At 42.8% G+C, this 144179-nt stretch overlaps 2 protein-coding genes across 2 annotated transcripts; one reads left to right on the plus strand and one right to left on the minus strand.

The window, feature by feature from the left end:
- Nucleotides 1-19678: 19678 nt before the first annotated feature.
- On the minus strand, nt 19679-31700 carry LOC309560759 (ficolin-2-like). Its single transcript, XM_082264409.1, has 9 exons — nt 31452-31700; nt 30409-30501; nt 29810-29854; nt 29488-29514; nt 28229-28276; nt 22994-23121; nt 22259-22388; nt 21820-21954; nt 19679-19975 (listed from the first exon to the last, which is right to left on the minus strand). The coding sequence occupies exons 1-9, from the start codon at nt 31519-31521 to the stop codon at nt 19728-19730; spliced, it is 924 nt and encodes a 307-aa protein (XP_082120535.1). The 5' UTR covers nt 31522-31700; the 3' UTR covers nt 19679-19727.
- Nucleotides 31701-55713: 24013 nt separating this feature from the next.
- Nucleotides 55714-88565, plus strand: LOC309560757 (ficolin-1-like; the record flags this gene model as incomplete). Its single annotated transcript, XM_082264407.1, has 9 exons — nt 55714-55894; nt 57247-57360; nt 58094-58138; nt 59378-59431; nt 60844-60879; nt 78154-78302; nt 78397-78526; nt 80516-80650; nt 88303-88565. The coding sequence occupies exons 1-9, from the start codon at nt 55816-55818 to the stop codon at nt 88563-88565; spliced, it is 1005 nt and encodes a 334-aa protein (XP_082120533.1). The 5' UTR covers nt 55714-55815.
- Between the last annotated feature and the right edge of the window lie 55614 nt (nt 88566-144179).

Raw genomic sequence — 144179 nt, forward strand, 5'->3', positions numbered from 1 at the left:
CATCTAACCCACCTCTCGGCACCTCTTTTCTGGGCGACCCCAGATTCCAGGAAGCTTTTCACACTCCCGAAAGGTTTACTTGGTGGTCAGACAATGAATTGACCTCGCTATATGACCTCTATGATGGGGGGGTTTTCCATTCTTTTGACACATTGATACGCATTAAAAATATCCCTCAGTCTGAGAAACCCAATTATATTCTCATTAAAAACTTCCTTGAATCACACTGCCCTAAACCTTCAGGATCTTCACTTACTACATATGAGCATATATGCTTGAAGGACCTCACAGGCAAGAGGCATATTTCTATCATATATACCTCGCTCAACACTGATACCTCAGACACAAAATTGAGTTATATGGTTAAATGGGAGTTGGAACTACAAACTTCTCTATCATGGGGAGACTGGCTAGATATGTGGCTGAATATGCGAAAAGCCACCAAATCACTTGCCGTAAGGGAAACAGCCATTAAAATATTTACAAGATGGTATTATACCCCCCAAAAACTAAATAAATTCTATCCAGAGATCTCCCCTAATTGCTTTAGGGGCTGTGATACTGTAGGCTCTATGTTACACATTTTCTGGGAATGCCCCAAAGTTAAAGATATTTGGCTGGAAGTATTCAACCTGATAGAAAAGGTTACCGGAAAAAAATTCCCGCTCTCACACTTGCAATGCCTCCTATTCCAAAAAATTCCTGAAATCTCTACACACCTAACACGTCTAACACATACCATCAACATTGCGATGCTATGGGTCATTTCTAAACATTGGAAAGAAGCTTACATCCCTTTCAACCAAGTCTTAAATAGAATTGAGGATATCAGATTGATGGAACAATGTCATCATACCATTACAAATACAAAGCTAATCTTTGACCAGAAATGGACCCCTTGGTATCTATACAAATGTTCCTTGGTCACATGATTGAAATATCATTTGATAATAGATTAACTAAAATATTTAAAAGAAAATCTACACTATTATGCATTATTGGTAAAGTATCCAGAAACTAAGTTGGCACACTTCCTACTCTCGCTGGAGAGATGCCCGGATTATCATCTTTATGTTAAGGTTTCTATAATCTCTTTCACTCAACTCAATCATATCTGAATTATCTGGTAATGTTATGTCTCATACAAAGACAGATATTTAATGTTCACTAAATTTTATTCTCTGTCTTTTTATTTTTCATCTTTTTATTTTCTTTTCCACTTCTATGTTCTTTTTCATGTTCTACTACGTGAAAAATAGTTTTGAAAATGCACTTTTATGTTACTGTCATATATATTCATGATTTTGTAACTGAATATTTCTCTAATAAACGTTTATAATCAAAAAAAAAAAAAAGCATAGCAGCATACGACCTTCCAAAATGGAGTGTTAACAGTCCTCTACATGTTTCGCAGGTAATAACTCGCTTCTTCAGTCCCAAGTACCTAGAAATTCCCGTTCTAATTTTGTTTGGAGACATGGTTGTTGGGGAACCAACCTCCTGTTTCTCTCCTTTTCTTGTATTCAGCTTGATGGTTATGTTAGATCTGATGAGGTGGCATTTACTGTATGTATGGGAGTGTTTGACAAGACCAGTTTTAGTTGGTCCTGTCCCTTGATAGGCTGGAATATGAAGCCACTCCTCCGTGATTAACATTCTGGAGAGTTGGATGCAGCCACTACTGGGAACACTGTCCTGTGTTTTATTCATATACTACTGTGTTCATTGATTTTATTGTTGTTCAGGAGACTATGAAAAGGTTGTGTTGTATAGAAGTTAATTTATTTGATACCTACATCCCAGTTGGCATGTATAAAATTACCAATGTCCATAGGGACGTTGGAAAGAGGAGAGGGCTTGGTGGGACTTTAGAGGTATCATACTCAAATGATGTAAAACAAGTTGAATATATAAAATCAAGATATATTTTTATTAAGTTTTGCTCCTTTAAAAAGCCAATAGTATTAGCAGTTGGATACTTATTGACATAATATTATCAAACATACACAGACCACATAAAGACAACAGATACAAATGCAATCTTTTTACACAACTTGGTGACTTTCCAAATTCGTCATTGATAAGATTCTCCTTATTGAGGTATGAGGTTTGTTATGCCTCTACTGGAATTCTAGCCCGACATGTTTCGCAAAAGAGTATTGCTTCCTCAGGGGCAAAAAGAATTCAATAAAGATTGTCATCTATAAACATATCAAATATAGAAAGTTAGCATTGCATATAAAGTGATATTATTCAGAGCATTCACATATAGGCAGCATAGCAGTCCCAAAACTATATCCCTCAGCCCACCTGCACCCCTGGAAACATGGTTGGATGGAAATTACTTGGTGGCTAATTATTGGTGACGTATATAGTCTCGCCGGCGAGTGCGAGGACTTGCTTTGTTAGTTACAATGTAATACAGGGTTATATATCATATTCCTATAATCATATATGTTTATACCTATCAAATGACTTGTCACTCAGTGATTGCAAATGGATACAGGAGGAGATGAGAATAGAGGATGGTGGCAGACTTGTATAGCTTTAAGTTCCAGCTAAAACAATATATATAGGAAGGTATATATGTTATATATTAGTAGGTATATGGGAACAAACAATTGATGAGAAAACATCAGACATAATCCCATATAAATACCTGAGGTTTTATAATAGGTCATATGCCATTATACATCCGTGTTTGTAAAGCTGCTTGAAAAAAGTTTGTCCCAAATGAGGGCAGGGTATAACCCCCTACAGCGCTTCCAGCTTTTAGCTCTTTCCACTGTTGCAGTGGAGCCGATGGAGAGCCGAACAAACAATAGAAAGGCATAGAGAAAAGATGTAAAGGAAAAAAGCCATTAGCATCCAAAAGTCCTATTCGTGTGTGTCTTGAGTATTTGAATAAAAGATATTTACCCATATTGCTGCGCCATCTCAAGTTCAATCTCCTCTCTGCCGCCATTGCGGCTTTCTGCTCCATTATGAAGCCCCAACCCGGAAGTCGTCACCGCACAAGGCAAAGACTCATTTCCGGGTCCGGTCCTCGAGTGCGCATGCGCCGTGGTGGCGCACTCTCACTGCTAAACTGAGGGCTCCCGGAAGCTGCATGGCAGAGCTAGGCCACTAGGTGTCCAGCTCTCCTGCCCAAGGACCGCACACTCGCCGAGGGAACCACCGCCACCACGCCACCTAGTGGCCAGTTCCAAAAGTAACGAGGACTGATGCCAGGACATACTGAGGGACAGCATCGCCACACCTCGGATTACTCCCACGACATCACAATATTGCAAAAAATATATACATCCCATTAGTTACATATTTTCAGCCAAATAATCACATGAAAAAACGTGGATATACATACAGAATAAGATTATATTCATAAGTTACATACAGAGACATGTAAATACATCAATACACTGTCTTCAACATGTTTAAACATCAAAACATCCTCAAAAGGGATTAGGTGCTTGATTTCAAGATTCAATTTTCCAGGGGAGTATCAAATACTACACCCCTGATTGGGTATATAAGTGGCTATTGCTGAGATACACCAAAGCTCAGAGGGTCAAAGACTGAGGAAATAGGGCCTGGCGGGTATATAGAGCCAACATATTGAACTATAGAAAGGTGTGAATTGCCAAATATAACCATTAGGCGGTTGAACCCCCCAATAGTTATCTGTCATCACAGGAAGGGTTTATATGTTAGCACCTCGTTAATGCCAGGTGGTGTTGTAGCGTTTAGGGATTCAATCCAATAGGTTTCTCTCTGAAGTATACGCTTGCCCCAGTTACCCCCTCTGGGGTCTTGGGGTATAACTTCTAAAACAAAAAAGCTGACCACTGAGTTGTTATATTTGTGATGTAATGCTATATGTCGTGTAACCGTGGTTTGTATTTTCCCACCTTCGGAGTAATACAGATGATCGCCAATTCTCTGATTTAACTGGCGTATTGTTTTCCCCACATAGTAGGCATGACAGGTGCATTGCATCAAGTATACAATACCCTGTATATTACAATCAGCATAGCTTTTGGCTCGATGCCAGCTGCCATTGGGCAGGGAAACCCCTCTTCCCTCTTTCACCCATGGACAGCGGGCACATGTGCCGCACCTGTAGGTTCCTTTCGGATTGTTGCCCACAGGTCCGGATTGGCTGTAATGACTACTAACTAGACTGTCCCGTATGGAAGGCGCCCACCTGAAAACGATTTCTGGGTGAGTTTTTACATATTTGGCCAAAGTATGGTCATCCGTTAAAAGATGCCAATGTTTGGCCATAATTTGGCATAATTTGTTCTCATGTATTGAGTATCTGGTAATTAGTTTTACAGTTTTCATTTCTTTTTTCACTGATGTATTATATATTAAATCTGTTCTAGAGCGGGCTTTGGCTTTGTTATAAGCTTTTCTTAGAGAGGTTGGACTATATCCCCTCTGTAACAGTCTATCTTGTAGGCCATTGGCTTGATTTTTAAAGTTAGAATCAGATGAGCAGTTTCTTCGCAAACGAAGAAACTGGGCATATGGTATACTCTTTACAAGGGGGGCGGGGTGGGCACTTGCTGCGCACAAGATGGTATTACCTGCGCTTGGCTTCCTATTCAGGTCAGTCTCAATTTCTCCTGTGGGTAGAATGTTAATTTGAATATCTAGAAATGCTAGGCTCTCCGAACTAATGGTGTTGGTAAATTTTAGATTAAATTCATTTGTGTTTAAGGCTAGAAGAAATTCTTCCAGATCAGATTTAGGGCCTGTCCAGATGATTAACAAATCGTCTATGAAACGATACCAACACAATATGTACAGAAGCCATTTCTCCATATTATCACTTGATAGAATTTTCCTTTCCCAGCCACCTAAATATAGGTTAGCGTATGAGGGTGCGCAGCAAGTGCCCATAGCCACCCCCTGTATTTGCAAATAGTATTGTTCCAGAAAAGTGAAGTAGTTCCTAGTGAGGATAAAACAAAGTAATTTTAGGACAAAGTCCATTTGTGGCCATGAATTGCGATCCTGCTCACGTAGAAAGGATTCAATCGTCCGGATGCCCTGCTCGTGCGGGATGCTCGAGTACAATGCCTCGATATCCACTGCCAAGAGCAGGGCATCCGGAGGGACCCGAATCCCCTCTAGGTGACGGAGCAGGTCTGATGTGTCCCGTATATAGGATGGGAGTCCTAAAACATGAGGCATAAGTATCGAATCTACATAGCGGCTAGCATGTTCCGCCAGAGATTCGATCCCTGAAACTATAGGCCTTCCTGGGGGGTCAACTATACTTTTATGAATCTTCGGTATAGTATAGAACGTGGGCGTTCTAGGATATTTTGGTAACAGATAATCCATTGTATTTTTGTTGATAATGCCCCCCAGGAAGGCCTCAGTTATCAGGATCCGGAATTCACCTGCAAAATCCAGAATCATGGATGATTCTATTGGTGTGTACCATTCATTGTTGCACAGTACTTTGAGGCACATTGCTTCGTACTGTTGTCTGGACATTAACACAATGTTTCCTCCTTTATCAGAAGGTTTAATTACTAAATTATTCTCTATTTGTAGTTCATATAAGGCCTGATTTTGTTCTGGGGTTAAATTGCTTTCAAATGGCTGCCAATTTGTGGTTTTGAGTTCCTGAACCACAGATTGGATGAATGACCAAATTTGTGGATTGGTTGCTAAATCCGGAAATTTCTGGGATTTTGGTTTTAACTCCACTGGAGCTTGATTTTTTACTATTATTTGACCTCCAGGTTTGGTACTATCTTTTGGATCAATAAGTGCTCTAATTTCCGGATTGCCCTCCTCATAGGGAATGGCTAAATCTCGCAAAGCCCTGCATTCCGCCATGGTGTAATTCTCTCTCCATTCTGAGTTCTTTTCTTTTTTTTTTTTTTTTTTCCAATAAAAAGCTTTATTGCAGAAATTATCAAATACAAACAATAGCTTCATTAAAAACAAAAAAAAATTGAACATTGCACGTCAAATCGTATTGAAACATGGAAATAACATATAAGTGTACACGGAACAGGTCAGAGAGGTGCAATAAATAACAATACACAAGGAAGTATCATAACTGCAGTGACCAGACCATGAAAATGTAAACAATTCACATGAATTAAATGCCGCATAACCACGGCCACGGCAAGTGAGCCGTGAAGAAAAAAAGAGAAGGGGGAAGAAAAGGAAAAGAGCAAGGTAGGAGAGCAAGATAGGGGTCGGGGTAAGGAAAGGGGGAGTGTGCAAGATCATGGGGATTATATGAAGGGGGCTCATTAACCGTCCTCATAGTCACGTGTAAAGCCATTGGTTTTGGATCATCAGTAAAGGTAAGGTTCAGGCTTAATGGACAAAGAATCTTTTGAAGGTATCAGAAAGTGTGAATTCTAGCCAGGGTCGCCAGATTTTGTGGAAGGCTGAGTCGGTTTCCTTTTTAATGGCAATTATCTCCTCCATCTCATAAAAAATTTTAATTCTGTCAATCCATTCCTTTATAGAAGGCCCAGACTGGGCATTCCAATCTAGAGGAATGACTGCCTTTGCAGCATTAAGCAAGTGTCTAGCAAGAGATCGTTTATATTTCCTGTAGGATACATTATGCACATGTAAGAGACAGCAAGCGGCATCTAACGGTAATTGAGTGTTAGTAATGAATTTTATAAGATGTATGACCTCACTCCAGAATTCTTGTATGATAGGACATTCCCACCACAGATGCAAGAAGGTCCCTCTCTCCTTTAAACACCTCCAACATCTGTCCGAGACCTGCGCGGACCACACCTTTAGTTGCACTGGGGTGATGTACCAGCGTGTCAAAATTTTAAAGGAAGTCTCTTGCACTCTCGTGCTTAAGGGGCACTTATGTGTGAAGACACACGCTCTTTCCCATTGCTTTTCGGAAATTGTGCAATTTAAATCTTTCTCCCACAGTGATTTGTTTTTGACAGACAAGTCTCCACAAGGCAGGGATAACCATTGATATGCCTGTGAAGTAGTTTTGGTGCGCGGTGTCTGTCCGAGGCAGATCTTCTCCAGAGCTGTTAGAGGGGTGCTCAATTGCAATTTGGATTTTGCGTTGCGGAAAAAGTTATGAAGCTGCAAGTAGTTCCAAAAGGAAAGATGAAAATCCTTGGGTTTACGATTGTTAAATTCTTCGAGAGAGAGCAACCTACTACCAGACACACAGTCAGCAACTGGCAACTGCGCCCTGTGGTGGTCCCCATCACCGACTCCAGACCTAAAATCAAGGCCCGGGGTGAAATCTGGGTTGTTTGAAGTAGAGGTCATCAACCCAGATTTGGTAATCAGATGATGTTTGGTAGCGACACGGTTGATGATGTCCAGGGTAGTGGATATCAAAGGGTGCTGTTTAATTTCTAAAGGGTAATTCTCAGGATTTGTCCAAAGGAGGTTTTGTGTATGGAAATTAGTGGTCTCTTTCTAGGGCAACCCAATCTTTTTGTGATACGTGACAGTGCCAGTCCACAACTCTTGTGATGTGAGTGGCTTGATGGTATTTAGCAAAATTTGGCAGACCCATACCTCCACTATGCTTAGAACGTTGTAGGATCTGAAGTTTGATTCTCGGTCTTTTATGTGCCCATAAAAATTGTCTCTGGATAGTGTTAAGTTTACGGAAAAAACATGATGGGATCTTGATCGGCAGAGCATGGAAAAGATATAGTAGGCGTGGAAGAATTACCATCTTCAAGATAGCCGCCCTCCCAAACCAAGAAAAGTTCTTTGTATTCCAGCTCTTAAGATCTCTACCAATGTCCGCTAACAATGGGGTGAAATTGGCGTCATAGATCAAGTCAGTTTTGGGCGTTAATTGGATACCTAGGTATTTCAAAGATTTAGGCACCCATCTATAGGGGCAGTTGGCACGGGTTAAAGATTTAGTACTTTCAGATAATGAAATGTCCAAAGCCTCGGACTTCGAGTGATTCACCTTGAAGTTTGATAGAAATCTGAATTTTTGGAAGTGTAGATTAAGGTTAGGGATAGAAATATGCGGTTGGGTAATATAAAATAGCAGGTCATCGGCATAGGCCGCAACCTTAAATTCTCTGTCTCCAACCTGAAACCCATGAATTGCATTGTCTGCTTTAATATGTCTAATTAGCGGTTCCAACGCTAGAATGAATAAGATAGGTGACAAGGGACAGCCCTGTCTTGTCCCATTTTTTAAGTGTAAGGGCGTAGAGAAAACATTGTTGACCTTAACCCTAGCTATTGGTTCAGTATAAAGTGATCCAATCCATCCCATCATGTTGTCCCCCAACCCGAGATGCCGACAGGTGGCAAGGAGGTAATCCCACGCCACCCTGTCGAAAGCTTTCTCGGCGTCGGTGGACAACATCAAACCCTGCAATCCCCTGGTCTTAACAGCATGGAGTAAAATAAGGGATTTGATAATATTATCGCAAGCTTCGCGTCCTGGCATAAAGCCAACCTGTTCTGGGCCTATGATGTTATGTAGTAGAGGCCTAAGTCTATTTGCAAGAATTTTCGCCATGAGTTTAACGTCTAAATTGAGTAACGAAATCGGTCTGTAGCTAGGGCATAGAGTCGGGTCCTTGTCTTTTTTGGGAATAACCGTTATGTGGGCAGTCAAGAAATCAGGTGAGGGACGTGTCAATTTGGAAAGGTCATTCAAAGCCTTGGTTAGAGGGCCCACCAATAAAGGATGTAATAATTTATAATATTGAGAAGTTAGGCCGTCCGGTCACGGGCTCTTACCACACTTTAAAGAGTCAATCGCTTGTTGAACCTCCTCCCGTGAAATGTCCTTTTCTAGGAGGGCAATATCTACTTCTGAGAGACAAGGGAGCCCACTATTGTCAATATATTGAGAGATTAATTGTTCTCTAGGACCTGAAAGATTAGCTGGGCGGGTCTGTTGGGGAAGATTATATAGGGTTTCGTAATATGAATGGAACGATTCCGCGATAAATCTGGGATCGTGTATTTTGATGTTTTTCCTGTTTCTCATAAACGGAATATGTGAAGCCGATTGTAGGTCCTTAAGGGCTCTGGCAAGAAATTTGCTGCCTTTATCACCGTGCTCGTAATAGATAGCTTTGCTGAGGTAGATTGATCTTTTAGTTTTGTTATTAAGTAAGTCTCTCAAATTTTTCCTAGATTCCGTTAGCTCCTCTAAGATGGAGCCGGCCGCAGAGATCTTATGTTGCGCCTCTAACTTAGCGATTTTGGAGACCAAATCGTCCAACAACCTCTCTTTCTCTCTTTTTTTCCTTTCTCCGAATTTAATGAATTCTCCTCTGATGACGCTCTTGTGAGCCTCCCATATTGTCATTGAGGACAACTCAGGAGAGGAATTCTCTCTGAAATAATTAGAAATAGCATCCTCAATTTCCTTTTTAATAACTGGATCGAGAAGAAGCGAAGGATTCAGTCTCCAATTAAAATCAGGTTTGCACTTAGAATCAGTGTTGAAGGTGATAGAAACGGGCGCATGATCGGACAAAACTATATGCCCTATCTTTGCTTCCACCAGATCGGGCAAGTCCCTTTGTGAGATCATAATCATATCAATTCTAGCATATTTGTTGTGCGGGGCAGAGTAGTGGGTATAATCTTTGTCTGTCGGGTGTAATGCCCGCCAAGAGTCCACAAGGTTAAGGGATCTCAACAGATCCTTTATTTTTTTTAAGTTTTCCATATGCAATACTAGTTTTGCCCGTGGACGTATCCCTCAACGGTTCAAGGGGAACGTTAAAATCCCCCCCAAGAATAATACAGCCAGAAGCAAAACTTTTGAGTTCATTAATCAGTTTTGTACAGAAGGTGACCTGGGCCCTGTTCGGGAAGTATACATTTGCCAATGTCAAGGGGCGACCATTCATGGATCCCGCCAGGAAAATAAATCTTCCCTCAGGATCCGCTAATTCCCTATCAACTACAAATGAAGAGTTTTTACTAAGCAGAATTGCCACACCCTTGGTTTTTGCCAACTGGTTGGAAGCTGTGTATGATTTGGTAAAGTGTCTGTCTGTGAATTTGGGAATGTGATCTGCTTTAAATTGTGTCTCTTGAATAAAAGCAACAGGAGCCTTACTTTTCTTCAGTTCGCCCAATAATTTTCTTCTTTTCTCGGGGATGTTAAGTCCGTTGGCGTTGAAGGAGACGACCAATGGTATCCTGCCTAGGTGGGCGAAAGCCATCCTGAAATTGCACACTAGCGGGGGTGGGAAGAGAGGTTAGGGGGTTAAGGGAAAGGGAAAGCAGATATGGGTAGAGAGAGAAAGAGAGAATAAAGAAAGACAAAATATGACCAGTCGACTAGAGATCAAACTCCCTGTCAACAAAAAAAAAAAGGCTATACCGCTGGATTGAAATACAACCAAACGGTATGGAAGCCTAGTAGGAGCACTGGAAGTAGCACAGCGTAAAATGTAAAAATTAAGTACTTGAGTCAGGTAATACCCCAACCCTTGTGAGGCGGCAATATTGAAAAATGCAATAGTATAAACCTTATAACAGCTCTACAGCATATAAACAAAAACGTTTGCAGGATTTAAGATAATCTATAAGAACCATGGCTATTCAGTCAAAAAAGGCATGTTAAGGCCGAAAAAGTGGCCGAAAAAGTGGCCGAAAAGAGAAAAGAAAAAAAAAAAGAAGGGAACGCATCCGCTTCTTAAGAAAATACCTCATGTAAAATTGGCAGTTTTTTAATAAAATTTCAAAGTGAATGCTAGGTTTCGAAGCAGACCGGGATTTCTGCAACCACTCGAAGTCTGAAAGCCTTACTGAATTGCAGGCCTCTGTGTGTGAACCTACATCGTGTTGTCACAGAACCTTAGAGGATCTGACGAGATGCGGTCAGTCATCATGTGTCGTAGCTCAAACTGAAGAATATTCTTAGAAAACATCCTGAGATAAATGTGAGGAGGAATGAGGCTAATTGTTGAGACCTGAAAATAGAACATAGTCAGCATGCATAACACCCAAACATGAACTGAATTTGAGAGAAAGTGTCCTCCAGAACAGTTCTAGTTCTCTCTCTTAGAGCAAAGGTGACCTCTAGTGTCGAAAAAAAGGAGTTGTTATCCAAAAAGTGATTTGGTTTCCAGAGCCTCATTTCTATAGAACAAAGATTTCACTTTATCACATGACTCCATGAGGAAGGTAAATCTTCTAACACGCGGCAGCTGCCAAAGTCAAACAGAGTCAAATGCCATGTAAAAGAAAAAACAAAAACCGGCATAACAATCAAGGAACAATGGTGAAGCCCAAAAAAAAAAAAAAAAAGAAGTGTCGTCAGGAAAAATGAAGGCAAATCCAGGACATTAATGTCTTTATACTTTATTTCGGGACTCTCATCCTCTGAGTTTTAGGAGGTGATGCAAAGGGTGATTGTTGGTTTTTAAATTTTGTCTTAGTCCCCCCTTTGGAGAAAGGAGATTTGTGAGCAGAGGTTGAAGGGGAACTTTCGTATGCGTGGTGATTGACAGGTGAAGAGGGCAATAGAAATTCTGCATACCAGTCTGGCAAACTTATAGGATCTAAATGCAGACTTGTACAGAAGGATTGTAGGTCTTCGGGTGTTCGCAGAAGATAATTTTTCCCTCTAAAGGTGGCCTGTAGCGCGAAGGGAAATTTCCACTTATAAGGAATATTTCTTTCCTTCAGAACCTCTAGCAAAGGCCTCACCGCTCTTCTATTTTTCAGGGTGATTGGTGACAAGTCCTGAAAGAGTAAAATTGGGACCTCATTGAAAAGGATCTGTTCACTTTGCCTTGCTTTGGCTAGTATCTCCTCCTTGAGAACATGGCTAGTGAGACAACAAATGACATCTCTTGGTGGCAGAGTGTCAGGTGCCCTTTGTCTGAGAGCCCTATGAGCTCTATCCATTTCTATGGGAGACTCAGGAGGTTTTTCCAGCAGATTGTTGAATATGGATGTAAGCGCTGCTCTAATGTCACCCCCCTCCACAGATTCAGGCAGACCACACACTCTTATGTTATTTCTTCTGCCACGATTATCTAGATCCTCAAGGTGGCGATTCATAGAAATTAAGTGGCCAGCATGGGTTCAAGTCACCTCTTCTAGTCTTTGATTGCCTTGTCTCTGTACCTGCCAGCTTTCTCCACCCCCGCCATCTGGTCAGTTAATCTCACCACATCTGCCTTTAGGTCGGTGATGGCAGCTCCCAAGGAGCCTTTTATGTCGGCTGCGATAGCCATCATGTCATTTAGAGTCACCTGTCTATCTCTGGGGGAAGCTGAACTTACATTGTCCTCAGATGCTGTTATGGAGTCATTATCGATCTCCTCTTCGTCCTCAGAGGCCGGTCTCCGCGCCATCTTGTGCCCAGTGGTTTGCCTCCTGGAGAGTGCTGCCTGGGCCTTGAATATGTCGGCGATGATTTTACCCTGATTTGCTTTACAATCTTGGCCGAGGGGTTCGCCTTGCCGATCCTGCCCATACTGTGACCCAAATCAGCTTATGGAATGCTGTAGAGCTTGTGCAATGCCGCCTCGGGTCCGGAGCTCAGGGATCAGGCAGCCATCCACGCTGCGCGCCAAGCCACGCCCCGAGTTCTTTTCTATCCTCATCAAATTTTTCTATAATTAGTACGCTTCTTTTCTTCCTTTTTTTCAGCCCCTCCCTGTGTATCTGGCCACAACCCAGAGTATATGGTAGGGCAGATCTAAGGAATATCAAAGTAACAAGTGTGTAACATTGGGTGTTAATATAAACTGCTTTGCTGATCTATTTTACACTTAGGCATCATGGCCATGGACCTAACAGGAACGGCCTGGACGGGCTTCATGACTGAAATTCAGTCCACCTGCAATTCTCCCACCAAAAATGAGGAAGATCTTCAAACCTATCTAACTAAGGTACAGGGACTCCTTAAACGGAAGTCCCATCTATATTGGCACTTAGAATTCTTCCGTAAATATGTTAAAGAGGGAATCAATCCACAAGGTTTAAGGGTTCGGACCTATCCAACCATAAGGAATCCATCGGAAACCTTTAGGAAGGAATGGGAAGAAGCCCTTATTACTTGTAGTAAAGATCTGATGAATCTATTGATCAAACATTATACAGATGAAATGACAGCATTAGATACTGAAATTGAACAATTAGGAACACAGTACAAACGCGTTTTTGAATTGCCAACCTTTTCAGCACAATGGTTGGAAATAAAAAATCGACTTGAAACCATGAACAAACATATAATCTCTAAAAAACAGGGAAAATTTAATAAAGACAAACAAGCCTTTAGAAATGGCTATGCATATCGTTGGTCGGACCAAACACATAATGCACATACACGAAAAAGAAATACACACAATCCACAAGGTAGTCAAGAGGAAACTATAGAATCAGACTCCTCCTTATCTAGTTCGATGTCACATAGTTCACATGTCAGAGTAGGAACAGGCACCAATGCACGAGGCAAATCACTTAAACGGGGTCGAAATAATATGGGACCATCACCTACACAAGTCCAAAGCAAAAAGAAATCTGACACACGCACTCAAATTGATAAAACTGCACAATCTACAAATGTAACTACGATCATGCATAAGATTTTAACAAAAGGCGCATCAAATATAACAGACCAACCCAATACATCTGGGGGTGGCCCCAATGATGGGGTTTTTTTAGGAGGACAAATAACACCGTTACCAAAAACGTCAAGGCAGGGGAATTTGGACACCTTTGTCCAGACAAATCCCCAGATGGAAGTACAAGCACAAATTCATTAAATATTATTAACCTTACTAAGATTTCATTAACAGTAGCGCAGAAACAGGTCTTACAAATGGGTCTAGGATTTTGTCCCTCTAATCCGATTGACCCAAGAGAAACAATAAAAGATGTCTATATGTTTGCAAGAAACTTGACATTCAAATATATGTTTGATGAGAATAGAAAAGAACTCAGAATGGAGAGAGAATTAGAAGAGCAGACAAAGAATTACACCATGGCGGAATGCAGGGCTTTGCAAGATTTAGCCATTCTCTATGAGGAGGGCAATCCGGAAATTAGAGCACTTATTGATCCAAAAGATAGTACCAAACCTGGAGGTCAAATAATAGTAAAAAATCAAGCTCCAGCGGAGTTAAAACCAAAATCCCAGAAATTTCCGGATTTAGCAACCAATCCACAAATTTGGTCATTCGTCCAATCTGTGATTCAGGAACTCAAAACCACAAATTGGCAGCCATTTGAAAGCAATTTAACCCCAGAACAAAATCAGGCCTAATATGAACTACAAATAGAGAAGAATTTAGTAATTAAACCTTCTGATAAAGGAGGAAACATTGTGTTAATGTCCAGACAACAGTACGAAACAATGTGCCTCAAAGTACTGTGCAACAATGAATGGTACACACCAATAGAATCATCCATGATTCTGGATTTTGCCGGTGAATTCCTGGATCCTTATAACTGAGGCCTTCCTGGGGGGCATTATCAACAAAAATACAATGGATTATCTGTTACCAAAATATCCTAGAACGCCCACGTTCTATACTATACCGAAGATTCATAAAAGTATAGTTGACCCCCCAGGAAGGCCTATAGTTTCAGGGATCGAATCTCTGGTGGAACATGCTAGCCGCTATGTAGATTCGATACTTATGCCTCATGTTTTAGGACTCCCATCCTATATACGGGACACATCAGACCTGCTCCGTCACCTAGAGGGGATTCGGGTCCCTCCGGATGCCCTGCTCGTGGCAGTGGATATCGAGGCATTGTACTCGAGCATCCCGCACGAGCAGGGCATCCGGACGATTGAATCCTTTCTACGTGAGCCACATGAGCAGGATCGCAATTCATGGCCACAAATGGACTTTGTCCTAAAATTACTTTGTTTTATCCTCACTAGGAACTACTTCACTTTTCTGGAACAATACTATTTGCAAATACAGGGGGTGGCTATGGGCACTTGCTGCGCACCCTCATACGCTAACCTATATTTAGGTGGCTGGGAAAGGCAAACTCTATCAAGTGATAATATGGAGAAATGGCTTCCGTACATATTGTGTTGGTATCGTTTCATAGACGATTTGTTAATCATCTGGACAGGCCCTAAATCTGATCTGGAAGAATTTCTTCTAGCCTTAAACACAAATGAATTTAATCTAAAATTTACCAACACGATTAGTTCGGAGAGCCTATCATTTCTAGATATTCAAATTAACATTCTACCCACAGGAGAAATTGAGACTGACCTGTATAGGAAGCCAAGCGCAGGTAATACCATCTTGTGCGCAGCAAGTGCCCACCCCGCCCCCCTTGTAAAGAGTATACCATATGCCCAGTTTCTTCGTTTGCGAAGAAACTGCTCATCTGATTCTAACTTTAAAAATCAAGCCAATGGCCTACGAGATAGACTGTTACAGAGGGGATATAGTCCAACCTCTCTAAGAAAAGCTTATAACAAAGCCAAAGCCCGCTCTAGAACAGATTTAATAAATAATACATCAGTGAAAAAAGAAATGAAAACGGTAAAACTAATTACCAGATACTCAATACATGAGAACAAATTACGCCAAATTATGGCCAAACATTGGCATCTTTTAACGGATGACCATACTTTGGCCAAATATGTAAAAACTCACCCAGAAATCGTTTTCAGGCGGGCGCCCTCCATACGGGACAGTCTAGTTAGTAGTCATTACAGCCAATCCAGACCTGTGGGCAACAATCCGAAAGGAACCTACAGGTGCGGCACATGTGCCCGCTGTCCATGGGTGAAAGAGGGAAGAGGGGTTTCCCTGCCCAATGGCAGCTGGCATCGAGCCAAAAGCTATGCTGATTGTAATACACAGGGTATTGTATACTTGATGCAATGCACCTGTCATGCCTACTATGTGGGGAGAACAATACGCCAGTTAAATCAGAGAATTGGCGATCATCTGTATTACTCCGAAGGTGGGAAAATACAAACCACGGTTACACGACATATAGCATTACATCACAAATATAACAACTCAGTGGTCAGCTTTTTTGTTTTAGAAGTTATACCCCAAGACCCCAGAGGGGGTAACTGGGACAAGCGTATACTTCAGAGAGAAACCTATTGGATTGAATCCCTAAACGCTTCAACACCACCTGGCATTAACGAGGTGCTAACATATAAACCCTTCCTGTGATGACAGATAACTATTGGGGGGTTCAACCCCCTAATGGTTATATTTGGCAATTCACACCTTTCTATAGTTCAATATGTTGGCTCTATATACCCGCCAGGCCCTATTTCCTCAGTCTTTGACCCTCGGAGCTTCGGTGTATCTCAGCAATAGCAGCTTATATACCCAATCAGGGGTGTAGTATTTGATACTCCCCTGGAAAATTGAATCTTGAAATCAAGCACCTAATCCCTTTTGAGGATGTTTTGATGTTTAAACATGTTGAAGACAGTGTATTGATGTATTTACATGTCTCTGTATGTAACTTATGAATATAATCTTTTTTCTGTATGTATATCCACGTTTTTTCATGTGATTATTTGGCTGAAAATATGTAACTAATGGGATGTATATATTTTTTGCAATATTGTGATGTCGTGGGAGTAATCCGAGGTGTGGCGATGCTGTCCCTCAGTATGTCCTGGCATCAGTCCTCGTTACTTTTGGAACTGGCCACTAGGTGGCGTGGTGGCGGTGGTTCCCTCGGCGAGTGTGCGGTCCTTGGGCAGGAGAGCTGGACACCTAGTGGCCTAGCTCTGCCATGCAGCTTCCGGGAGCCCACAGTGTTGTGGAGCTCCACATTAAGCAGTGAGCGTGCGCCACCACGGCGCATGCGCACTCGAGGATCGGACCCGGAAATGAGTCATCGCCTTGTTCGGTGACGATTTCCGGGTTGGGGCTTCATAATGGAGCAGAAAGCCGCAATGGCGGCAGAGAGGAGATTGAACTTGAGATGGCGCAGCAATATGGGTAAATATCTTTTATTCAAATACTCAAGACACACACGAATGGGACTTTTGGATGCTAATGGCTTTTTTCCTTTACATCTTTTCTCTATGCCTTTCTATTGTTTGTTCGGCTCTCCATCGACTCCACTGCAACAGTTGAAAGAGCTAAAAGCTGGAAGCGCTGTAGGGGGTTATACCCTGCCCTCATTTGGGACAAACTTTTTTCAAGCAGCTTTACAAACACAGATGTATAACGGCATATGACCTATTATAAAACCTCAGGTATTTATATGGGATTATGTCTGATGTCTCATCAATTGTTTGTTCCCATATACCTACTAATATATAACATATATACCTTCCTATATATATATATATTGTTTTAGCTGGAACCTAAAGCTATACAAGTCTGCCACCATCCTCTATTCTTATCTCCTCCTGTATCCATTTGCAATCACTGAGTGACAAGTCATTTGGTAGGTATAAACATATATGATTATAGGAATATGATATATAACCCTGTATTACATTGTAACTAACAAAGCAAGCCCCTGCACTCGCCGGGGAGACTATATACGTCACCAATAATTAGCCACCAAGTAATTTCCATCCAACCATGTTTCCAGGGGTGCACGTGGGCTGAGGGATATCGTTTTGGGACTGCTATGCTGCCTATATGTGAATTCTCTGAATAATATCACTGTATATGCAAGGCTAACTTTCTATATTTGATATGTTTATAGATGACAATCTTTATTGAATTCTTTTTGCCCCTGAGGAAGCAATACTCTTTTGCGAAACATGTTGGGCTAGAATTCCAGTAGAGGCATAACAAACCTCATACCTCAATAAGGAGAATCTTATCAATGACGAATTTGGAAAGTCACCAAGTTGTGTAAAAAGATTGCATTTGTATCTGTTATCTATATGTGGTCTGTGTATGTTTGATAATATTATGTCAATAAGTATCCAACTGCTAATACTATTGGCTTTTTAAAGGAGCAAAACTTAATAAAAATATATCTTAGTTGTTCAGGAGACAATTATTTAATGAGCCCTTCTTTTTCCCAAAGTCACAATATATTTTTCCATGGCTTTCCAATTAATGTCATGGAGTTCTTTTGTGACACACTCAAAGAACATTTGTAGATACCTACTATTGATTAAAGGAGGCTTTGATTTTGACCTATTTTTCAAGCCATATGATGGGATGGAGGGTAGTCCAACTAGGTTACTTGCTTGAGGTTATCTAGTTTGTCCAATTCCCTTTAGGCATATCCTCCACTTCTGGGTGTATATTTCTTTCACAGGTACTTTTTTATCTTTAAAAAAATATTCATTTAAAATGAAGCCTTCTTTGAAATAAACATTTGTCTATATATATTTAAAATGATTTCCAACTGTGGGTGGGGGAAAATGTCAAGCCCTGTTTAAGCAAGAATATATTATCACTAGTTAGTTTTTCCCATCAAAAAAATAATAACATTAATAACCTGACTGAGATTAAATTATCTCCTGTAATCTTTTGGATGTGTTTAGAGAGGAAGGGTTTTTTTTTTTAAATTGCTAATCTATTTGTTTATGTCAAGTTCTATTCATTTTTCTGTTTCATTTTTTTCTCCCGTCCTCTCCTTTTTGGCCCTCATCTATTTCCATTTCCTATTGTCCCTCCCTCTTTATCCTCCAGTGTTTTCTTCCTATACTTACTTCTGTATTTGCTTCTTCCTCAGTGTCTTGCTTGGTCAAAGACCTTTCAAAATCTTGTAGATCAAGTTGATATTTTTTCTCTTTAACTTATTTTTGTTCTTTTTGTAATTCTTTAAAATTATAATTGGCCTGACATTTTTCAAATTCAGGTGAGTCTTTTTTCCCATATCATTTCTGAGCACTACTGTTTATTGCCTCTTCAAACTCTTCCAGGTTGAAGAAGAGGTATGCAGGCAATGTTTAATAATCTTTGTTTGCTTACATCATTCCTCAGATGTTCAGCAGGCACAATTCACTTGCATTAACCCTGAAGAATGATTCCTGCTTCAATATAAGAATTATGAGAGTGTAATGTTCCACTAATATTTTAAATGTTTTATTACCAGATGTCCATGTGCTCTGTTGAAAACTTCTTGCATTTCCCGCCCGAGCTCCTTGTTTATTTGGAAAGCCATATAGTCACTCCCCCAGTAATGGTTAGTTGGAACTAAGCTTCAGCATCAGAAATATGGCAAATCTCAAGAGATCAACCAGACAAAGCAGTAATTAAACCCTAAGAATATTAGATACATAGGTAATAAAATATGAGATATATCAGCTGGAGCTGAATAGTATTAATTTACAACCCCAACTGGTCATAATTGAATGGCATTCAATTCCACCAAAAGTGATATTTTAGTTACAAGTGGTGTATGGTGGACCGGTTTGTTACATGTCTTGGATTCTCCAACAGAGCTCCCTGCCCTATTTCCTGACCCTGTTGCTGTTTCAAATGGTCACATCAGAAAGATCAGAACTTTGTGCATTGCTACGCATGTTCTGCACCGTTTTAAATTGGACCCCAATGTACTAAAGCAATGCACCTGCTTCTTGCGTGTTGTAGTTTATTAACAGCCCATTGAAAATGAATGGGCTGCTTTAACTCAGTACAGGCCTCTTAACATGCAACATAATGTACCTTAATGCGCTTGTGTTAACACCCTGCATAGGTGCAATCATAGTCGTATGGTTCCCTTTTAATAAATCACAGATGAAAAGGTAAGAGTATGTTTTTTTGTATATGTATTTATTTCACTTATTTGAAGTTTTCAGGTTGTATCCTTCTTTAGGCAGGTCTGATTTTCATTTCAGACTGTTTGTAAGAATAGTTATATCCTTTTCCAGAGTTCCAGTTAATACCATCAGCAAAGGTATCATGATTTCCCAGCAGGTACTGTCCGTTCAAGTTAGATTGGTGGCACTGGTTGTACCACCAGGAACCTTTATAGAGCTGGACGCAATCTCTGGCATCTGTGTCATTGTCTTGGTCTACAGTGGAGAACTGCATTCCATTGTGATACGTCAAAGAATCTCCTAGGTGAGCATAATGAATTTAAAGATATCTTTTAGTAAGAGCCTTTTGCAAAAATGTTAAGCCCTTTCTTTACAAAGCTCTATGTCTGTAACAATTTTATTCTCCTCCCTTCTCAGCAAGTACCTTAACTCCTATGAATGGCAGCACCCAGATAAAAGTCAAACTAAAGGCAACATTTTTTTGAGGGAGTAGAGTAGGGGAGGACTACAACCACTATAACTTCTTTTTGCCATCTGTTTTTTTTTTTTGCATGCTAGTCTCATCGAAAATTAAGAGTTTACCAAAGTTATGAAAATTCTCGTACAACAGAATAAAAATTTGGAAGTGATGTAATGTGTTGTAGTGTATTTGTAATACTATTTTCGAACAACAACTGTACTGATTATACGAAAATCGTACGATCTGGTATCGTACGAGAAAATGTTTGTGCTTGTCCCATTAAATAATATTGGATGAACTGTCGTTATTGGCTCTCGAAAGCGGTGTACTAACGATCAGTTTATTGTACGATCGCTTCGAAAACTGTATTTTTTGTACAATTTTCTCAATGTATGAGACAGTCACAGACTGTCACAGTAACCAAGGTTCCCATTTTAGGATTTCATCTGTATTCCTGTACTGATGTTAACTCAAAATGTTGGATATACCCATATTTTCGTTCTTGATGACTTGGTAATAAGGACAATTACAGGGAGTAAAAAAGAAGACTACACAGCCATGCAAATTACAGTGGTTCTAGCCCCTCACCCTTTCTATCAAAATATAAAAATAAAGTTTTGCCTTTAGATATACTTAAGCTACAGATGACGCAATTTAGTCATCTGCTGCTGATTTGCTGATTGTCTGCTGAGTTTAAGACTAAATTATTGATGTTTATGATAATCACAATCTCAACAACAATCAGCCATGGAATTTACAGGCATTCTCAGCCATGTGTCAGAGGGTTTGTATTGTTATCTTTGGACCTCAAAAAAAAAAAAGAAAGCTTGAAATGGTTCTAAAGGCAGAAGGATTTTTGCCTTATTGCATTCTAAGCATTAAGGTAAAAAATCTTCTTCATGAAGGTCCCCCTAATACTTAGCCAAGCCTGATCTTGACCAAGCGATGTGCACAAGAGCAGCATCTCTCCTGGCTGTCTCTCTCCTCATTAGACAGTAAACCATTGGCTCCTACTGCTATCAATCACAGCCAGTTAGGAGAGAGCGGGGGCGGGGCCAAGCCATGCTCTGTGTGGTAAAAGACACACAGAGCTGATTTGGGAGCGAACGTGCATGAATGCCCCCATAGCAAGCTGCATACCAAGCACTTGGCAATGGGGAGGGGCCTGGAGCGCCGGTGGAGGGCCCAAGAAAAGGAGGATCGGGGCTGCTCTGTGCAAAAACCATTGCAGGTATTACATGTTTGTTATTAAAATAGTCTTTAGAATCACTTTAAAAAAAAATCTAAATCTTACATATAAGAAAATGTGGATTTTATTCAAATTTTTTAACTTAATACCTTAGCCTTGTTTAATTTTAACCTCTCGGTGCCGGCCACAAGCACGCAAATATGCTGCCTTTTGGCAGGTGGACCTTGGCATGGAATGGCTGCATATTTGGTGCATTAGTGCAAATACAGCTGTGTGCTCCTGGCACAGTTACCGGCGGCTAACAGAATGCTCCCGATCTCAAGCAGCTGGGATAGCCAATCACGGTAGTCACATGATCATTAAACCCTTCCCCGCTTCCTGGCATCCTAAACCCCTTAATGGGTCAGGAGGCGCCAGATCCTAGAGGTTAATGACATGCAGCTTGGACCTTTTGCAGAGGCAAGCCCCTTCCACTTCATATATTACATTCCTTACCTGCATTACCACTTGTGAAGTTTCTGATTAGCAGCTTAAACTTCTCTGATTCTCCCAGAATTTTAAAGAAGCCGTATTTAGCAAAATGCTTGACTGTGTCAAAGCCTTGAAGATCCACTCGCAGTTCCCAAGTCCCTGACATGACAGAAAAAGAATTATAATATAATTTTTTTTTATCATAAAGTATGTTGGTGCCCTTACTATATGTATTTTAAAGAATCTTATTGACAACCAGAAAAAAAACTTTTAAAAATTGCAGAATACTGCAGCTTTAATGGAAATGAAATCACAGGATGGAAATGCAGTACTAAATTTTGTCAAGAAAAAATTATAAAATGTTGATGTGTGATTCTCCTTTTTTCCTTCCTGCTTAAAAAAAACAATATTAAACAAGTTTTAAAAAAACCTTCCTGCAAAAAACACCCTTACCAATCATTACCTGATGACGTTATCATGTGAATATTTTCATTCCCCAACCAAAACTCTGTCAAGCGGCTACCAAACCCCTTCTTGTAAGACTCCCAGTTTTGCAGGAAATCCACAGATCCATCACAGCGCCTCTGGAAAACCTAAACAAAAAACTCTATGATTATCTATTGCTGAGCCCAGCATTACCAAAGCTGCAATACTTTCTTTGCATCAGTCCAGCATTATAGATTAAATATACAACACATTTTTTGGGAGTACATTTATGCGCAAATTTTTACCTGCTCAACCTCACTACAATGGAATTAATAGAAACTGCTACCTCTAACCTGTTCCTACTATCCTGCTGCCACGTAATAATAGATGGTAGCCAACATAAAAAATGTACATTTCCCAAAGAAATCTAAGCTCCACCTCTCTCCAGCATGATTCACAATACGTGACCCAATACCAGAGCACTGATCTAAATTAAATAGGCTTAGAGAAGGGACAGTGATCCTCTGCTTCAGCTGAAAACGTAAGTGATCGCAAAGAAAGGGCAGGGTTAGGTTTTTTAATCAGCTTTAAATTTTTATTACTTTACAGTATTCAGAAATATTATACATGACTTCCAAGTGTTTGTAATGAGTTCGTACGTTGTGATCATTGCTCTTTGTTTTATTATAGGATGGTGATCGGTTATATACTTGCTGATTTTGAATTAATCAGGTTTCATGAATTAGAGGTATTTACAGGTAGAGATACTTACAATCCAGCCTCCCCCATCAGTGTGCATGTCACAAAGCACTTTTAATGGATTCTTTCCATCTGGGAATATTGTATACCAGTCGCTGATAGTGAAGCCTTTTTCCATGAGCTCCTTACAGTTTCTCGCTGCTGAAATAATGACAAAATTGATCAGAGTTAAGAAGAGGACCTGGCCCTTCTCTACAACTGGCTCCAATTTCTAGAGTCAGGGAAAGTCAGACCCCAGTAATGAATAGAAACAATTTCTGTTTATTATAGGTAATAAAATATATACTGCGCTGTCTGCTTTTAGGCAGGATCACATTAAAAATCCTAATTTTAAAAAAGATAATATTTCTTGAAAGTTACTCAATAGCCCCAAAGCACTTTAAAAGAATTTTTATGTATTCATTTACTTTTATTTGTGTTTCTAAATATTTTCATTTTGCATTTTTCTGGCTCCCAAGTTCCTAATTGACTTTAGGCATGGTGTCAACCTATGCCTAATGAGAATTCAAGACCTGTTTTGGCAGGAGGTGCCTCTACCATAAAGTTGTAATTAGGGCACACAACTGAAGTCAAAGCTAAAATATATACCCAATCTCACATTTCTTCTAAACCTTTAGCTTGTACGGTCTCACAAGCAAGGCCTTCTAACCCCTTTGTATTTATTTGCATTGTAACTGTTCTGTCTTTCTTTATTTTTTAAAGTGCTGTGCAAACTTAGTGCTATATAAATACTATATAATAATAATAATGTGGCTAAACAAAGCAGCTTGGTCAGGGACCGTCCCAACCTGTGCCTGGATAGGATAGGAGCAGAAACACACCAGTGAGGCACTCACTGGGGTTTTTCTTCCCACTAGTTAGCTCATTGTGCACTGTTTAAAGCAGGGGTCTCCAGACTTTGGCCTGCGTATATGAGGGCACAATTCCCTGTTTGTCCACTATGTTGTATTTTTCTCTATAATAATGTATATATAGTGAGAGAGTCTCAGGATGAATGGAGTTTGAGTGGAGATCCTGAGAAGAGGGAAGCTAAACTCCGTAGCTGGCCTCCATGGGATTTGGTATTCCAGTGATTGGTATTCCTCTAGTGCCTTAGATAGGATGGATTCAGGGTTTGTTATTTTGTCTCGTTTCCATTCGTTATTGTGATTTTGTGTTGTCTACATTGAATGTAACTGTATCCTTATAATTTCCCTTTGGGAATAATAAAGTATGCTGAATCTAAAAGGACATAGATGGCCTGAACTGGGAAAGTGACGATGACCGTTATCATATTGGTGAGAAGTAGGGATGATTGAACTTTTCAAAAGTTCGGTTCGACCAGAACACCAGAACTTCCAGAAAGTTCGGCCCGGATTTCAGAACCCCATTGAAATCAATGGGACCCGAACTTTGGTAATCAAAAAACCCAATTTTGAAGCCCTAAAACCCAATAAATGCGCCTAAAAAATGCCTAGGGTTCTGGGTCATGCCCCAGAGACTATTAATCACACAAACAAAAGTTCTTAAAAATTTTCATTTTTGATAGAGAGCCAATTATTGAAAAAAATATTGAAAAAAAAATTAGATTTTTTGATTTTGATTTAGTGTCTGGGGGGTCTAAAAGGTGTACCTGTGAAGTTTCAGCTCTGTAGCATGTCCAGAACCAGAAAAAAAGATTGTTTCTATTAGGTCATATTTCTTATAGAACAGGGATATGGCTCTGCTATTTTCACACCTTGCCGGTTTTGTAGCAAGCGTTTTTTTGGGCATTTTTTGGGGGTTATTGGAGGCAGGCATAACATCAGAACTTCTGTATAGGGGTATATATACACACACACTTATATGTATATATACACATACACATATATAGGTGTGAAAGTAGCAGAACACTATACTTGCGCTAATGAAATAATTAACACCCATATGGCTCCGCTCCTATCACACCTATATGTGTGTATGTGTATAATACATATAAGTGTGTGTGTATATATACCCCTATACACAAGTTCAGATGTCATGCCTGACTCCAAAGACCCCAAAAAAATGCCCTAAAAAAAACGCCTGCAATAACACACCTGGGCGTTTTTTTTTTGGCGCAGGCATTTTTTTGGGCATTTTTTGGGGTCTTTGGAGTCAGGCATGACATCTGAACTTGTGTATAGGGGTATATATATACACACACACTAATATGTATTATACACATACACACATATAGGTGATAGGAGCGGAGCCATATGCCTGTTAATTATTTAATTAGCGCAAGCATAGTGTTCTGCTCTTTTCACACCTATATATGTGTAGGTGTATATATACATACATATGTGTATATATACCCCTATACACAAGTTCAGTTGTTTTGCCTGCCTCCAAAGACCCCAAAAAAAAGCCCAAAAAAACCCCTGCAGTAAAAAGCAGGCTGACCGGCGAGAAGCCATATCGCTGCTCTGTAAGTCACATAAGAGAAACGATCTTTTCTCTATAGCGGTCACCCTGAAATGGAAGGGTTTGGTCACCCTGCCATAGCAGTCAGTGTCAGTTCACCCTACACTACACTACGGTCACCCTGGCACTTAACACTTTCCCTACAGAAACTAGATTTTTGAAGCTAACTATAGTGGAAAATAGCACCCTAACTACACTAGATATCCCTTTCCTCACACTAATAATTGCTAAATGACACTTTTGAAGCAGAAATAACAGAACTGCTTCCACTCTCTTCCATGTCCCTGTATTAAAATGCTAGGAATTTGGCGGGGCTATCTTTTATACTGGGGGGCGTATTCACTAATGATTGGCCTCTGCACCCCCTAGTCACTCCAATCACATTCCTAGCATTCTCCTGCCCCCTCAATTGGCTTTTTCTAATGGTTCTGGTCCAATCATGGGCTTTTAAAGCCCATTTCCTGGCCCATTGCATTTTGGTCGGTTCTGGTTGCCGAATTCCGAACTTTTTCAGCAAAAAGTTCTAAATTCGGCCGAACCTCGAACAGTCAATGTTCGGGTCGAACCGATGGTCGACCCGAACCGTTCGATCATCCCTAGTGAGAAGCTGTTTGCCCTGAGGTTATATATCTGAAGTTGTCTGCCTTCAAGTTATGCAGGTAAAACTGTGAAAAATGTATTAGACTTACCTATAGTTACTATAGACTCACTTATAGTTACTAGTAACAGCCTATCCTTAGAACTTGCACCTGGTTCTGCAGGATTAAAGTGGATGTAAACCCTCATATATACCCAGTGAAGTGAACAGCCTCAAATGATACATAGAGATGAAACAAATCTCCCTACATAAGTTTTACATGCATATCTCCTGTCTTCAGCTTTATATATTCTTTAGGAAGTGCACATTGTGTTAGAGATTTTGTCTTCCTTTTCAACACTGGGAGTGTAGTGAAGCCTTACATTGTGTGACAGCTGATTGGAGGAAAGGCACACACCCCCACTCCACATAGGCAGAGGAAGGAAGAGCTGTGCTGTGACAAGACCAGCTGTCTGCTAATCTATTTATAGCAACCTCCTACAACACAAATTTCAGTCTGGTTTTATCTATGAGGGACTCTGATGTAAGGGAGGAATCTGATGGGGATTCTGATGTAAGGGGAGACTTCTAATCAGGACCCTAATATAAGAGGGAAGTCTTATGAAGACTCTGATGTACAGGAGGACTCCTATGGTGGACTCTGATGTAAGTAAGCTGTGATACGGACCCTGATTTTAAGGGGGACTTTATTTTGTTTTAACACTTTCTTTTTTGTTCTGAAATAATGTTCTGAATCATATCATGCTGATTCCAAAAAGGATTTATTCATTTATTATTCATTGATTTTTAAAAATATGTTTTTTTTTTCAGCCTGCGAATACTTGTAAAATATACGAAAACAAAGTTGTCCTTGTACTGAAAAAAACTGGAAAGCCCTGGTTTAAAGCAATATAGCCTGATGGATTTGTGGTGCTATTCCTTACTTTTCAGTATTAATCCTGTAGGGGAAGGGAACTATGAAAAGTAATTTAAAGACAGACTGAGGTACTGTTTAAAATACATTTAAAGATGTTTTAATAAATACTTGCACATTTTTTTCTAAATATTTCCCTATATTTTTGCTTTAAAATTGTATTTGCTGGGCATTTGCAAAGTTTAACCACTTGCCGACCCCCCACACAGATTAACTGCGGCAGGGCGGCTCGGCTGTGAATAATCACGTAGATCTACGTGATTGTGTGCATGCGGTCTCTGGTTAGACACAGCAGGAGGCAGACCATGAGAGGAGCGGGCTTGATTGCCGCCAGCCTCCTGCAATCTTCGGGGAAACTGACAGGAGAGCCTCCTCCCTATGTAAAAAAGCAGGCGGCTCTCCTGTCAGACAGGCACAGTGAGATTGTGTATTTCAGCTAAGCTGAAACACCGATCTCTGTATGCCATTCACAGAGCCACCCCCCCAGTTAGCAAGCACATTTAGGCTTACATTTAACCCCTTGATCACCCCCAGTATTAACCCCTTCCCTGCCAGTGTCATTTATACAGTAACAGTGCATATTATTTAGCACTGATTACTGTATTAATGTCACTGGTCCCCAAAAAAGAGTAAAAAAATGTCAGTTAGGGTTCTGATTTGTCCACCGCAATGTCGCAGTCCCGCTAAAAATCACTGATCGCCGCCATTACTAATAAAAACAAAAAAATAAATAAAAAGTCCAAAAATCTATCCAATAGTTTGTAAACGCTGTAGCTTTTGCGCAAACCAATTAAAATATGCTTTTTGGGATTTTTTTTACCAAAAATATGTAGCAGAATACAAATTGGCCTAAACTAATAAAAAAAATTACATTTTTTTACAATTTTTTATTGGGAATGTTTTATTGCAAAAACTAAAAAATATTGTGTTTTTTTTCAAAATTGTCGCTCTTTTTTTGTTTATAGAGCAAAATCTAAAAACCAAAGAGTTGATCAAATACCACCAAAAGAAAGCTCTAATTGTGGGAAAAAAGGGACATCAATTGTATTTGGGTACAGTGTCGCATGACGGCGCAATTGTTAGTTAAAGTAACGCAGTGCCGAATCGCAAAAAATGGCCTGGTCATTAAGGGGGTAAAATCTTCCAGAGCTGAAGTGTTTAAACATTTGCATCAATGTGAATATACAGCATGTGATATAGTGACCCTTTAGTTCCTGCCCTGAGAATACCTGGATGCCTATTCATATAAATTAAGCTGTTTTTACCTTGCAAGCATACATATAAAAAAGCACATATGAAGCAGTTTCTGTTACCATATGTAATTTCCGGAGAGCCTGGGTCTCCCTTCTCTCCCTTTTCCCCTGTACATTAAAGAAAAGAAAGGTATTTTACAAACACGTTGTTAGGAAACAATTATGTGGTGAAGGAAGCTCTTCCAAAGTGAATATGTGCCGTCCAATGAACCAGGGACAGGATGTGAACACTTTGGGGGCCCCCTCCTGTCTTTCTTCCCACAGTCCCTGACTCAGATATATGGCAGTGCATAACCTTGGATGTTTCTGTTTTTAATTCTAAATGATTGACTTGAAAATAGCAGTTGATAGACTTGTGAAAGTACATTACATAGTGTATGTTATATTATGATACAATCACTTATAAGTGTAGCACTTGCTTAAAACATATAATTTATAAAACCTTAGATACACCAACATAGGTTAATTTTCCTGAAGAAGTTGACTTTGTTTCATAAAACGTGTTGAAAAAGGCCTAATTCTTTAGCAGACTTCAGCAGATAAGGCAACATATCTACTGTATTTGTATCAAAACTGGATGAACTTATTACTTACTATGTTTTGTGAAACAATGTTTCAAGGTACTCAACTTTAAAGTGTTTGTTAAGCCACTTAGTGTTGGTGCTACAATCTCCTCTGTTATAATATATTATTTGTCCCAGGGTATGTGTTTTGTAAAAAATACACCGCTAAATACCTTATTTTATAGCGCCGTTTGGCGCTCATGTGATCGGCCTCCTCTCTCGAAAGTGGGCAGCAAAGTGGGCAGGCTGAGAATCCCCCCCCCCCCCCCCTGACGTCAGCAAAGAGGAGGAGAGGAGGATAGAGGCAGCTTTTCACGTGATGAGCTGCGCAATGACGGAGGCACGAAAACTGACCACGGTGTCAGGGCTCAGCAGCCATGATACAGGGCAGAACCAGGCAAGATTAGCAAGGTAATTTAGGTTATACAGGGGGCCAAATTACACAGCACAAACACTGTGCTGTATAACATGCTTAAGGGAACAGGATCCATTTTTGGTTTTGTAGGGTAACAAACGCATCAAAAAAAATCTGCCGTAATATACATTTTTCAGAAGATGGTTTTGTATGTATACAGTATATCAGTAAAGGGATGTCTTTAATGCTTTTATCTAAAAAGATATGCTTACTCTGCATGTCTTGAAAATTCCAAATAGGATATTTGATGTGAATAAAACAGGGGAGTAATGCTGTTTGTATAGGTCTCTTTAAAACCTTCTGACCATAAGAAAAAATTACATATTACATGTTTTGTTTACCTTTTGTTCCTGGCATGCCTGGATTTCCTACAATAAATGTCACAAAATTAGTTATATAGAGTTATATAGTCTAAGAAGTAAAGTAAACTGTATATAGTAGTATAATATAGTATATATATATATAAGTTGTATAGTAAAGAGAGACAGTAAAAGATTTTACAGCAGCACAGAGTATTTTTGGTGATGAAAGTGGCTCAACCCACCCTTGTCATTTGACTCTTATTGTTACATTATGCTCAGATAATCAGTAAAGATATGCATTTTCTAGTGTCAGAATCCAGAAAAATAACTTGGTTTTGTAAGATTTTGATAAACAACCAACCTTTATTTCCTGGAAGACCGGCTAACCCTGGGCTGCCTGGAGGACCTAATAAATGATTTAAAAAAAACAACTTGTAAAAAAATATTTGTTTTTCTTCATAAAGCTCATGGACATAGGCAGAAACTTAAAAAATGGAGAACATGGACATTGCAAGCTGCCATAATTGGTAAAAAAGCAACAATTGTGTTTCAAAAGAACTACTTTTACTCCTCAGTTCCTGGTGTACAGTACATCCTTGTCCCTTAGCCAGTGACTCCTAAAGTGCTGAAGCCAGAGGATCAGCTGACAGCCAAGCCAAAAGCATTTTCAGGTGAAAGTCAGCATTGCCAGCCACTGTATTTCTCTCATGACAGGTTTTCTTTACCACCCAAGAGGGGCTGCACCAAAGAAGTGCAGGACCCTTAAATAGTGCATCACATCCTCCAGTACCAAATGACCAACCAGTCAGCTTGCTATTGGGATCATACTCCACTCAAAATGAAGAAATAATGGATGGAGTGGAGTTGCTCTTTTTCAGCCATTCTGATGTGACATTTTTTGTCTCAACTGTTCAATTCCTTAGGTATATATCTAAGATCTTATATGAAAGTCAAACCAACCTTTCTCTCCAGGAACTCCAGGTTCTCCTTTATCTCCTTGGGCTCCGGGGGTCCCAGGACATCCCCTTAAGAAGGTAATTTGCTCTGCTCCAGCTTGCATAAAAGTGAAAACAAATTATTAAAAGGCCACCAGATAGGTCCCCCTGCTGAGAAATAGTGCCTTTTATGTGTGGCTGAGGTTTTATTCATCAGGGAAGTTGAGTGATTACTCAGGTATAATATATAGATTTGTATGTGTGCAAACAGTAATGAAAAAAATGACACAACTACTATTACATTTTCTATTGCTTGCCAACATGCTGAATCAAATATTGGTTTCTAATATCACTCAACTGCTCCAGGGGTAAGATCACCCCACCAAAGTTTCCAGTTCCATTTAACAGCTGAAGCTATTTGGAAACCAAGTGGTAATGTCTAATGAGTTCTTCGGGATAAACAGACATAAAAAGCGGAACACTATACATACAATTGTATTTCTAGTTTAAGTTAGCTTCCAGCTTTTATTATACAGTATATAGGATTTTATATCATGGACAATGTAAAGGAAGGAGCTGGAACACACAAAGATGGACATGGACAACCAAAAACTCCCAGGTGGACAGGAAGAAAGCCAGTAATTGTGGCAGGGAGCTCTCACTGCTGAAGCAAGCAAAACATATAGAACAAGTGTTTATAGACTTCAAAGGGTTTTCACCTTAGTTTGAGATGCTTATGGAATTATTCAATATTCATTGCAGGGGCAATTGACTTACAGATCACGTGCATTTGACCTGCTTTAAGCTGCTTTTGCATCCCTTTACAATTGAATGGGAAGAAGAGCAGTTTTGAAGCAAAAAAGGACTGTTGACACTGGCTGATAAGAAGCAAGAGCCTGATTCAGCCCATTAAGTTCCAACTACAACTAAAATATAATTTTTAAATGGAATGACTTTTTAATAAGAGTTAAATAAAAATGATTTAGAGAATTTCATAAGCAAATATTTACCCCAAAACATGATCTCCCATAGTTAGTTTGTTTGAACAATATATAAAGAATATCTCACCAGAACATGTTTCCTCAGCATTACTGAGCGTGTTGAGCAGAATAAGGACTACAACTGGTAAGGCCAACATCACAACTTCTGATCGCTCCACCAGCTTCTCTTCTTGTCCTGGTATGTTTGATACTATTTATATACAGTCAAAGTCTAGTCGGAATAATACCCATACTGTCTTAAAAAAGAATGGAAGTCATTGCGCAACCTCAAAATCAATGACATTACTCTGGGAATATGTCACATTTGTATCACAGAAATATCATTTAACACATTTTCTTGGTGTCCTCAAACTCACCCACAAGCCAGGTGCCAATGTTAAAGGATCCATTTCAATTCTGATGACAGGAAAGATGTTGATATTTTAAGTCAACAAGAGTTGACACTTCAACAGTTGCAACATAAAATGGTTCCTTTTACAAATGTAAATGTTAAGTCCAATTCCATGTGCAGAAGAAATAAAATCCATGTTAGGTTTTTACTGCAGGCTGTGATCCGTTTGTAGAAAATTTCTATACCTTCCTACCGAGACATGAAGTGGGTGGGAAGACTGTACCAAAATACTCCTCCCTCCCAATCTGGGGAAGGTTTAAAATTGAGCCCCTTATGAAAAAAGTGTTTTTTAAGGGGGCCATTAAATCTCATAATTGCAAATAACGTCACATTATGCAGTACATTTCCTTTTTATTTTACATGCTTTACCATTGTTTTCTATGTAACGCAAGTTTTCTGTCAAAAGGGGGAACTACACATATATGTGAAGATGAGAAAGATTTCACTCAGACGGATGCCACTTTATTTATCATGTTTATCATGTATATTTATCAAGCACCCTAGGATACACTCCTCCTTATAAAGAAAGAAATAAGGAAAGAGATAAAACTTCTGTCAAATGAATGGGCTGAAACCGCACAGCACCCAACACCGAATGCAACCCATAAAATCTGCATGGAGCCTCGCCGCAACTGCCTTGGAACCGCGTGCAATGCACACAGTTGAAGCATGGTGCTGCATCATTTACAGGGTTAAAACAGGTATCATCATCAGCGTCTGTCAAACATTATTGAAAAGTGGTCTACCACAGATCATTTTCAGAGGGTAGGTACATGAATGAACAAGCCCCTAGAACAGCCCTTCTGGTAGGAAGAATGCTTCTTACACCAGTGGTTACTGGAAGAATACTTCTTACACGAGAGGTCGGTGAAAAGATTACCCCTTACAGAAAAGTTAAAAAGATCATTGGTATCAGTAGTTACCTATCCAATTACTCATTGCCCAAGGAACCCCTAGCAATCTCTGAAGGAACCAGGGATCAGCAAGATGTCCGTACACGGACACTGGTGTCCGTGAGTGGTCCTTGCAGGGTCCGCGGCAGCGGTGCAGTCAGTGACAGTCACAGCTGACTTCCACCTCCCACGCCCCTGCCCACTGATTGGCAGGACAGTGCCAGCATCCTAGCCAATCAGGTGCACTACTGCTCAATTTGCGCCTTGCGCATTTGTTGCCCCACCCCCAGGCCCTGAGTCCTTCAGAGCAGAGGACTCAGGTAAGGAGAAGGGAAAGAACTTCCAAGTTCCTCCTCTAATCTGTTGCCTGTGCCTGCCATGCCCGGTGCCGGTCTCAGCAGTGCACAGCGTGTCCCGCCCATCCAGGCCCCAGCTTCTCATGAGGGACGTGAGTAAGTTAACTCTTCATTCTTTCTGCACTGTGTGTGTCCTCCTATAACAACGAGTCCAGAACTTTCAAACCGGATCATTAAAGGCGATCTATGGGGGACCCTGCCTTGCCCGCTCTAAAGGGAGATATATGAGGGGGAACTGTTCTAGTAAAGCAGGGTCTTTGGGGACTCTGGCCTGCTCTAAAGGGGCATCTATTGTGACCATGCTCTAAAGGGGGATCTATGCCATAGATCCCATTTTAGAGTAGGGGCCCCATAAATCCCCCTTTAGAGCTCTGCCCCCCCCCCCAGATCCCCTTTAGTGCAGGCCCGGGGTCCCTATAGATCCCCCTTTAGAGCAGGGTCCCTCTAGATCCCCCTTTAGAGCAGAGTCCCCATAGATCCCCCTTTAGAGAAGGGTCCCCATAGATCCCCTTTAGAGAAGGGTGGTCCCCATAGGTTCTATGGGGGCCCTTCTCTAAAGGAGGATTTATGGGACCCTGCTCTAAAAGGGGATCCATGGGGATCCTTCTCTTAAGGGGGATCTATGGGGACCCTGCCCTAAAGGGGATCTTTGGGGGACCCTGCTCTAAAGTCGGATTTATGGGGAACCTGCTCTAAAGGGGGATCTATGGGGACCCTGCGCTAAAGTGGATTGATGGGGACCATGGCCTGCTCTAAAGGGTGATCTTTGGGGACCCTGCCCTAAAGGGGATCTATGGGGGACCCTGGCCTGCTCTAAAGAGGGATCTATGGGGACCCTGTCTGAATTTTGAAGATCTTTTAAACATTTTACAACAGTATACCACAAGCAGTCTTTAAATAAATGTTATTTTAAACGTATTTATATTTGTAGAACTAGGCCAGAGAGTAGACAGAGAGTTTTTTTTTTATTTTTTTTATATGGTTTTAATTTGAAACGTGGAGGGGGGTAGGGGATGGCGCTGTCTAGTAGCTGGAAAGAGTAATGAAGTGCCAAATATGAAAAATCTATCTACATGTATTAAAAAATGTACATAAATAGATAAAACCGATGTGTAATACTGGTAAAATAAACTGTGAATCAAAGTGACATGTGCATATGGTTTGCCGTAAAGGTGTCATGTGCTATGTGGATAAAATGGATGCCTGTTAGTGTATGTGCACTATGCAGATAGTGTAAAAAGTGAGGATGTAAAAAAATGATGTATATGTAAATAATCTTAAATAAATATAAGTGCAACAGTGCATAGAGTAAACCAAGGGACAGCCCCAATATAAAGTGACATGTGCTAAAAAAATATATGTATGTGCTGTTTTGATGATCCAAACAGATATAGGTGAAGTATAATCAACAATTGATTTATAGAGATTAATGTACAAAGTATGTTACCACGAGTTAATAAACATAGATAAATATAAGTGCAACGGTGCTTAAAGTGACTCAAGTGGCCGCCAATATAAAAGTGACATATGCTATATAATATATATAAATCCAGGTGGTGAATGGCTAATTTACAAAATATGCGTTACAGAAAGTGATGTGACTTGTGGGTGAACCAGAAAAAAAGGGGTGGGTGCAAATTAGTTATACAGTGATAACTGAAAAAGTGACAAAAGCTGAAACCCCAGGTGATGTGTCCAATTTCCAAAAAATAAAATGATAGTCTATTGCAAGCAGTACAGTGATGAGTAATAGGTGATCTTCCTAAAAGGGGTGTTGATAAGGTTCTTCGTGTATCCCGTACAAAATACTGAATAACCCCGTGGTGGGTGGTGAGGTGCGCAGTGACCCCTACAGTAGGTAGCACACTCACCAGAGATACCCACCCCACACAGGGGTACAAGGCGGGTATGTAAAGATGTAGAGCTGGTGGGTCCTCTCTCCTTCTCCAGGTCCAGGTAGGAACGGCTGGAAAGGTCCCTGGTGGTCCAAGGGTTAAAGGGTACCGGCTATGTACTATGGAAGTCTGGTGGGGTTCGGGGGTATCCGCTCCAGGGGTCCGCAATAGTGTGGGGTAAGGGATCAGACAATAGAGAGGCACATAGCGTAATACTGTAAACACTGCTATTTATTTGTAAACAGGGCAAAAGGTACTCACAAACATAGATCACAAAAAGGCAATGAATCCGAGCGTCCGGAGCGATGTGCAGTTCAAGCCTCGCTTTGGGAACCGGAAGTGATGCCTTCGCTTTGGGAACCGGAAGGCATCACTTCAGGGATGACATCACTTCCGGTTCCCAAAGCGAGGCTTGGACCGCACAGCGCTCCGGACGCTCGGATTCATTGCCTTTTTATGATCTATGTTTGTGAGTACCTTTTACCCTGTTTACAAATAAATAGCAGTGTTTACAGTATTACGCTATGTGCCTCTCTATTGTCTGATCCCTTACCCCACACTATTGCGGACCCCTGGAGCGGATACCCCCGAACCCCACCAGACTTCCATAGTACATAGCTGGTACCCTTTAACCCTTGGACCACCAGGGACCTTTCCAGCCGTTCCTACCTGGACCTGGAGAAGGAGAGAGGACCCACCAGCTCTACATCTTTACATACCCGCCTTGTACCCCTGTGTGGGGTGGGTATCTCTGGTGAGTGTGCTACCTACTGTAGGGGTCACTGCGCACCTCACCACCCACCACGGGGTTATTCAGTATTTTGTACGGGATACACGAAGAACCTTATCAACACCCCTTTTAGGAAGATCACCTATTACTCATCACTGTACTGCTTGCAATAGACTATCATTTTATTTTTTGGAAATTGGACACATCACCTGGGGTTTCAGCTCTTGTCACTTTTTCAGTTATCACTGTATAACTAATTTGCCCCCCCCCCCTTTTTTTTCTGGTTCACCCACAAGTCACGCCACTTTCTGTAATGCATATTTTGTGAATTAGCCATTCACCACCTGGATTTATATATATTATATAGCATATGTCACTTTTATATTGGCGGCCACTTGAGTCACTTTAAGCACCGTTGCACTTATATTTATCTATGTTTATTAACTCGTGGTAACATACTTTGTACATTAATCTCTATAAATCAATTGTTGATTATACTTCACCTATATCTGTTTGGATCATCAAAACAGCATATACATATATTTTTTTTAGCACATGTCACTTTATATTGGGGCTGTCCCTTGGTTTACTCTATGCACTGTTGCACTTATATTTATTTAAGATTATTTACATATACATCATTTTTTTACATCCTCACTTTTTACACTATCTGCATAGTGCACATACACTAATAGGTATCAATTCTATCTACATAGCACACGACACCTTTACGGCAAACCATATGCACATGTCACTTTGATGCACAGTTTATTTTACCAGTATTACACATCGGTTTTATCTATTTATGTACATTTTTTACTACATGTAGATAGATTTTTCATATTTGGCACTTCATTACTCTTTCCAGCTACTAGACAGCGCCATCCCCTACCCCCCTCTTTGTTCAATATATAGTCTTCGGACTATAATATAGGGAGGCAGCAGTCTACATTGCCTATCACATCCAATACCCCATAAGGGCGGAGTTCCCTACCCTTCATTAATTTGAAACGTACCTTGGCTTCCTTCACTAAGGTCTATACTTTGGAAAATGTCCGCCACAGCCTTGGTCCATGCTTATCTCTGAAAGGAACCCTATATTTCTGTGGAACCCCTGGTTGCGAAAGGCTTAAAGTGTTGACTTGTAACTCTGACCTTTCTTGACACAGATTTACTTTAAAGCACATTTTATGTAGGACACATTCATTCAAAAAGCTTTCACTAGAGGGAGTGCTAACATAAATTGTTTTAGGTGTCAAAACCAGCGCTGTCTAAACAATGTGTTTCCATATACAAGGGTAATACAGCCCTTCAATTGAAACCTCAAATCTAAATTAAACTTAAAAGATGAAAGTAATCAGTTCATAAATAAAGTTCATAGATGAAAGTACTAATTCGTGCAGTCTTCACAGATCAAACCTTCTAAAGTGCCATCTGCGCTTCACATAAAGTGCAGATAAGCGCATTCAGGTGCTGTGCTCCCCTCCCCATGTGCCCGGACAAAGGACATGTTCGGAATCCCACCTGCCCGATCCCGCCAGGAAGCGGAAACTGCACACAGCTAATCACAGGCAGTGAGACATTTCCCAGTCTGCAGCTGCACAGATCGGGAAATGTCTTACTGCCCGCCGTTATTACCCATGTGCAGTGTCGGCTTCCTGGCAGTATCAGGTGGTGGGATCCCGAATACGCCCGAGCCCATCTCTACTCAACAACTCTCTGCATGTAAGCACATTATTGGACTCTTCAGAATCCTGCGATGGATGGATCCCCAGCAGTTCCCTGTGCTTCCAGGCGAGACAATCTCTCAGTTGTATTGGCATGTAAGAAGAATAATCAGGAGATATCCAAAGCATAATACCTTTAATTTAAAATAATATTAAAATACATATTGTAAACTCACAAGTGAACTCTTATTCAAAAGTATAAAATGCTGGTGTTCTATCAGAATACCGCTACCTATCAGATTCTGCAACCGGAAGTGACGTACGGACTAGAACACCTTACTGCGCAAGTCTTACTTTTATTTTAGCAGTAAATTGACCTTATATATTGAATTACAGCATTACATTTGTATTATTATTGTATTATTATTGTATTCTAGTAATTATAGCGAGAAACCTGCAGGTAGATGGTGGCGATGGCACCTCTTTGTACACCCCGAACTGCTCAGCGACAAACTGATTATATCGTGAAATAGACTTTTTCACTCGGTCACGGTGTAATAGTCTATTTCAGTATATAAGGTGAGTTTACTGCTAAAATAAATGTAAAATTCAAGACTTGGGTGGATGTAAGAAGATGTCTGCCTCTGCTTCATGTGCAGTCACATTAGGAAACCTATTGGAACGCATAGCGGTCATGTTGGAACGCATGGTGCATGCGCAGTAGGTTGGTCTAGTCCGTACATTACTTCCGGTTGCAGAGTCTGATAGGTAGTGGTATTCTGATAGCACACTTGCTTGAAACATAACTCCACATTGTGGGCTCCAAGGACTGGACATTTAGCTCCTCCCTTGAGCGTCCTCAGAGGTTGGGAACTTCGGTGATGAATGGATCCTAAATAAGGATGGTTCCTCCTACTACTCTCATTTACCCTCCCAGAACACCCTATTGACACTTCTGCCCTAATAGTCTGTGACTCAATGTCTCCATGGTACAGATGCAGACATAGTTGCTATCCTTGGTTAGCTCTATGATAATTTAGTAGTGTTTGTAATCAGAAATTCAATCTTTGTTCCTGGCCCTCCCACTACTCATTTGCAGTTAGTTTAGCCACTATGTCATTACACTCATGGTAGTTTATATTCCCTCAATATCAGGGCTGCTGTTAGAAATCATGGGGCCCCATACAGCCTACATGATGGGGCCCCCTCGACCCCGCCCCACAACTCCACCCCTGGCTCTGCCCCTGAACCCACGCTGTCACAAGGGGGGGGGGGGGATCTGGGGGACTGGTGGCAGGGGCTGGAACATGTAAAATGTTCCAGAAGGTGAACATTTAGTAGCCATTATTACTCTAAACTTTTTACACTATTATAAAGCAGCAGAGATGTCTTATTTTAGAACTTTTTTGGACTAATTAGCAAGCATAAGCTCAGTCATGTTCGGACCGTAGTCTGAACCCACCTTATCTAGAACAACAGGAAGCTTTATAGCGCTCCACCAATCATAACTGGAGCAGAATGCGTGAGATGTCAGTGTTTTGACATCTGCGCCAATTCACTTTGTGTCCGCATACACCGCGGACTTGTGGTGGCTCTATGGGTAGCCTGATGTAAATGGGGCACATTTAGGTCTGGAAAAATAGAAAAGGATGTCCTTTTCAATTTTTTTTTTCTTGGACCTGAATGGCTACAGAGGTAGGCGGATCTAAATGGACACAAGTCAATTCATATCTGGACTTCTGTAGACCTACATGGAGCTTTCAATCAGGTCCGCATGAAGAACTGACAGGCGGACCTAATTGCAAAGCCTGGGTAAAAGGTTCTCAAAGGGAAGGTGTTTGGGGGGTGGTAAAAGTGCAGCTTGGCTGTGTGTTTTTACTGCCCCCCCCCCCCCCCAAGACACGTGTAAAGTAGCATCTCACTGTCTGCTCATGGTCATCATCATTATGAGGATCTCAGCACAGCAGGTGCTCTATGGCTCTGTCAGTGTCATATGGCTGCTGGGTGCTGACTTTGTTATGGCTGTACTGTGTTATAGCCTGTAACACACAGTACAGCAAAAAATAAAGACAGTCAATACCCATGTGACACTGACAGAGCCATAGAGCCCCTGCTGTGCTGAGATCCTCATAGTGATGATGACCATGAGCACCTTCCAGAATAGCCTGTGTGATATGTCACTGTATGTGCAGGGGACCACTTGCCTGTGAACCGCCGCCGGGATTACTGCTGCTGCGCCATTTCAGCCATCTCAGCGATCAGTCTCTCCCTCAGGCTGCAGTGTCGGCACTTACTGAAGAATGGGAGCCGCATTACAATAGTATCCATACGCAGTGGCGGCTGGTGCTCAAAATTTGGGGGGGGGGGGAGTGCAAACAGAAAAATGTAATAGGCATTGCTTTGCGGCAAAAAACGCGGTAAAAAATTTGCGTGACTTTGAGGTCACAAAAGTGTGAAAGGGGCCTTCAGTAATCAAGGTATAGTGTGCCCCCTTCAATACAGAGTGACCAGTGATCAGTGTGCCCCCTTCAATGCAGAGTGACCAGTGTGCCCCCTTTAATGCAGAGGGACCAGTGACCAGTGTGCCCCCTTCAATGCAGAGTGACCAGTGATCAGTATGCCCCCCTCAATGTAGAGTGACCAGTGATCAGTGTGCCCCCATCAATGCAGAGTGACCAGTGTGCCCCCTTCAATGCAGAGTGACCAGTGTGCCCCATTTAATGCAGAGTGACCAGTGTGCCCCCTTCAATGCAGAGTGACCAGTGTGCCCCCTTCAATGCAGAGTGGCCAGTGTTCCCCCTTCAATGCAGAGTGACCAGTGAGCCCCCTTCAATGCAGAGTGACCAGTGTGCCCCCATAAATGCAGACTGACCAGTGTGCCCCCATAAATGCAGACTGACCAGTGACCAGTGTGCCCCCATAAATGCAGAGTGACTAGTGTGCCCCCATAAATGCAGAGTGACCAGTGTGCCCCCTTCAATGCAGAGTGACCAGTGACCAGAGTGCCCCCTTCAATGCAGAGTGACCAGCGTGCCCCCATCAATGCAGAGTGACTAGTGTGCCCCATCAATGCAGAGTGACCAGTGTGCCCCCTTCAATGCAGAGTGACCAGTGTGCCCCATCAATGCAGAGTGACCAGTGTGCCCCCATAAATGCAGAGTGACCAGTGTGCCCCCATCAATGCAGAGTTACCAGTGTGCCCCCATAAATGCAGAGTGACCAGTGTGCCCACATAAATGCAGAGTGACCAGTGTGCCCCCTTCAATGCAGAGTGACCTGTGTGCCCCCATCAATGCAGAGTGACCAGTGTGCCCCCTTCAATGCAGAGTGACCATATCATGTAACAAGTGCTGGAGGCCAACGGAGAGAGGGCTTCCCTTGCAGCTAAGTTCCAAACTCCCCTGGAGGTGAGACAGGAGGAGTTAGGCCCAAAGTCGCACAGGTCGCCTACAGAGTTGCTTGCAGAAAGGGTTCAGAGATACCACTGGTGTGCTGCGGGGTTACTGCAGGCAGGGGGCACCTGTGAGATGAAGCAGGTACTTAGGATCGCTGAGACAGAGGGTAGATGATTCAAGCAAAGGTTTGGTGCCAGGTGGGTAGCAGATAAGACAAGGTCAAGTGGTAGCCAAGGTCTGGACAGGTAGCAGGCAGAGGAGATCCGTTAAACAAGCCGAGGTCAAAGTCAGGAAGTGAGCCAGGGACAGAGGTGTAACAAGCCGAGTCAGTAGCCAGGAATCACAGAAAACAGGAAACGGGAAACACAGGACATTGGTAGAAGCTGAAGATCAAACAGCACTTAGAGAAGGGCTGGCTCCCTTATAAAGGCCCAGGTGAGGGTCTGACGGAGATGCTGGGTCCTAGAGCCCTTCTCCTGTTCTGATGGATGCTGGGTCCTAGAGTCCTCCTGCTTTGGTGCCCTGACAGACCAGTGTGCCCCCATAAATGCAGAGTTATCAGTGTATCCCCTTCAATGCAGAGTGACCAGTGACCAGTGTGCCCCCATCAATGCAGAGTGACCAGTGTGCCCCCTTCAATGCAAAGTGACCAGTGTGCCCCCTTCAATGCAGAGTGACCAGTGTGCCCCCATCAATGCAGAGTGACCAGTGTGTCCCCATCAATGCAGAGTGACCAGCGTGCCCCCTTCAATGCAGAGTGACCAGTGTGCCCCCTTCAATGCAGAGTGATCAGTGCACTTACCTGATTTGCAGCGGCGGCTTCTCCTCAGTCCTCAGTCCCCCACGTCTTCTCGAGTCCTCCCTCCTCCTCCTTGGCCAATGGCATGGGGACCCCTTTCGGCCAATCAGGAAACGGGTCTCGGACCCGCTTTCTGATTGGCCAGGAGGAGGATCCGTTTGGCAATAGCAAATATTCATTCGCTATTGTCACACAAATAGGTGGGCTCAGGGCGTAGTGCCCTGCGCCCCGGACCCACACTTTTCTGAAGCCTATTACAGCCTCTGGCTCTAATCACGTGCTTCAGAAAAAAAAAAAAACATTGAACTCCATGTGTCCGGCGCCCCTGCACCCCCAACGCACCAGCCGCCACTGTCCATATGTCAGGGAGGGCACACCATGAGCGGCCGGAACTTTACTTTGTGCAGGTACACTGGTGCAGAGCAGCATGCAGCATGGGATTTATCTGCCTGCGCCCACAAATGGATAAAAAGTCCCTCTTCTGCTGTCACCTCCTGGGCCCCTCTGTTACCCTGATGGAGCCCAGGACCTTATTATACACCTTCATATTCAAATATATGCAAGTTGATGAAGGTATATATTTTTTTTAACATGAAATTTACTACAAAGCTGCTCGGGCCCCCCTGCTGAGCTGATTAAGGCCGGGCCCGGTACAATAGAGCTGGTTGTACTGCCTTATCAGCGGGTCTGCTCAATATAAAAACATGTCAAGTAGCATTATTAAAACCAATAGTACAGATTGAATATAACTCCTAAAAATTCATAATGGAATATTTTCCTTGGCATTTAAATACTCATATTGCTTTTGTATATTATTATTATTATATAGTATTTATATAGCGCCGATAGTTTACACAGCGCTTTACAACTTTAGGGTAAACAGTACAAATACAATACACTTCAATACAGAAGGAATCAGAGGACCCTGCTCGTTAGAGCTTACAATCTAAGAGGGACTGTCAAGAGATACAAGAGTAAATAACTGTGGGTGATGGGCTGATGGAGAAAATAAGAGCACAGTTGTTAGGTGGTTGCCAGATAGGTTTCTCTGAAGAGATGTGTTTTCAGGGATCGTCTGAAAGTAGTCAAAGTTGGAGATAGTCGGACAGATGGGGGTAGAGCATTCCAGAGGATGGGAGAAGCTCGGGAGAAGTCCTGGAGGCAAGCATGGGAAGTGGTTACGAGGGAGCTAGAGAGCAGGAATATATGCATGTTACCTTTTACCTTTATTCCCCCAACATGCATATATATTTCTACCCTTACTACCAAAACCAACCAAATGTAGACTTTCCCTGAGAAAATTAAACATTTTAGTCTAGGTTCAGAACTTTGCTTGCAAAATTGCCTGTTTTCCTGATACAAAGCATGCTGCCGATTAATTGGTAATGGCACTTCCATGCATCTGCAAACATGTTTTTTTGCTTGCGCCAAACTGCATAGCGTTACATTTTTGAAAGAAGAATCAGGGACTTTTCTTCCCTCGTTTCTTGCATGTAGTATGTGCAAAAAATGTGCAGGAATACACCCAAGCTCAAATCGCACCTGTAGGTGTATACCAAGACTTAGGCTAGGGCTGCCATCTGTCTGTGATTCACCCGAACCTCCAGATTTTGAATCATGTGTCCAAGTTTCAGTCCACCTGAAACCTGGACACATGCTCCAAGGGGCCCATGCAGCCTCCTTGTAACACCTGGGCAGCAAGGGCAGCACTTACTAGAACAGATCAGCTATTATTTCACTCCAGCAGCCGCTGTATGCAAGCTTCTCCTATGCTCCCTCCAGCAAGGGTCGCCAACAGTTTATACATTTTAATCGTTTATGGCCTGTCCATAAATGTCTGTTTACAGACTGTGGCTGTTCGTAAAAAAAAAAAAAAAAGCATTCGGCTGAATATCCAACTGTGCACATGTGAAGCCGGATCGGGTACGCCCGGTAGGGGAGGGTAGGCGGGCGCTGTGCCAGGAGTGAGTCTCGGTGCAGAGGACTGACGGTGCCACTGCCAATGAGGAGTCAGAACTACATGCTGCTACGAAGGGGAGATGAGGCATGGCAGGCATAGGCACCGCACTGCCACTCAGGAGTCGGAACTACAGTGGGTACGGAAAGTATTCAGACCCCCTTAAATTTTTCACTCTTTGTTATATTGCAGCCATTTGCTAAAATCATTTAAGTTCATTCTTCTTCCTCATGAATGTACACATAGCACCCCATACTGACAGAAAAACACAGAATTGTTGACATTGTTGCAGATTTATTAAAAAAGAAAAACTGAAATATCACATGTTCCTAAGTATTCAGACCCTTTGCTCAGTATTTAGTAGAAGCCCCCTTTTGATCTAATACAGCCAGGAGTCTTTTTGGGAAAGATGCACCAAGTCTTTCACACCTGGATTTGGGGATCCTCTGCCATTCCTCCTTGCAGATCCTCTCCAGTTCTGTCAGGTTGGATGGTAAACGTTGGTGGACAGCCATTTTTAGGTCTCTCCAGAGATGCTCAATTGGGTTTAAGTCAGGGCTCTGGCTGGGCTATTCAAGAACAGTCACGGAGTTGTTGTGAAGCCACTCCTTCTTTATTTTAGCTGTGTGCTTAGGGTCATTGTCTTGTTGGAAGGTAAACCTTCGGCCCAGTCTGAGGTCCAGAGCACTCTGGAGAAGGTTTTTGTCCAGGATATCCCTGTACTTGGCCGCATTCATCTTTCCCTCGATTGCAACCAGTCGTCCTGTCCCTGCAGCTGAAAAACACCCCCACAGCATGATGCTGCCACCACCATGCTTCACTGTTGGGACTGTATTGGACAGGTGATGAGCAGTGCCTGGTTTTCTCCACACATACCGCTTAGAATTAAGGCCAAAAAGTTCTATTTTGGTCTCATCAGACCAGAGAATCTTATTTCTCACCATCTTGGAGTCCTTCAGGTGTTTTTTAGCAAACTCCATGCAGGCTTTCATGTGTCTTACACTGAGGAGAGGCTTCCGTCGGGCCACTCTGCCATAAAGCCCCGACTGGTGGAGGGCTGCAGTGATGGTTGACTTTCTACAACTTTCTCCCATCTCCTGACTGCATCTCTGGAGCTCAGCCACAGTGATCTTTGGGTTCTTCTTTACCTCTCTCACCAAGGCTCTTCTCCCCCGATAGCTCAGTTTGGCCGGACGGCCAGCTCTAGGAAGGGTTCTGGTCGTCCCAAACGTCTTCCATTTGAGGATTATGGAGGCCACTGTGCTCTTAGGAACCTTAAGTGCAGCAGAAATCTTTTTGTAACCTTGGCCAGATCTGTGCCTTGCCACAATTCTGTCTCTGAGCTCTTCAGGCAGTTCCTTTGACCTCATGATTCTCATTTGCTCTGACATGCATTGTGATCTGGAAGGTCTTATATAGACAGGTGTGTGGCTTTCCTAATCAAGTCCAATCAGTATAATCAAACACAGCTGGACTCAAATGAAGGTGTAGAACCATCTCAAGGATGATCAGAAGAAATGGAAAGCACCTGAGTTAAATATATGAGTGTCACAGCAAAGGGTCTGAATACTTAGGACCATGTGATATTCCAGTTTTTCTTTTTTAATAAATCTGCAACGATGTCAACAATTCTGTGTTTTTTCTGTCAGTATGGGGTGCTATGTGTACATTCATGAGGAAGAAGAATGAACTTAAATGATTTTAGCAAATGGCTGCAATATAACAAAGAGTGAAAAATGTAAGGGGGTCTGAATACTTTCCGTACCCACTGTATATGCTGCTACAGAGGTGAGAGGAGACACGGCTGGCAAAGGCACCAGGTAGTGGTGAGTGGTGGTGTTAAAATTTTACCCATGTTTTTTAATATTTGGCAAAAAAACAGCATGATGGTTTCTCGTAATGATATGGTAATTATGGATGTAGCCCTCTCCTAGGTAGGTGCTAGTGAGAAAGTATAGTTTTGAGCCTTGTCTGCTTACCAGAGGGGCTGCAGGTAAATCAATATTGTTCTCTGCCTACCACAGAGCAGGATTGGTTAATAAGGTCGGCTCAATGTGCTCAGTATGCAATTCATTGTGTCTAGAGAAGTGTTTCACACTGGTCCAATAGGGAGGCATGTTGGATAGTGGGAGGAAACCTGACAAATGGATGCATAGGCTTTGATACAGTCCTGGTGATTGGCAGGGGGCAGGTCACCTCGGTGCATTCTGGGATACTGTATAAAAGCCAGGAGCACATGTGATGTGAGGTCTTTGGCTGAAGAGCAGAGTCCCGGAGGGAGGGGGCAGCTGCCTCCTCCTCTGCAGCAGTGGCACGTGGTCGTAGGAGGTCATCCTGAAGGGCGGAGGAATGGATGAGAGGAGCTAAACCCAGAGGTCCAGGAGAGCTGACTAAAAGGGGGACACTGGAGACCCTGCAAAAAATCATGAGTACAGAAAATAGTGTCAAGGGTCCTGACCTGAGGGGGGCCACCCCACATGTAGGATAGTCAGAGGACGAGTGTCAGCAGTAGAGAGAGAGAGAGAATGCTGAGGAGAGTGTCCTGAAGATAATTGCTAGTCCACCAAATTGTCTTAGGGAAAGAGACTTAATTCTATTTCACCTTTGGTGGCAGGGTGAATCAACAGCCTGGCTGTACATGTAGATAGAAGTCCTCCAACATTGTGCATAGTTAATTCGGAGTATCCCACTATTCCCTTCTCCTATCCCTAATTTATAATAATACATAAAAAAAACAAATACCCCTGGACTGACTATAGAAACGAGCCAGAGGAAGAACAAAAAAACGTTATGCTGGTAGCAAAGGGGGACCTGGAAAGTGTAATTCTGGCAGTCCTTACGGGGGCAGTGCTACATGGATGCAAGTCATATGGCCATTGGCTGGTACATTGAACAATATTGTGTAGGAAATTCTGGAGTATAAATAGCTTGGGGGGGGGGCACATTCCGGGAGTTCAGAGAAAGAGATCAAGTAGCTATAAAGCTGCTCAGTCATTTTCATTAGAAAGACGACAATTGGCGTGTACACACACTTCCAGCAGCTGCAGCCACTGGGAGTGTGTGTGTAAAACTCCCCACATAAAACTATGGTGTCAGTAAGAGGGTTCATTCCTGGGCCCCATAACAGCCACATGGGCTGCTATGGCTAAAGGTACTGGTGGCAGGGGTGTATCCTTTACCTTCATTCTTTGTGCTAAACGATGTCCTTTTTTTTGTCTCAGAAAGTTAGAATTTAAATCTTAGCAGTTTTTAATTATAGAGGCCAAGTGACTGAAGTAAAATTAAGGTTTTCAAAGGGAGAATATGTACATCCAAAATGCTTAGGAAATATTATAGAGCAAGCAAGTATAAATGTTATAATTACAAATAAAAAAAATCAGACTAAGAACCTTACACTATCTCTTTTTCTGATCTATGGTAGTACCCTGTTAAAATCTTTGAAAAGTCTTGCGGTTTTCCTGCATCTTTTGGGCCTATCTGATCCCAGAGAGTGTGGCAGCTATGTTAGCCAGGCCAGGGAGAGCAAAATGTTCTTGAGCTCCATGACTAAGTAATGTTCAGGAATTTTAACCAAATGTTTATGTTGTTCATGCTTAAAATCTTTTTTGGCCATACACTTACTTTTGCTTTGGCCATACACTTACTTTTGCTCTCCTGTGACCCAGAGTCAGCTGAAAGTGGACTGTTGCTGTAGAGAAGCCACTCTAGGCTCTTAAAAGACTCTGACAATATTGTCAGGATCCAATTGGGTGCCTGATTGACAGCTGACCCCAACTCTCAGTGTGTGTCTGAGAGCTGGAACCAGCTTCTTGGTGCTCCAGTGAGTGCTGCAAGAGCAGAGCAGAGAATGGGGACTGACAATCACTGCTCTTTGCTCTGAGCAAACAGAACTAAGATATATAGGAAAATATACAGAGTATATTCCCCGCGCCAAGGATTAATTCAATAATTAAATAGTGTGAAAGATTATATAATAAATATGCCAAAAATATATCCTATGTGCTAAGAGTACATATATAAATAAGTGGGGTACAGCAGCTGCTGTAGAAAAATAGATAGGATGAAGAAGTAATTGATCTTACTAGAAGACCAACTACATTAGACTCTGAAGACGTCACCGGAAGTGACGAAACGCGTCAGTTTGGAACGTATAGCGCCATCACGTCATGTAGGTGGAACGCAAGCCGGAAGTACCACTCGCCACTCTGCAAGGAGGACGCGCAGCCCGTACCCCTGACCACCAGTGATTTGATTTTAATACCTACTGCAATTTAACCCGATTTAAGGGGAATAAACTTTCATAATTGAAATACTACACTATCTGGAGCCTTTTTCTCCTTCTCCTATAAACTACCTGGTCGTATACCCCGGAGCCTAAAGAGCCGTTACCAGCCCATAGGACCCTAAAAGGGGAAGCCATTCCAGCCCAGGGGGGCTACTAAGCTCAAGTGGGCCTAATGCCATATGGCATATAGGACCCACAAGATCCGGTAAGTGATCCACTCTATTCATTTACACGGGGCAAGGAACCGATGATATGGCCAATTACGTCGGAGCACTTTTGAATTTATTGGAAGATTCAAAATCACTGAGGACCTTTGTCGCTTAGATTTGAGCACTACAGTCACTTTATCTGGACTATATTTTTTGATCATACCTGTTTTATTCATTCATTATACTTTTCATATGTATTATTCACCTAGTCACTTATGCACTTTGTGGCACTTATTTATTTATTTGAATATTGATGAATTTACCATTGTTATTTATATTGTTCACTAGCTACCTTTAATTATCATTTCATACCAATATATATTTATTGACCATTTATGCTTATCACAGAGGTTGGAGTGGATATTGCTATCCATTAGGGTTTAATCAGCAAGCGCTGTAGTTGGTCTTCTAGTAAGATCAATTACTTCTTCATTCAGAACTAAGATATAGCTGACAGTGATTTAATTAACAAGAACAAATTAACCACTTAAGCCCCGGAAGATTTTACCCCCATTCCGACCAGGGGGTATTTTGCGATTCGGCACTGCGTGACTTTAACGGAGAATTGCGCGGCCGTGCGACGCTGTACCTAAACGAATTTGGCGTCCTTTTTTTCCCACAAACAGAGCTTTCTTTTGGCGGTATTTGATCACCTGTGCGATTTTTTGATCACGCGCTATAAACAAAAAAAGAGCGTCCATTTTGCAAAAATAGCAATATTTTTCCCTTTTTTTTATATGAAATTCCCCCAAAAAAAAATGTAAAAATCAAAATTTTTTTAAATTTTCGGCCAATTTGTTTTATGCTACCTATGTTTGGTAAAAAAAATTGCAAAAAGCGTATTTTGATTGGTTTGCGCAAAAATTATTGCGTTTACTAACTAAGGGAAAGATTTTTGTCATTTTTGTTGTTTTTTTTTTAACGCGTAATGGCGGCGATCTGCGATTTTTTTTGCGGTACTGCGACATTGCGGCGGACAGATCGGACCCTTGACTGACATTTTTGACACTTTTGGGGTTACCAGTGACATTTCTACAGTAATCAGTGCTATACATATGCACTGTTACTGTAAAAATACACTGGTAGTGAAGGGGTTAACTTTATTTGAGAGGGAGGGGCTGTGTGTGTCCCTAGGGGCGTGATTCTAACTGTGATTGGCTGGGGCTTCAGCTGTATGCAGAGTGATCAACGGATCTACATAGTAGATCCAGATGATCAGCTCTCATACAGCGAGGAGAATGACAGGCAGCTTGTTTACACAAGCTGCCTGACTTTCTCCCTCTCCCCCGCCGATCGCAGAGTGGCCGGCGGACATCGGGTCCGCCGGTCACACGCGCGGGGGGGTCCGTGACCACTCGGGAGCGGGAGCGCGCCTCCGGGGGCGCGCGCTCGCTCCCTAGACCCTCACAAGCTAGTGACGTAGACCTACGTCACTTTGCCTGTGAGGGGCTGACCGCCGACGTAGATAGTCGTGCGGCGGTCGGCAAGTGGTTAACAACTAGCCACTTAAACCAACCTAGGTGATCAGACTGTCCGGTACTGAGCTCACAAAAGTACATTACAAATTATCACGAGTATAAACACATAACACCTTAATAAACAGACGATTGCAGGAGACCCCCAGCATCAGGTTGCTCTTAGCTTATCATATTAACATCTGTTCTGGGTCTCACAGTCTAAAGCAGTCATTCCTTGTTTTGGGCATAGAAATCCTAAATATGTATCTGGGCCCCTAAGTTCCCAGAGACTGTGGGTTTTGTGGAGACATGTACTTGAATCAGAAACAAGACCCCCAGGCACACACCTCCCAAAGAGTAGTGTTCCCTTAAAAGCAAGGGACCATAGTCCTTAGGCAAGAGGCCATCCAGCTGCTGGTGTGACCAGAAATGTTTGGACTGCCACAGAGAATGTCAGGCACAAATTCAGTGTAAAAGAATATAATTTATTTAAAATAAAAATGAACATCATAAATATAAACATACCTCCAATGAACCAAACTGTGTAAATCAAACTAAATAACTAAACAAATAGTGACACACAATGCACAACTGCCTAAACCATATACTGTACATGCAGCAAATAGAGAATGTAAGCGTAATCGTAACAGAGCCAGGGTCATACACGGGAGATCAAGATGAGGGAGCTGGGAGCAGGACAGGGAGAGGGTGACAGGAGACAGAGAGAGCAGGAGGTTCGGGATCAGGGTCCAGGAACAGGAAGCAAGATACAAGAACACTGGAACACAGGACTTAAATATACTTCCTGCAATGAGCATCAGATGACTAATGATATGAGCTTCTGGCTGCTGAGAGACACCCGCTGGTGAACACTGAAACTGCAGCCTATGGTGCCCCAGTACCACCAGCAGGTGAGCCCTTTGCTGACAGTATCCCCCCTCTAACAAGCAGCTTTAGGACGCTCCAAACAACCATAGTTAAACCAGTCCATAAAAGACAGTCATCTGTTACACAAGTCCAGAGCAAAGGTTTCTCGTAGGCTGAAGTGCCGGGTTCCAAGCGAGATGCCCCACTGCCAAGATCCAACAACCTAGGCAGTGTCCCACCGCCTGGGTCAGGTTACTGACTGGATACCCCACCGCTGGGGTCAAGAAACTGGCTGGGTATCCTGCAGGCCAGATCCTCTGAGATGTACAGAACTTGATACTCCAAGTCCATCAAAACAGCAGGAACCCTAATGCTGGGGTCCCACAAGTTATCTGCAGACTTAGCCCTGGGGTCATGTGACAATACCGGAACTTTTCCAAGGACCAGTGTGTCTCGCCATAACCAAGTAGCTTGCCTGCTTTCCAGGACTTACTCAACGAGGATCTTCCAATTACCGGGAGACTCGATCCAGAACTTTGGCTGTCAGCTTACCCTGGATCTAGCCTGGAGCCCTACACATGGGAGAGCCACTACAGTTTCACATAGACGTGCTTGTTCTTTGAACACAATGTGAGTGTTTAGTGTTACTTTGTTATCTTTTAATTTTAAACAATAAACGGTGTTGGACTAGGAGCCGCTGTCTTTTCTATTTATGTTCTTGGTGTTATGTCAGCTGCTGTCGTGACCAGAAATGTGTTGACTGCCACAGAGAATGTCAGGCACAGATTCAGTGTAAAAGAATATCATTTATTTAAAAATAAGTGAACAACATAAATATAAACGCACCTCCATTAAGAGCCGGTTCACACTGCCACGACCATAAAGTCGCCCCATGTCGGAGCGACTTTTTACTGCCATTTTACGACGACTTTACCGTGACTTTACCGCGATTTTACTGCGATTTGCAGCGGTTTACCGCGATTTTACCGCGATTTTACAGCGACTTTACCACAACTTGTGAATTATTTTGCAGGACTTATATGACAGACGACTTTGTGTTTGGCCAATCAGAATATGATGTGTTGTGACCTAATTCCCCTTTTCTGTTTTTTTTTTTACTCATTTCCTCATTGCCCACCAGTGCCACGTATCAGTGTCCACCAGTGCCACTGCCCACCAGTGCCACGTATGTGTCCACCAGTGCCACTGCCCACCAGTGCCACGAATCAGTGTCCACCAGTGCCACATATCAGTGCCACGTATCAGTGCCACGAATCAGTGTCAACCAGTGCCACGTATCAGTGCCACGTATCAGTGTCCACCAGTGCCACGTATCAGTGCCACATATCAGTGCCACGAATCAGTGTCCACCAGTGCCACATATCAGTGCCATGAATCAGTGTCCACCAGTGCCAAGTATCAGTGCCACGTATCAGTGCCATGTATCAGTGTCCACCAGTGCCACGTATCAGTGCCACGTATCAGTGTCCACCAGTGCCACCTATCAGTGCCACGTATCAGTGTCCTCCAGTGCCACGAATCAGTGTCCACCAGTGCCACGTATCAGTGCCACGTATCAGTGCCATGAATCAGTGTCCACCAGTGCCACGAATCAGTGTCCACCAGTGCCACGTATCAGTGCCACGAATCAGTGTCCACCAGTGCCACGTATCAGTGCCATGAATCAGTGTCCACCAGTGCCACTTATCTGTGTCCACCAGTGTCACTCACACAGACCAAGCAGAGATAATGGAATATATATACCATTATATATATATATATATTATTTATATATATATATATATATATATATATATATATATATATATATATGTAATGGTATATATATTCCATTATAGGCATGGCTGCAATGTGGGGAATGCCTGGCTAATCTCTTTCTTCTTCCTGGAAAGTCTAAAAACAAGTTGTGTCAATTAAGATAAGGAGGCGACTCCCATTGAAGTATATGGGGCAGGTCGGATCACTGGTCGCCTCAAAGTAGTACAGGACCCTTTTCTGAAGTCGGTGCGACTTCAGTAGTGCCAATTAAGACAGCACTGATTAATTAACATTGCTTTTGTTATGTCAAGCTACCTGGGGTGACCTGGGGCAACACAAGTTGCCTCACAAGTCGTGCTAGTGTGAATGGGCTCTGAACCAAACTGTGTAAAACCAACCAAATAACTAAACAAATAGTGACACACAATGCACAACTGCCTAAACCAAATATTTGCAGCAAATAGGGAAATCATAACGTAATCATAACAGAGCCAGGGTCATACACATGAGATCAAGCATAGGGAGCTGGGAGCAGGAAAGAGAACCAGTTTATGAGAGTTGCTGGAGCACCTCATTCCCAAAGCCAGGAGGATCTACAAGAAGGGAGCCAAGCGTCATTGCACAACTTCCAGTTTGTGTCCGTGGAGCACATAGCTTCTCGGACTTCCTGCATTGATTTATACACGAGAGATTGAAAGTTTTTTTGTAAGTGCACTACTTTTAAATAATTAAACTTGTACAGCGGGAGTACATCACTTCACTATACCTTTGAATATGTGGGGGAGCATAAGTAGATTGTGAAGGCGATACACCAGTCATACAAAAAGCAGGATACCCTTCTCAAAAGGGGAAAGATATGTAGTGAGTGTGCTACCAGGCGTGAGACACGAGTGAAGACATTGGAGTTCACTGCATGCCGTGGTTCTCTAACTTGAATGTAACAGAACTATTGAACATCAGTTCTCTGATGGCACAACAAGAAGCAGAAAGGCCACGGGGAGAGAGGAATTAACCATTTACCGACTGCCCGCCGTCGATTTACGTCGGTCCTTTGACGCTAAATACCGGGGTTATGGCAGCAGATAGCTGCCATAACCCCGGTATTTTTGAAAACGGCGGGCGATTTCAGGTAAGCGTGGTCCCAGCGGTGGATTCACAGAGGGATCCCCCTTATGGCGCGGTGGAAGAGGTGCCCCCCCTCCCGCCGCATCCCGATCCTTTTTCCCGCTTACCGGACCCATCGGCAGCGGGGATAATTATCTGGTCCCGAATCCTCTTAGACAGGAAGTCGAGTGAAGGCAAGATGGCCCTCACTCGACTCTATGGTCTTGGAGGACTGGATCGACGTCAAACGTCGTTGCCTAGCAACCGGCTTAAAGAGACAATTTTTTTTTTTAACCATTTTTTTTCTTTTTTAGTGTACTTGTGAGGTCTGAGGACTTTTTGACCCCAGATCTCACAATAAAGAGGTCCTGTCATGGCTATTTCTATTACAAGGAATTACAAGGAAAGCCCTGCCCACATATGTAAACAGTGTTCAAACCACACATGTGAGGTACCGCCGCGATCGTTAAAGCGGGAGCAATAATTTGAGCCCTACACTTTCTTTGAAACTCTAAGCTGGTAACCTGTAAACATTTTTAAAATATCGCCTAAGGGATTTTTAAGCACCAAAGTTTGTCGCCATTCAGCGAGCGTGCGCAATTTTAAAGCATGACATGTTGGGTATCTATTTACTTGCCGTAACATTATCTTTCACATTATGGAAAAAATTGGGCTAACTTTACTGTTTTCTTATTTTTAAATTAAAAAAAGTGATTTTTTTTCCCAAAAGAATTGCGTTTGGAAGACCGCTGCGCAAATACGGTGTGATAAAAAATATTGTAACGATCTCCATTTTATTCTCTAGGGTCTCTGCTAAAAAAAATATATATATAATGTTTGGGGGTTCTAAGTAGTTTTCTAGCAAAAAAAAATGATTTTAGCTTGTAAACACCAAGTGTCAAAAATAGGTTTGGTCTTAAAGTGGTTAAAGGACACAGCACACTTTTTATGAAACTATAAGATTTCACATCTATTCATTTATTAGCACTGTATGCTGAGTTTTATGTATGACTTATGTACATGCATATATTAAGTGGGTTTGAAACCCCAATATTAGGGGTTTTTCACTAATTTTAGCACTTGCACTTTTCGGGCAGATTTGGACTATTAATGTTTTGCACAGACCTTGAACTTATATTTCAATTGAATTGCTAAAATAATACACTTTATTGTTTACCAAGCATTTGGTATAACAGGAGCAGTTTTTGCACATAGATTTTTTGTACATTTAGCGCGTTTCATTTTGAAAATCTTTTTATTGAGTTTAAACACAAAAACAACAAAACAAAACATGTGCATGTGGTTCAAATTCTGCAGTTGCACAATACAGAGATGATAATCCGTCACCCACGCGGGGGTCGGAACAGAACATGAAATGAGGCAATCGGAAAACAGAAACATGCGGATAGGGTGATCAGGTGATGACTAATGATATGAGCTTTTGGCTGCTGAGAGACACCCACTCCTGGACACTGGACTGAAACCTATGGTTCTGGGAGCCACAGGGACACCAGCAGGTGAGCCCTTTCCTGATAGTCCCCTCCAAAAGCCCCTGTCCTAGCTGGGTCTGTCACAGAAGGTACTTAGCACTGTGTAAGCTATTACCTGGCTGGCCAAACATGGTGCACATTTCTTTCCTGCAATCACAGGATGCAGTAAAGAAATTCATATGATTCCCCGATCAACACAGACAGTGCTGACAGGGGAATCAGCAATTGTCTTCTCCAGGGGAAAGAGGGGGGGGGGCAAGGTGGGTGAGGGAAGCCATCCCCATTGGGAGAAGACAGTGATTATAATCGCAAGAAAATCTGCCAGGCTTATTTATCAACTGGGTACATTCAGCCTGCCCATTAATGGTTTGAATCTCAGCCGGTTCCTGCTGAACTGGCCGAAATTTGAACCATGTTTGGCTGACCTAGGCATGCAGAGGACTTTTTCGCTCTGGCAGGAAAACAATGTTGCGGGGGTGTGAAGTAAAGGTGAGTATATGCCAAGAAGGGGAACTTAAGCCAACAATATGTTTGTTCAAATTTCGTACCATTAGTGGGCTGCAGCAATGGCCGGTTTTCATGCAGCCATTGAGTGATCATGTTGGAAATGTTTGGAAGAACTAACTAATTTTTAATCAATGATGGGAGAATCGTGCGAGAAATATAATCTAAAAAGAAATGCACATGAGCTGTGACCTGGAAAGAAAAGAAGATTCCCGGCAACAAAAATGATTTTCTGTAGCAACATGGGGGGAAATTGAAGGCTTGGTCATTGAAATTCTAAATCAATGGTGGCACCATCAGTAAACAAATCGCACAAAAATTCTGATTTTTAAAGGAAATTTTTTGGAATTCAACCCATGTATGGCCTGCATACATAAAGGTAAATTTAATAAATCATGGCACTGTATTTGCTGGCTGAAAATACACTTCAATTTCCATTGAAGGTAAGCTACATTGCAACACAGATTCCCTGGTATTTGTTTAGGGAAGAGCTAGATACCAAAGTAAATATTGCTTTATCATTATGCACTCATTGTGTATCGGTCAAGGAGCCAGTGACCTCTTAACCACACTCCTAGGCAGGAGCTGACTGTCCATGGTTATATTTACTGGATAACTACAATTTTAGAATTAGATGCCAACCAGACAGGATTATGAGGCGGTCCCAACAGATCACACTGTGGTTCCTCTGGATCACCATCACGTTTTGTTTGACAGCTGAAACCTGCTCAGGTTAGTAAATCTTAAATATTTTAATGCAAAACTGCCATGGATCTTTGTGCCAATACAGCAGTTCATAACAGTTCCATATATATGTTTTTTTTTAAAGGGAATTTATTTTCTGAAAAAAAAAATTAATCTGTGCCCCAGTGATCATAAATTTTAAAAAATTGGTACTTGCATCTTTAAAATATTTGAACCAAGAGTCTAAGTCTGAATCTCCTTGTTGGGGGTGGACATTCCAGAGAAAGACATTTTCCTATGCAAGGGAGAGGAAAAGGCTACCCACAGACCACAGTGTGCTTCAAATTTGCAGCCAATTGCTTAGTCATATAGGGATGGTGGAAGATAATATCATACCAAATCTAAACAGAAATGAGCATTGTTTAGAAAATGACCAGAAAATAACTTTTATAATCATGTTGCTAAAATCATTTTATTAAAAAAAATGTTTTTTTTAACGAGCAGTTGACTCAAAACTATACTCAAACTCTCAAGTGTTGCATTGTATCTATATACAGATACGAGATACTGTAGATCGTGTAAACAAACTGAAAAAAATAATAGTATTTAAAAGGTATTTTTAATAATTGCATGGCTGCAATATATGGATACTTTGTTTAATGTGATGTTTCACAACTAAAATGACTAGAGGGGTGTAGATGAGTTTAAATACACTATAATGTAACTACAAAAGTAATTTCTTATAGTTTAAAATGTGCAGCTTTTATTAAAGTAATAATACCTGGTAAAACTACCTTGAAGGTCCTTGTTAAGGCACATCCTGTTATTGGATAACAACTCCTGTCCCCAAACTGTTCTCCTATGTTGTCACCTTGTCACCTAAAGTTCTAAAGAAGTGTACACATTAAGTACACACAATACACAGGCATGGTCCACGTTTGTCACCATCAGAAAACCCACTCTGAGAAATTACATGTAGCAGTTGCATATATGTAAACAGGAAGGGACCGGAGAGAGGCTGTTGGAGATCAGCAGTGCTGGTATGCAAGAAAGGATTTTCAAAAAAGGTTATTAAAAGCAATGGCAGTTGTTATTGATACATAGCATTTTAGTGAACTAAATATCATCCATTTGCGGTTTACACATACTTGAACCAAAATTTTCTTATATTACAAAGTTAAGGATATACATATGATTTTAAAGAAAAATGCATGCATCTATTCAGGATATGAGAACTGTAACATTGTATGAGATTGACAGCTTACATATTTTGTTGCTAATTATTTCAGGCTAGAAACAGACAGTCTGTAATATTCGTAAATAGAATTGACAGGAAGTAAGTTACATGCACAAACATATAGTATTAGTCACAATATATTATCAATCTTTTCTCTCTATAGATGTAAATGTAATTACTGAGAGATGGAAAAGCAGTTTGGATCTGCTCCGTGGATGTCCTGGGACTGAAGGACCTAAAGGACCTGATGGAAAGCCGGGGGATCATGGAGAAACAGGTTCTGTTTTATTACTTTAGAGCTAGTGGTAGCAACTTCTTCAAGGCCTTGGTCCTGTGGTGGGCCTGCTCTGGCAATTTCAAGGGTTATTCCCAGCTGATATTTCAGTTTTTGGTTGGCCCCGGAGAGCTGTGGATTTCTTATGTGAAAGGTACAATAATGCTGCAGCAAGAAAACTGTTTATTGCTTTTCCAAAGTTTATATTGCTAAAAGTAGCCTATTCCATCTATCCTTTGACCTTTGGGTCACAACAGAAAAAAATTCTCTAAAAGGGTTGGTTGTATAGCTATAAGCTTCAGTACCTTAGCAGATCATACCGTCTTCTCAACAAAGAAAGAATATGACTGCTCAGATATCACAGCTATTCAGAGCAGTTCTATAGCAGTAAGAAGCAGCGCCAATGTCACTTGGCCGGTCCCTTGCTGATAAGAAAAACAGAGTTTATGTTCTGTTGTTATTTGTAATAAGGGCACATCTGATTTCCTATTAGATGTGACTGCTTCTCCTTTCCAGGGAGCTGCATACAATAACAAGAGAGGGTGCAGCTGCTGTCCTTTAGCTTTTTTTCATGTGCGGCTCACAGGATGGCAGCCTGCCATCATTTAACAGAGCTGAGGCTAACAGTGGGAGCGTGCAATGGGTTTAATTTACAAAATTGAAAGTTGGTGACAGGGTTTCTTAAAAATAACTAAAGTCTTAAAGCAAACAAATAACATACTTTTTCTATTTAAAGGACCTCCTGGGTTGACCGAAAGCATAGGCATAAGCGGTGAAAAAGGTAAGTCAAACTACATGCTATCCTACAATAAAGAAGACCCTCACTGTCAACAATTATATTGCCCCTGAAGGGGCTCCTGACTCTGGTTTTAGTTGCAGGTGAAACTCCTTTGCCCTATGGCATTCTACTTAGTGTATTTATTAAGAAAATACAACAGGTACATTGACAAGCATTCATAATGGTAGCAGTAGTTGACAATTGCTACACTGTACTATTACGGTGACCACTCCTAAAAGGAAAGCAAAAAAAATGTTGTTTGGTCAGTAAGAAAAGTGTGTAGCGCCAAAAGTAAATGAACAACAATGAAGTGTGTTATAAATGGACAACACGTTAAAATAAAATGGCAAAAAGACTGATGGATCACTTCCTGTCTGCAATTTTTCTAAGGAGACACCATGATTTGAGCAGTTTTGAGAGGCTATATAAACTAGTTTGAGCCCTTGATAACGTCCTATTGGATGAAACGCGTTGGGGAGCAGACACTAGTGCTGACGTCAGGCCACTGTCCAATACCAGGTCGGTAGTGGCACCCATCATCATATGGTTTTATGGTTCATTTTATTTTGGTTTTTAACATACAAATCCAATAAATACTACACTATGGAGACTTCATCTGGCTGCTGGGGAGCTGTTTTTTACCACAGCTACATCTGAAGGGTGAGAGTTGCTGAACAGCCTTCCCCACAACAGATTATGGATCTACACTGAGTGCATGTTTGCTGCTGTAATGACAGCCAGCTTTCCCAGTGAGTGTCCATTTCACAGGGGTGTGCTGGATGATTCTGGAGCACTGTGTTGGATCACTTCTTCATTTTTACAAGCCAGTACCAATTTTTTGTGTACATCTTTGCACTGAACTTTGTGCTTCCTCTAATAAGTTTATATAGCTGATCCTATCATGGGACTGTGCATTTAAATCTATATTTTTCACTATATTGTTTTTTTATTGTTGATTTTCACTCAAGATTGAACATTATACAGTATATATATATATATATATATATACATATACATACATACACACACGCACACAATTTTTTTTCACTTTAACACTATTTTGGACTTTATTTCATTGTGTTGTCCATTTATAACACAGCATTCACATTTTATTGTTGTTCATTTACTTTTGGCGCTACACACTTTTTCTTAAGTTTGGTATATTACTTATCTGTGTCAGTTGCTGCCCCATCACAGTGCAGTGATACACCTTTTCTCTTTCCAATTCTTCTATTTCTGCAGGAGATCCGGGGGAAACTGGATTTGCTGGAGAATTTGGACCTCCTGGGCCTATTGGTGCGTTGTAGTACCTAAAAATTACTATCTAAAAGAACAAGATTGTCATCCACATACAGTATATGAAAGAAAATTAATACTGAGGGTTTACATTACATTCAGCAGCACTTATGGTTAAGTATGTCAGGTTTGGCCCCAGACTTTCAAATATCTGGTGTAATATGTAATATTTGGCACCGACTATTGCTCAGGATATCACCTTTGGTACTAAGGATGGATCAACATGTCATGTCTGGTACCAGCTTTGAAATAATGTGTCATGTTTGGTAACAGATATGTAATAACGTGTCGTGTTTGGTGCCAGCTATTTATTATTGTGTCCTGTTTGGTACCAGCTAAGAAATAACATATCACATTTGTCAAATTTTTGTTTTGCTAAAGCTTAATTGAACAAGATGAAGTTAGAAGCTGATTGGATTCCATGCACAGCTGCACCAGATCTTGCACTCTCCATTTTTAGTAAAGCAGCCCCAATGTGTCATGCTTGGCATTTCATGGCACCAGATATGGCCCATCTTGCCATGTGTGACCAGATTTTGCTTTACACTATATTGTTTCATGTTTTAATGACACCAAATCCTATTGACAAAGAATTTTGTGCAGAAGAAGCAGAGTACCGCAGCAGCATAGAAATGCGATATTAGGCTCTACGTGCTTTCTGAGCATTACAAGTGCTCCCATAAGAACCAAGTATGTGAAGTACAACCAATCTCTGATACTACATAGGCCCTTAAGAGAGTGTGTTTCCACTTTTGCAGTCAAACTTGAGAAAACTCAACTATATAATTGTTATGTGTTCCCAGCCATGCAGCATACTAAAAATAAAAAATAATAAAAAAAAATTGTTCGCTTTTAGAAGAAGACCTCATGGCTGACTTCAAGAACTTTTGAACAATGTCCAAGGAAGTCTGTCCAAGGATAGGCTGAGTCTCCTCTCATTAGCATACAGGACAGACAGTTTAGTTTACAACTCATCTGCTTACACAGTACAGACAGGGTTAATTATAGCAAACACAGCTGTCCAGCCCTCCCAAAAAAAGGAGAACTAGTAGGATTTTACTGGGCTTGAATTTCCAGAACAGATCACCAAAAACATTAAGCAATTTTGTATTTTTTTTTATAGATATGCTGTGTAAATGAGAACATGTAACAAACTCAAACCCCAATTTGGCTGTGGAAATACACTTTAAAATACACACAAAGCAATGCAAAGTGCCGTAATTGTTAAGTTAATGCAATCATTCAAATGTGTTTCTTTTTTTCATTTGACAATGGCCAACTACAACTTGATTGGTTGTAAGAAGTCCTTGTACTTTGTATTCCATTATTACAATAGGCCTTTATTCTGAGCATTGTTGTGACTAAAATAAATACATTTTATGTCCTTTTTGTGTATTTTCCCCTTCTAACAGGAGAAACAGGCTATAACGGACCACAAGGAGAGAAAGGTAATAAGCCATGTATCACATAAGATTTGTTTAAGTGGACCTCTTTTTCTGTTCTTGCCGATGCATATGCCTGTTCATGTCTGTGGTCATGCCCCTCCTCCATCAGATTATCACAGCTAAACAGTTTTAAACCTGAAAAATGCTGTCTTTTTTGTTTGGATATAGCAGGGAAAGGCTAGAACCCCTGCCAGTCTTTGTTGCTGTTGTTGCCTCTGCAGATTCACCCCTCTATTGTTTTTTGATGACTGTTGTCTCCAGTGTAAAAAGTGATGGGAAATCCCATTTTTTTTTAATTATCAAGGTAACGGGAGGTAAGGGGAAATCTTCCAATGAGAAAATATGTTCTGGTGACAACTGTCTAAGTGTAGGAAAATCTCCTCACTTTAAAGAATTCTCCTATTACTTCCTTCTGTTTTTCTGGAACATAAAGTGAAGATAAATTACATATGGGGGCCAAATGGCGTTCCCTACTGGCCTACTCTATCCAAAAGTAAAAAAAAAAAAAACAAGAATTTAGCTTTACATACAGTTTGTATTTAGTGATTTGACAGTACTTTGACCCAACATTTTAAAATAAAACTTTTTATAAAGGCAACTTGATATTGTTTTGGGTCAATTTTACTATATTTTACTCCTGTTTTTAAAATACTTACTTTAGAAATAAACATATATTATAGGCTCTTCCCATGACACCCAATTCACAGAGCATTATGAGTTTTCTAAAGAGAGGTCATAGCAGTCGCTGTTTGCTTTTAGACTAAACCTACTGATGAAACTCTGAAGAGAGGCAGTCTAAATAATCACTCCTCTAACTCATTTTTGCGTGTATACATTTCAGCTGGAGCTACTGAATACTGTAAACAAGTGTTTTTTTTTTTTTCTGCAATGCTGATGAAATCTGTCAAACACCTGAAAAGAAGCTTAGAAATAGAAATACAAAATACATTTATATCTAGCATGTCAAATTTACTTTAAAAAAATATTTTTATATTTAATCAAGTGGTTAATAGAAGGATCATGGCTGCAGCTTCAGCCATGATCCTGGTACTGTTTTTTTTTTTTTTTTCAGTCAGCAATCATCTGTCAAGTAAAAGTGATCCAGATAGCTTAAAGCCACCCAATTACTTTTAGAGAACTTGGAAGGACCCCACCACCACCATGTGTCGAAGTTCCTGGGCTCAACTGTTCCTCTTCGGCTTCCTGCAGAGGAGATGGAGGAACATCCATTTCCTTATCTCCTCTATGTAGCAGTATTTCCAGGCATTGGGCCTGATGTGGGTCTGCCATGGTTACCGTTAATACCAACAGCGCATTTAAGCTTGTTGCCCAAGTGGGAGATCTGAGACAATGAACAGTCCGGCATCTTTGGTTTTTAGTTTTATTGTGGGAACTTGGATGGGAGAAGGGAATGAGTGGGATACTCCTCTGGCTCAACTAGGTACAAATCTGGGACACTTGAGAAAAATGCCGCCTAGTGCTGTCTTGGCGCCGGCTGACGGCCGACCAACGCTTACTGGCGCTTGTAAATCGGATTGCGGTCTGTGAACTGAAACTTGACTTTTGCTACTTCATCACAGCTCAAAAGTCCTTTACACTGTTCCCTGTAGTCTTCACTGACTGAGATAGCTACTTGCAATGCTGCTGCAACACTTAACACTTTACACTTCAGGGCCCAACCACTGGCACCCCCTTTACGCTTCAGGGTTATCACTGGCACCCCCTTTACTCTAATTCTGTACTGGCTAGCTAGCTCCTGGATCCCTCTGACTTTCTCTGGATTGGTCCCCTCTGCTAGGCAGACCCCAGGGGCAGTTTGCAGTACTCACGACTCAGAATGCTTTCCTGAAACTCGACCCCAATGTTCCGCTGGTCCTCAGCCCACCTGGATCCTCACTGCAGCTCAGCTCAGCCCTGTGTCCACTCAGGCCAGTCGCCTGGGATATCTGATTCTTCCTGACAGGAGGAGAGACAGCCGTCACCTCTCTCCTGGGACTCTGCTTCCCCCCCAAGACGCTGCGTCATGTGCTCCCCTCAGACTTATACCCTCTCCCAGAATGCTGTGTGGCATAATCTGCCCTCCTGGGTGTGCCACTGGCTGGGTTTCCTCCACTGCACAATGAGATCCCTCATTGGGTTACAGTGGGGAGACTCCCCAGTCTCAACAGTCACACCTGGGAACCATGACAACCTCACTGAACAATATGGCCCTGCTGTTAAGCAGGCAATGCCTCCCTTATAATTTACCTAGCACCTACCTTTTAGGGTGCTACATCTATAGTTAAAGAAGCTGGAAGAAACAATAATTTTGTCACGTCTGATTTTAGAGCGGTCATTTCCTCACTTCCTGGCTGTTACAGCCAGGAAAGCAGCTGATAAAACATGATCTATGTTTAATTAGCTGCTTTGGAGGCAGGGGAGACATCCAAGGTTTAATAGACCCCTGATATCTCCATAAAGATTACCTTTTACCTGGCCAAAGCTATCACAAGGGGGCTTATTTGCCCCTTGTGATTGTAATATGGTCAATTTTAATTTTTTTAAAAAAAGTGTAAAAAACTTAAATAAAAAATGTAAACACTGATAGGTCAATCATACATATGTAAAATGTGATTGCACCACATGTGAGGTTGCCGTAAATGTCCCAGTGAGAGCAATAATTCCAGGGACCTAACTAATAATAAACTCTAAACTGATAACCTGTATAGGCTTTATAGGCTGTAGGTAGTCACCATTTTAAAGGTGTGTGCAATTTTAAAGCGGTTGTAAAGTTTATTTTTTTCACTAAAACAAAAAAAGATGTTCCACTTACCTGCTCTTTGGAAGGGTACTGCACAGAGCAGCCCCTTACCTCCTCTTCTGGGGGCCCCTGCTGTCCGCTCCTTCTTTTCTAAGAATGTCCCCATAGCATAGACACACACAGCGTGGCTCAGCTCTTGACTGACTGCAGCAGGAGCCAATGGCTCCTGCGGCCTGTATTCAAATGAAGCTTTTGTGGCCATCAAAGCCTCCTAGGGATACAGGGAGAAGGGAGAGGAGCTGATGCAGATTGGACAGTGCCCATTTAAGTGAAGACTCAAGTAAGGGAGGGGGCTATGGGGAGCTGCTATTAAAAGATTTTTTTACCTTAATGCACAGAATGCATTAAGGTTAAAAAAAAAAAAACTTTTTCATTTAGAACTACTTTATATCTTGACATGTTTGTTATCTATTTACTCAATGCAACATCATCTTTTATATTTTACCAAAAAATTGGGTATTATACAGTATGTGCTGGTGGGCACTAAAAATTGCAACAGTCTCCATTTTATTCTCCAGGGCCTCTGTTTTTGGAAACATATAATGTGTTTGGATCTAAGTAATTTTCTATCAAACAATCCTGATTTTACCATGTATGTGAAAAATGTGAAAATTTCTCCAGACAGCTAGTAGTAAAATATGTATTTTTTATAATTCTGGGCATAATACATAAAGAAAGAAGGTATAGAAGAGTAGTATATTCCCTTCAAAGTGGCATTTTTGATAGATTAAAATATAAAAAAATAAATAAAACGCTACTTGTAAAGAAAAGGTTTAATAAATATCCCCCAATGATGTTGATCTTTGTTGTCTTTAACGCCTATGCTGGCTGACAGATCTTTTGTATTCAACAAATTTTTGGGTGTGTCGAATGCTTAGTGCCCCTTTTCACACTGTAGTTCCGTCTGTGAGCCCATATGTCAGCACAGGGCACAGTAATGATGTAGAGGCCAGTGATGTAAGGGGTCAACAGGTGGAACCACAGTGTGCAAAGGGTAACGAGGCATGCAACACATCTAGAAGTGGGTTGGATTAAAAGCATTTTTCATTCAATGTAGCATTGCTTCTCTATACAGGGAGTATTTTTTTTATTTTTATAGAAGGTCAGAATCACTTTAGGCGTGGGCTTTTATGTATTACCTTTGCTTTGCAATATGGCAATTTGACTTGGTGAATGACACCTAAAATTAAGATATAGCATTTTTTGAAGAACTTCTTGCACACATTTGAAAATATTTTTTCTTCATAATATCTACAGGTGAAAGAGGAGATCCCGCTGATGGTAAGAAAAAAATCAATCTTTGTATGTTCAGCCTTGGTTAAGGAGATCACACAACTAAAGCCCCGTATACACGTACCGATTGTCACCTGACCGTTCGGCCGTCTTTTGTCCGGTGCTGTTTTGTTGGTTGAAAAGTGCTCAAGACTGCACACGAATTTTGTCGGCCAACAACAACCAACTGCATAAGTGATGTCATGTTCTGGTCTACTTTTCGTGTGTTTTTTCTTCACTGAGCATGCCCAGTCTTGATCATCACATTTTTGTCGGCCGAAATCTGTACTGACTGACGAACAATCGGCCGTTCTTTGTTGGCCAACAAAAATTTTATAGCCTGCACATCAGATTTTGTTCGGCCGAAAAGTCGCAGTCGGTTGTCGGAAGCATCATACTAACAAGCCGATAATCGGCCGATCTGACGTTGGCCGACTATTTACAGCCAACAATCGGTGCGTGTGTACGGGCCTTAACATGGCATGTATAGCAGAAATTTGTATTGTTGTTATTCTGTAGTTATAAATTGGCAACATATTAAACAGCACTGTGCAGTGGTGTTAATTTACTAAAGGAGTGGAGACCAAAGTGTTTGGTTACTCAGCTATATACATAAAGCAAAGTGGGCTCAATTTATTCATCCATACACATGTAATCAAAAATCCTGTTTTTTTTCTCCCTGGGACATGATTGGGTAAACTGTCTCCATCAAAATTTTTTTTTTGTTTTGCCCCCTTAATGACCAGGCCATACTTTGCGATTCGGCGCTGCGTTATTTTAACAAACAATTGCGACGCTGTACCTGAATAAAATTAATGTCCTTTTTTCCCACAAATAGAGCTTTCTTTTGGTGGTATTTGATCACCTGTGCGACTTTTATTTTTTGCGCTATAAACAAAAAAAGAGCAACAATTTTGAAAAAAATATAATTTTTTCACATTTTGCAGTATAACATTTCCAAAAGAAAAATTTTTAAAAAGTGTAAATTTTTTAACATTTTAGGCCAATTTTTCGTAAAAAAAATTGCAATAAGCGTATTTTGATTGGTTTGCCCAAAAGTTATTGCGTCTACTAACTACGGGAAAGATTTGTCATTTTTTTTTTTTACTAGTAGTGGCGGCTATCTGCGATTTTTTGCAGGACTGCGACATTGCGGCAGACAGATTGGACCCCTGACTGACATTTTTGACACTTTTAGTGGTACCAGCGACATTACTACAGTAATCAGTGCTAAAAATATGCACTGTTACTGTAATAATGATACTGACAGGAAAGGGGTTAACATTGTGGGAGATCAAGGGTTTAAATGTGAGCCTAGGGGAGTGAGTCTAACTGTGGGGGGGGGGGGCGTGGCTTGTGAAATGACCAGAGAGATCTGTGTTCTCTATGATCATTCCAGGGAAAGAACGGTCAGCTGTGTTTACAACAGTTGACCGTACTTCTCTCTCAGCGGGGAATGATCGCGGGTGTCAGGTGGCAATCGGAGCCACCTACCGCTGCATCGGCTTCCCTGCTGACGAGCGGGAGCGCCGCTGGCCTAGCCTCCTGCACGCGTATAGCTACGTCGGTTTGCCCTGGAGCGGCTGCCTGCCACAGTATAACTGTGGCGGGCGTTTGTAAAGCAGTTAAAGGAGAAGTACATCCAAAGCTTTTTTTGCTGTACTTCTTCTGTGGTTTACAGAAATGCAATTTGTTCTGCACTCCTGTGACCCATTATCAGCAAACAGCGGCCTGCTGTCAGCTGACGTCACCGAGGCGATACAGGCAAGGGAAAGATCTCGACCATATGGTTGAGATCCACCCACATGCCTGGACCAGCACCGGGCTTAGCCTCTCAGCGAGCCGCTGAGAGTCTGAGCTGGCCGCTTCCGCCCCCTCCACAGCCCAACGCTCCAGTGAGCCCGGGGGAGGGGGGGGCAAAGCAGAGAACCGGTGACTGACAGTCACCAGCTTTCTACTCTGGGAGCTCTGAAAACCGAGCGATCTGAGGTGTTTGATCTCTCGGTTCTCAGTATTAGAGCTTACAGGGGACAGATGCAGCATTCGGACTGATTCTGAATTCACCTAGGTAAGTATGTTTCCCAAAAAATAAAAAACTTCTCTTTTAACCACTTGCCGACCGGGCCAAAGCCGCATGAAGGCTACAGCGCAGTCGGCTTATTCTGGGAGGGCGTACAATGATGTCCTCCCAGAATTGCGCTTCCCAGGGGCGCACGCACACGGTAGTGTCCATGCTCGCCGGGTTCACTGGGCCCGGCGTATCAGGAATCGTGGTAAAGGGCCAATGACAGCCATGGGCATCCGCAGAACTTTTTTCAGGGGGGGCATCATTTTAAGGTCACCTGTGCTCTGCCCCTTTTTGGCAGTATCATGAAGGGGAGGGGCTTAGTCATGATCACATAAAGCGCAGGCAATGTACTCTGCCTCTGGTCTGGTGCATAACCCACCAATATCCCATTCCCATTCACTAGGATTAATATCCTTCCCTTCAAATCAACATGTTGTGAGTTAGTGACAGTACCCCACACTGGCACTGCCCCTGACTGTGTCTTATCTTGCCATTGCCATTAGTTCTACATCTTCTGACAATCAATTAGACTTACTCTTCATCGCTGCTGCTCACGTGTGTCCCGACTCCTGCTGCCTCTCTCCTCCAGGCTCCTCTCCTCTGCGGGCCACAGCTCCGCCCCCTCCTGACTGACGTCAGCAGGGAATCCTTGGCCCAGCATGGGGCACACAGTAGGGCAAACAGTAGGGCATATCATGGAGCACAAAGTAGGGCATATCACAGGACACACAGTAGGTCATGGGACACATCACAGGGCACACAGCAGGGCACACCATATGGGACATCATGGAGCACACATCAGGGCATAAGGGCACACAGCAGGGTGATGGGGACACACAGCAGGGCGATGGAGACACACAGCAGGGCGATGGAGACACACAGCAGGGCGATGGAGACACACAGCAGGGCAATGGGGCCCACAGCAGGGCAATGGGGGCTCACAGCAGGGAATGGGGGCACACAGAGCATGGGGGCAGACATCAGGGCATGGGGGTACACATCAGGGTAATGGGGGCTTACAGCAGGGTAATGGTGGCTTACAGCAGGGAATGGGGGCACACAGAGCATGGGGCAGACAGCAGGGAATGGAGGCACACGTCACAGTATGAGGGCACGCAGGGTGATGGGGGCACACAGCAGGGCAATGGGGCACACATTATGGCATGGGGGCACACATTACAGCATGGGGGCACACATCATGGCATGGGGGCACCCATCACCACATGGGGGCACACATTACGGCATGGGGGCTTACATCACGGCATGGGGGCACACATTATGGCATGGGGGCACACATTACGGCATGGGGGCACACATTACGGCATGGGGGCACACATCACGGCATGGGGGCACACATTACGGCATGGGGGCTTACATCACGGCATGGGGGCACCCATCACCACATGGGGGCACACATTTCGGCATGGGGCTTACATCACCGCATGGGGGCACACATTATGGCATGGGGGCACACATTATGGCATGGGGGCACACATTACGGCATGGGGGCACACATTACGGCATGGGGGCTTACATCACGGCATGGGGGCACACATCACGGCATGGGGGCACACATCACCACATGGGGGCACACATTACGGCAGGCGGACTTGCATCGCCGCATGGGGGCACACATTACGGCATGGAGGCTTGGAGGCTTACATCACTTCATGGGGGCACACATCATGGCATGGCATGGGGGCACACATCATGGCATGGGGGCACACATTAACCCATGGGGGCACACATTACCCCATGGGGGCACACATCACCGCATGGGGGCACACATTACGGCATGGGGGCCCACATCACGGCATGGGGGGCACACATCACCGCATGGGGGCACATATTACGGCATGGGGGCACACATTATGGCATGGGGGCACACATTATGGCATGGGGGCACTCATTACAGCATGGGGGCACACATCATGGCATGGGGCACACATTACGGCATAGGGGCACACATCACTGCATGGGGGCACACATAAAGGCATGGGGGCTTACATCACTGCATGGGGGCACACATTTCGGCATGGGGGCACACATCACAGCATGGCGGTACACATCATGGCATGGGGGCTTACAACACCGCATGGGGGTACACATCACAGCATTGGGGCACACATCACCCCATGAGAGAAAAAGGAATTGGCAGCACTCCAGATGAGGTCAAAATCCAGATTTATTGACTGGACATCCAAACATGACAATAGTGACAAGGTATTGAAATCCCACGGAGGCGAGCCGGGGCATGCAGCGGTGTGTGTCATCAGGCATCTATACCACCTTGAGCAGTGAGTTATTTTTTCTCTGATTACACATCGCCCCATGGGGGCAGACATTACGGCATGGGGGCTTACATCACTGCATGGGGGCACACATTACGGCATGGGGCACACATCACCGCATGAGGGCACACACCACCGCATGGGGGCACATATTACAGCATGGGGGCACGCATCACGGCATGGGGGCACACATCACGGCATGGGGGCTTACATCACTGCATGGGGGCACACATTACAGCATTGGGGCACACATCACAACATGTGGGCACACATCACCGCATGGGGGGCTTTCATCAGGGCAATGGGGAGACACAGCATGGCATGGGGGCACACATCAGAGCAATGGGGCAATATCAGAGCATGGGAGCACACAGCTGGGCACATAGCAGGTCGCTGGGCTGATAGAGGGACACAGGGCACACAGCAGGGAATGGGGGCACACATTAGAGCATGGGGCAGACAGCAGGGCATGGGGGCACACATCACAGTATGGGGGCACACAGGGTGATGGAGGTACACAGCAGGGCACATAGCAGGTTGCTGGGCAGATAGAGGGACACAGGGCACACAGCAGCATACAGGCAGGCTGCACTTTCCTCCATGCAGAGTAGCGTGGGAGGCAGCTTTTATTAAACCTCTCATGCAGCGCTCCTCCCCACCGCACCCTCCTCTCCCCGGCGCATGTCCAGTTAAGTTCTCTCCTCTTCTCACACGCTGATTGGTACAGCGTGCGAGGAGAGGAGGGAGACCGCAGCACTGCTCACCAGTGCCTCAATCATGCCCATCTGTGCCTCATCCGTGCCTCAATCGTGCCTCCTTTATGCCAATCTGTGCCTCATCTGTGCCTCAATCATGCCCATCTGTGCCTCATCCGTACCGCAATCATGCCAATCAGTGCCTCATCTGTTCATCATTCATGCCCATCTGTGCCACATCCATGCTTCATCCGTGCTCACTCACACATGTCACATGAGTGCTCATCCATGCCTCATCAGTGCTCATCCGTGCCTCATCCGTGCCACATCAGTGCTCATCCATGCCTCATCCATGCCACATCAGTGCTCATTCGTGCCACATCAGTACCACTACAGTGCCTCACAAATGTGTAATGGGTAGATGTGTATTTTTTTTTTCAAAGAGCACCTGACGGTGCTACCTGAATGTTGGGCCTCTGTATGTGACTAGGCTGTGTAAAAGTCTCACACATGTGGTATCACCATACTCATGAAGAGTAGCAGGATGTATTTTGGGGTGTAATTTTTGCTATGTACATGCTGTGTTAGAAAAATCTTCTAAATGGACAACCTTGTGTAAAAAAAATATTTGTTGTAATTTTCTTTCCACATTTTCCAAAAACTTGTGGAAAAAAATGACATGTTCAAAAGACTCATAATTCCTCCTAGATTATGTGTTGAAGTGTTTGCTTTCCAAAATAGGGCCATTTAGTGGGCGTTTCTATTGTCCTGGTGCTCCAGGGCCTTCAGAAGTATGATAGGTTGTCATGAAATTATATGTGTAATTTATGCTCCTAGAATGCCAGGAGGTGCTACTTAGATGTTGGGCCTCTGTATGTGGTTAGGCTGTGAAAAAGCCTCACACATGTGGTATCGCCATACTCAGGAGGAGTAGCAGAATGTATTTTGGGGTGTAGTTGCAAGTATGCCTATACAGTGTGTGAGAAATAACTCGGTAAAACTCACCATGCCTCTTACTAAATACCTAATGTCTACTTTCCAAAAAGGGTCATTTGTGTGGGGGGGGGGGGGTATTTTTACTTTCCTGGCTTGTTAGTGTCTCAAGAAATTAGATAGGTCGGCAGTATATCAGGTGTGATCAATTTTTAATGATTGGCAACATAGCTTGTAGACTCTATAACCTTTACAAAGACCAAATAGTATATACTTATTTGGGTTATTTTTAACAAAGATATGTAGCAGTATAAATTTTGGCCAAAATTTATGAAGAAAAAATACTAAATTTGCTAAATTTTATAACCAAAATGAAGAAAAATGCAATTTTTCATTTATAGAACAAAAAAACAAAACAAAACAAAACACAGTGATGATTAAATACCACCAAAAGAAAGCTCTATTTGTGTGAAAAAAGGGACAACAATTTTAAATGGGTACAGTGTTGCATGACTGAGTAATTGTCATTCAAATTGTGAGAGCACTGAAAGCTGAAAATTGGCCTGATTAGGAAGGTGGTATAAGTGCCCAGTGGGTAATTGGTTAAAGGCTAATTCCACTTTCATGCAAAAAAAATAGCAAATAAAAAAATATAAATATGGCTTTTACAATTGCTACACAAGCCATGTTGTAATTTAATGTTAATAAAAACAATCTTTCCTTTTAAATCAGTACCTGAATTTTCTGTAAAATTCATTGCAATATTGAAACATGGGGTGTTTTGAACACAGCTGTTGTAGAGAACACCTCCAAAAATGTAATTTCCTGCTTGTGCGATTGGCTCACTGATTTTTTCCAAAAGTCTGCATTAAGCTACAAGTCAGATTTTAGGCATCCAATGAAATAGAAATGTATTTTGGTGAGATACTCCCTGAAAGTAAAGTACTTCTAAAAGGACACAGACACTGCAGCTATCTTTCCTCATTAGAAAACAGTGTGTCAGCTGATTAAAGCGGAGTTCCATCCAAAAATCGAATTTCCACTTTAAGGCCTCCTCTCCGGCTCTTGTTTGTGAAACTGAGCTTTTGGGCAAGAGTTAGGAAGCAGGTACCCGATTTTAACAGGTACCCGCTCCCACTTCTGTTCTGTTAGCCCATGGTGATCAGAAGTGGAAGTTATCCTTCCCTATGTCTTCTGGGACACATGACAGGTCCTAGAAGACTTCGGGACGTGGGGAGAACATGGCTGGGGTAAGGGCATCGCTGGACCCTGGGACAGGTGAGTGGGTGTTTATTAAAACTACACTTTTTGTAGCTGCTGACTTTTAACCACTTAAGCCCCGGAAGATTTTACCCCCTTTCTGACCAGGGCCTACTTTGCGATACGGCACTGCGTGACTTTAACGGACAATTTCACGGTCGTGCGACGCTGTACCTAAACAAATTTGACTTTCTTTTTTCCCACAAACAGAGCTTTCTTTTGGTGGTATTTGATCACCTGTGTGATTTTTTTTTTATCATGTGCTATAAACAAAAAAAGAGCATCAATTTTGCAAAAATAACAATATTTTTCAAATTTTTTATATGAAATTCCCCAAAAAAAATGTAAAAATCTAAATTTTTTAACATTTTAGGCCAATTTGTTTTATGCTACATATGTTTGGTAAAAAAAAAAAAAAATCGCAATAAGCGTATTTTGATTGGTTTGCGCAAAAGTTATTGCGTTTACTAACTAAGGGAAAGATTTTTGTAATTTTTGTTGTTTTTTTTTTTTAATCAATCTGCGATTTTTTTTGGCGGGACTGCGACATTGCGGCGGACAGATCGGACCCCTGACTGACATTTTTGACACTTTTGGGGGTACCAGTGACATTACTACAGTAATCAGTGCTATACATATGCACTGTTACTGTAAAAATGACACTAGCAGTGAAGGGGTTAACTTTTTTTGAGAGGGAGGGGTTAAGTGTGTCCCTAGGGGCGTGCTTCTAACTGTGATTGGATGTGGCTTGAGGTGTAAGAACAGAGATCAATGGTCCTACATAGCAGAACCGTATGATCTCCATTCTTACACAGGGGAGAATGACAGGCGGCTTTGTTTACATTAGCCGCCTGCCTTTCTCCCGCTGTAACGGACAATCGCGAGTGCCCGGCGGGCACACGTGCGGGGCGGTCTGTGAGCGAGCGGCAGCGCGCCTCCGGCGGCGCGCGCTCGCTACCTAGAGCCTTTACAGGCTAGCGACGTAGACCTAAGTCACTTTGCCTGTGAAGGGCTGACTGCCGACGTAAATAGTCGTTAGGCAGTCAGCAAGTGGTTAATAAACAAAAAAAGACTGGAACTCCACTCTAATAATAAGCTACCCATTCAGAATAAGTAGGCGATCGGCCTCGTGAAACAAACAGCTATTTCTTGACAGCAATAAAAAGGTTGGAATCCACTACAAAGTTTATTAAAATCCCTACAATGCACAATAATCACCTAGAAGGATTTCTTTTTTCCCCCAAAGTGGAATTTAAGACATGATTTGGAGTGAGGTTTAGGGTAAAGCGGTATTAAAGTCAAAATTTGTTTCCCTAAATCAGATAAAAATAATAAAACCCACATGCATTGATGTTTGTTTTTTTTAATTTCCCCCTTGTTATTTTTATGCAATTGTCCCTTGGCCTCGCTGCTACATTCTGTCCCCCTTTATGTTGTGTCTCCCTTGTGCCACTGGGTCCTATGAAGTCGTGTATGTGTCTCCTCAATGTGCATTCTCCCACTCTACTACAACTGTACGTGCAACCATTCAGAGCACAAGAGGAGCACAGAGTCGATGTGTTAAAGCCATATTAGGAACATGTTAAAGTGGAAATCCAGCCACCCCCATGGAAAACTTTAATATTTGGACAGTTACCTATCCTGGAATCCAGCGATGTGGGCACCCCAGCCGATGTTTCCATCGGCTCTTGGGTGCTGCAGCCGCCATAGCCTGTAAGGGAAACTGGCAGTGAAGCAGTAATTCCATACTGCTTATGCACGAAGCACACTGCGCTTTCTGAATGGCCCAACGGCGGGGAAGAAGGCCGAACTTCTGACGTACCTCACCGCGGCAAGGTCCTATAGAAGTTGGGACGGGTACCTGTCAAAAACTGGTGCCTGCTCTCCCCCGAAAGGTGCCAAATGTGGCACCAGAGGAGGGGGAGGAGACAGATAAGCGGAACTTCCACTTTTGGGTGGAACTCCGCTTTAAGGTGTATGTTTCAGTGTTAGGTTAAGGGTTGTTTTTGCCATGATAGAAAATGATAGGTATTCTAAAGTTTTTACAGTTTTCACTAGAACAAATAGGTGAAGACAAATCATTCAATAGCTACCTCCAATGGTTGTTCTGGTAAAAACTGTCCAAGAGGGGAATTCACCTCTCTCTTTTTGGAGAGATTTCCTTTCACTTCTTTCTGCACCTCAAGATAAATTAAGATAAATCTCCCCAACGGGAGACAGGAAAAAATAAACTGACAGGGGTTGTACACCTTACTCTATCTAAAAACAAAAACATTTTGGCTATTCATACAATGTTTGTGGGAGAGATTAATTGTTAATATGGATCAACTGGTGTGTTAAGAGTAGGGTTCTGGTTGTGATAAGAATAGGTGAAAGAGAGGTGATTGTGCAGATTGTTTTCCCAATTCTTTTGGGGATCATAGTCACTAAACCAAAAAACTCTATATCTGAGTTCTGGCAAAATCAAACATAATTCATCATAATCAAATCAAGCATGATTCAAAAAATTTCACAAATATCAATTTCTTTGTATAACTGTAGCAGGATTTCCAGCCTTTGTGCTGGATGTGGGTCTGCCAGGGTTACCGCTAGTAACAACAGCACATTTAAGCATGTTCTCCAAGTGTGAGCACTGAGACAAGAAACAGTCCAGCATCTTTGGTTTTTGTATTTATTTTAGGAACATGGATGGGAGAAGGGAATGAGTGGGATACTCCTTTGGCTCGACTATACACAATGTAATGGGACAACTGAGAAAATGTCTCTTGACGCTGACTTGATGCCGGCTGAATGCCAGTCAACGCCTTGCTGTCTGTGAACTTGAACTGACTTCTGACACTTCCTTGTGACCGAAAAGTCCTTTGTACTGCTCCCTTTAGCCTTCCCGGCTGAGGTAGCTATTTGTAAGCACTGCTGCAACTCTTAACTCTTCAGGGCCCACATACACTGGCACCCTCTTTCTTTTCAGGGTCTAAACACGGACATCCCCTTTCTATAACTTCTGCACAGGTTAGCTGGCTCCTGGATCCCTCTGACCTTCCGGAAGTGGTCCCCTATCCTAGGCAGACCCTGGGGTACTCACGACACTGCTTTCCTGGAAACTCCAACCCCCACAGCTCTGCTTGGTCCTCAGCACACTGGATCCCTCTCTGCAGCTCAGCTCAACCCTCTGACCTCTAGGCCAGCCGCCTAGGACATCTGTTCCACGCTGACAGGAGGAGAGACAACCGTCACCTCCCTCCTGGGACTCTGCTTCCTGCCAAAGGCACCCTGTCATGTGTTCCCCTCAGAGTTATATCCCATTCCCAGGATGCATTGCGGCAGAATCTGCCCTCTGGGATGGATACAAGCCCTGGTGTGCTATTGGTCAGGTTTCCTCCACTGTCCAATGAGAGCCCTCATTGGATACAGTGGGGAGACTCCCCAACTCAACAGTCACACCTGAGAACACATAACAGTCTGACTGAATAATTGGACCCTGCTGATAAGCAGACAAGGTCTCCCCTATAGGTTACCTAGCACCTACCTAGGAGGGTGCTACATAACATCTTTGTAAAAATGTATTTTTTAACCAGTTGCTGAACGCTTACGTTATATTTACGGCGGCATGCTGGCTTGTACAGGCAAAGAGACGTCGACGTCAACGACGGCGCGCTCCTGCGCCCGATCATCAGCAGGGAAGCCGCTGCGGGTGTCAGGTGGCTCCGATTGCCACCTGACACCCGTGATCGCTCCCCGCTGAGAGAGAAGGACGGTCGGCTGTTGTAAACACAGCCGACCGTCCTTCTCCCTGCAATGATCACAGAGCTCCTGTGATCCTGCTATATAGGATCGCATGTCTCTGTGATCATTTCACAAGTCTAACCCCCATACAGTTAGAATCACTCCCCTAGGGTCACATTTAACCCCTTGATCACCTATACTGTTAACCCCTTCCCAGCCAATGGCATTATTACAGTAACAGTGCATATTTTTAGCACTGATTACTGTACTAGTGTCACTGGTACCCCCAAAAGTGTCAAAAATGTCAGTCAGGGGTCCGATCTGTCCTGCAAAAAATCGCAGATCGCCATTACTAGTGAAAAAAAAAAACCCCATTAAAAATTACATACATCTTTCCCGTAGTTAGTAGACGCGATAACTTTTGCGCAAACTAATCAAAATACGCTTATTGTGATTTTTTTTTTACCAAAAATATGTAGCAGAAACAAATTGGCCTAAAATGTTAAAAATTTGATTTTTACATTTTTTTTTTTTGAGAATGTCATACAGCAGAATGTGAAAAATACTTTTTTTTTTTCAAAATTGTCGCTCTTTTTTTATTTATAGCGCAAAAAATAAAAATCGCACAGGTGATCAAATGCCACCAAAAGAAAGCTCTATTTGTGGGGGATAAAAGGACGTCAATTTTATTTGGGTACAGCGTCGCACAACCGCGCAATTGTCCGTTAAAATAACACAGTGCCGAATCGCAAAATAGGGCCTGTCATTAAGGGGGAAAATCTTCCGGTCTTAAAGCGGAGTTCCGGGCACAGAAGTCATTTTTTAACAAACATACCCCCGGGACAGTCAGGGCTAGCACATTCCACAATGGCTAGCCTCTGATCTGTCCCGGTTCGCACTTACCTTTTAGAAGAAATACTTACTTATAAAATTTCTTCCACAGCGTTTCCATCTCTCTTGTGGGCAGCTGAAGCCGGCGCGGTCCTCTTCTGTGTCTTCTTCCGCATCTTCTTGTCCCAGAATGCGCCTGCACCGGCCCCTCTCGTCACTTCCGGTGCGGCGTCGCCCGGAAGTGACGAGCGGGGCCGGTGCCGTCGCATTGATTCCTGGGAGCGATGACGTTCAGCTCCCAGGAATCATCGCAGCGCAGGAAGTGACAGCGGAGCCGCGGCGCTGAGGGAGGAAGTACCCTGAGGTGAGTATTTGCGATCGTCAATTACAAGGTGAGTTTTTTAAAAAAAAAAAACTTAACTATCCAATTCCTTTTCAGGTTATGCTGAACTAGCGGACGGGCACAAAAAAAAAATATCGATTTTGTGCCCGGAACTCCGCTTTAAAGTGGTTAAAAATACTGCTTTAAAAGGGGGCAAAGAAAATGTATAAAAATATGCCAGTTTGAGAGAAGGAAAATTTGAATGGTGACAATGGAAAAATCTATTAGGAAGATAAACTTTATGTAGAAACTTTTTAGATACTACTGGTAATAGCACTTATTTTTAAAAAAATGCTTATTATGCTGAAATGAACAAATAAATGATGAAAGAGGATTTAAATTCAGTTTTCTCCTTACATATTATAAATGACCCCTGATTAAAAAAAAAATGTGCACATTAAAGCAGCTTACCAGTTCTTAGATATGGTGGCTGAAGTAATTTTCTTTTTTAGGCTTTCTTTCTTCTATTTTCATCTAGTGATCTGGCCTGTTCTGCAATTGTTTTTTCAAAAGAACAAGTTCTTTTCCAGAGCAGGGAAGGAAGGGGACAGGGTTGGGACATACCATTTATCACTGGCAGGGGTGCTTACAATGATCAGCTTTTATTTATCTATTGATATAAAACCTTTATCCTAAAAGGAAACAAAATGTTTGCTGTAACTGCTTACAAAGTGTGAGTTGGCTTCAATTTGTTTAGTGTATTTATATCTGCTAGTACATCTTACATGTCCCTAACCCTGGACTGACAATGCTGCTATCTTCAAAAGCTTTCCTGTGCTCCTTTGTCCAGAGTGGGAGCATACAGGAGTTGTGTTATTAGCCAGAGGGGTGTAATACAGGAGGTGTGTTACTAGCCAGATCACCAGATGAAAACAGAGGGGTAAAGCCTAAAGAAAAAAGATGAATGCAGCCACCACATCTAATGGTTAGTAAACTGCAATATATTACATTTTTGGTTTTGGGTTTAATACCACTTTAGGATAGGACTGATAAAATGTAATAATATAGGATGTTCTTGTAAGATGGTAATTCTGTCTGCTCTGCAGGTCCGAGGAACTGTAAGGATCTGATGGACTTAGGACTGACCCTTACGGGGTGGTATTACATATATCCAGACGGAAGTCCTCTGAGAGTTATGTGTGATATGGAGACAGATGGTGGGGGATGGATTGTAAGTTATAGGACAGTATTATGTAACTGGAATAAGATGTGCATTTGTGTACTGATACAATGTAGCAGATGAGCAATGCAATTTTTTCTTTTAGGTATTCCAGAGGCGCTGGGATGGCTCAGTGGACTTTTACCGTGACTTTGAAAGCTATAAGAAAGGGTTTGGAAATCAGTGGAGTGAATTCTGGTTGGGAAATGAAAATATTCATGCCTTAACTGCTAACGGTAAATTACAGCAAATAGGTAGCTAAAAAGAATGATAATGATTTAGAGAATGAGAGAGAAGGAATTAGAGAGAATGACAATAAGTGAGAGAATGAGAGAGAACAATCATGAGAGAGGGAATGATTGAGAACGATAATGAGAGAGAAAATGATAGAGAACAATGAGGGAGGGAATGAGAGAGAACAATGAGGGAGGGAATGAGAGAGAACGATAATGAGAGAGTGAATGAGAGAGAACGATAATGAGTAAGAGAATGAGAGAGAACAATAATGAGGGAGGGAATGAGAGAGAACGATAATGAGATAGTGAATGAGAGAGAACGATAATGAGTAAGAGAATGAGAGAGAACAATAATGAGGGAGGGAATGAGAGAGAATGATAATGAGAGAGTGAATGAGAGAGAATGATAATGAGTAAGAGAATGAGAGAGAACAATAATGAGGGAGGGAATGAGAGAGAACGATAATGAGAGAGTGAATGAGAGAGAACGATAATGAGTAAGAGAATGAGAGAGAACAATAATGAGGGAGGGAATGAGAGAGAACGATAATGAGAGAGTGAATGAGAGAGAACGATAATGAGTAAGAGAATGAGAGAGAACAATAATGAGGGAGGGAATGAGAGAGAACAATATTGAGAGAGGGAATGAGAGACAACAATAATGAGAGAGTGAATGAGAGGGAACGATAATGAATGCGAGAGAGGAAATGAGAGACAACGACAATGAGAGACAACGATAATGAGAGACAACGAATCAAAATGATAATGAGTGAGAAAATGAGAGAAAACAAGAGAGAACATTAATGAGAGAGAGAGAATGAGAGAGAGAACCATCATACCACCATAAAGCTCTACAGAGCAAGAAGGATCAGCCCAAGTCATGCGGCCTGCAACAATTCATCAGCGCCTTGTCTATCCCAAACTCTCAACAATTCGGCCTGACAAAATCTCAATTAAAACATAATGAATGACTCCAAAGAAAAATATGTTTGAGAATGGAGAAATTATATAACAAACTCAAAATTTCTAACAAGAAACAAACTGTTTACCAGTCACTGCAGAGAGACTAAAAACTGACCCCATACCTGGAGGGGCTACAAAACTCCAAAGACCCTGAGCCTGTACAGACTGAGCGCCCAAAGTCTGGAAATCTAATTAGGACGGCACAGACTGACCTACAAGACCAGGGAAAGTAGACTGTGCAAGCAATGTGACCAGAGGGTCCTGGAGGATGAGGACCACTTCTTAGTGCAGTGCCCCAAGTACTCATCAGTCAGGGACACTCATTTCCAGAGACTCTCTGCTATCATCCCAGACTTCAATTCTATTGAAGGAAAGAACAAACTTTAAATTCTACTGGGAGAAGAGGAGCCAATGGCAAATAGCTGCACAATATCTGACAGCATGTCACAGACTGTGAGGGAAGTGAAAAACTGTGGACTCCAAAATCCTTTACATGGACTCACCCCCCATCCCCTTTATATTACCCATTACCCCCCCCCCCCCTCTTCCTAATCAAACTCAACGGCTTTGGAAATGCTAAAATGTGTTTAGTCCTCTCGATAAACCTTAATTGAATTGAATTTAATTAGAGAGAGGGAATGAAAGAGAATAGTAATGAGAAAGAATGATAATGAGAGAAAGAATGATAGAGAATGATAATCAGAGAGGAAATGAGAGAGAATTATGAGAGAGAGAATGATAATGAGAGAAAGAATGAGAGAGAACGATAATGAGAGAGCAAAGGAGAGAGAACGAGAACGATAATGATAATGAGAGAGAATAAAATGAGAGAAAGAATGAGAGAGAATGATAATGAGAGAGAAAATAAGAGAGAATGATCATAAGAGAGAAAGAATGAGAGAATAGCGAGAGGAAGAGAATGAGAGAGAACAATAATGAGAGAGAGAGAGAGAGAATGATAATGAGAGAGAAAGAAAAAGAAAGAAAAAAATATATATATACTTTTAAAGATGTTGGTTCTTACAGGTAATTTCCAGCTCCGTATAGATCTTGGAGATTTTGATAACAATCACACATATGCCACCTATAAAGGATTCTCGCTCGGAGGGGAGTCAGAACAGTACACCCTCCATCTAAATGAGTACACCGGGGGTACTTCAGGTAACTATTTTTTAGGAGACAAAAACAACATAATTCTATTTTTATAATATACTCCCTATGTGCAGTATTTAAAAAAAAAATTACAGTAAGATTTGGGCCGTTAGTAAAATCCCTTCTACCTTTTCTTATATACAGTGCATTCGGAAAGTATTCATAGCGCTTCACTTTTTCCACATTTTGTTGCGTTGCAGCCTTATTCCAAAATGGATTGAATTCATTATTTTCCTCTAAATTATACAAACAGTACCCCATAATGACAACGTGAAAGAAGTTTGTTTGAAATCTTTGCAAATTTTTTAAAAATAAGAAACAAAAAAAATCCCATGTACATAAGTATTTACAGCCTTTGCTCAATACTTTGTTGAAGCACCTTTGGCACCAATTACAGCCTCAAGTCTTTTTGAGTATGATGCTACCTATTTTAGGCAGTTCCTCCCATTTTTCTTTGCAGGACCTCTGAAGCTCCATCAGGTTGGATGGGGAGCATTAATGTATAGCCTTTTTTAGATCTTTTCAGAGACGTCTAAGTCTGGGCTCTGGCTGGGCCATTTAAGGACATTCACAGAACTGTCCCGTAGCCAATCCTTTGTTATCTTGGCTGTATGCTTAGGGTCATTGTCCTGTTGGAAGATGGGACCTCGCCCCAGTCTGAGGTTTGGAGCACTTTGGAGCATGTTTTCATCAAGGACTTCTCTGTACTGTAGTATTCGTATGATCTTGGAGAATGTTAGTCTTAGCAAAATCGAGCCAAGGCGCCCATTGTTTGTAATATTTTTCTGGTGAATCCCTCGCCTGATGAATTAATTCTTCCATCTCAGCTACTTTGGTTATGCGAGAAAACCATTCTTTAATGGATGGAGGGGTTGTGTTCTTCCAGTGGCAGGGGATGCACATTTTGGCTGCATTAATAAGATGAAGCATGAGTGACTTTTTATAGACAGATTGAGGAAGTGATGTGTGATGAAGAAGGTATTGTGCAGGGGAATAATCAATTGTATATGTTGTGATTTTCGAAATTGTGTCGTGTACTGCTTAAACAAGATTTTTCTAAACCAGTAAGGGGGGTGGAAATCAGGCAACACAATAAAGTTGGACTGCTGCAAACCACAGCCAAAAGGTCCTGCATGCAATTGTATGCAAAGTGACATGTTGCGAAAGCCCTGAGCGTACGGGACAAAGGTACAGACAAAAGTAAGGGAGAAAAAAAAAAAGTCAAGGCAAAACTTACCCATTCATGAGAAGAGTCAGCGACCAGGGATTGACTGCCAGTGTGAAAAGAGCGGCAACTGTCCTTGGCTGTGTGTGTTGCTCGCGGCTTCTCTTCAGTTGTTCCCCGGCGTGGTGGCGGCGTCTCCCGGCAGCTCAGTCCTCCTGGCTCCTGCCTCCTCCCCAGCCAATGGCATGGGGTTTGCCTTTTCGGCCAATCAGGAAGCGCGTAACGCCGCCGCTTCCTGATTGGCCAGGAGGAGGATCCGTGTTACAATAGCGAATTTTCATTTGCTATTGTCACACAATGGGTGGGCTTGGGATGCACTGCTCTGCGCCCCGGGTCCACCCTTTGCATCGCCCTTTTAGAGCCTCTGGCTCTAATCAGGTGATGGAAAAAAAAAAAGCCCCATTGAACGCCATGCGTCCGGTGCCCTGCATGTAGATTAGGGGGACGGACGCATGGATAGGGGGGGCGCCCTCAACACACCGGCCGCAACTGGGCCAAGCGATGAGCGGTGCCTGGTTTCCCCCAGACATAATGCTTGCCATTCAGGCCAATCTTTGTTTATCAGGCCAGAGAATTTTGTTTCTCATGGTCTGAGAGTCCTTCAGGTGCCTTTTGGCAACCTCCAGATGGAATGTCATGTGCCTTTTACTGAGGAGTGGCTTCTGTTTGGCCACTCTACCATACAGGCCTGATTAGTGGAGTTTTGCAGAGATGGTTGTTCTTCTGGAAGGTTCTCTCCACAGAGAAACGCAGGAGCTCTGTCAGAGTGACCACTGGGTTTTTGGTCACCTGCCTGACTAAGGCCCGGTCCCCCCCCCTCCCCCCATCGCTCAGTTTGGCCAGGCAGCCCACTCTAGGAAGAGTCCTGGTGGTCCCAAACTTCTTCCATTTATGGATGATAAAGGCCACTGTGTTTATTGGGACCTGCAATGCTGCAGACTTTTTTCTGTACCCTTCCCCAGATCTGTGCCTAGATACAATCCTATCTCTGAGGTCTACAGACAATTCCTTGGACTTCATGACTTGGTTTGTGCTCTGACATGCACTGTTAACTGTGGGACCTTATATAGACAGGTGCGTGCCTTTCCAAATCATGTCCAATCAACGGAATCTACCAGAGGTGGACTCCAATCACCTTGTAGAAATATCTCAAGGATGATTAGTGGCAACAGAATGCACCTGAGCTCAATTTTGAGTGTCTGTGAATACTTATGTACATGTGATTTTTTTTCAATTTTTATTTTTAAAAAATTTGCAAAGATTTTAAACAAACTTCTTTCATGCTGTCATTATAGGGTATTGTTTGTAGAATTTTGAGGAAAATAATGAAATTGAACCATTTTGGCATAAGACTGTAACATAACAAAATGTGAAAAAAGTGAAGTGCTGTGAATACTTTCCGGATACACTGTATATCAATCTGTGCTGTCTCTGACTTGATAGAAATGTTCATATTTGGCATTAAGTCCCATAATGCATTATTTCAATACCTATTTCTGATAAACCCAACTATTCCCCCACTGACGGTGAAACCGCATTCCTTTATGTTGAATGGAGCTGCAAGTAAAACATATTCTTGAGCACAAATGTATTCTTGACCTTGCAGGCCATACATGTCTTAATGCTTTGTTTTGCTGAGAAATCAACTTGGTAAACACCTCATTAGCATTTCTAGCCACATCCATCTTGAGAAAGGGTAGATGATTCAGAAAGCATTTTCTTCCTGGAATCCATCTACCCTTAGCTCAGGCATGTGGATGGGAGGGAGTGCTTAGCTGAGAAAGCTCCTCCTTCCCTCCTCCAGATGAAAGAAAAAAAATGCCCATGAAGACTCAGAATATATTACATAATTTTGGCCTAGGCCAGAAACCAGGAAGCAGCCTAAAAAAAAAAAAAGTTAAGGTTAATGCAATATTACCCACTTCCCGCAAAGCGACGTAGCTCTATGTCAGCTCGGAGAAGTGGTTGTACTAGGGTAATTCCTGCAGCTAGAGGCATCATCCCAGTACCATTTTTTAGAGCCGGCGGTCCGCTATCAGGTGGTAATGGCTAATGCGGGTCGGGAGCCACTCGGCCGTTACCCCAGCGAGCAGGAGGGGATGCCCCCCTCCAGCCGCCCTCCGCGGCTCTGCCCGGGGTCTGCTGGCTGGATGGAGTCCCGTTCAAAGCCAGATTCAGCTTTGTTCAGGCCTCCGATGTAGTAACCCGGAAGCGACGTGATGACGTCACGTCCAGGTTACTCGGTGGATAAAGGTGCCAAATTTTAAAAACTGCCAGTATTCAAAAATGCAGATTTCGGCATTTTGAATACATTGAAGTGCACTGGAGGGGTCTGTGGTCTTTTAGATCCCCGATCCCTCCATAAAGAATACCTGTCACTGCCTATCACTGTCACAAGGGATGTTTACATTGCTTGTGACAGTAATAAAAGTGATCAGATTTTTTTTTTTTTTTTAAACTGTGCTAAAATTAAAAAATTTAATAAAATAAATAGGAGAAAACATTTTTAAAGTGCCCTCATCGCCGTGCGCTTGCGCACGAAAGAAAACGCATACGAAAGTCGTGCCCGCAAATGAAAGCGCTGTTCAAACCACACGTGAGGTATCGCCGTGATCGCCAGAGAGAGAGCAACAATTAAAAAAAAAAAAAGAGCTACTCTTAAAACTCTAAACTAGTATCCGTTAAGATATTTTAAAGCTTCGCCTATGAAGATTTTTATTGACCGTATTTTGTCGCCATTCCGCTGGTGTACGCAATTTTAAACCATAACATGTTAGGTATCTATTTATCATCTTTCACAATATAATAAATGGGCTAACTTTACTGTTTAGTTTTTTTGTAATGCAGTGAAATTTATTTTTTTTTAAAAAAATGGTGTTTGAAAGACTGCTTCGCAAATACCGCATGACATAAAATATTGCAACGACTGCCATTTTATTCTCCAGAGTCTTTGCTAAAAAACAAAAAAAAAAAAAAAATGTGTATGTATATATATATATATATATATATATATATATACACAGTGCATTGCGAAAGTATTCGGCCCCCTTGAACTTTTCAACCTTTTGCCACATTTCAGGCTTCAAACATAAAGATATAAAACTGTAATTTTTTGTGAAGAATCAACAACAAGTGGGACACAATCATGAAGTGGAACAAAATGTATTGGATAAACTTTGTTAACAAATAAAAAACTGAAAAATTGGGCGTGCAAAATTATTCAGCCCCTTTACTTTCAGTGCAGCAAACTCTCTCCAGAAGTTCAGTGAGAATCTCTAAGCCCCCGTTCACATAGGGGCGATCCGACTTCGGGTGGCGACCTCCGAGATCGCGGTGCGAGCAGCGCGCCGCGACCTCGGAGCGGCCACCACGGACTTCATAACATTGAAGTCTATGGCGGTCGCCTCCTGGTCGCCCCAAAGAAGCTCCGGACCTTTTTTCTAAGTCGGAGCGACTTCTGTCGCTCCTATTAGAACGGGGTCCGCAGCTTCCCTATGGAAGGCGACCTGCGGCGACCTGTGAGGCGACCAGGTCGCCTCACAGGTCGCCTCTATGTGAACGGGGGCTGAATGATCCAATGTTGACCTAAATGACTAATGATGATAAATAGAATCCACCTGTGTGTAATCAAGTCTCCGTATAAATGCACCTGCACTGTGATAGTCTCAGAGGTCCGTTTAAAGCGCAGAGAGCATCATGAAGAACAAGGAACACACCAGGCAGGTCCGAGATACTGTTGTGGAGAAGTTTAAAGCCGGATATGGATACAAAAAGATTCCCCAAGCTTTAAACATCCCAAGGAGCACTGTGCAAGCGATAATATTGAAATGGAAGGAGTATCAGACCACTGCAAATCTATGAAGACCTGGCCTCTAAACTTTCAGCTCATACAAGGAGAAGACTGATCAGAGATGCAGCCAAGAGGCCCATGATCACTCTGGATGAACTGCAGAGATCTACAGCTGAGGTCGGAGACTCTGTCCATAGCACAACAATCAGTCGTATACTGCACAAATCTAATGTTTGGAGGTTCTAAGTCATTTTCTAGCTAAAAATACAGATTTTACCTTTTAAACAACGTGAGTCAGAAGTGGGCTCAGTCCTGAAGTGGTTAAACACAAAAGCAAACATTTGTTATATTGCAGTTTACCAATTTGTTGAATGCTATAGCTGGATTAGTTTCCTCGTAGGCTTAGGGTAAAATATAATATGCCTTCCAAAGATTCTGCAAAATTGCTTCTCAGAGCATTCTTTCCATCGCTGAGTCAACTAATTTAGTTCAAAATCCCTTACAATTTTGTCCAGACCTGCTACATGAATGGAATTCCAAATATATTAAACATGTTTCTTTCGTGCCATGTACAATACAATATAGGATTTTTCCTGAACGAAAACCCCTTTTCCAGTTATAACGTAATTTGTTCAAGAAACATTTTTCATTCTGCTCCTTCAAATTTTCTCATCATTACAGATGAAAATGATCATCCGTTTGTGCCTACTAACCATTAGATAATTTAACAAATGATCTCAAACTTCTACTGGTGTACGGTCAGCTTTAGACTGAAATCCTCTTCAAATGAAAATAATCCACAAACAGACCAGAAATGCTGGACACTTGGTAGACTGATAAAAATACAGTTCATATCCCCGCATCACTGTGCTGCAGGCAAACCACTGAAGACATGGAAGTGAAAACATTATTAATTGGCCGACTTATTTGATAGTGACGCTTTTAATTCATCTTTGTTAAATCTATGGACACCCCCATATTATTAGTGCTCAGCATACAGGCTTTGTTAATCCTCTTCAAAGGGAATATGTGCTGAGAGGGCTATGTAGGTTGCCTTTATTCTGAAAATGCTATTCTTCTGGCTGTCCTACTAATTCCTTTGGTTACAGCATTGTCTATGGACACCCCCCATTACTAGTGTTCAGCATACAGGTTTTGTTGATCCTCCTCAAAGGAAATCTGTACTAAGAGGGCTATGTAGGTTGCCTTTATTCTGGAAAAGCTATTTTTCTGGCTGTCATATTCCTTTGGTTACAGCATTGAACCATTAAAAGTAGTCAAATCTGCATTTCTGGCTTCTGGTTTCGCTTGCTGCACGCCAGGTGATTGACTCACAAATCAGATACAGGCAAACAACTAGCATTTTAAGAAGAATGTCAGCATTTGCAATCTCTATTTTTATGTCAGCACGGGTTTCCTTAACGTGTATAAATGGGCAACATTTCTGTCAGTTTCTTAATTTGTTTATAATTGTATGCTTATTGGGTTTTCAAAGATAATACAATCTGTCAGGTTTTTATTGCTATCTGTGAGTAAGAAATATTGCATTCAAATGTCACAGTTGTCATTGAAAAAGGAAGTGAAGTAAAATCTTGCAATGGGGCCACCTGTTTTAGGGACTTTAAAACAATAGAAAAGAAAAAAAAGAGGGAAACCCTTGATCTTGCTAAACAAATCACTTTATTGAATTAAAAGCCAAATCGGATTGCACTCACATTTGTCAGTACTAAGGATGCGCATTGTACACAGTCTCATAGCGTGGGGGGGGGGGGGGGGTGAAGCTGACATCACTGCCAGTGGCGCAGGGAAAACATCAGCTTCAGTTGGAATCCTCACATGCAGAACAGGCTAAGGAAAGAGGAGATCCATTTCCTGCAGTCAGGGGTCTGCATAAACACGGAGCCCACAGCATACAGACGTGTCCAACGTGTTTCAGGGGCGGGACCCTCTTTCTCAAGATTGAAAGCGCATCCCACATCACTAACTTAAATAGCAAACCCAGACTTAAGAAAGGGGGACCCACCCCCTGTAACATGTTGCCTGTTTAACTTTTGTCCGCAGTCAGAAGAATTGTTGTTGGACAAGTTTGTATAAGTCTTGTATGCTGTGGGCTTAGTCAGACATGGAACACAGCCCTAAGTGCAGCAATGTGTCTTCTCTTTCCTTTCTGTTAGCATTCAAGTTCATCCTCCCCTGCCATGAGTCTGTGTATAATGCTCATCTTTTCTACTGACAAATATGAGATTACTTGTGCAAGATCATGAGCTTCCCTGTTTTTTTTTTTTATTTTTTTATTGTTTTCATGTTTAGTGCATTCCTCTGTGCATGATGAGCCCAGGGATAACTGCAGAAGATCTTTTGATGTGGATTACACACATGGGCTGTTTAATAGTCTCAGATTTAAAGGCACGAAGCAAGGGAAAAGTGTTAAAGAATGTTTTTTTTTTCTGGGTCTGGTTTCCTCTCACTATAAAGAGATTTCCTCTCATCTTGATCTCTGGGTCTGGAAGTAAGGAGGATTCTCCCCAAATGGCAAAAAAAAGATAACATAGGTTTTAGCTCTTTCCTACTCTATCCAAAACACTTTATGAGACAGTTGTAATGTAAACCGGTAATAAACTTACCATTTCTTTGTTATTTCCTTAGGTGACTCGCTTTCTTACCACAATAACCAAAAGTTTTCTACCAAGGATAAGGACAGTCGTGGCAGCCGCAAGGCCAATTGTGCTGTTATTTATACTGCTCCCTGGTGGCACAAAGCCTGTTTTGACTCCTCTCTGAATGGGCTTTACCTTAAAGGGGAGCACAAGGAAAAAGGGGGGATTGCCTGGTCCACGTTCAGAGGCACCCAGTACTCACTCAAGTTCTCGGAGATGAAGTTTCGCCCAGTGGAGGAAGAAGAGTGGTAGTCTTTGTTTTTCTGTATAGTAACCTTTTTCCTTCCCATGGCCTGGAGGGCCAATTAGATTTTAAAGCTGAAAAAACTGGCCACTTACACGTAAAGTGTGCTTTGCAAGGCAATCTGTCCTGGTTTTTGCAAATTGTTTCAAATTAATTCATGGTTTATTCGTAATAAAATGATAAAATGATTCTCAACCAATTGCTGCTCTTTATTAAATCTTTTATTTTAGTTTCCAGACCACTCCACTGCTTTCATTTTCTACAAGATTTAAAAAAATATATTTCATGAATTTACATACCACACATAGATTCTGTACCATTCCACCAAAAAGTAAAAGTTATAGGTGGAGCTTGGTGCAATGAGTAAATCAGTGTGAGATCCCCATGCCATCATTCACAACTCTATTCTGGTCCACCCGACAGCTTAGAGAGTTCAAGCTGACATTTGTGTGTTTTTTTTCTATCCTCCATTATATTCCCCATAACAATAAATAAATAGTAGAAAAAGGCACAGAGTTTCTTTGTTGGAAACTGAACCCAGGACTTCAGCCCTACCAAAAAGAAGTAGTACAAAGGCACCATATTGTTTATTTTAAATATTGGGAGGTTTGTTAAGAATCATAGGCAGGTTGTGCTGGGTGTGCCTGGGCACACCTTAACTTCTCATGCAGAGCAGATTCCCCCTGATGACTGGGTTCCCTGTGCCCTCGGCAGTGCTACCCGCTTTCCTTCTTTCCTCTTCCACCAGCTGCCGGGAATCAATTTAGGATGGAGAGCGGGGAAGGGGCTGGTAAATATGCCATTTACATGTTTAAACTATGGGGTGCACATTCTAATGCAATAGGCTGCGCACACCTTTGCTAAGAAGGTTTTTCCCAATCTCATTCTCATTTTTTTAGCCATCGAAGCTTCTACTGCCTAGGTAAATCCTTATTCCACCAGATGGAGCGGATTAAATTATGCACATGTATTTTTGCCTATTTATCCCTCACAGGCTCTCACTGGCTGGCTTAAGCTTAAAGCAGAACTCTTCTATCCTTTACAGACAGAGAAGCTGCCATCTTAGCCCCTGTTTGATCTGCAGCTGCTATGGTTCTGCACATGTGATCAGTTATGACACCAGACATTTGATGGCTTGACAGTTGGGTGACAGCAAATGCAACTGTTACAGTTATTTTTCACGGCATGCCTTGAATGGCATGTTAAATAAAAGGGTTTAGTTCTGCTTAAAGTTTAGTTTTTAGTTTTTTTAAATCCGTACAAGAGACGGTAATATATTGGTGGGACGTGTTGCTTGTCTTTCCTGGTGGTTGCTCTGTCTGACGAAATCTTCTGCTTGGGGCCCCAAGCAGGAATCAGTATAAGGTCACAATGCTGGAAAATTGTGCTGTCAGTATTATCAGATTTGTGATGTTTACTTCAGGCCTCTCACACTCACATGTACCATATATCTAAGGCTGGCCATACATGTTCAATTGTTTTATACAGTTTTCCTTTAAATGTACCTTGAACTATGTAGTGCAAGGAAGGGCCTTCCTAATTAGATACAACTGAAAGTTGTTTAGTTTTGACCTCACATTATATGGTTTTTGATAAATCTAATGGAAAATTGTTCAGGAATCATTTAACATGTATGGTCAGCCTAAAGCAGTACGAAACCCTAAAACACTCTTCCTTCCTTAGGGTGTCTCTACTTCACTAGAGAAGTGATAGAGACACCTTTGTACAGCAAAGGTACACCTGGTCCGAAGATCTATATAGGCAAAACCAAGTGATCCCTTGAGATTAGAATAGGTGAACACCTAAGAGAGATTAAAGCAAAGGACCCAGAAAAACCCCTGCCAAAACATTTTGCCTCATGCCATTGAGGGAGAACTGATGGCACGAAAGTAAAGGGGATCTATGCCCTCAAGGTAACACCAAGAAGGGTGGACTTCAACTGTATATTACTCCAGAAAGAGAAGTGGTGGATATACAGGTTGAGATTTCTCACACCATTAAGATTCAACACAAAGTTGAATCTCCAGGTATTTCTTGAGACCTGAAGGACATCCACATCCTCCTTCCCCGCCTCCCCTTCACCCTTTTGCCCTTTCCTCACCCCCCCCCCCCCATTCTTCCCTCCTTTCCTTTCTCCCTCCCCCCTTTTCTCGCTCACCCTCCCTCCTGTCTTTTCTCTTCCCTCTCTCCTTCCCTCCTCACCTTCTTATTTTCCCCTTCTTTTAAGATATTGCTTCCCAGAAAATTTACACTAGTTAGGTCTGTCCTATTATCTCTCCAGTCTGTGAGTTTACATTCATGTCTGTCTGTCTTGGATAATGTTATTCCCCCAGACTGCTAATATGAATGAGACACCTAAACGAAGAGTCTGTGAGGGCTACAATTGAGCCATCACTCAAACACTGCCACGTAAAAAATAGGTGATCCTTGAAAATCATTAGAGAACATACAATGACAATAAACAGAAAACTGTGAGGTTGTCTCTTTAAATTTTACAAGTGGGACGGCCCTGCCACAAAGGAATCACTGTTATAAGGAACAGGTGGTTACTGGCTTCTCCCTGTCCATACAAAGCTTTTCTACATCCCTAGCTAAACGCTTTGACGTCACAAGCATCATGCCACCAGTGGAATGCCCTGGGTTATGGGGACCGGGAGCCGAAGCATGACTGGGATTGCTGCATAGCGGCGTATGTTGATGACTCAACAGCCATCTGAGTAGTGGAGAAACCGTGGCTGCCAAGCCTGGGAACAGTAGGATTTTCAGAGCTCACGTGCGATCTGACGTTGTGGTAAAGTAGTAGAACCACTTGTCACTTCCTTGCCTAGCTCCAGGAAATCTGTATTCAGTATGTCTTTCAATACAGCCATATTACTAATTTTAAGAGGATTACCTATATGAACAATACACATGCTGGTGTCTTGGAATAATACCCCTTATACATGGAAGCTGATACAACATTGTTGCCTCACTGGCTCACCACAGCTAATTGGGGTTAATAGTGATATAGCCGCTTCCATACCTTCATCACTTTCAAGTGCTGGGTATTGTTACATCGGTTTCTCATCCTCGCATTGCAGTCTCTAAAGGATGACTTCTCCACATAAATGTAAATATAAGGGTTCTTCAATCCCTTCACCACATGGACACCCAGTGTGTGGGAACGCTTACCAGAAGGCACCGACCCCTAAATTATAGGGGGTCAGTGCAAGCGGAGTTGTACACAATATTCAGAATCCAGAGTGTGTCTGAGCCCTCCAGAAGGATCCACCTTACAATCGCCTGTTACATAAGTATGCTCCGCACTCCTCTGCCAACCCAACGCTCCTCCGAGGTTAAATTAATAAAAGGAAGGCCAAAATAGTGAAGTACGTTCAGGCAGTTTAATAAAATAAGGTAGATACACTTACATTAGATAAAATACAGCGAACATTCAATCAAACAAGATCCGGGAATAACACAGGCAAGTGCCGCTTCCGCGTCGCTCTTAGCGTGTCACCTGATCCCGGAAGTGGCGTAACAGCGTGATTGCGCTCCAAAAGTCCCGACCGGTTTCGTCAGCACGCAGGCCGTCGTTGTCAAGGGTCATATGGTCGCAATCACTCTATTGGCAATTTATATATAATCCAACCTCCTCATTCAGCCAATCAGCCCGAGCCAGATTCTTAGATACGCCTACCGGAAGTGAGGCATCTGTAAATGGGCAATGTGATCACACTATCCAGGAAGGATGGCAATCGTAACAGAAGAACGCAATTTGCCCTTATTATAAACATCCGGGTGACCACCAGCTAACAATAAACTACCCACAAAGTTAAATTACTGGCTCTCACTTTCCCGGAAAGATGGACAAACATAACAAATAATCACAATATGCCCCAAATAGTGGGCAATAAACATCTAATTGACCATCGGCTGATATTAAACTACTGGAAAAATTAGGGGCGATTGGTAGCAAAAAAAAATTTCCCACACACTGGGTGTCCATGTGGTGAAACATAGAAACATAGAAACATAGAATGTGTCGGCAGATAAGAACCATTTGGCCCATCTAGTCTGCCCAATATATCTGAATCCTATGAATAGCCCCTGGCCCTATCTTGTATGAAGGATAGCCTTATGCCTATCCCATGCATGCTTAAACTCCTTCACTGTATTTGCAGCTACCACTTCTGCAGGAAGGTTATTCCATGCATCCACTACTCTCTCAGTAAAGTAATACTTCCTCATATTACTTTTAAAACTTTGCCCCCCTAATTTAAAACTGTGTCCTCTTGTGGTAGTTTTTCTTCTTTTAAATATGCTCTCCTCCTTTACCGAGTTGATTCCCTTTATGTATTTAAAAGTTTCTATCATATCCCCTCTGTCTCTTCTTTCTTCCAAGCTATACATGTTAAGGTCCTTTAACCTTTCCTGGTAAGTTTTTTCCTGCAATCCATGTACTAGTTTAATAGCTCTTCTCTGGACTCTCTCTAGAGTATCTATATCCTTCTGGAGATATGGTCTCCAGTACTGCGCACAATACTCCAAGTGAGGTCTCACCAGTGTTCTGTACAGAGGCATAAGCACTTCTCTCTTTCTACTGCTTATACCTCTCCCTATACATCCAAGCATTCTGCTGGCATTTCGTGCTGCTCTATTACATTGTCTTCCCACCTTTAAGTCTTCTGAAATAATTACTCCTAAATCCCTTTCCTCAGATACTGAGGAAAGGACTGTGTCAAATATTCTATATTCTGCCCTTGGGTTTTTACGCCCCAGGTGCATTATCTTGCACTTATCCACATTAAATTTCAGTTGCCAGAGTTCTGACCATTCTTCTAGTTTTCCTAAATCCTTTTCCATTTGGCGTTTCCCTCCAGGAACATCAACCCTGTTACATATCTTTGTGTCATCAGCAAAAAGACAAACCTTACCATCGAGGCCTTTTGCAATATCACTTATGAAGATATTAAACAAAATTGGTCCCAGTACAGATCCCTGAGGTACCCCACTGGTAACATGACCTTGTTCTGAATGTTCTCCATTGACTACAACCCTTTGTTGTCTGTCACTCAGCCACTGCCTAATCCACTCAACAATATGGGAGTCCATGCTCAATGACTGCAGTTTATTGATAAGTATTCTATGTGGGACAGTGTCAAAAGCCTTACTAAAATCTAGATATGCAATGTCTACTGCACCTCCACCGTCTATTATTTTAGTCACCCAGTCAAAAAAATCTATAAGATTTGTTTGACATGATCTCCCTGAACTAAATATAAACAGGAATATAATGCGAGTCCATAAATAACATAATCAAATATCTAAATACAAAGTGCATCCACAGATCATAAAGGTGAATAATAAATTAGTGAATAAAGTCCCATACACCGACAAGAAAACTGAAATGGTGCAGTCTCTAAAGGATGACTTCTCCACATAAATGTAAATATAAGGGTTCTTCAAGTGAAGGGATTGAAGAACCCTTATATTTACATTTATTTACATTTATGTGGCACTGTGTGGGCCAGATGCCAGCATCTAAGAACAAATGACATCATAGGTTGATGAGGTGGACATCAGGTGCCTGAGGACACGCTAGTTTATTCCCCCCCCCCCCCCTTCTGCTCCTCTCTTTCAGCACTGGAGTCAAGTTAGCTAAGCGAGGGAAAGAAACAGAGAGAAGAAAAATACTAAATACTACTAGTCAGTACCAGTGTGCAAAGGTGTACTTTCTTTGTAAGAATAAATCACCTAATGTTGAGTGTTCTACATGCATGCTGCTTCGATTTTTTTTTTTTTTAGAATAGGGTGCCTCGAGAAATTTTAAAGGGTGCCTTAACTAAGAAAAGATTGAGAAACCCTAAGACACCAACCCTAGACACTGAGTCCAATATAGGGTTACCACTGTGCTTTAGTCCCTGGGGACTCTACACACATTGGATGTCATTTTGAATTATATTGGTCTTGTACCAATTTTTTAAATAACAGACGATAATTATTGCATGACATCCCATCTGTGTATTGACATTTGGCCTCCGGATGACCAATTTATTATGTGTCTTGTGTTTTTTTTTTTTTGTTTGTTGGTTTTATATGCACCTTTACTTGTGGTGCTTGCTGTGGATCTGGGTGGCCCTGTGACACTGCAAATCACATTGCTTTTAGTATTGAACATTTTTGTCACAAATTTAAATTATTTTTCTATTTTTTCCAGTAAACCCTATTATGATATTTTTTCACTAAAGTAACCCCTTTGCTCCCCAGGTGGTCTACTATTGGAGTCTTCTTTTTTATATATGTGTTTGGTTATGGTGACAACACCTGATTAGGTGAGTGGTCTATGGGCATATACTGAAAAAAAAGCTATACTGGAAGGGACCAGTAGACAAAAAGAGAGCCTTTTGAGGATGAATAATGGAACCACAGGGTGATGAGTTGGTCAAATAGAATGTGTTTTATTGGTGTAAATAATACACAGTTTTAGACTATGGTTCAAGAGGAGTACAGAGGTGTGGATAGTGCAAATAAGGGTGTATATAGAATAACACTTGTGGTGTAACCAACGTAGTGAGAGGAGGTGGTAAAAATGATCAAGTCATGTGATTAACAGTACGATACAGTAAGATGTATAAGTTTACATATAGATTGCAATGAATCAAATAGTACAGTATAATAAGATGTATAAGGCTGGTCATACATGTTCAACTTTTGTTGTACAATTTTCCGTTAGATCCACCACAAACCACATAATGTGAGGTCAAAGCTAAACAACACTTTCACTTGTATCCAATTGGGCAGGCCTTCGTACTACATACTTAAAGGTAAATTTCAAGAAAATTGTAAGTAAATTGTATCATGTATGGCCAACCTAAGTTACATATAGATTGCAATGAATCAATCGGACGTCTGTTGGGGGGGGGATGGCACTGGTAGGGAGATCCCTCAGGCTTAGTGCCTAGAATAAACCGTGTGGATAATCGGTATGAGGGGGGGGGGAACATAGGTAACCAGTGTCAATGACAGGAAGTGCCAGAGGTGGGCAAAGATACACTGGATTTCCAAAGAGCAGTGTAGTATCACAGGGGAGGGTGTGTGTGAGTGTCCCACAGGTTGGCCGAACTTGGGCCAGTATTCGTGGGTTAAGGTGCCAGGGATCTGTCAGGGTTACACTGATTGTCCAGGAAACAGTGTAATGCTCCAGGGGATGTAGGTGTCCCACAGGTTGGCCAATCGAGGGCCGTTTTCTGACAGGGGTTCCTGGGATGGGGACTTACTAGTCTGCCAGCAACTTTTCCATCTTGCTCTATCATCCTCCCCCCCCCCCTTTTTTTCTCTCCACATTTCCCACCTGGAGCCTGGCCCCATCCCAGGAACCCTTGTCAGAAAACAACAAGCAGGTTAGCTGCCACACCACTGCTCTTTGTGTCCATTCAGACAAAGAGCCGCAACTCGTTCCAGCCCCCTCTCCTTTTTGGCTCACTGTCTGTGATTGACAGCTGTCTGTGCATGAAGTCGCACAGATATCAGACAGGTCGAACCTGAAGTCACACTGACATGAGGCTTCTGAAATCGCATGGTTTCAAGTGAAGTTGCACAATTTCAAAGTCGGATTCGGTGTGAACGGGGGCTAAGCCTTTAGAACCATTTTACCTTGGTTACTAATCCACATCCAGCCTTCTAATTGGTCAATGTAGCATCATTACAAGCAACACTCTGCTCTCTCTGGCTGTCAACAAACTCTCACTGGTAAACTGACAGCTTCGAGCAATGCACTTGTAGCACCCTCAGGTGTACAGAGTATGTACATTTAGTTTGGCTCCTCTTTAGGCAGAGGAGCTGGGGTTAATTTGTTTGCTGTATAGACCTCTAAGAGCTGGGTTTAAGTTACCTGCCCCTGGCTTTCAGAATTTGCTGGATAGTTCCGTAACTTAGATGGTGGAAGAACAGAGTCTAAAGCCTGAATACTTATGAAGTCTCCACCAATCTCTGGGTAATAAATGCCCAGAAGGTGGGGAGATAGGCCATAAATGTTCAGGAGTCTGGCAGTGAGGTGTGCTGAGTTTAGGGTCACAATGCCTGGAAGGGACCCCCTGTGCTGGTGGGCTCTGCCCCTGGGCAGAAGGAAGGACAGGAAGAAGCCAGTGGAAGAGAGAGGGAGCAGCTTCCCCCAGTCCTAGCTGGGCTTATATGAAGCTCCCCTGGCAGTCAAAATATAGGCCTGTATAGCAGGAAGCCTGTGCAGCAGGCATTTAGACTTCAGGACTCACCAAAGAAGGATTAAGTGAGCCAAGCCTGGAAAGACGAGGGGTAGCAAGGTGCAAGATTTTACTTGCCCATAACCAAGGGACAGCTTAGTGACAGTTCACAGCAGTGAAAGCCATCCTACACCTCCAGCTGGGGATTCATGAGCAGCCAGGAGCATTAGCATTTTTCTGTGGAGTATAACCTGTATTCAGCAGTTGAATTGTTTTGCTGTACCAGTAATCCTACGGGAGGACAGCAGTGTAATGTTATTTCCATGGCCAGATCTAGGGGGGCGCTGGGGTGGGCTACATCCCCCTTATTTCAGTTGCCTCCCCCCCTCCAAACCCAACAGCCTGCCTCCACTCCAGGATTCTGTCCCTGGCTGCTGATCTTCTTCTCCCAGGGGCTGGGGCAGTGGATAGAGGCAGGGACGCTCTGAGAGCTTCAGCAGTTCCCTTTTCCCTCTTTTAAAATAGGACAAACAAATGCATAGAACTATTTTTACCTTATCACAGAACCTTAGCTGAAATCAGTAAAGAGTCGGTATCTGAATCAGCAGGGACCTGCCAATATTCCATCCATTTATGGGCAAGCTGGTTGTACCCAAGTCAATTCATCGATCGACTTGGGTACAACCATCCTTCTGGATTTTTTACATGCGATTACTGCAGGTGGCTATAGCAGCTAGCAGTAATCATTGTGTTCTACAGGCTGGGAAGGCTTCCCGCGCTCCTCTGCCGGGAGACCACAATAGCTCCGCGGGAGGGATTCCACCATCAACGCTGACTTTGTTGATAGTTGAATCAAGCAATTTTCTTTGCAGGAAAGAAAATTGAATCATTTATGGCTTGCCTAAGCACATTTCTTTTCTTCAAACATATGTTGAAGGAAAAAAAAAAAAAATCATTAAATCTCCCCATCAACATTGAATCCCTCCCACTGTGCTATTGTATTCTGACAGCAGAAGGTTTCCCTTTGTCAGAACACAATGATTACTGCTGCTGGTTAAAGCCGCTGGCAGTAATTGTATGGCAAAACAAACCCAACAGGCTAGTTGTACTGAAGTTGTTTGATAGATTGACTTCAGTACAACCAACCTGCCCATGGATCAATATTCACCCAGTTCAAAGGGAACCGGCCGAATTTCCATCCATCTATGGCTGGCTTTAGAAGCACAACAACCCCTCTCTTTTTTCTTTCATTCTTGTTGCCAATAATTCAAGAGAAGCTCTTGGGATCCTGATGTAAGGAGAAGGAAGGGGGACCCTGATGTAAATGGGGGGGGGGGCTCTGGGGACCTGATATAACTAGGGAAACTCTGGGGCCTCTCCTTTAGGAGAGTGACTCTAGGGAACCTAACTTAAAGAGGGGCTCTGGGGACCCTGATGTAAGAGAGGGTAACTCTGAGGATCCTGACATAGGGGGAGGATGCTGATGTAGAGGGGGGACTCCGTTTGTGGGTGAACTGTGGTGGGCATTCTTGATGTAAGGGGGAATCTGTGTGAACAAGTGGGCTCATCCTGATGCTGTACCCTATATGTTTTTTCTTTTACGTTACTTACTCCTGAACCCTATACTCAATACATTACATAGTCAGACAGGCAAAGTGATAATTTTTACTGTGCAGAAAAGCATAAATGAGGGAAATGTTTACATTTTTAAAACTGATCCTTCATTCTGAGGTTTATGAATTATGTGCATCTCTGAGACTGTCAATTGTGACACAGTAAGAAGTACCGTATTGTGTGGGTAAAAAAGGCTGTGCAATATGTGATTAATTAATCATTCCCCTTTAGGCTCCTTCCCCTGTTAGCCAAAATCTGTCCTCTGTGTCGCTTACTACTGACCTCTGAACTCTGCATCACTAACTATTGACCTCTGAACTCTGTCTCATCTACTACTGACCTTTGAACTCTTCATCACTTACTACTGACTCCTGTCCTTCATTCTGTTGACCCCATAAACTGCCCTGCTTACCCCTGTCCTCCGCCCTGCTGACCCCTGTACACTGCCCTACAAACTGCTAACCTTATCCTTTGCCCTACTTACCCCATGTACATATGAAAGCTGCAAAAATTCCTGTTGCCCGGCGTTGTGTGTAAGGGAGGACACGAAAATCCAGCGACCTATATGGGGGTAGTGCTACACAATAAAGTCTAAAGCTGGCCATACTGTGGATGAATCAAAATTCCTTGCTGAACCAGCTGAATTTTCGATCCATGTATGGCCGTCTCCTTTCAACAGAATTGTTTGATCAATTTCTGTCATATGGGAATGTTTGAAAACTTTTGTCAATCAGCGACTAGAGTCAATTGGCTGTAGCCACTGATCAATGTATTTTGAGGAGGAGTCCTGCTGTCAGAATACAATGTTCCAGCGGGGTGGATTCCTTTATCCAGCTCCCTTAAATGGAGGAAATCTTTTTTTTTTTTAGCTGACCCGCTGGCTATATGAAAAATCGAGTCATCCATGGCCAGCTTAGGTCACTAAAGCCTTGTACACATGATCAGATTATAGAACGATCTTGCGTCCGTTTTTTGTGGCATGCTAGTCTCATATCGAAAGTGAAGAAGGTTACTTTCATACAAAACTTCCCATACGACAGAATTAAATTTTAAAAGTGATGTCATGTGTTGAATTGTTTTGCATGTGTTCTTTCGTTTCTGAGCATGCCTAGTTTTGCTCTTACAATTTTCGGATGAAAACTGTACTAGTTAAACAAAAAACGGACGTTGTTTTGATGTACGATAAAATGTACGATTATAGCCTGCACATCGAGATTTTGTCGCCCGAAAATTCGTAATCGGCTGTCGAAAGCACTAAACTAACAATCCGAAAATCGGCAGATCGTTCATGGGACGAAATTTTACTTCAGATTTTACGTATCGTGTGTATGGGCCTTAACACAGCTGCCCCTTCTCCTTCTGAGACTTTCTGGTGATGGTAGAGCTAGTATAATGGCAGATTCAGACAATTTTACTAGCTGTACATGCATTGTATATAAATAGACTCTTTCAATCAATAAAAAAGTAAATCCACACATCATTTCTCTGGAAAAGCTCTCTGTGTACTTATTCTCTGAGTAATCTGGGACATATCATTTATCCTTGACCGAGTATGCCAAATGTAACCTGCAGACAATAGTGGGACTATACTCCATTGTGCAATTGTCCGCAGTGTTTAATTAGCTTGGTACTCTGGAACTAGGTAAACACATCATGAACTGATCAACACATTTACTTTGCCCACAACCTTATTCAATTTCTTAGTGTTGACACTGGAGAAAATTGTGCAAGTTTTAAGGAATTCCATTTCTCATGCAACTGTTCAAAGAACCAGAAAGAAAGGTGATGGCGGGGGTCATTGCTTAGAGAGAAAATGTGTCCTCACAGGACCCTCTGTTTAGCTATTTCAAAAATTAATCAAGGTAGTTTGCAGTTGCTTGAAGTAAAAAGGAAACTCTAGGCAGGGACATAACTATAGCAATAGCACACCATGAGACTGCTATGGGGCCCTAAACTAGCCACACAGTATTTTATGCAGGTAGCAACAACATGGAATTGTTAGAAAGCTGCTGCAGATATGACTCTTACCAGTCAACAATGTGCTGAACGCATAGCTGAAATCATAGGCGTGCGCACTGGGTGTGCTGGATGTACCTAGGCACACCCTATTTATTCTGTGTGTTGCTGATTCCCCCTATTTCCCATCTCCCCCCCTGCAGTGCTGCCAGCTTCCCTCCTATCCTCTCAGGAGAGGGGAAGGGGCTGGTAAATATTTTATTAACCTGCCTTCCTTTTCTGAACAAACACAGTGAGTGATCTGTACAGCGGCGGCTGGTGCTCTAAATATTTGGGGGGAGCGCAAACAGAAAAATGTAATAGGCATTGCCTTGCGGCAGAAAACGCTGTAAAAAATTGCGTGACTTTGAGGTCGCAAAAGTGTGAAAGGGGCCTTCAGTAATTAAGGTATAGTGTGCCCCCTTTCAATGCAGAGAGACCAGTGTGCCCCCTTTCAATGCAGAGAGACCAGCGTGCCCCCTTTCAATGCAGAGAGACCAGCGTGCCCCCTTTCAATGCACAGTGACCCCCCTTTCAATGCACAGTGACCAGCATTCCCCCTTTCAATGCACAGTGACCAGTGTGCCCCCTTCAAAACAGTGACCAGCGTGCCCCCTTCAAAACAATGACCAGCGTACATGCCCCCTTTCAATGCAGTGACCAGCGTACATGCCCCCTTTCAATGCAGTGACCAGCGTACATGCCCCTTTCAATGCAGTGACCAGCGTACATGCCCCCTTTCAATGCAGTGACCAGCGTACATGCCCCCTTTCAATGCAGTGACCAGCGTACATGCCCCTTTCAATGCAGTGACCAACGTACATGCCCCCTTTCAATGCAGTGACCAGTGTACATGCCCCCTTCAATGCAGTGACCAGCGTACATGCCCCCTTCAATGCAGAGACCAGCGTACATGCCCCCTTTCAATGCAGTGACCAGCGTACATGCCCCTTTCAATGCAGTGACCAGCATACATGCCCCCTTTCAATGCAGTGACCAGCATACATGCCCCCTTTCAATGTAGTGACCAGCATACATGCCCCTTTCAATGCAGTGACCAGCATACATGCCCCTTTCAATGCAGTGACCAGCGTACATGCCCCCTTTTAATGTAGTGACCAGCATACATGCCCCTTTCAATGCAGTGACCAGCATACATGCCCCCTTTCAATGTAGTGACCAGCATACATGCCCCTTTCAATGCAGTGACCAGCGTGCCCCCTTCAATGCAGAGACCAGCGTACATTCCCCCTTTCAATGCAGTGACCAGCGTACATGCCCCTTTCAATGCAGTGACCAACGTACATGCCCCCTTTCAATGCAGTGACCAGCGTACATGCCCCCTTTCAATGCAGTGACCAGTGTACATGCCCCCTTCAATGCAGTGACCAGCGTACATGCCCCCTTCAATGCAGTGACCAGCGTACATGCCCCCTTCAATGCAGTGACCAGCATACATGCCCCCTTTCAATGCAGTGACCAGCATACATGCCCCCTTTCAATGTAGTGACCAGCATACATGCCCCTTTCAATGCAGTGACCAGCATACATGCCCCTTTCAATGCAGTGACCAGCGTACATGCCCCCTTTTAATGTAGTGACCAGCATACATGCCCCTTTCAATGCAGTGACCAGCATACATGCCCCCTTTCAATGTAGTGACCAGCATACATGCCCCTTTCAATGCAGTGACCAGCGTGCCCCCTTCAATGCAGAGACCAGCGTACATTCCCCCTTTCAATGCATCGACCAGCGTACATGCCCCTTTCAATGCAGTGACCAGCGTACATGCCCCCTTTCAATGCAGTGACCAGCATACATGCCCCCTTTCAATGTAGTGACCAGCATACATGCCCCTTTCAATGCAGTGACCAGCATACATGCCCCTTTCAATGCAGTGACCAGCGTACATGCCCCCTTTCAATGTAGTGACTAGCATACATGCCCCTTTCAATGCAGTGACCAGCATACATGCCCCCTTTCAATGTAGTGACCAGCATACATGCCCCTTTCAATGCAGTGACCAGCATACATGCCCCTTTCAATGCAGTGACCAGTGTACATGCCCCCTTTCAATGTAGTGACCAGCATACATGCCCCTTTCAATGCAGTGACCAGCATACATGCCCCTTTCAATGCAGTGACCAGCATACATGCCCCTTTCAATGTAGTGATCAGCATACATGCCCCTTTCAATGTAGTGACCAGCATACATACCCCTTTCAATGTAGTGACCAGCATACATGCCCCTTTCGATGTAGTGACCAGCATGCATGCCCCCTTTCAATGTAGTTAGGGACCAGCGTACACGCCCCCTTTCAATGTAGTTAGTGACCAGCGTGCATGCCCCCTTTCAATGTAGTTAGTGACCAGCGTGCATGCCCCCTTTCAATGTAGTTAGTGACCAGCGTACATGCCCCTTTCAATGCAGAGACCAGCGTGCGTGCGTGCCCCCTTCAATGCAGTGTGCCCCCTCCAGACCAATGCACTTACCTGGAGCAGTCCCGGTGGCGGCTTCTCTTCAGTCCCCCAGGCGGCGCGTCTCCACGAGTCCTCCCACTCCCACCTCCTCCTCGGCCAATGGAATGGGGTTTGCCTTGCGGCCAATCAGGAAGCGTGTATCGGACGCTCCTGATTGGCCAGGAGGAGGATCCATGTGAATTTTCATTCGCTATTGTCACACAATGGGTGGGCTCAGGACGCACTGCTCTGCGCCCCGGGTCCACCCTTTGCATCGCCCTATTAGAGCCTCTGGCTCTAATCAGGTGATGCCAAAAAAAAAAGCCCCATTGAACTCCATGCGTCCGGCGCCCCTTCATGTAGATAAGGGGGCAGGACGCATGGATAGGGGGGCGGCGCCCCTGCGCCCCCAACGAACCGGCCGCCACTGGATCCGTACCGATCGCTTCTGTCTTCATTCTTAACTGAAGTATAATAAACTATGTTTACTGCATGCTGCAGAAAAAGGGGCTGGGGAATCTCTATCCTCAGTTTCTTTATGGGTCTTAAGGACATCAGGGGTCTGTTTAGACCCTTGATATTTCACCAAAGCCCCATAACGGGGCTCCTAAAAAAAATTTCCAAAAAAATGTAAAAAAAATATTGTAAAAAAGAATCACAAAAAAAAAAAAAACTCCTGACAAATCTTTAATGTCACACTTATTTTAGCAGTAAACTCACCTTATATCCTGAAATAGACTATTTCACCATGACCAAGTGAAATAGTCTATTTCACGATATAATCAGTTTGGCGCTAAGCAGTGCAGGGTGTACCAAGATGACCGTCACCACCTTCTGCCTGCAGGTTTCTGGCTATTTTTACTATAATACAATAATATTGCAAATGTCATACTGTGATTCAGGCTCCATTCACACCTGAGCGTATCATTTTCAAGCGTTTTTTTCTGGCTTTTTTCAGGCGTTTTTCAAGTTTTTTTTTTTTAGGTGTTTTTTGTAGGTGTTTGGAAGCAGGCATTGACATCTAACAAAAACGCTTGTAATATGCCAAAAAAGAAGCTCATGTACTTTTTTGAGCTGCAGGCATTTTTCTTCAGGCCACAAAACGCTCATATGTGACAGGGGCCATTGAAATGAATGGGATTTTGCTTGTTGGGCGTTTTGAGACTTCAGAGATAAGTGTTTTATGAGCTGAAATATGCTCAGGTGTAAACAGGGCCTCAGTATATAAGGTGAGTTTACTGCTAAAATAAGTGTGAAATTGAAGACTTGAGTGGGTGTAAGAAGATGTCCGCTGCTGCTTCGTGTTGTGTCAGATTAGGAAACCTATTGGAACGCATAGCCACCATGTTGAAATGCATGGCGCATGCGCACTAAGGAATTTTTGCTCAGAACGTCACTTCCGTTATATTTTCTGATGGGCAGCGGTGCTATTCTGACAGGACACCGGCGGTGAGACAGAGACTTCCCATTTCACACCTGAAACAATACAGAGTCAGCCTGAGCGGCTCTCAGCCATTCATAGGCAGCTTTGTATTCTGTGAATTAATGAAAAAGATTGGCCGGGCTTAAGAGTGTGATGTCATCAGCCCGCCTTTCTGCCTTTGAGGAAGCTTTAAAAAGTCAAGCATTCCAGATGTTAGCTTCATTGGTTCCCACTATAAATGGTAGCACGTGTGTATGTGGGAAGGTCATTTGAGATCTGCCAACCCTTCTCACCAACAAAAAAAGGACTTCTACAAATTGTATTTCCAAAAACAGAGGTCTCAGCTCCATGCATTGCCAGCTGAAGGTAGCCTAGGGCTGGCCTCCAGCTTGTCCTCATTTTATTCACTGTCATAGATGTTTTAGTTTGACTTCTGCTATGAACTGTAAATGTATGCAGCTGAGAGCTCTGTTTTTGTTACAATGTCAGAAAAAGGTTTTAGTTAGGTTCCCTTAGCTGGTGGCATGTGCACAGGGACACTAGACTTTTTAGTGAGTAATATGTGTGTTTCAGTCTTTTTTAGGAAATGACACAGGATTTACTATATAATTCACTGATGTAACAGAATAACTCACAATTTCTATTATATCAATGCAATATGATGTTAAGAGAAATCTCCTAAATTAAACAGCAGAAAAATGTTTATGCAGTAGAGTGACAGAGTTATAATCCCTACCAAGTATTTAATAATGGATGTGTCTTACTATGACGGTGACACCAGATCTCATTACTCGTTTGGGTGTCACAGACATACAAAGTAAGGAGAAATTTACCTGATGATGTCACAGACAGAGATAAAAAACCTAATAGAGTTTCCTGCACTACCTAATTATGAACAAGGTTTAGGTTGGAGCTGTAATTTAATGAATAAGCTGACCAAATAATAGAAACTCTACAATTTTTTAAACATGATACGTTTGCTTAACAAAATGATAGGGAAACACATCATTAGAAAAACATGAAAGTTTCCATTGCTGAGCTATTCTTGAAAATGCAAGCTGGCTGGCTGTTAAGCTGATGTACAGTACTTGCTTCAGTTCTTTGATGTACAGACCTAGAATAGATATGGAGATAAGGGCTTTTTCTATTTCTCTGACTTCTCAGATTGATGTGCTTGCTTAGTATTGAAGTCGTAGGGCCAGCTTAACAACCAGGTACATAGCATTGCATGTGAAGTGTAACAATGCAGCTACTGTATATCTCTCATTCCAGTTTTACTTAAATAAATACAAGCTGGTCAAGCCTATGTATGTTTTCCTAAAACCACCTTCTTTTAATTTTATGCATGACATAGGAGAATGTACAGTGATCTGTTTAGTTTGTATTTATTCATTAAAAACATTGCTCAATTTACTAACGTGTGTTGTGTGGAATTACCAGAAATCGTTCTGTAATGGCATTAACCACTTCTGGACCGGAAGATTTTCACCCTTATTTTGCAATTCGGCACTGTGTTACTTTAACGGCCAATTGCACGGTCGTGCGACGCTGCACCCAAATAAAATTGATGTCCTTTTTTCCGCATAAAGAGAGCTTTCTTTGGTGGGATTTTTATTTTTTGCGCTATAAACAAAAAAAAAAGCGTCAATTCTGAAAAAAAAAACTATCTTTCACTTTCTGCTATATAACATTCCCAAACATTTTTTTTTTAACATTTTAGGCCAATTTGTTATTTGCTACATATTTTTAGAAAAAAAAATAAACGCAATAATTGTATTCTGATTGGTTTGCGCAAAAGTTATTGTGTCTACTAACTACGGGAAAGATTTGTCATTTTTTATATATATATATATATATTTTTTTTTTTTACTAGTAATGGCGGCGATCTTTGATTTTTAGCGGGACTGCGACTTTGCGGCGGACAGGTCGGACCCCTAACTGACATTTTTGACACTTTTGGAGGGACCAGTGACATTACTACAGTAATCAGTGTTAAAAATATGCACTTTTTTTTAACTGTAATAATGACACTGGCAGGGAAGGGGTTAACACTATGGGTGATCAAGGGGTTAAATGTGAGCCTAGGGGAGTGATTATAACTGTGGGGGGATGGGCTTGTGAAATGATCATAGAGACCTGTGATCCTTCTATATAGCTCTGTGATCATTCCAGAGAGAAGACCGGTCAGCTTTGTTTACAAGAGCTGACCGTTCTTCTCTCTCAGTGAGGAGCGATCGCGGGTGGCAGGCGGCAATCGTAGCCGCCTACCCCGTGCATTGGAGTCCCCACTGCCAAGCACTCGCCCCTAGCTGCAGACGTGCGACTGACGTAGCCCTACGTCGGTTCGCGCAGGAGGGCCAGCTTGCTGCAGTATATATGCAGTGGGCGGTCTGGAACCAGTTAAATTGCTATCATCCCCTTCAAACAAGATGAAATTTCAGATCTGACTGATAGTGGGAGCCGCCCAGGGCTGGCCCAAGACATTGTGCTGCCTGGGTCCAAGAATAAAATGCTGCCCAACCCCCCCCCCCCCAAAAAAAAAATCACGCCCACCAAAGAGCCCCCACATCCATTATTTTATATAAATATAAAAGGTTGAAGATATTATATATACCATTATCTTCTTCCATAACTCACCACCAGACCAGTCCACCAAACACCCACTGTCTGTCCTCAGTCCTCCTGTCACTCCTGTGTCTGCCGCTAACACTGGAAGATCCAGCCTTTCCTGCCTAAGATGGAGTGCGCTGATGTCTGATGTCATTGGGCACACCACGATCACGCGAGGCAAGGTCCCAGGAGCAGACGCTCTGCCTCCTTAAACTCATCAGTTTGCACTACAGGCGGCAGTATGAGATGGGGAAATGCCGCCCATAACGCTGTAACGCTCCTGCGTTTTTGTAGTAGGCTGGATATGCAGCTGCAAAATCTCCACTCAGTAGTCATGTAGAGATGTGTTGAATAACCAGATCCAACTCTCCAGACTCATCACTGTGGGCCTGTCAGCTTCAACATACAGAAATATACACACTCAATAAGATGTTCCTGGAATGGTGGAATGTATATGACAGTATGAAGGTGTTGTGCTGAAGGGACAGGTGTGAACAGTGATAGAGATGGTAAGTACTTGATAGGTTTGTTCAGGAGAGTACTAGATGGTATTAGGTAGAGTGCAGATAGGTTAGTAATCGAGTATGGTGACAGGTGGTAAGGACAGCAGATGACAATTACAGGATAGACTAACCCAGTGCAAGGATAGATGGTAGTAGACTTAAGAACAAGCAATCTATGTAACAGTGCAGATGATAGATGGTAGTAGACTCAAGAGCTAGCAATCTATGTAACAGTGCAGATAGTAGATGGTAGTAGGCTCAAGAGCTAGCAATCTATGCAACAGTGCAGATGATAGATAGTGTAAGTAGGTTATGGAGGATTCCCCTGTGGGGTACTTATCACTAGTAAATGTTAGTAGTAGAGGGGTCCAGTAGAGAGGGGAAGATCCGGTAGCGAGATACAGGGATCAGTAGCGAGGTTCCGGTCTGCTCCAGGTAGAAGCAACCAGCTGGAGGTTCCGACAGCAAGACAGGCTTGAAAGCATGTGGATACACAAGGCAGGTTGAACGAACGATGTGAGTGAGAACGCCGGCGGTTGAAATAGCCGCTCTGCGGCGCTCAGCGATGACATCATCTGTCTTAAAGGTGTATGCGTACCACCTAGTAAGAAAGGTGGGACGCATATTTGGAAGGAAATAGATTATTAAGGGTACCAGAGGTACCAGAATTTTACAGTACCCCCCCTTAAGGCCGGCTCCGGAAGGCCTATAGCACTGGTTTCTCTGGGTATTTCGAGTGAAACCTTCGTATAAGCCTAGGTGCATGAACATCAGAGGTATCCAACCAGGTGTCGTCTTGGGGTCCATAGTTCTTCCATCTTATGAGATACTGGAGTCTTCCTCTATGGATGCGAGAATCCAAAATCTCTTTGATCTCATATTCTTCTCCGCCTTCAACTTGTATTGGAGGTGGAGGCAAGATGGTAGGCCTTATTCCTTGGTTAGGAACATGGGGCTTCAGTAGCGACACATGGAAGATGGGATGGATCTTAAGATCTGCTGGTAAGGTGAGCTGTACTGCAGCTTTTCCAATAAGTTTCTTAATTGGGAAGGGTCCCAAAAATAGAGGTCCAAGTTTTTTGCTAGGGATTTTTAATCTTAAGTTTCTTGTTGATAGCCAAACAAGGTCCCCAATAGCATACTGAGGAGAAGGTCTTCTACGAAGGTCGTAGTACCTTTTTTGTTGACTATGAGCGTGTGATATAGTGGTATTGAGTAAACCCAGAGAGTCTTTTATTTGGGTAAGGTAATCCGAGGCTACTGGGTTACTTGATGGCAGGATGCGTGGTGGAAGAAGAGTGGGATGAAACCCATAATTCAAGTAGAACGGACTTTGCTTAGTAGTACTGTGGGTTGCATTGTTGTAAGCAAATTCTGCCAGAGGGAGGAGATCCACCCAATCATCCTGTAGGTATGATGTATAGCAACGTAGATATTGCTCAATGCACTGGTTGACTCTTTCAGTCTGTCCGTTGGTCTGAGGATGGTAGGGAGAAGTGAGCTTTCGCTCAATCCGTAATATTTGACAAAGTGCTTGCCAAAATTTAGAGATGAACTGTGAACCACGGTCAGACAAAAGAGTCTTTGGAATTCCATGCAACTTGAACACATGTTTCATCAGTAGTTCCGCTGTTTGTTTAGATGAAGGTAGTCTACGGATAGCAATGAAATGTGCCATCTTTGTCAAGTGGTCCACTGACACTAGAATGGTATTAAATCCCTTAGAAGGTGGTAGTTCTACTATAAAGTCTAAGGACATAACTTCCCATGGAACCTGGGGTATTGGTAGACTGCAGAGTAGACCAGATGGTTTTGTAGTGTCAATCTTGGACCTTGCACAGATGTCACATGAAGAAACAAATTTTTGTACAGACGTCTTCATATCAGGCCACCAAAACTGCCTGGTAAGCAAATTAAGGGTTTTCGTCATACCCATATGTCCTGCCATGGGCACATCATGTGACAACTCCAAGATCTTGGTGCGCATAGTAGGGGGTATGTAAAGTTTGTCGTTGTAATAGAGGAAGCCTTCTGCATCAGTACTCAGTTGTGGTGGAGGTGAATCCAATCCTATACTGTGCAAAATCTCTTCCTTCAAGGAACGGACAACACCAATAATACGTTCATAGGGTATTATGGGAATGGAAGGGATTTCGGCGCAGTTATCTTCGATTAATCGTGATAGCGCATCCGCTTTTTTATTTTTGTCTGCAGGCGTGTAGGTCACTAGGAAGTTGAATCTTAGGAAGAATAATGACCATCGTACCTGTCGGTGGGAGAGAGTTTTGTTAGTCTGGAGGTATTGAAGGTTTTTATGATCTGTATATATGAGTATTGGTAACTGGGTACCTTCGAGTAGATGTCACCAATTCTCCAGTGCCAGTTTTATGGCAAGTAACTCCTTTTCACCTACTGGATAGTTCACCTCTGGGCTGCTTAGTGATTTTGAAAAGAAAGCAACTGGGTGGAGTGGTGAAGTATTTGTTGGTCGTTGGGAGAGAACTGCTCCTACTGCCATATTTGACGCATCTACCTCCAGAATATATTGGAGGGATGGGTCTGGATGGCGTAGTATGGGAGCAGAGGTAAAGCTTGATTTTAACAAGCAGAAAGCTTGATTCGCTTCTTCTGACCATTTGAATGGTTTCTTTATACTTGTCAGTTGTGTGAGAGGTCTCACAATAGCGGAAAAGTTCTTGATGAACTTCCTATAGAAGTTGGAGAATCCAAGGAATCGCCTTACGAGTTGTTGGTATAGGCCAGTCCAGAATACAGGATATCTTGCTCATATCCATCTTAATTCCAGTTTTGGATATGATGTATCCTAGAAATAATATTTCTTCCTTATGAAATAAGCATTTTTTTAATTTCACGTATAGATTGTGTGAGAGTAATCTGGATAACACAAGTCTTACATGTTTTATATGTTCAGGCATAGATCGCGAATAGATAAGTATATCGTCCAGGTATACTACGACACAGACATCAAGTAAGTCTCTAAAGATGTCGTTTATGAACCTTTGGAAGGCTGCGGGAGCATTACACAACCCGAATGGCATCACAAGATATTCGAATAATCCGTATCTGGTTCTGAATGCTGTTTTCCACTCATCCCCGTCACGTATTCGGATTAGGTTGTATGCCCCTTTCAGGTCTAATTTAGAGAAATAAGTAGCCCCACGCACTTGTTCAATGAGTTCAGGGATGAGCGGCAAAGGATAGCGATCCTTTATCGTAATCGTGTTTAATTGCCTATAATCGATAATAGGCCTAAGACTGGAATCCCTTTTGCGGACAAAGAAAAGTCCTGCAGCTGTGGAAGAAGTAGAGGGTCTGATGAACCCTTTTTTCAAATTCTCATCCAAGTATTCCTTGAGATGAGAAAGTTCATCCTGTGAAAGGGGATAAACATGACCGAAAGGCAATTTGCTGTTAGGGAGTAGATCGATAGTGCAATCATAATCCCTATGGGGAGGCAACACTTGAGCATTTTTCTCAAGGAATACTTCGGACAGATCCTGATAGCATAGTGGTGCAATCTCATCTGACACCACAGACAGGATCTTTCCATAAGATGGGAGGTTACACGTAATCTCACAATAGTGAGAAGGGAAGGCCAAAGTCCGTCTTTTCCAATCCATGATTGGTTGGTGTGTGTGTAACCAGGGAAGTCCCAAAATAATGGAAAAATGGGGTGAGGATAGTATATCAAAGGTGATGGTCTCCACATGAGACTCGTTGGCAGTGGCAAGGAGTGCCTGTGTCTGGTTGGTGATTGGACCAGAAGACAATGGAATACCGTTAATAAAACTAACAGAAACAGGTTTAAGCTTTGAAATAATAGGTATTTTATTTAAGGTAACAAAACGTGTATCAATATAGTTTCCACAAGATCCAGTGTCGATCATAGCCTTGGTGGTGATCCTAGTCTGGTCCCACTGTAATGTTAAATGAACAAAAAGATAGGGGTTAGAAAAGGAAGTCGTTAATCCTCCTAGCAAGACATGTGAACACTCACCCTCTTTTTTGCGGACAAGGGGACAGACGCATATCAAATGATCCGGGGATGCGCAGTACATGCAGAGATTTCTGGATCTCCTTCTGGATCGTTCAGTAGTTGATAAAGGTGGGCGTATAGTTCCTACCTCCATGGGAGTAGGGTCAACGGCCGCAATCTGAGAAGGACTAGTTAATGGCATTCCCATTTTTTCAGCCCTTCTTTCTCGTAGTCGTCTGTCGATGTTGATATTAAGTTGTATCAAGGCATCCAAGGTGCCAGGTAAATCCGCTCGGGCGAGCTCGTCTTTAACAGCTTCTGATAACCCGAGTCTGAATTGAGTTCGCAGAGATGTATCATTCCACCCTGAATCAAGGGTCCATCTTTTGAACTCTGCTACAAAGTCTTCTACAGGTCTCCTTCCTTGTTTTAAAGCCCTTAATTGAATATCAGCAGTACTCTGCCTATTGGGGTCTTCATATAAACTAGCAAGTTCTGCTAGAAATAAGGAATAGGAGTTGAGTATCTGATCATTTTTCTCAAAGAGAGAGTCTGCCCAGGCCCGGGGATCACCCGTTAAGTATGAAATAACGGTACAGACTTTAATCTGATCAGTAGAGTATGTACGAGGTTTTAACAAAAAAAGCAATTGACATGCGTTTTTGAATTCACAAAATTTTTTCCGATCACCTGTAAACACTAGGGGAGGGTTTATTTTTGGTTCAGGGGGCTGAACAGTAGTAAGCCGTGAGAGATGGGTTACCTGCTGCGTCAGAGTCTGATTCTCTTCTTTTACTTCAGTAAGAGCAAGTATTAACGCATTTACTTGTTGTGTTAATTGTGTCACTTGAGTGGGTAATTCTGCTGAATCCATTTTTTTTTTCAGGTTCGTTCAATCTGTAACGCTCCTGCGTTTTTGTAGTAGGCTGGATATGCAGCTGCAAAATCTCCACTCAGTAGTCATGTAGAGATGTGTTGAATAACCAGATCCAACTCTCCAGACTCATCACTGTGGGCCTGTCAGCTTCAACATACAGAAATATACACACTCAAAAAGATGTTCCTGGAGTGGTGGAATGTATATGACAGTATGAAGGTGTTGTGCTGAAGGGACAGGTGTGAACAGTGATAGAGATGGTAAGTACTTGATAGGTTTGTTCAGGAGAGTACTAGATGGTATTAGGTAGAGTGCAGATAGGTTAGTAATCGAGTATGGTGACAGGTGGTAAGGACAGCAGATGACAATTACAGGATAGACTAACCCAGTGCAAGGATAGATGGTAGTAGACTCAAGAACAAGCAATCTATGTAACAGTGCAGATGATAGATGGTAGTAGACTCAAGAGCTAGCAATCTATGTAACAGTGCAGATAGTAGATGGTAGTAGGCTCAAGAGCTAGCAATCTATGCAACAGTGCAGATGATAGATAGTGTAAGTAGGTTATGGAGGATTCCCCTGTGGGGTACTTATCACTTGTAAATGTTAGTAGTAGAGGGGTCCAGTAAAGAGGGGAAGATCCGGTAGCGAGATACAGGGATCAGTAGCGAGGTTCCGGTCTGCTCCAGGTAGAAGCAACCAGCTGGAGGTTCCGACAGCAAGACAGGCTTGAAAGCATGTGGATACACAAGGCAGGTTGAACGAATGATGTGAGTGAGAACGCCGGCGGTTGAAATAGCCGCTCTGCGGCGCTCAGCGATGACATCATCTGTCTTAAAGGTGTATGCGTACCACCTAGTAAGAAAGGTGGGACGCATATTTGGAAGGAAATAGATTATTAAGGGTACCAGAGGTACCAGAATCTTACAAACGCGCCGCAAACTGAGGACACAAAAAGGTGCTAAAAAAAAAAAAATCTTGGGCATCAATTTGCCACCCCTCTTAAAGTGCCGCCTGGGTCCAATAGACCCAGCGGGACCCATGGTAGGGCCGGCCCTGGAGCCGCCTGCACAGACTGCTGTAATGGACAGGAAGAGAACAGAAGTGATTGTAATAAAATCCAAAGTAGTTTCTCTAAGTATTTTATGCATTTATTATCAGTCACTGCTGGAGTTTCCTGCGCAGTCATGAGTCAGGACGTGAGGCACTGATGACTGGATAATTAGCTGCAGACTTAGCAAGGCAAACATAGATTTCATCAGCCTTCATTTATTTCCTTCTTGAATACAAATTAGTATGCCAGGATATTCACGGTAACATATTTCAGGCACTGGGGTAGTTGAGGGAGATGTATGGTCTGTAAACAGAAGTGGTGAAGTAAAACTCTTAAGTGACACATACTATAGAATTACAGAAAGAGCGCCAGACCAAAACCAGATGAAAGTCCAATATCATTTGATTTTTTTGGCAAAAGTCATAAAAAAACAGCTCCATTGCTGCTCAGCCACTGGTGTCAAGTTGTTACTCCATAGGGATGATTCAATATAGATTTGTGAAGTCATCAGTGTTATCCTGTGTTGAGCCCTGATGAAGGGGGAGTGGGGACTGGGGAATGTGCTGAAAAAACACTTTACTGCATGCTACAATGTGTGTTGTATTGCAGTGCCTCAATTCAGAATACCCCCCAATGCCTTTGTGCGATAGCACACTGCAGTGAACATACTCTACATTGTGGTGTATTTTTTATGTGTGAATGTGCATTGTCAACCCAGTAAAAAAGGCTGCCTTAACATAGTCCTAAACTCCACAACTTTTTTCCACTAACTCCCATAATACAGGGGAATCCCAAACCTTTGGGTAGGGGACTGTGCGCATACTGAGGACACAGTAGGGTGGAGGGAGAAGATCTGTGCAGTAATCCTCTGAGAAACTTTGCTTCTTTTCAAGAGCTTCCTGTAATAAAGACCGGTCACTGCTGTTCTCTCTCCTTGTGCAGGGTGACAGGTCTTGTTTCCGCCCCCTCCTGTAGTTTTCTGCAGGCGGCCTTTAGTTTGTAGGGCCTGATGAGCTCCTCACACAGCTCTGCTCTCTGCATAAGCTATGTACAGCACAGTGATGATGTCACTACTACTTTTATAAGGTAATATCTGGGTACAATGACCTTTGGTACACACAAAATGGATTTATATTCTTTGTGGCAATTGAAGAATACATTTAAATGTAGCACCCCCTGAGTTCAGTGTAAGGAAATGTATTTGGGCTCCTCTGTAAGCAGAAGAGTCATGGATGGTTCATTTGTTTAGAGTTGGGTTGGCACAGCTCCAAGGGCTGAGTCTCTGTTACCTTCCCCTGGGTTCTGAAACTGCTAAAGGGTTTTGTAACTTAGAGGAAGCAGGAGCAGAGATGAGACGTAAATATTTATGGAGTCTACTCCAATCCCTGGGTGAGGATTGCCCAGAAGGTGGAGAGACAGGTGTGACGGAACCGTCGACCCACACCGTGCTTGTGGTCTTCCGTCAGTATAAGGCTTCCTCCAGTCTGGACATATAGAGATATTCCAGCCGCCCCCCATACAAAACTAGCCTGAACTTAGCTTGTATGTCTCTGAAAGCAACTAACTCTTTTATTAAAACAAGCAGCAGATTTTTATACACTTGAGAAGCATGACAGTCACTACATGAACAATGGCCTGAATATTTACATAAAAGCATCACATAATGAATAGATAACGAGGTAGAGCTGACTCATGGCTAATCCCATCTAGACAAGGTTATCATTCACATGCTAATTAGCTCAGCGTACTTAAGTCAGCCTGGAAGCCCAGACTGCCGGTGTAACGTTAAAAAACCATACCCCGTGGAGAAACCATACCCTCGTCACTTCCGGGCTGAAACAGCTGAGCAGCGCAGCAGTGCGCATGCTCAGAGCCCCGGATACGTGATTGAACATTAAAGAATTAGACAAGTGCGCATGCTCGGTGGGCATGAAATTCTCACGGCACTGTGTGTAATGTAAAACTTGCGGCGCTTACATTAAAACAGCTCATCTGAAACGTAAATCATCTCCGCTCTTCGCCCTGTCACTGCCCTCATCTCCGGTAATAAATATAAAAGCGGCGGTGGGTGTATGAGATGTAAATGTGACGGCGATCGCGGCTCCGTGATCCGCTTTTATATTTATTACCGGAGATGAGGGCAGTGACAGGGCGAAGAGCGGAGATGATTTACGTTTCAGAGGAGCTGTTTTAATGTAAGCGCCGCAAGTTTAACTACCGTGAAAAATCCATACCCTCCGTAGCGGAACCGGAAGTGACGAGGGTATGGTTTTCTCACGGGTATGGATTTTTCACGGAACACCGGCACCAAAAGTAAAACAAGATACAAATACACATATTATAGTGTAAATACTGAGAACCCACAGTAAACAATAGATGATCAAATCAACATGATTTACAATCCATGGAAGACAGGTGTTTGAGCTGATGACATGCATCTGTTACAAGTCTGATCAACTGAGCAGTCCAAACCATCAATTTATCTGTCACATAGTTTTTTTTTCAGTCTCAGTGACGGCGAGTACCGTCACATATCTTCCCCCCAAAGGTAGACGAACCAGGTACCAGACCCCCAACTGGTCTGTGCCTGAGTTCGTCCGGTAACAAGTCCCAAAGAGTCAATCCATCATGGCAACTTCCTTGACAAAGTTCCACATAGCTTGTAAGTTTGTCCCGGCAGGGCGCATGGAGCTCTCATAGCCAATCAGTCTGTAGAAGTCTGGTTTGGGCAGGCCAGACTGGGCTTTTTGGTCACCCTGTGTCCCTAAAAGACACAGGGTGATTTAGACATAAGAAGTGCCTAGGGGGTTGAGAGAGGTATTTCCCAACCTCTCTAAGATAAGCTGTGTTCCAAGGACCCCCCAACCAAAGTGACTACCGTCACATCTCTCTGCTTCTGGAAGGAGACTAACACAGGAGGGGACCCCAAATGGGTTGACTTTGAAGGTAGTCTGTAGTTCCAGCCCCCCAATGACTATACCCACACAGTACCCCAAGCAAATTGTCCCAAAGGGAGCATTACTCACCCAACCAACCTCTGCCTCTCTTGCAGAACATACCCGCTGTAGGGAAGAAGCGTGGACTGGCCCTTCTCCCTGGAGTCCTTTCAGCTGCTGGGGAGAAGACAGGGTGGCTGGGCTCACTCCCTCATGCTGTTGGGGATCTGGGCCGACTGCCCAGCATCCCTGGGGTATACAGGTGGGGATTGTAGTCTCATCCACCTGCTCAGGAAATCCATCCCTTGTGAGTTGAGGGCAGAGGCCAGCAGCACTCTGCTCTGTTGCCAGCACTTCTGCTGGGGACTCCAAGTAATCTTCTCCAGCAACCTCTTGTCTCTTCTCCCCCTGGATCCTGATCTGCTGCTGGGGACTGACCACCACCTTCTCACCCTGGGCCTCCGGGACTGCTGCAGGTGTGGGGCAGAGGTCTTGGACCCTCTGTCCAGTTGTCAGCGCTTCTGCTGTAGAAGTTTCTTGTAACTCCACACATGCTGCTGGCCTGAAATCCCATGTCCCTGTCAGTGGTGTAGCAGAAAGGTCAGCTGCCTCTTCTCTCTGGGAAGCTGAAGCTGCTGTTGGTGTTGGGCAGAGCTCAGTAGTGCTAGGCCCTGATGCCAGCTGTTCTGCAGGAACATAAACTGAAAAGTCAGTGGCCTTGCACACATCTTGCTGGGTCACCAATTGTTGCATCCAGAGGTCAGCAGCGCTAGGCCTGGATGGTTGCTCATCTGCTGCAGGCTCACTGGGAGCTTCCTCCTCAGCAGAAAAGTCTAATAAATCTCCAGTCTCTGGAATTGCTAAAAGTCCAGGACATGGACTGGTGGCACTTGGGCCCAGTGCCAACACTTTTGTAGGTGATTTATAATCCAAATCATCTTCCAATGGAAAGTCCATTAAATTTGTAATCCGTGGTTTGGGAATGAAGATGGCTTCCTCTTCTCCCATACCTTTATCCAGCGGCTGAACAGATGCATTCCTCCATCCAAGCTCCTCCTGTGCAGAAACACGTTCGTCCAGGTGAGTCAGCACTTGCTGCATCCTCCATAAGACCTCCGCATCCAAAACCGTGGGTGCAGGTGTGCAAAGCACACTATTACTGTGCCACATTGCCGACTCTTCAGTCAGGATTTCTGGACTGTCAGCTGGTACTTCTGGGTATTCCCAGGCAAGGGGAGCCCAGGCCCGGTGCTGAGCAGAGTCTAGCAGCCGTCTGTAGGCGATCTCCAGGTCCCATTCCTGATTGGCCAGAAATTCCAACTCTTCCAGTGCCCAGTGCACTTCCAAGACATTCAGCATCTGTTCTCTGTATTCCAAGATTTCCTCTAAACGCCACTCCAAATCGCTCCCAAAGTCGGGGTCCTCAGACAGCCTCTCTAATAACAGCCCCAGGCCGCCGTAGCAAAAGCCTTCCGTTGGGCTGTCATCTGCTGTCCATGGGCACACTTGGGTTACGTACCAGCGGAGGGCTCTATAGCTCTCATCCAACCGCATCTCCACCTGGACCAGCCTGCTTAACTCAGCTTTCCATTCCTTATGCGGTTGTCTCCCCAAAAACACCATTCGCACTTCGTACTGCGACCAGTACCTTTCCTGGAAGGAGGGGAGGATTTTTCCCTGGTGTCGCTGCTCACGAGCTAGCGCTTCTTTCCAGAGTTCCCAGCGGATCACATCATGCCATCTTAGCAGGACCTTCTCTGACACTGGCCCCCTGTGCTGTATCCGCATCTCTCGCAACCTCTTTCCGAATTCCTCTTCCATGGCGGCTGATATCTGTACCTCTCCTCTTCCGCTCCCCGGACCTTGGATCCCGGTGGAGGTTTGGATGTTCCAGACTGCAGGAAGCATCCCACCGCTTGCCACCAATGTGACGGAACCGTCGACCCACACCGTGCTTGTGGTCTTCCGTCAGTATAAGGCTTCCTCCAGTCTGGACATATAGAGATATTCCAGCCGCCCCCCATACAAAACTAGCCTGAACTTAGCTTGTATGTCTCTGAAAGCAACTAACTCTTTTATTAAAACAAGCAGCAGATTTTTATACACTTGAGAAGCATGACAGTCACTACATGAACAATGGCCTGAATATTTACATAAAAGCATCACATAATGAATAGATAACGAGGTAGAGCTGACTCATGGCTAATCCCATCTAGACAAAGTTATCATTCACATGCTAATTAGCTCAGCGTACTTAAGTCAGCCTGGAAGCCCAGACTGCCAGCACCAAAAGTAAAACAAGATACAAATACACATATTATAGTGTAAATACTGAGAACCCACAGTAAACAATAGATGATCAAATCAACATGATTTACAATCCATGGAAGACAGGTGTTTGAGCTGATGACATGCATCTGTTACAAGTCTGATCAACTGAGCAGTCCAAACCATCAATTTATCTGTCACATAGTTTTTTTTTCAGTCTCAGTGACGGCGAGTACCGTCACAACAGGCCATAAATATTCTGGAACTTCCTGTTTGGCGCTGTGGCCCATACTGCGCTCCACCGCCCTCCAGAGCTTCCAGCGTCCATCCACCACATGAGGACTCAGTAGCGGACTCTCTTCTGCCTCCCAGCATGGCTCCCGGTGGCTGCTGCATGCATTCCCAGAGGCCCTTCACAGCACAACAGAGAAACTTTATGTACCAATGAGCCTTCTTATCTCCTGCGTCATGTGAGTGGCTAGTGTTTAGCCTTCTTTTTTTTTTTCTTTACAATAAATGGTTCTCTTGATACTACACTTATACTTTACACAGAGTCTGCTTCCACTCTCAGGATCAGCTGCCATCAGTGGACTTTCTTATCCTGTTACCTCTCCCACATTGGATTTCAATCATGGACTTTTAGTTCACATTTATCCTTAAGTCAGTGACTCTAATATATATATATATATATATATATATATACACAAGGCCGTCTTTAATATGGATTGGACCCTGGGCAAACATTTTCTTAGGCCCCCCGCCCCTGCAATCACAGTACCCCTTATCACATCACAGCGCCCCGTTAAATTACAGCCTTTTTCACATCACAGTGCCCAGTTACACATCATGGTGCCCCTCATTACAGTGCCAAATTACACTTATTACACTGCTACTTTAGGCTCCGTTGACATCTAGGCGTCACGGGTGGAATCGCCTTGATTCTGCCTGCAATCCTGAATCTCCGCAAATTATGGGACGCCGTTGTGATCCCCTTCACTTTTTATGGCACCTTGATTGCGGCATGATTTTGCCGCAATTGTCGCCCGGCGAATCACAGTAAAATCATGCAAACAGAACCGCAGTATGCCTGTTGCCCAAAAGAACTTCTTTTGGGTAACAGACGGATTTGGATACAAAAAGATTTCCCAAGCTTTAAACATCCCAAGGAGCACTGTGCAAGCGATAATATTGAAATGGAAGGAGTATCAGACCACTGCAAATCTACGAAGACCTGGCTGTCCCTCTAAACTTTCAGCTCATACAAGGAGAAGACTGATCAGAGATGCAGCCAAGAGGCCCATGATCACTCTGGATGAACTGCAGAGATGTACAGCTGAGGTGGGAGACTCTGTCCATAGGACAACAATCAGTCATATACTGCACAAATCTGGCCTTTATGGAAGCGTGGCAAGAAGAAAGCCATTTCTTAAAGATATCCATAAAAAGTGTTGTTTAAAGTTTGCCACAAGCCACCTGGGAGACACACCAAACATGTGGAAGAAGGTGCTCTGGTCAGATAAAACCAAACTCAAACTTTTTGGCAACAATGCAAAACGTTATGTTTGGCATAAAAGCAACACAGCTCATCACCCTGAACACACCATGGTGGCAGCATCATGGTTTGGGCCTGCTTTTCTTCAGCAGAGACAGGGAAGATGGTTAAAATTGATGGGAAGATGAAATACAGGACCATTCTGGAAGAAAACCTGATGGAGTCTGCAAAAGACCTGGGACTGGGACGGAGATTTGTCTTCCAACAAGACAATGATCCAAAACATAAAGCAAAATCTACAATGGAATGGTTCACAAATAAACATATCCAGGTGTTAGAATGGCCAAGTCAAAGTCCAGACCTGAATCCAATCGAGAATCTGTGGAAAGAACTGAAAACTGCTGTTCACAAACGCTCTCCATCCAACCTCACTGAGCTCAAGCTGTTTTGCAAGGAGGAATGGGCAAAAATTTCAGTCTATCTATGTGCAAAACTGATAGAGACATACCCCAAGCGACTTACAGCTGTAATCGCAGCAAAAGGTGGTGCTACAAAGTATTAAGGGGGCTGAATAATTTTGCACGCCCAATTTTTCAGTTTTTTATTTGTTAACAAAGTTTGAAATATCCAATAAATTTCGTTCCACTTCATGATTGTGTTCCACTTGTTGATTCTTCACAAAAAATTACAGTTTTATATCTTTATGTTTGAAGCCTGAAATGTGGCAAAAGGTCGCAAAGTTCAAGGGGGCCTAATACTTTCGCAAGGCACTGTGTATATATATATATATATATATATATATATATATATATATATATATTGTTCCTAGAGAGGAGAAGCAGCCAGGTGCAATACCCAGCTAGCCTTCTAACAAGGGACAGCTCAGAGCCACCCAAAGTTAGTACAGCTAGCCTGCAACTCTTGCTTGAGAAATCTAGGAAGCAGCCAGGTGCCTCCGCATTTTCTACAGAGATAGAGCACCCATATTCAGTGATTGGAAACCAATTGAGCTGATCCATTTATCCTATGGGGGTGACAGCCTTGTGATTTATTTATTTATTATTTTTTTAATACGCAGAGACAGTTTCAAGTCCTCAAGCTGCATTCAAGTTACAGTTCTGGTCATTCCAAACCTTCCCATCCCTATCCAAGTTCATCCCCTAATAAACCAAAAACAAAACACCCTGGACTGTTTCTTGACTACCAAGTGAAAGCTTAGAAAATTCCTAATGCCTTGCTGTGCATGTGAGGGGGACCCAATAATCCAATGCTCCTAATGCTACATAAATGAAACATTTTGTGTCATGGTTTCAGCTTTAACTCAATATTTTTTCTTCACTGGCCTGAGTAACCACATAGGTAAGGAAAACACAGACTACTGTCTGCAGGGGCCTCAAGAGCTGCACTATCAGTACCAAAGGGCCACATGTTGGTCACCCTAAGTTCCACAGCTAGCCTGATCAGCAATAGCAGCCCCACATATGAGAAGTCACTGCAGTTCAGGTTTTGCCCAGGTTGTGCACACAATCCTTCCTCTGGAATATCTCTGATAAGAAGTCCAGGCCAGTGCTCTACCATAGATCCACTCCACCTAATGCTGGCACCAGGCAGGTAATCAGGTGCACCTGGGGGAGGTCATGTGACCACCTGTCCAGCAGATGAAGGAGCCCTGAGTGTAATGGTGCTGCCAGACATAACAGTGAGTACAGTGCTACAAGATAAGATGTATTTCTAATCACTAGTGTCATGGGGAGGAGTCTGTGGCCTACTAGAAAAAGTAACACAAATGCTTTGTTGTCAGTGTGTGTAAACAGGAAATGTCAGTCTGGCCATTTTGTAATGAAAAGGATTACTTTCTAACCAGCCAGAACATACACACTGAGGGGAGAGATGTTTTCCCTTTTACACATTAGAAACATTTTCATAGTAAAGGCTCAAGCACATTTTTGCAATGTGAAGTGTTATGTTAATGTATGTGTTACATGTGTTAGAGCGCTGTGGTGCCATTTATTTAAAAATAAATGAGCTGCCTTATTGCAAGACATATCAATGCATGCCAGAACATGCATTAATGCAATGTACACAAGAACAAACATGTCTGAAGAGACCCTAATGCCCCGTACACACGTGCAGATTATCTGAAGACTTTTGTCTTCAGATTTACCTTTTCTATGTAGTGCAAAAGCCTGCCTGATTGCATACAAATTGAAAGTGTTTAGGTTTGACCTCATATTATATGGTTTTGGTAAGTCTACAGACAAAAGTCTTCAGATAATCTGCACGTGTGTACAGGGCATTAGGGCTCATTCCCAGCAGAAGCTACGTTTAAAACATAGCCACTGGTGTGTGCTGGGAGGAATAGTGGTGATGCACAGGATCCAGCGCATCTCACTCTTTATTTTACTTTTTGTTAGAACTTTATTGAAATGTCATTGTAGTGTAGTGTAGTGTAGTGTAGTGTAGTGTAGTGTAGTGTGGTGCAGTGAATTGTATTGCACAATTCAGCATTTAAAAAGTACTGCATTTCGTATTTTTTTTTGGTAGTGGTGTATTTTACTGTATGGCACTCTCACAGACCATTCACGCCGCCTCAGAGCAGGGGTGTATTTATTACTGTATAACACTCTCACAGACAATGCCCGTCACCTCAGAGCAGGGGTGTATTTATTGAAGTCCGGTAATTATTACTGTATGGCACGCTCACAAACAGTTCACGCCGCCTCAGAGCAGGGGTGTATTTATTACTGTATAACACTCTCACAGACAATGCCCGTCACCTCAGAGCAGGGGTGTACTTATTGATGTCCGGTAATTATTACCGTATGGTACTTTCACAGACAGTGCACGCCACCTCAGAGCAGGGGTGTATTTATTGATGTCCGTTATTTATTACTGTATGGCACTCTCACAGACAGTGCACGTCCCCTCAGAACAGGGGTGTATTTATTGATGTCCAGTATTTATTACCGTATGGTACTGTCACAGACAGTGCATGCCACCTCAGAGCAGGGGTGTATTTATTACTGTATGGCACTCTCACAGACCGTGCACGCCACCTCAGAACAGGGGTGTATTTATTGAAGTCCGGTATTTATTACTGTATGGCACTTTCACAGACAGTGCACGTCACCTCCAGAACAGGGGTGTATTTATTGATGTCCGGTATTTATTACTATATGGCACTCTCACAGACAGTGCCGTCACCTCAGAGCAGGGTGTATTTATTACTGTATGGTACTCTCACAGACAGTGCCATCTCCTCAGAGCAGGGGTGTATTTATTGATGTCTGGTATTTTACTGTATAACACTCTCACAGACAGTGCACATCACCTCAGAGCAGGGGTGTATTTAATACTGTATGGCACTCTCACAGACAGTGCATGCCACATCAGAGCAGGGGTGTATTTATTGATGTCCGGTATTTATTACTGTATAAAAAGTGGTTGAAAAACACAGGGGGATTGTCAAACACTCGCCCAGCGCTTAAAGTCTGAGAGTAAAAACCACATAACCATAAAACACTCGGTATAAATTATCATAAAAGTTGCTGATCGCAGCTACTGTAAAAAGAAAGCAGTCTAAAACATAATGTAATAAATACTAAAACTCGCAATGTCCAGCATGAATCACATTCAGCAGCGCTTGATATGTATTCAACATATCCTGATCATGTAGTCCTCATGTGAGTGTTATACCACCAAAACAGTCTCTATTCAAACAAAGGCATATATTCCCCAAATATTCGGTGTTCCCGGTGCTCTGAAATACTTATTCCGGTATAAGCCTTCACCACACCATCAGTGACCCCTTAGTGAGTGCCCACTCCATTGCCAGTGCAGAGTTCCCCCTCATTGTTATTTTGTACATTACTAAAATACCCACTGCCTACTGCCAGGTGATGAATAACCAATATGTGTATTCTTTAGCGCTGATTCACAACATATGTGCAATGACAGACATCGCTTGTGATTCGGAGCGCACTGCTGTGTAAATCACATGCGATGTCTGTGCATTGCAAATTCAGCCATACAGATTGTGTGGATGAGTTTGCATCGCATTCGGACACAACTCGCACAGGACCCTTTTTTGGGTCCGCACCAAAATCGGATCGCATGGGTGTTCACATCTATGCAATCTGATTCATGTCCGAACTGACAGTTCACACTGCGATATGCAAACTGATCTGGGGTGTCGTTAACTTTGTATTGACACCCCCAGCGAGTGTTAACTGCCTGTGAGTTGAATGCGATGCGGGAACCCGCAGTGGATTCACAGGGTTCCCGCATCGCATATATGTGAACCGGGACTCTGGCTTTATTCATACCTGGGTGGACCGGAATCAGATGACTCTGCCCAGGATTGCTCTGCAATTACGTTAATGGCACCCCAATCTTGGTGCGATTTTTTGCAGTGGTTGTTATGGAAAATCACAACGTGCTCGCCCAAAATAAGCTTTGCGCGTTGCGTTATGATTTTGCCACGATTGCAGTGCGTTTTCTCACACAACAGTGGCAAAATCGCCCTGTAGTTGGAGTGCCATTAAGAAGTAATGGCATGGCAAACGCATCCCGCAATTGTGGTACTCCCAGGTGTAAATGTAGCCTTAGTAAATTTACTTTAATGACTGGAGATTTTTTGCAGTGCAACATGATAGTTAAGGAGTCCTTCCCGTGTTCAGTTCTGGGGTATCCCATATTCCCTCACCTCATCCGAGTTCTATGTTCCAATAGAAAGACACTCCTAGACTGTTTCTTTGTGCCAGTGGAAGAGTGAAGCAAATGCTATGTGCCTGGCTATGTGTAACCAGAACAGATGCCCCTATTGAAAGGTTTCCTCCTGCTGTCTTGACATCTATAAATTTTAGATTTCAGTTCCCTTAAAGTCTTCATGACAAGTAAAGATGAGAGCAAATTTCCCCCTCTGGGACACAGACTGCAATAAAAAACTGACAGGGGTTCTAATTTTTTCCCCTGCTGTCTAAAACAAAGAGGAGATTTAGCTGTAGTTCAGTTCATGTAAATTTAGACCCCTCTGCAACATGAACTGAAGAAGCAACTTGGATGGGTGATAAATGGTCTTTTTAAAGTTCTAGAACAAGTCCAGTTAAATGGGAATAACTACGACTAGCTATACCAGGGGCGTAACTACAGGGGCTGCAGGGGCTGCAATTGCAACCAGGCCCCATGCTCCAGGGGGCCTGTGTGGCTCACCTGTACACTTGGATAGGAGGGGTGGCAGGGGCAGCATGTAGAGAAATCACTGTCCTCCTTTTTTCTCCTGTAGCTGCAGGAGGAAAATGGAGGAGATTTGTTCCTCTGTATGCTGCCCCCGCCACTCCTCCTATCCAGTTCACTTGTGTTCTGTCTCTGGGCCCCTGTGTGCTCCCCTGGCCCCCACCTTAACAAACCCCCCCCCCCCCCTACCGTGCTCCCTCCACTCTCCTGCCGGCTGCTGCAGGGTATGTGTCACAATAGAGAACCAGGAAGGGGTCGGTAAATATGCAATTTATCAGCTCCTTCCTTTTCGAAATGGAGTCATAGTCAGTGACATTGTAAAAAAATAAAATGATAAAAATAATACAAATAAAATAAAAAAAAAGTAAAAACTACTGACACCAGTGGGTGAACTTCCAGGATCGCAAAGGTCACACTTGCAACTGGGCCCTGGCATTTCACCACCACGGGGAGGCCCCAAGATGGCAGGAAGGAGGCCCACTGCAGAACTTGTGAAAGGGTCCCACTGCAGGACCATAATTAAGGGCCCCAGGATCAGTGGGAAGAGCCCCAGGCTTGAAGGGAAGGTCCCTGGCCAAGGGCCTGGGGGGCCCTTCATAGTTTCTTGTATCAGGGCCCTGAAGGTTCTAGTTACGCCTCTGAGCTATACCATGACCTGGATAAATAAGTACCTTTTGTTGCCAGCCCTAAAACGTGTTTCTAGCAAATTTTTTGTATCCGTGACCTTTCCTTGTGTCTTTTAGTGTCCCCTAACAAAGGTAAAGCGTGTCCAGCATCAACTGTTCAGCATTCTCCATATTGTTGGTATGTATACAGTCAAGCATTTACTAGCCAGTGGCCTGCTTTCACCAGGTAGGTTCCTAAGCCATTACACCTGATTTGCAATGTTTTCTATTCTTTCTTTTTGTATATGTTACAGACAATGTGTGAAATCGGGCATTCTAATACGAACCATGATTGTTTAAGTTCATGTGGACAACCCACAATTTCAAGAATGTTTTAATTGCAGGAAATGCGTCAAGTTCTGTAACTCTTGTGTGACAGTATATGAAATGGTTTCTTGTATTATGCAGGGGCACAGAAAACAATCCCGGTTTCACCAACTGATTTAGCTGCCAAAAAATGTCAATTGCAAAAATTATTTTGTTAGAAATGTATGCCATTTCTCTAAGAGTAGGGAATAAATTACTGAAAATTGTACATTTGTAAAAATTAAAAATCTGGACCTTTTTAAACCGAACATATGATTAAAAAAATGAAATGTTTGCTCTGTCTTTCTCTTCTCACCTATTTTGCCTCCATATTGGTTCTTTCTCATGGTCCCATTGAACAAATGGGGAGTTGGAAGGAGACAGGCAATGTTCTACTTTTACAACAGAAACAGAAATGTGCACAAAACCTTAGCTACCTGTAGCTCTGGATCTCTGTGTTGTTTCAATGTGCACCTATCAAAGGAGGTGACCTCCACTAATGCAATTGCATGCAACCCATGTGTTTTTATTTTACTCATTTATTACTTTTGTTGAGCTGTTGTGTGCTCATTTGAATTTTGAGACTTTTTTTTTTTTTGAAGATTATATATCTTTTGGGCCTGATCCAACCATAAAATTGTGTCACCCAGAGGTGAAATTGGACTGGGTCTCAACTAGCTTTTTGATCACTTAACTTTAGACTTCCATACTGCCTGTAGTAACTGTCTGCATAGGGATGTAGAATCTGTTCTGCAGAGCTCTATCCACAGGACAGTCTTCAGAAGGGTCTCCATTAGGGCACATCAAGGACTACAACTAAACAATAACCCCTGGGGGAAAAAAAAACATTTATTGTATACGAGCATCTATATAAATATGTAAAAAAAATTATAATAAGGACAGTACAATTTGTAAAAAACAAGTTAATGGTATTGTACATTCATTTTTTAATTTGATTAATATAGATTCATGTATAACATAGACTAGATTTGTTTAGCTTTAGGTGTTCGTAAGTGCGGTTTCATGTCACAGGTATATATATGTGATAGGAATTCATTATTAATTTAAAATACTTAAACTGGGATATAGATTAGCTCTTTGTGTGATAATTGTTTTAGGGGCATGAAGAGCATAGATTTATCATCATATAATAACAATTTATTGGGGCAGAACTTGGCAACGGGGGATGTAGTTTTAACACAGCAGGTCACATCATAACTGTTCCCTTTAGTTGATGTGAATTATTTCTACATATACCAGAGGTTATGGCCATTAATGGTCAAACAAGCTCATGGCTACCATTCCATTATGTATTTTCCAAAAAATGGACAGCCAAGATGTATGGAATATGTATTTCAATCAGCTTAGTAAAGTTAGGGCCTCCAGAAAAAGCAACCATTAAAGGCAGCCTATTTTCTTATTGCATGTTTCCTGTAAAATATAGAACCATAGTAATTTCTTAAGAAATAAAGAAAGGTTCTAAAGCTTGAAAATCAAGACATAAAAACCGGGAGCTATGTGGTGTGGTTCATCCATCTTTGTAAGTTCACAGCCCAAGTCTAACATGTACATACCTACAATTCATATCTTTAAATGTATTTCACCCCCAAAGAAATTTGCCTGTGTGTGTTATACATATAGCTATTAGAAAATCTACCAGTTTAAAAAATCTGGTGATCCGTTTCTTCTGTGTTTCTATTTCAAACTGACCACAAAATGCACAAAAGCAAATCCATGTTAGCATGGTTAGTTTGCATCCCTGTGATTGCCTCTGAGAGCTACAGGACACCATGCCAGTATCTCCTATGCTCAGTTGTGTGGCCACGTTACCCCCCCCCCGCTCACTTTTTAGTAGGGGGGTCTTCTTTACAAATGCACAGTGGGGAAGTTTCCTATTTGTTGATTACATCACAAATGGGGGTGCGATTATTTCACATAACCGGCTGGCTGATGCATTGTTTGATCTTTAACAGTGAGAAGGCAGGATTATGTGGCACAGTTGTAGGCAAGTGCAGTCTATTTTCTCCACTGCAGATGGCGCTCCACCACAGCGGCAGTGCAGAGGGAGAGGAAGTCAGGTTCCTCTATAGTTTCCTGGGTCATTGGGACAGCGATCTGGTTGGATGCTGAAAGCCCATGTGACTCTGGCAGCCATCTTGGGTCAGGCAGTGTCTACTTGGAGAACCCTGGCACCTTGGTGTGGTGCGCATGGACAGTGTAGGGACAGGTCACCTGTCTGCCAGGGACAGTATTGTTGGCAGGGAAAGGTTCCACATGAGTAGGGAAAGCTTAGGGATCCACCAGCGTTCACAGGCCAGGAGTATATGGCCCAGCATTCACAGGCGAGGAGCACACAGGAGTTCCTGTGTAGATCCTGACCTGTCTCCTGTGCTCAGCTGCTCATGCTGTAATAATGCAACCCTTTTTAAAGTTCAATTTTGCCCTTCCTTAATAGTCAGTACCTTATCTGCCTGTTCTGGCATGCTGATTTCTGTCCCCTCACATCTATTCTGAGTGCCTGTATGTGATGTAGAAAATGGGCAGGACGGATTTAAGTGAAAGATCACAGGCGTCTGTGTAGCTGCGCTGCAGAGCTTGCTGCTTCTGTGTGCGGTTATGCTTGGGGAGAAATAGTTTTAAGAGTGAGGTCCGCACTGTGAGAACACGATCTACTGATCACTCACTCATGATCGATGGGTTATCTATACTAGGACTTCTATTCATTCACCTGCAGAGAAGGGAACAGTATGAACAGTGACGGGATTTCGCTGTTGGAGTATCTAAGATGTATAAGAAGCCAGGGGTTGAAACAACCCAATAGACTCTTCCTCTGTCTAAAATATACATTGATGTTAAAGGGATTTTAAAGGCAGAAGGTTTTTCTTTTTTTTTTTTTTTTTTTTAAATCCTTAATGTGTTCTATGCATTAAGAGAAAAACAAATTCTGTGTGCCCCAATACTTGCCAAAGCCCCATCTTTAGCCAGCGATTTTGCAGGAGTTTCTCAGATGCCTGGGACTCCCCTCCTCATTGGCTGAGACAGCAGCGCAGCGCGTTTTGCTCCCACAGCTGTCAATCAAAGTCAATCTGCCAATCAGGGGGGAGAGGGCGGGGCCGGGTCTCGGCTCCGTCTTTAAATGAACACAAGGAGCTGTGGCTCGGCTCGGGTGTCCTCCACAGCAAGATTTTTGCTGTGGGGGCACTGAACAGGAGGGAGGGGGCAGGAGCTCCAGCCAGGGACCCAAGAGGAGGAGGATCTGGGCCACTCTGTGAAGAAAACCAACTACACAGAACAGGTAAGTATGTGTAAAGTGTTTATTTTAATTTTTTTTTTTTTTAAAGAAACTTTACAATCCCTTTAATTATCCAAAAACAATCTGAATGTTATATCGCCTTCTTAGAAGTAATAATTTATAGGTAAGAAATACTATATATTGCTGTGTTTTATAACTATATTGTTCTTTCTGAATGTGTTCCAGAAGCATTTTGACAGTTCTCCATTACTGTCTTACAGTAATATATATTTTATGGGAGAAAATAGGAGGCTGGAAGCATAACCAAAATGTATAATATCTGAATCTTGGGGGAACATGGCAACCTTACAGTAAGGTTACCATTACGGTCATCCCTGGATTTGTCCCCGGGAGCAGAGCAGAGCGCATTGGTGTGTGCAGCCTTAAACTCTAGGCACTGGAAGCATTGTTTAAAAAATGGCACAACTAGAGAAGTTCGCACATGCACAGCTATCCATGTTGCCATACACATGCAGGCTGCTCCAGCCACTCCATTTTCAATTGGTGCTTGTGGTGTGTCTTGAGTTGGAGGCTGTGCACTGCAATGTTTAGGCCGGCCATAGATGGGTTTGATCCATTTGTGAGCATGCTGGTTGTAATGAAGGCCATTGATCAATCGACTTTTAAATATAACCAGCCTGTTTTTGATTTTTTTTTTTTTTTTTTTTTTTTTGCTTGCCATCACTGTCAGTTGCTATTGCCACCAGCAGTAATCTTGCTCCCTGCAATAATTGTGCAAATGTGATCAAATCAGAGATTTCACTAATCATACACTAAAATCCTTAGTACACAAACGCCACATAACTTACAAAATTCAAAAAGGCCTCATTCACATGTGGTGTACTAAAGTGTACATCTGTGAGAGTTGTTTACGCGCATAGGGATGCACAGGTGTTCTGTGCATCTCTGTGCAAACAATCCCATTTATGACAATTGGGACACACTGGCTGCATGGACTCAGTTGCTTCTCCCAATGTGATATCGTGATATCCGTGTGGGAGCAAATGCACAGCCTGAATACAGACCGTGTGAATTCCAAGACATGCACCTGTACCCACACAGACGTCAAATTGAGAGCAGCATCTATGCAGCTGCTGTTTCCCAATTGACCTCAACGGGACTACTTAAACGAGGATGCATGGAACCCTGTGCATCCCTGGGCGTGTAAACACCGGCTCCATTGAAAGTACATTGTATTATGCCCTGTGTGAATGAGGCCTGCTGTTTTTTTTTTTTTTTTTTATATAATTCTCTTCATAATATTCTCCTTTCTTGTTTTTTATATTTTTGTTACTGTTTTGGTGGGGGACGAGGCTTTGGTGAAACATCTTAAGAGACCCCTGATGTCTCCTTCCCTTTTTTTTTTTTGAGACAAAGTAAGGGACTGAGGGCATAAAGTCCCTATTCCCTTTTTCTGCAGCCTCAGCAGTGCTGCAGATGAATGAATAGAAGTTTTTGTATAGAGAGCGGGTCAACAACCTGTCGATCGTGATCTACCTGTCGATTGTGAGTGAGTGATGAGTAAGTCGTGTCCCTGCAGTACCGACCCCTGTTCTTTAAATAAATTTATCCCCAAGCAGAACTGCACACAGAAGCAGCCAACTCTGCAGCCCGGCTACATTGTTGCCTCTGATCCTCCCCTCACATCCGTCCTGCCCATTTTCTACATCACGTACAGGCACTCAGAATAGATATGAGGGGACGGAAATCAGCATTCCAGAAAAGGCAAATAAAGTACTGATTGTTAAGGAAGGGCAAAACTGAACTTTTAAAAAGGGTGGCATTATTACAGCAGGAGCAGATGAAAGGGGTATACTGGCAGCTGGGCACAGGAGACATGTCAGGCTCTACACAGGAACTCCTACCTGTGAATGCTGGGATGTATACTCCTGGCCTGTGAACGCTGGGTTATATTCTCCTGGCCTGTGAACTCTGATTTAGTTACTCCTGACCTGGATAAGTTCACATATTTTTTACATTAACATTTGTATTATATTTTTCTAAGGGCCGGTTCACTCTAGAACATGGTGCAGGAAAGATGCATTCCATGCGTGTTTCCCGTACTGCAGGTCACCACACTGCCTTTGTAATCTGCATGCAGGTGTCAATGTATTGGTAATGGCACCCTAAATGAAGAGTGTTTTGCGGGCACCAAATTGCATGGTTCTGCAGTACTATGCTATTTGGTGCAGTGTGCTTCTAAAAGTAGCATTGGCTGTCAAAATGTAGGAACACGCAGGAAACGCATGAGAATGTGTGCCGCATTTCCTTTTGAATCAGCCCTACATTTTTTTTTTTTAAAACTAGCTTACCTTTTTAATGGCCTCTTACCAAAAATAAATCATATATGGGCTTGAAACCACTGTTGTGGAAATGCTGAGATAGCAGAGAGGATCTTCCAGGGGTACTCGCGTCCGGCTGCAGCGCGGACCGCAAGTGACGTAGTGACGGCACGCCTCCTTGCTGACGCGTTTCCTCTAATAGGACATCGACAGAGATAGGAGATCCTCTCTGCTATTATTAACTTTCAAGCCTGAATACTTCTTCTTTCATGTAAGTGCAACATTGTATCAATAAAAATTTGTTTAAGGGTAATGCACTATCAGCCTTCATTCATTTCATGTCTCCACCGTGGATAATGTATATGTGATGATTCATTAGGGAAGCCGCCCAGCCTAATTTGAAGGAGAAGGGAGCAGCAGCATTTCCACAACAGTGGTTTTCAAGCCCATATATGATTTATTTTTGGTAAGAGGCCATTGTTGTCTTTGCACCAGTGGTGGATTAAACGGTTGTTGGGGAATATCACGTGAAGAATATTCTTTGGATTTTATTAAGTGCACTTACCTATTTTCCGCCGGGTAAGGAGGAAATTCACCAGGTGGAGGGATATCACAGTCCTCTATTGATTTCGTTTAACCTTTCCCTGCACCTGATTTTGTATTCATTTGACCACAGATTTGAAGGCATTTTCACTTTGGACTGTTGGACTATTTATTTAAATGCCATTTTTTATTCCAGCTGCAGATTTTTATATGTTAAATCATTGTTTGGATTATTTATGCACCATCCTTATTTATTTGTATATATTTATATGGATTGAATATTTTGAATTAGCGCACTGTTTTATTTATTCATTTCACATTTCTAGTAGCAGCTTTTTCACCAATCAGCGCACCCCTTTCCCATTTTTCAGCATTGAAAATATAACAAGAGGTCTCAGTGCCGGTTCACATTGGTGCGATGCGGGAACCCTGCAAATTCACTGCGGGTTCCCACATTGCACCTGACTCGCAGGCAGTTTTTACTGCCATATGCAAACTGCTGGGAGTGTCAATACAAAGTTAATGACACCCCCAGATTCATTTGCATATCACAGTGCGAACTGTCAATTCGGACAGAAATTGGATCGCATATGTGTGAACAGCCATGCGATCAGATTCTGGTGCGGACCAAAAAAAAAAGGGTCCTGCACGACTTTGGTCCGAATGCGATGTGAATTCAGCCATGCAATCTGCAGTGTGATTTGCATAGCAGTGTGGTGCGAATCACATGCGATGTCTGACTTCGCTATAGTGTGAAGCGCCACTTAGATATATTCATTTGCAAATATATGTAAAGCCACAATGACTCACCAAGGTGTCTTTTAAGTTGGCCATAGAGGGTGTTCAATTCCTCCATCAACACATTTAGTGTTGATGGAGGAATCTCTGCTGCTGAGCTAGTGTGTTCTCCCAGCGGGGGGTCATGGGGAGCTGTCCTTGCCGGGAGAACACAGTGGTTCTTGCTAGCAGAAATTGCATGAAAAATACGGCATGCTGGTTTTACCCAAGTCGATCGGTAGATCGACTTTGGTATACAATTAGCTTGCCTGTACATGATTTGCTTCTCTACACCAGGAGAGGACGTGTGTTCGTTCTGTCTGCTGTTGAACTCCACCAACAAGCCAGCCCCTTTTGCTGAATATCTGGCGACACTATAGTCTAAGAGTGGATCTGAAACTGTTTTTATCACACTTATTGAATACCATCTGGGAATTTTTTCCACCCCTTATTTCCCTTGCTTGGATTTGTGAGAGGTTTGAGGTGTGTTCCCCGCTCCTTCCTCTCCAGTGGCTTATTTGATGAGGGACCTTTGTGGAGAAAACTGGAGACAGCATCTTCTTTCTTTCTCTCGTTATCCATTTGTCTTCCTCCACTTTATTGCTTCTGGTGTGTCTGTTGCCCTCCATGCTAGAATGGACTCTTTTTTTATATGTGAAACACTATGATATGTACAAGTATTTTCCTACATCTACACCCCTGACGAAGGGTTTTCCCAAAGCGCGTTGGGTGTGTTGGAAATGCATGCAACCATTGTCATGTTATAGTTCACTTATGCTACAGATTTCTATGTGAAGATTACTGTGATATTTTTTCTTGTTTTTATTGTTTATATACCATGTCTCATGTTCTTAAATTAATTATTAAACAATTTTTTTTATTCATGACATGTTCTCTTTGCCTTTAAAGTCCCACAATCATTTTAGGGGGATTCTGTCTATTTTTCATGTATTTTAGGATGTTGGCAATGAGACATTATACTCTGTAAGGGTGAGTTAGTATTGATTTGCTTCTCAGGCGGCCCCTGCTGAACCGGCTGAGATTTAAAAAGTCTATGGCCGGCTTTAGGGTATGTAAACTTTAAGATATTCTGCTTTACTTAAAGTGACCCTGTCAGGGTGTAAACAAAATTAACTACTTCAGCTCCAGGAGATTTTACCCCATTCATGATGACCAGGCCATTTTTTCCAATTTAGCATTGTGCTTCTGGTAATTGTGCGGTTATGCAACCCTGTATCCAAATAAAATTTATATAATTTTTCTCACACAAATACTGCTTTCTTTTGGTAGTTTTTGATCAGCACTGTTCGTTTGTGTTCTTTTTTTTTTGCGCTATAAATAAAAAAAGACAAAACAATTTGAAAAATAAAAAGGCAATATTTTTTGTTATAAAACATATCCAATCAAAAAAATAAAGAAATCAATTTTCTTCAAAAATGTATGCCAAAATGTTTTCTGCTACATGTCTTTGGTTATACAGTATACTAGAATGTTCTATATATCTATATATCTATATATATAATTTCTATATCATTTTTTTTTTAATGCTAGTAATGGTGACTCAGTGATCAGCGACTTATAGTGGGATTGTGAGGAGTGCAGTGGGCAATCTGACACTGATGCGGGGGGGGGGGGGGGAACTGACATCACCAGTGGTTAGTGCTAAAAATATACACTGTCACTGTACTAACTGAAAATAGCTAGGAAGGGGTTAACAACTAGGGTGATCAAAGGGTTAACTGTGTGCCTAACATTGTTTGTGTGTTACCTGTGTGCTGTTTTTACTAAGAAATGTGCTGATTTTACTCCCTTTGCACATTGCTGCTGTCTGTAGACAACCCAGGGCTCTCTTCTGTCATTCGCTCAGCCGATGAGGGGGTTCCAACCATAAACCATTGGCCAGGAACTGCTGATCGCTTGTGCTGAAGCGAATGATGGCACGGAACTACAAAATCACGTACATGTACATGATCTGGCCCTGCAGGGTAGCCCTGCTGGAGTATAAAAATGATTAAAAGGAATAAACCTGTGAAGAAAACCATTTTACCTTTCTGTTGTCTTTTTTACTAAAACTTCACTTTGTAGCAGAGCCCCTACACCAATCTGATTCCACCTTTCTGGGTGTGCTGGCCGCTGTGATTACTTCAACCTACTTCTACATCACTATTGTATTCTACAGTGACTAGGAGTCAGCAGAAGGAATGTCAGCAATCGGTGGGGGATTCGCTATTTGACAAGCCCTGGAGTTGAGTAGAATTGGTACTGGGACCTATGCTAGTGAAGTTTTGCCAAACAAGCTGACAGGTAATTTTATAAAGCTGTATCCTAATTGTACAGTACAGGACTTGTAAACATAGACTATGGGTTTTATGCTGCTGCCAGGTGATTGGGCACTTGCAAAAACTGTGCTGGGGCCGCCCCTAGCAGCTTGCTCACTCCACAATCCACTGTGTTTTAGTATAGGCATTAGGTGATTCACCTCTTTTTTGGAGAAGTTTTTATTTTCTAACCATTTCTTCTTTTTTTCTTCAGACACTTCTGTCAAGACCTAACCGCTTACTGTCTATGGTACACAGCAGTTTCCAGATCGATAACTCTTAGTGTCTACTTTGGGGACTGTACCTGGACTCTGTGGGACTGACCTGTATTGTTTGTATTGGACTCTCAGTCCTGCATTAGGTGCTTACCTTTGCACTTTTTTGCAAAAAGTCTAGTTAGCCACAGGGTGCTATACAGGTCTGGGGCTATGGTCCCAGGATTCTGAAGACCTCATCGGGGGTAAGCCCAATATGACAGGCAAAGCCTGTACTCCTAGCATGTAAAGCGACATGGATAAGTTAAGACATGGTTCCCCTTTACTGTATGTGGGTTCTTAACCCTACCAAAACTGCAATGCTTGTAACACTAGCAGATGCATAGGATGCATCTGGACATTGTTTCTGGGTAGTGACAAAGTTGTAAATGTCTTCCTGTTGATGTGCTCAGCCTGCCATATCTTTAGAAAACATGCGCAACGCATTTAATATACCTTCGACTGCCTTCTTCTACAGAGACACAGGAAGAAGCATGGTCAGCACCTGGGTTATAGTGGCTCTTGTATTTTTGGATTTGAAAGCCCACATTCTCTGCTTATATTCCGAGAGCACCCCACAGGGGATCTAATCACTTCAGCAATGGTGAATCACAAACACGAGGGAGTTGGGACAAAAGAGCTAAATAACATGTACTTTGAGGATGGGCTACAGAAAACGCAGAACACTGCTCATGGTGATAGCTGTCCCCTTGTTCTGGAGCAATAATGACACTACCCCCCATCCTCTGACTGTTTTTGCATTCTGTGACCAACAAATTATGGCTCTTCAACAAATGCTTTCCTTTGTTGACACATTGATTTGATGAGGTATGGACTAGTCTTTGCCCAGCAGCACCTGATTCTTCACAGCCAAAACAAGCCTGAGTGCTAAGAGGTGGGCTAAGAAGACATTTTCTATCCACGCACAAATTGAATGTGCATGAAATGAGGATTATCCTAATTTGAAAAAAAGGATATGGAACCTGTATAGTGCAGGATCCCAAAAAAAAGAGGTTGATCTAGGGACACACTGAGATTAAAAAAGTAGCTTTATTATTTTCAAAAATTAAAATTGGACAAGAAATTCAACCCAAGCACCATAGGCTGTGCATATAACCCACACCGTTAAAATCAGAAAACATTGTCTATAACAATGAGGGGAGAGAACGGCAGCTGCTCATGCATTACCCAGTATCATTCAACCAACATTCACAAGGCAATTGAATGGGGCTTGAAGCTGTTAGGCTTAGCCCGATATATAAAATAGAGATATCTTTAATTCTTCAAGCCGTATGAAATGTCATTGTAATTCAAAGTACCAGTGCATTTATAGGGATAAGTAGGAGGATTAAGGCTATCGCTGGATTTTGAGCTGAGAGGTCGCCCACACTCCCAGTGGACGCCTTCGTAAGGGGAAACGCGTCGGGTGGAGAAGCCGCGCTATCACTACTTGCGGACCGCGCTGCAGAGCGGCCGCGAACATCTGTCACCTGTCCAAATTTTTTCCATTCATGTAAGTGTGATTCCTTTAATAAATTCCTTATCGAGAAGATAATGCACTATTGTCTGCTTATATTTTCTTGTCATATGGGGACCTATCCTGCGGCACCTTTGGGAGGCTATTCTAAGGAAGAGGTCCCTATGCTCAATATAAAGAGGCAGGATCGTTTAAGGAACACCAATTCCTGGACAGCGGGGATTCTAGACTTCCATCTTTAACCCTTCATCCAAGCGATTGTTCATGTGACATCTGGTAAGAGTCCATTTACATTTCTTGCACTGGGTGAAGGATTTTGGTCTGAAGATTCCTTGCTGTATCCCATGGGTTCATGACATCTTTCATGCATGCTCAAACTGTCAGTTGGTAAGGGTACCTCTTCCTCCTTCATATTTTGGTGATATGAGAGAATATTTATCTGCACCAGTTTTTGGGACTTCCTTTGGGAGTCTTGCATTTGCCACTATCCCTTTTTCACAAGAGACTTTTTATTTATGTCATTGTACATGTCACATCTGGTTATCTATTTGTGTTTATTTTTGTGGATATTTACACATCTTTAGAGTGTACTTTAGTTAGTACACGCTTCATATCAAGTGCACCTTATTCTTTTTCCAGGTCGTCCACACTTATTTGACAAAATATGGCATGACTGGATATCCAGTCCCCTTACTCTACCTCTTCCAAACCTGGTGGAGTGGGATCCCATCTCTGCTACTCCATAAGGGAACACAGCTGACATTCCATGTACTATGTATACTTCTTTGAAAATTGACCTGAGAATGTTTGTCATAACTATGCTGCTGTTATTTCTCCTATGCCAAATGTATCGGGGGGGGGGGGGGGGGGTGACCGGGGAGCACCAGCGTTTATGGTAATGCTTGATTAAGTTGTATCTTTTTTGCCTTCTCGTTAAGAGGGTCTTGTGTTTTGTATGGTTTTTTCTTTTGCATGTTTTTGTTTGCAAACTCAATAAAATTATCTTTTAAAAAAAAAAAAAGGCTATCGCTGGATCAGCAGTCCACTTGTATTGGAGATTGGGTGCTGAGTGTCAGGAGTGTTGCTCACGCTTCATACAGTCTTTAACAGAGGCTGTGCCTGCCACACAAAGCCAATTGGCCAAGTCCCACAGCTGTTAAATTCACATAGGCATTGAAGTCGTCCACTCACCACTCAGTTCCCCTAAAATACTTGCACAACCGTGCTGTAGGGCAAGCCACCATGCATGTCCATGGGGCGCTCTTATTACTTCAGATACTTCAGATAGCGGCCTCCATCCTGACTAGGCACTGTGTTCAGGGACGCATATCTGCCTGGTCACTCCCCATGAAATGTCAGAGATGATGATGAATCGCTGACGTGTTTTGTTAGCCTATCACGCTAACTTCTTAGGAGCAAGGAGGGGTTGAGTCTCTCACTCTTAAATAGACAGCTCTCCATTTCAATAACCCTTTGATAGCCGGAAAGCTTTCTCATCTAGAGAGCATGGAAATCCTGTAGGTCCAATGTATTTTGCTGATATTGAGTAACTCAAACCATTCACTCCCACAATCGTCATATTCTTCAAGAAAAATACTAGATATAAGGCCTAACGGGACCAGATATGAGCAATACTGGAAAAACACTGGGACCTTTAACAGTGTTCCCATTGATAGCCAATATTGTGGGACCATGTCCCCTTCACACAGCATGAAGAGCTTGAAATTTAAAAGATGCACTTATCACATTTAGCGTAAATCACAATATAGCAAGGCAAGAGGGGAACATAAGAACCCTAAAGTTCAGAAGGCCAAAGCTTTGTGTGGAAGACACAGCCTCTGTCAAAGACTGTATGAAGCGTAAGTTACACTCCTGACACTCAGCACCCAATCTCCAATACAGGTGGACTGCCGATCCAGCGATAGCCTTAATCCTCCTACTTATCCCTATAAATGCACTGGTACCATGAATTACAATGACATTTCATACGGCTTGAAGAAATATTTAAATATATCTCTCTTTTTTTTTTTTATTAGGTTAAGCCTAACCGCTTCAAGCCCCATTCAATTGCCTTGTGAATGTTGGTTGAATGGTACTGGTAAATGCAAGAGCAGATGCCGTTCTCTCCCCTCATTGTTATAGACAATGTTGACTGATTTTTAACTGTGTGGGTTATATGCACAGCCTATGGTAGTTGGGTTGAATTTTGTCCAATTTTATTTTAACTTTTTAATCTGCGTGTCCCTAGATCAACCTCTTTTTCTGGGATCCTGCACTATACAGGTTTCATATCCTTTTTTTCAAATTGTATTGTTTAGGTTGGAGACTGCTCAGCCTTTATGGACACGATAGGAGACTTTGTAGCTATGGTCTATTTTGTTAGAATCACCAACTGACCTTTCCTGATTAATTAGGGTGTACTATTGAGTGGTGATCCGGGGGTACTTCCCTCCCTTTCTTTAGTGAGGATTATCCTAAGCCTGAAAAGATATTTATACCTCTTATCCATTTTGCTGAAATCTATCCTATGGAAAAGGAATTCAAGAAAATTGGACTGTTTGGTAGTAGACCCTGTGATTTCAGTGCTCAATTGAGTTTGTTTGCTCTCTCAAGTATTCTCTTTATAGGCATTTAGGAGCCCTCTTAAAGACTCAGAGCCTGCATTTGCTGTAATGTTTGTTAGATTCTAGTTTGTCAGATTTGACAGGAATATCTAGAGTAGGGGTTGGCAATCCCCGATACAGGTGCCAGATATGGCACATGAAGCCTGGGATACCCGACATATCAACACAGACCAATGCTTGCAGCTGGCTACACAAGTAGTCCCTCTGGTCTGCCCACCTCATTCAGCTTGCCTTCCTTTTAGCCGACATAGATGCTGTGTTCGGCTGGATATAGAGTCCAGCCTGATAACTGTTCCTCCCATCCTTGTTCTCCCACGTTGCTACTCTAACCCGTGAAATCTCCAGATCTGAACAGCAGCAAAGCTGCAGTAGACGGCTACACACTGCACAGATGGAGGCTGTGTCTGTAAAAGAATTTGATCTCCACTACAGCGAGTACAGAAAAGAATCAACCCCTTTAAAAGAATTGAATTTTATTGCTTTGCAGCCTGAAATAAAGACAGATGCAGTTTTTGTTCTATCCAGCTATATTTGCTCAGTGCAACTCCAAGTTAAAGAGAACACCAACATATCAGGTAAAAAAAAAATAAAAACTGAATCACTGAGTTCGAAAAGGATCACCACCTTGTGTCAGCATTTTGTTGGACCCCTTTTGCTTTAAATACAGCATTTGGACTGTTAGGGATATGTCTCCACTAACTCTGCACATCTAGACTTTGCAATATTTGCAGACTCTTCTGCTCAAGTTCAGCTAAATTTGATGGTGACTGTTTGTGAACTGCAGTCTTCAAGTCATTCCACAGATTTTCAATAGGGTTTAAGTCTGTGTGCTTTAGGTCATTGCAATGTTGGATGGCAAACCACCTTCCCATTGACAACTTTCTGGCAGAGGGCAGCAGATTTTCCTCAAGAATTTGACGGTATTTTGCCCCATCCATTTTTTTTCCTTCTATCCTGACAAGTGTTCCAGTCTCTACTGCAGAGAAACACCCCCATAACAGGCTAATACCACCTCCATGCTTTACTGTAGGAATGGTCTTCTTTTTTGATGGTGAGCTGTACTGGATTTCGACCAGACATAGTGTTTTGTTTTGAGGCCAAATAATTACATTTTAGTATTATTTGACCGTAACACCGTTTTCTATGTGGCCTGAGAATCTTCAAGGTGAGTTTTGGCAAAGCTCAGTTGTGACTGCATGTGGCCTTTCTTGAGGAGTGACTTTTTTTTTCTTGCAACCCTCCCATACAGGTCACATTTGTGGAAAATTTGTGATCTTGTTGTCGCATGCACAAATGCCCACTCTTTGTCATAAATTCCTGCAACTGCTTCAGAGTTGCTGTAGGCCTGTACATGTAGACCCCTGTACATGGCGCCGCTGACCCCAGACCTCTGCCCCGCTGATCCCTGTACACTGCCGCAGTGACTCCGTCCTCTGCTCTACTGACTCTTGTGCACTGCCCGGCTGACCCCTGTACACTGCCCCAGTGAACCCCTATACACTGCATGGCTGACCCTAGGCCTCTTACCCACTGACCCCAGTTTTCTGGGTCTTTGCTGACCCCTGTACACTATCGCACTTACCCTAGTTACCCACACTGCTGAACAAATGTCCTTGCCCTGCTGACCCCTGTCCCCTGCACCGCTGAACCATGTTAGCTGTTGGGAACTATTAATTTACAGGTGCAAGATTTGGGGCTGATATGACTTGTGAAGGCACATAAGCTACCTGCCTGGAGTTTACATGTTCTCCTGTACTTGTGTGGGTTTCCTCTGGGTACTCCAGTTTCCGCAAACACTCCAAAGACCTGCTCGTAGGTAATTGGTTCCTGTCCAAATTGGCCCTAGTATATATAAATGTGAGTTAGGGACACAGTATTGTACGCTCCTTGAGGGCAGGGACAGATGTGATTTATATAATAAATATGTAAAGTTCTGTGTAAATAGTCGGCGCTATATAAGTACCTGTAATAAAATATTAGTTGGGCTGATCTGGACTCTGAAGGTGCAGGAACTGGAGTTGATCTGGGGTGTGAAGGTGCAGGAAGTGGAGTGATCTGAGGAGTGAAGTTGTAGGAATTGGAGCTGATCTGAGGTGTGATGGTGTAGGACTTGGAGCTAATCTGAGGTATGAAGGTGCAGGAATTGGGGCTAATTTGAGGTGCAAAAATGCATCCATTTAGGCTTATTTGAGATCTTAAGGTGCAGAGATTGGGTGATCTGAGGTGCGAGGGGGGAGGAATCTGGATGGTCTGAGGTATGAAGGTGCAGGAATTGGGGTTGATATGAAGTCTGATGGTGCAGGAACTGGGACTCATCTGAGGTGTGAAGGTGCAGGAATTGGGGTGATCTGATCTGTGAAGGTGCATGTATTGTGGTTAATATGAAGTCTGATGGTGCAGGAGTTGGAACTGATCTGAGGGGTGAAAGTACAGGATTTGGGGCTGATTTGAGGTGTGAGGGTTCAGGAACTATGGCTGATCTGCAGTGTGAAGGCTTGAGAACTGAAGGTGCAGTAAATGGGGTGACCAGAGCTGTGAAGGGCATTCATTGGGGCTTATTTGAGATCTTAAAATGCAGAAATTGATGATCTGATTTGTGAGGGTAGAGGAAACTGAGCGATCTAAGGTATGAGGGTACAGGAATTGGGGTTGATATAAAATAAAGTCTGATGGTGCAGGAACTGGGACTCATCTGAGGTGTCAGGGTGCAGGAATTGGAACTGATCTGAGGAGTGAATGTGGAGGTGTGGTGGTGCAAGAATTGGGGTTAATTCATTGAGGCTTGAGATCTGAAGGTGTAGAAATTGGGGTGATCAGAGGTGTGAAGGTGCATTCATTGGGGCTTATTTGAGATCTTCAGGAGCAGAAAATGGGGGTGATATGAGGTGCAAAGGTAGAGGAATCTGGGTGATCTAAGGTATGAAGGTGCAGGAATTAGGATTAATATGAAGTTTGATGGTACAGCAAAAGACTCTCAGAAGATCTGACTAGGTGGCAACTCCCAGCCTCCATCATGGTTGGGCAGAATGCACTCCCTAAGAATGATGGTACTCCTGAAGGTTCTATATTTGTTTCGTACTCTTCTGATTGCACTTAATAGGACAGATCTTGCATTGTTTCAGAGGAAATTGATCAATTTTATATGGGGAAAGAAGAGGCCCCGTGTGAACAAACATACTCTCCATGCCCCCAGGGGGAGAGGAGGCTTGGGAGTCCCAGATCTCCTAAAATATTACTATGCCTCTCATCTGGCTCAAAAGATCCCATTCACGAGCCACACATCCATTGTGGATGAAAGTAAAATCCTGCTCCAGCGGAGTGGCTGATCTCCCCATTTGTTGTGGCTATCGCCAAAATCACGTCCGACTATTTTATACCCTTCACTCTCCCTCTCCCTGGGAATATGGGATAGGTTCTCTAAGGCCTATAAGTTTAGGTCTCCTCATGGACCTCTGGCTCCAGTGTTTCAAAATCCTGAGTTAGCACCAGGTCTTGAGCCACGGGCATTCTCATGGTGGACAAATAAAGGCCTATTGCGCATCGCTGATGTGTGATCATAGGGGACTGTATACCAAACAAGCTCTGATCGCTAAATTTCAAATGCCGGTGTCTGAACATTTATAGCTACACACACTCAAATAGCCCATTATGCTAATACCATGAAATGCACGTCAGATCTTGCCTGTAGGACTCGAATGGAGTATTTATGTGAAAAATTTGATACATTGAAAGGTCATATCTCGGAAATTTACATTATTCTTATGACATCTGAGACAAAAAAACTGAGTTGCATGGAGAAATGGGAGGGGGACCTGAATGAATCCTTGGAACTGGAGGACTGGCATAAATTAGCTTGCAATGCCTCCAGGGCCCTGATTAATACTTCCATAATTGAGGCAAATTATAAAGTCCTTTATACGGTGGTATATGGTCCCTGCTATATTGGCTGGGTATGTCTCGGGGGGCCTCTCCACTCTGCTTCCGGGGCTGTGGTCGGACAAGAATGGCGTTCCACATTTGGTGGCAGTGCCCCAAGGTGAGACGATACTGGATTAGGGTGTACAATTTTATCTACTCCCTCCCAGGTAAACTTACAGAAATCCCCGAAACAAGTGTTGTTGGGAGATGTGGTGGAGGGTGCCCCGAAACATGCCAAATTGCTAATTAGATTTATATTTGTGGCAGCAAGGATAGTGATTGCTAGGTCGTGGAAGTCGGCTGCCATACCCTTTGAATCGCTTAAGGAAAAACTATCCTGGATCATGATTAACGAGCGCCTTTTGGCCATACTTACTGATAAAGTGCAACTTTTTGAAAAGGTTTGGAGCCTGTGGATTACGTATCTGGAGGGGGACCCCTGAGCTGGACAGTTGTAGGCTGCATTGGTGAGCCTACATTGAGCGTGTAGGTACTGCCAGATACTTGGCTGCATATGCTTTA

The sequence above is a fragment of the Pelophylax lessonae genome (genome assembly GCF_965119305.1).
Source record: "Pelophylax lessonae genome assembly, chromosome: 7".
Classification (NCBI taxonomy): domain Eukaryota; kingdom Metazoa; phylum Chordata; class Amphibia; order Anura; family Ranidae; genus Pelophylax; species Pelophylax lessonae.

Coding starts and splice junctions, on each gene's coding strand:
- LOC309560759 (XM_082264409.1), bottom strand. CDS start 31,521: ATGTTGGCCTTACCAGTTGTAGTCCTTATTCTGCTCAACACGCTCAGT. Junction 29,515..29,809: donor CGGTCTTCCAGGAAATAAAG/GTTGGTTGTTTA, acceptor CATTTATTGTAG/GAAATCCAGGCATGCCAGGA. Junction 21,955..22,258: donor TCACATGATAACGTCATCAG/GTAATGATTGGT, acceptor CTGTCATGTCAG/GGACTTGGGAACTGCGAGTG.